General features: G+C 38.0%; 7 protein-coding genes and 2 long non-coding RNA genes across 10 annotated transcripts in view; 7 read left to right on the top strand and 2 right to left on the bottom strand.

Annotated features, from left to right (window-relative positions):
• The first annotated feature begins 1890 nt into the window (after positions 1–1890).
• Positions 1891–2688, top strand: LOC104417132 (UPF0481 protein At3g47200-like). The gene has a single exon (XM_010028452.1). It carries the CDS (start codon positions 1891–1893, stop codon positions 2686–2688), a length of 798 nt encoding a protein of 265 aa, XP_010026754.1.
• Positions 2689–30205: 27517 nt separating this feature from the next.
• On the top strand, positions 30206–32716 carry LOC104414349 (UPF0481 protein At3g47200). Its single transcript, XM_039299501.1, has 2 exons — positions 30206–30420; positions 31405–32716. The coding sequence occupies exon 2, from the start codon at positions 31849–31851 to the stop codon at positions 32689–32691; it is 843 nt and encodes a 280-aa protein (XP_039155435.1). The 5' UTR covers positions 30206–30420; positions 31405–31848; the 3' UTR covers positions 32692–32716.
• Positions 32717–47250: 14534 nt separating this feature from the next.
• LOC104414348 (cell number regulator 2) lies at positions 47251–49840 on the bottom strand. Its single transcript, XM_010025419.2, has 4 exons — positions 49427–49840; positions 49266–49337; positions 48478–48702; positions 47251–47432 (listed from the first exon to the last, which is right to left on the bottom strand). The coding sequence occupies exons 1-4, from the start codon at positions 49614–49616 to the stop codon at positions 47353–47355; spliced, it is 567 nt and encodes a 188-aa protein (XP_010023721.1). The 5' UTR covers positions 49617–49840; the 3' UTR covers positions 47251–47352.
• A 13258-nt stretch (positions 49841–63098) lies between these two features.
• LOC120286479 lies at positions 63099–64640 on the top strand. Its single transcript, XR_005545134.1, has 2 exons — positions 63099–63325; positions 64003–64640. It is a non-coding gene; the product is annotated as an uncharacterized LOC120286479 (long non-coding RNA).
• Positions 64641–78177: 13537 nt separating this feature from the next.
• LOC104417131 (UPF0481 protein At3g47200) lies at positions 78178–80765 on the top strand. Its single transcript, XM_010028451.3, has 2 exons — positions 78178–78347; positions 79485–80765. Exons 1-2 carry the CDS (start codon positions 78324–78326, stop codon positions 80763–80765), a joined length of 1305 nt encoding a protein of 434 aa, XP_010026753.2. The 5' UTR covers positions 78178–78323.
• Positions 80766–80900: 135 nt separating this feature from the next.
• LOC120286694 lies at positions 80901–82823 on the bottom strand. Its single transcript, XR_005545409.1, has 2 exons — positions 81250–82823; positions 80901–81119 (listed from the first exon to the last, which is right to left on the bottom strand). It is a non-coding gene; the product is annotated as an uncharacterized LOC120286694 (long non-coding RNA).
• Positions 82824–133994: 51171 nt separating this feature from the next.
• Positions 133995–134417, top strand: LOC120287212 (UPF0481 protein At3g47200-like). Its single transcript, XM_039299932.1, has one exon. The coding sequence runs from the start codon at positions 133995–133997 to the stop codon at positions 134415–134417; it is 423 nt and encodes a 140-aa protein (XP_039155866.1).
• A 446-nt stretch (positions 134418–134863) lies between these two features.
• LOC104414347 lies at positions 134864–141467 on the top strand. 2 transcript variants are annotated; one of them, XM_039299316.1, is made up of 3 exons: positions 134864–135028; positions 138048–138176; positions 139980–141467. In XM_039299316.1, the coding sequence occupies exons 1-3, from the start codon at positions 135005–135007 to the stop codon at positions 140493–140495; spliced, it is 669 nt and encodes a 222-aa protein (XP_039155250.1). In that variant the 5' UTR covers positions 134864–135004; the 3' UTR covers positions 140496–141467. The 2 variants fall into 2 exon arrangements, with proteins under 2 accessions (XP_039155250.1, XP_039155251.1); XM_039299317.1 differs by lacking the exon at positions 134864–135028 and adding an exon at positions 136355–136905.
• The window catches only part of LOC120287211, a 6888-nt gene continuing 3215 nt past the window's right edge, over positions 140507–144179 (top strand). The window contains exon 1 of the mRNA XM_039299931.1: positions 140507–141298. Coding sequence (XP_039155865.1) covers positions 140507–141298 — 792 coding nt within the window. The remainder of the gene's footprint in view (positions 141299–144179) is intronic.

Genomic DNA, 144179 nt, shown 5'->3' with positions numbered 1-144179 from the left:
AGGCAAGACACAAAGAAGACAAAGAAGGATCGAGGAGTACCCGTTGATGGATCCATGGATAGCATTGCTAAACATGGATAGCCCTAAGCTCATGGCGGCAAAAAAGCCCTTGTTCTAGTTCTTCTTCAGACTCCCCATCCTTGTCTCTCTCTTTGTAGCTCGCTTAGAGACGGTGAGGTCAAGCTCACTGATCCACTGGCGAGGTTCACCCTTGCCAAATCCAATGAAGTCGAGCCTCACCAATGGCTAGGTGAGCTCGCCCTCGCTGAGCCTGTCATTGGTCAATCACTTGAGTCTCGACAACCGGCCCTCCCCTCTAGCTGGTTGCTGGAAGGAGGAGGAAGGAGGGGGAGGAAGGAAAAAAAAAAGGAAAGAAAAAAGAAGAAAAGATTAAAAAATACTTAAAAATTTAAAAAAAATTAAAAAAATAAAATTGTCCGTCGGTGTTGACTGGTCACATTTGGTTGGATGTACTAAATTTGCACATTTGTAAAAAGTTTAGGACTGAAATGACAAAAAAAAAAGTTTAAGACTAAATTAGTATAATTGCAATAGGTTTATGACTTTTTAGGTGATTTTCTTGGAAAAAAAATGGAGTTGAAGGATGAGACCATTTCTTTTTAATTTTGAATTATGGTCCACTAATTAACATGATTCTGGAATCACTAAATTAAATCATACACGTTAGATCTTATTCGGGGCATTAAAATTACGTTAACTCGCGCTTCTTAATCTGACAAAGTCACTTACGCATCAATTTTGTCTTCTCTTGATTTAGTTACCCATTACTTTCATCCTTTTAGAGAGACGTAATCACACATAATTTCTAGACTTATGTGTGCCGTTTAATCAGCACAGGACCTAAGGGGCTACCGGGCCAGTGGCGGCCCTGCCTCACTAGGTACAAAAATTCCTTATATTCTTAGGTAGAATATATATATATCATTTATATGTTATTTAGCTAGAAGCTTGTCTGGCCTTCTCCAACCTCATATTCTCAGTTCCCACGGGTTTAATGATATCTCTGTATTTTATCTTGATTCAATTTCGTTCCAACAATTCTTCTTATGTAGTTTAAAACTAATCAATGTGGTTCTTACGTCTTCAACATTGACGGCAAGTAGCTCACGGTAAGAGCACACGATATAAATTTGAAATTCACATTAGTGTCTAAAAGATCGTCCTTGCTTGGTGGCTGGATAGATGAAATTTGGAACTCAAATTCTCAAAACTCTTCTGGGGAGCAGGAGAAGGAAAGAAAGGAAGAGAGAAAAAGGGGGGGGTGGCGATCTCTGAAAAAAGTAAAAAGTCCTCACAGCCATTAATTTATTCTTGGAGCAAAATGATATAAGGAGTGATAGTGTAGGGTTCGTAATCTTTTCTCAACTATCCATTTATTTATGTTGATTGTCCACACCACGTGTTCAACCACGATGCTTAGTTTGCATTGTCCATTGATATTCACACAAAAATACGAAATTTGTCCCAAATTTATTCGGAGATTAGTTTTCTTTCTGCTAGTTGTTAGGAATTAGTTTGTGGATCATATGTGCCACAAAAAATAATATGATGACCGAAAGTGAAAATTGGAATAGTTCCTAAGAGGACACATTTTGGAAGTGAAAAATTAGTTTACCACATCCGTATTACTGCATTAATCATGTTACAACCTATACAGTGTGCTCAAGACGATGATCGATCCGGGACACAAGATCATGTCTTAGTCTACATCGACAATATGCTTTGTGGTGAGCTTCCGGCCCCTCAAGAGCATGAGGCTCGTCATCAACTAAGCAGAGTAAATGAGAGATCCTATGAACCAGAGATTCTCAACATCAGCCCTTATCACTATGAAAACGACAAATACAAATCCATGGAGGAGCAGAAAATATGGTACATGAAACAGTTGCTTATGAGGAGAGTGTCGACAGGCATATGGCGACTCTAAGGGAACTGGAACAGCTGGCCCGTAATTGCTACGCGGAAACCATCGACCACCTCTCCCAAGAAAAGTTCCTAGTGACGATGCTCATTGATGGTTGTTTCGTCTTCGAGTTCTTCCGTAAGTACAATATGGAGGAACCAGGAGACAAAGACGATCCGCTTATGGAGTCAGATTGGATTCAATTCTGCCTCCAGCGCGAATTACTGCTGCTAGAGAACCAGCTCCTGTTTTTCGTCTTGAACGAGTTATATGAGCTGACTAAGGGTCTCATCGATATCGCCACCACGTATTTCAAATCCGAACTAGGAGACTCGAGCCGAAATCAGATTCTTGGCGAGAGTAAACATCTTCTGCATCTAATGCACACGTGTTGGACTGCCAGCTTGCATAATGGACGTCGGCAAAACCACAGAACCAAGCTGAACATGTTTGTGTCCACGGCGACAGAGCTGAGGGAGTCTGGAGTCAAGTTAAGGGTGAGGCAAGCGTGCGACCTGATGGATCTCAAATTCGAGGACGAGATACTCGAGATACTGATCGTGATTGTAGAGGACACCACCGAGTCACTAATTCGAAACCTAATCGCGTACGAGCAGCATCTTCAAGGCGGAGAAATCAACTATGTAACGGAGTATATGTCATTCATGGATTGCCTCAGCAACTCTTCAAAAACTCTTCAAAGGACATCAAGCTGCTCCGCCAAAGTGGGATTATTAAGAACCTCTTGGGCGATGATGAGGTAGTTGCGCAGAGGTTCAACACGTCACCCTATCTAATTTCTATTACTACGATGACATCTCCTATAGAGTGAATGAGTATTGTAAGGAGAGGTGGAACGTTTGGATGGTGAAAGTGAGGAGGGAATATTTCCATAGTCCTTGGGCTTTCTTGTCCATTCTAGCAGCCACCGTGTTACTCCTTCTCACAGCAGTACAAACAGTATTTACCATTAACTCTGGGGAGATGACATCTCCTACAGAGTTAAATGTGATCGATGATTGCATGATGTTTTCCCTTGGACCAATTACTTGTGTTCTATAGCCAATAGTATGATCTTGGTTGTCCAATGAAGAACGAACCACGTGTTTAAAGGAAGATATTAGATTATCTCTACAGTAAAAAATATTAGTACATCACTAGAGTTTTACCATTTTATAATAGCAATATTGTTATTGATTTTGGATGATTTGTACAGTGCTTACCTGACGGTGGGATTCTGATTTCTAAATTTCCTTTTGCCAAAAATGGAATTTTGCTCCGTGTTGGTAGACATGTAAAGTCAAGTTAGTGGTAATAATTAAGGATGAGTAATCACAGCATGTATAGGATGTAAGAATAGCAAAAGAAGTATAGGGTACTCTCTCACGGCACTATTTGCAAAGACAAATTATGTAGGGAACATCGTTTGCGGTAGTGACACCATACCTCCAATCGATGACAATGACCTCAAGATTTATAGACAAATAATAATTTTCTTTTGACTTTTTTATATAATTCTTTTTCCTTTTATTTCCTTCTCCTTCCTTCTTCCTCCAATTAGTCACCAGCAATGACTAGCCAAAGGGTTGGCGAGATCGAGTTTGGCCAGCCAATGGTGATGCTCAATCTCACCTAGCCATGAGGTAAATTTCTTTAGGTGGTAAGTATTGAATTTGTGGCACTTATGTTACCTTCTAAATTTGGAAAAATTTCAAATAAAAATCTGAAGTGGAGCAATTATTCCAAAAAATGGCCCAAAATAAACGATGTCTCAAATAATGGTCTAAAGTGGTTAGGTTAGTATCAAATAAGGGTTTGAATTTGTTTTCCGGCCAAATCTTCATCGAATGACTTATTCCAGCGAGTAGGGTGTAGGCAATTTTGTCCAAAAAATCTGGCTGGGTAAAAATGCTTTAAAATCCTTGAACAAACAAAAATCCCAAATTGAACTCTTATTAATTCTTCATGATATCGTTAAGTCTTCAAGTTAGTCCCCAATAGCAAATCGATCCTCCCCTTGAAAGTCTATCGTCTCAAGCTTCATTATCAACCATAACTTGGCACAAAGGGACACTTAAGTGCCATAACTTATGAAATGTACACTTAAGTGTCACATTTTAAGAAAAGTGGGACACCTGAGTGCTATCTTCGGCGAAGCTGGCCAGAAATCATACGCGGTATTAAAATATTAATATTTCTCGCCAATGTGTTTGACTAGAGAGCTAAGTCAGCTTGAATTCTCCCCAAATGACGTCGTTTTGGGTGTTGGCCTAAAATAGAGCCATTAAATCAGCAAAAACGTCGTCGTCTCCCCATTTGCCCTAAACCTAAAACCCTAAATCAGGCAAAATGCCATTGAAGCGCTGGAGCCCTAATCCCGCACCCTAATTCGATTTGCCCCAAATTCTACCACCAAATATTGGAAATGAAGAGCAAGACTTTCAGCAGCGGCTCAAATTTCTCTCGCTGAAGCGAAGGAGAAGGTAAACGTTTCTGTTTTTATGGGTTACCAAGTCCAAGAAGAACACTGCGGACTCAAACGAATCCTGGGAGAAGATTCCATGGATGTGCCCGATACAGAGAAGGCTCAAAATGCAAATACTTCAAATGAGTCGATGCAAAATTCTCTCACCGAGCCACAGAGGTGATATTGGACCTACTTGATGGATGTCATCAACCTCCATCTACGCTTGTGGATGACTTGGACGATGTTGACTAAATGCAAGCTCAAATGTAAGCATCTTCTGTTAACCATTTGAAGAATGAAGTTTCAAAGATGAAAATTGAACGGAAGTGTTACCAAGCGCTTATTGTGTTGCTGTTTTTTTGTTTATCCTACTTTATGATAAAATGTAAAGTACTAGAATATGAGAAGAAGTTTCTCCGATTGCCATAGTTGTGTTGAATGAAATGTAACTTATTTTTTTGGAAAATGAAAAGAAGTTTTGTATTGTCTACAAGATCGTTGTGGCATTTTTTTTTTTTTGTCATATGTATTATGTGTTACTTCTTGTACTTGTGGGGAGGTCAAGGAAATGGAATGAATGAATGAATGATTTCAACAAATAATGTTTGTACTATGCTTTTGCTTATTCTCAAATATAAATTGGTGATGATGGAATGTATATTGGGTTGATGTGTTGTGGTGACTATTTTACTTAAATTGAATGTAAACCAGCAGCAAATATATAAACCAGCATTTTCTCTATTTTACTGCAAACCACCATATACATAGAACAGACACAAGTGATTACTTGAGTGCTATAAGTTGTATCTAATGATTACTTAAGTGCTAGTCGTGATAAAAAAAGAAAGAGGCATTTAAATGTCGAGTTATTATTAAAATGATCACTTAAGTGCTACTTGTTGTTAAAAGTGAACACTTAAGTTCTAGGTTTCTTAGAATGTGATTAGTTAAGTGCTATTTTTTCTTTTTTTTTGTACATTTCACCAGCCATCGGTTACTACTAGCCACCACCACCGCCCACCACTAGCCACCATCGACCTCCAGCCATCACCACCAGCCACACCAAGCACCCCAGGCATCCACTTGAACCACTACCAACCACCACTATGCTGGTGGTATGTTGCTGCATAAGTTGCTAGTGTAAAGTGTCTTATACCAACTTGCACCAGTACTACCTGGTGCAAGATGTGCATATTGCACACTTACATTTTGCACCAGGAGCAGCAAAAACCTCCAACCCAACCCACCACCAACAGGCTTCACCAGCCGCCACCACCAGGCTTCACCAACCGCCATCACCAGCCACACAAGCACTCCAGTTACCACCACATATCCACCACCGGAAGTAGCAGTAAGTAAAAGTAAAAACAAAATCAAAAAAATGAAAAAGGCATGCCAAAAATGACAAGCAACAACCATTTCGTTGATATTGAAATGAAGTCTCACAAACTCAATGACAAATGAAGCCTCACAAACTCAACTAACTCAATGACAAACTATTATTAAAAAAAAAAAAAAAAAAAAAACAAACATTCACAGATCTTTACAATTGACTCATCAGCCCCACAAATCATATCACATTCAATTTCATCAATCAACATACAAAATGCCTCATGTTCATGCTCGTTTTGATGGACCTCGCACTTGATTCATAATCCTTGCACTTTTTCTAACTAGACGTGAGACTTCTTTTTCAACTGTCTTGGAATGCATTGATTCTGATAGAGCTGCAATTGTCCTAGGCTGAACTGATTCAGAATGAGCTGCAACTATTGTAGGCTGAACTAATTCAGATGGACTTGCAACTGGGTTCTTCTTACTCTTCTTTCTTGTTGGCGCAAGTAATGTCTTCTTCTTTGTTGGCACAGCCATTGATTCTTGAGTTGGGCCTTGAGAGATAAAAAAAAAACCTCTAAACTTCTCCCAGGCTTCAAAAAGAAAACTCAATTATCAACAAAAGTTTGCACTATAAATTAAATTAAATGCAACCTATAAAACTTACATTAAGAATAACTGTTCCAAAATGCTCATCTGTATAAAGGCCATAACCATATTGTTTTAGCCTTTTCCCAAGAGCCCCTCTTGTTCAAAGGGGAGCATCACTTTCAAGTACTTGTGATTGGTTGCCTCTTCTTCTCACGTGTGATTTCTTAGGCTCTTGTGTCTGTTCAACTACAATAGGGGCTTCTTCGGCCAATTCTTCAGTTAGGCGTCTTGTAGATGGCCTTCTTGTAGGTGGCTCTTGATTTGGCTTTCTTCTCGTTGTTTTTCTAATTAGGTCTTCAGCTTCAGTGACACATTCGTTTGGCTTTGGTGGTGGCCCTTGTGATGACCCTTCTAGTGGCCTTTGTGATCACCTTGGTGATGGATCTTGTGGTGACTCTTCAATTGAGCCCTCTATTGGTAGCTGAGCTCTAACTTGCCTTCTTTGAAACTGAGAAAAAGGCAAAGGACATCATAAATATAACATCAAGCCATATTATAACGTAAATGAAAAGTAAACTCAAATCATTGAACTTACCATGTATTTTTTTTCTCTGTTGCTGCTGAATAACAGTCGACTTAACTGGCCCTCCAGTTGTTTCAGCCAATCCTGCAGCTGGCTTTCTCTTACCTTGCCTTCTTTGAACAGGCCCTTTAGTTTCAGGTATAGCAGGGGCTTCAGCCAATTCTTCACATGTCACGGTGACCTAACAAAGACAAAAACATTACATACATGTCACTTATATCTATGTACATATTCGTAACAAACCGTAAAGCAACATAAACACAATTGTCATGACTTACTGGGTTTATTGTCGTTGACTGAAGAACAATTGACTCACTTCGCCTTTCTGTTTCTCCTTCTCCAACTATCCCTTCACTAGGCCCTTCAGCTGGCCTTAATTGTTCCTGCTGCTTCTTTAATTGACAACCCTTAATATTGTGCCATGCTATGTGGCAAAAAGAGCACTTTATCAGTACACTTGTCCTATTCATCCTACGGTAACATGAGTCCTCTCCCTCCGTCATTTTTCGTTTTCGCTTTGGTCTTCCCATTCTCTTCTTTAATGGCAAAGGTTGAGGTGCTTTACGCTCTGTTGGCTCCCAGAATTTGCTCCTTCTAATTGGCTGCAACATGAATTGATACAAAGCAAGATATTTCGGTTTCTTATACCAATCATCAAGGTAGTCTTCTGTGTTGTGGCCCTTCAATTGAATTGCATATATGGCATGTGCACAATGAATTCTACTTAGTTGCCATGCTCTACATGAACACTTCCTCGTACCTAAATGGATAACATACTTATTGGAACCCTTCATTATCTTATATCCTTCATTCACATTCCAAATGGGATGACAATACCTACTTGTAGCCAAGTTGTCATCCAATTTCTTAGCAATCCTAGGACCACATTGCTTAATCCACTTTGCAATCTCATCTCTTTGTATGTGCAGCCGAGTCATGACCAAAACCCGTATGTCTTCAAGCATCGAGATAATTGGTTTGCATCTAGCATCTATTATTCTCTCATTGAATGATTCGTAGATGTTGTTATCAATGTTATCGCACTTGAATTCATCGCTGAAGAACGCCCTACACCAATGCTTCAGGTCCGTTTGGGATAGTGCATCATAACCATCCTTTGTCAATTGAAGCATCTCTTCTTTGGCCATCCTAAAGTCAGCCATATCCGTGCTCTTTGCTAGCTATCAGAATTGTGACTACAGCTTGTCCCCTTTATAGGTCTTTGCCCAATTTGCGTATATGTGCCGCCCACACATTCGATGTTCAGCATAAAGCAACAACTCAGCTATTACTGGAACCGATCCTTGCAATAATTCAAAATATAAAAAAATGTAAGCAAATGACATGTTGATATCAAAAAGCAAACAAGTGACCAAATTTTTTAAAAAGCAAACATTACCCTTTGTTGGTCGCTCATGAACACCCACCCTGCCCCATTTGTTATCTCCAAATCAATCATCAAATTTTTGAGGAACCATGATCAATTGTCCTTGTTCTCTACCTTCACAACAGCCCAAGCTAGGGGAAACATTTGGTTGTTTGCACCTCTTCCAATTGCGGCCAGCAATTCTCCCTTGCACAAGCCCTTCAAAAAACACTCGTCAAATCCTATAATCCGTCTACAATCAGATAAAAATCCTCGCTTGCATGCATCGAAACAAACATAGAATTTATCGAACTTCATCCCAATATCAGGAAGTGGTCTCTCCATGACCTCCACATACACTCTACTTCCAGGATTTTGCAACCTACACTCCCAAGTATAGTCCCACAACTGTCCATATTTATCATTGTACTGACCAATGAGTATCTTCATCACATTTTGCTTCGATCTTTTACGTTGATTCTTGGATATATTGATGCCTAGCTGCTCCTTCACCAGCATCCTGAATTGAGTATTATTCATATGAGGCATCAGCTTAATTAATTCAAAGAAGTGCTTCGACAACCATGCACTTGTTATCCTTTTATTCTCAAAATTAATGGAATAAGTATGTTCCTCTTGGTAGGCTCTAATTTGGAAAGATCTACTTCTTCTAACAAATGCGCCATAGATCTTCCATGGACAATTTTGCTGCGAACACCTAACTCTTACAAAGGTCTTAGTGTTTCTAATGAAGTCAATGTTCCTCTATACAGCAATGACGTTCTTCAGTATAATTTCTCTAAATTGTTTCGTATCATGAAATTTCATACCTACTGACAAAGTAGGAGAGGCAACGGATGGATCATAAGAATGAAACTTACTTTTCCTTTTCCTTCTATGCACAGGTCCTTCATCTTCTTCAAGCTCATCCTAGGAAGTAGCATTCTCGACGATTTCTTCATAGTCAGTCTCCTCGCTAGCAGCACCAGCATTTATAGGGCCTTTCGGGTCTATTTAGAACTTCATCAGCTACCTATAAAGCTGCAAACTTAGCTGTCAAAAAATCCCTTCGTTGTATTCTTGATTGTACAAGCTCCTTGTCATCGTCGTCACTTATAAAATTTTCAGCAGACAACCCTTCATTATCATCATCAGTTAATTTAGCTACTTCCCAATCTAATCTAGAGATTGTGACATTACCTATGTCACAATCACTTTGGTGAACTGCATCTGCACTCTACTCATGTCCATCATATCTATCATGCCCTCATTCGACCCTAACGTCAATACTACCTTGAATACCATCTCTTTTTTGTCCTACTTCGGCGCTCTCTCCATCATCATCTCCATCCTCACTTTCACTATTGTACTCAACATATATTTTTACCTCTTCACCATGAAAATAATGGTATAGAACATCCCTAAGATCATTATCATCTTCTAAGCATCTCAAACCATCTCTTAAGTCTTTCCTAGGAATACAATATAGCAACTTCTAAACTTTAACAAGGCAAATAAATCTTTATATCCCTAAGAAATCCTATATAAGATGCCTTCTTTATATCCATAAAGATGGTGCCCTCATTTCCACCCTCATACTTCCACTCATCCTCCCCAATCACAAATTCCCCATTGTAGCAAACTATGACAGTGACATAATCCTTGTCATGAGCCATTATTGCACCAAGAACAAGAAAAATAATCATTAGTTTTTGGGATCACTAGACAATTGCATATGAGAGTCCCCCCACTTTCATGGACTTTAGTAAACAGATGTCCCCACACTGACAATATGCCCCTACATGATAGCCAAAAAAGAGGTCGGCACTTTAATTATTTGCCTTCCCTTCCCTTAAAATAGTAGCCAAAAGCAAAGGTCCCCACAACAAGCACAGGTCCCCACAATAATCACAGCCCAAGCAATTTTGTCTACTGAACTAAACTTGCAATGTGAGAGAATGTACATCAACTTAATCAAATCACAGCCGCTGACTCCTACAAATTGCTTTAGAAGTTTAAACTAAAATTAGAACAACTAAACTTGGAAGCATTTTATGTTGATAAAGCTAAAGAAAAACAAAGAGAAAATGAAGTACAGACAGATCACTCCAAAGTCTTAGACTATCCTAACCCATAACAAATTTGGACAAGCAGGCAATACCTTTCTCAAAGAAGACTGACGCAAGATGCAGAGCCAATTCCAAGAAATAGCTTCACCAAAACATGCTTCAATACCCTTTCAAGTTCTTATTCTTCCTGCTTGAAACTTTTTCTCAGTTTGTAACTTTACCAATAAAATTCTAGCTACAATTGTTATGTTCTCTTTTTCATCTTTCTATCGTCATTCAGGATTTTGGATTGATAAATATACCCTATACAGCCTCATAAGCAGGGTGGTTCAAGGACTTAATTTTCTTCTCAAAGATGCATTAGTCACATGCTTTATTATGATGCTCTTAAGGAGATGCATAGCCAGTGACTTAACAATCAAAGCATACTCTAACATCGACTTGAATAAAAAATTCACGAAAATAATGAGAAATCTGGTCTCTTTGTGTGATGTCAGCAAGTTTCAGTTGAAGTGTATCAACAGAAATTCCATCGGAGCTGTAATAAAATAATCGAGCGAGCTCTAATTAGATAATCGAGCAAACCCTAATGAAATAATCGAGCCCTAATTTCATCACAGGGGAGGGGGAGAAGGGGCCAAACTTGGACGAGTGACAACGGTGAGCAGTGACGATGACTAACGATGGTGAGCGGTGAGCGGCGACGGCGACCAACAACGGCGACTGATGACGACAACCGATAACCAGCTCTGGGCGTGAATGGCAACGGAGAGAAGGACCTGAGATCTAGTGTGAACGCAAACGGGGAGGAACGGCGACGGCCAGGTGTGCTTAAGCCACAATGACCTAAACAACGTCGTTTAGGTCAACGCACTCAATGTGGATGGACGACGTCGTTTTTGTTGTCCACGTCGGCTTTTTTTTTTCTAAAAAACATTTGCCACATCAATAAAAGAAGTCGCTGGAAATCATCGGAAAATGCTAGGTATGCAATTTGACCGGATTTTGGCTAGATTGGTACTCAAGTGATCTATTTTGCTTCGATTTTGGCACTTAAGTGTACTTTTTGTAAGTTATGGCACTTAAGTGTCCATTTGTGCCAAATTATGGCACTCCAGGGGTCCGCACGTCGATGGGGCTGGGTTCTTCAATTTCAGCTCAAGTCCTCCATCCACACCAAATGCCTTCTCGCCTTGTTGTCATGAGCTTTATCCTCATCAGTAAGTGCATATATTCCATCTAGCATCGAAGATAGGAAGAAAACATGGTACAGTCGAGAATCGACGAACTTAGAGTTCTGTGACATCTCAAATTTTCAATCATGTTTTCCATTAAATAAATTGAGCATTTCATTGACGCGTCTATAAGGTTGTTCTCAAAGCTGATCACTTTCAAGATAACTAGACTATCTGGGAAACAATTAAGAGATTTTAATGTAATAGACTTGAGAATTCGATCAGGAATTGGCTTCTCGACTGGGCTTATCTTCTGAGGTCATTGCAGCACAGTTAAAAATCGATTAGGGATCAGAAATAGGTCGGTTCAATAGAAATGTGTGGCTAAACGTGGGTGACTCCACTAAATTGGAAAATTGTCATTAACCGGCACTAGACTGAATTTTCTATCGTTTTTGGTACCCTGTATCTGCATTTGAATCCTCGATATTTTCATAATCGATGGTCGCCAATGTGTCGAGTGGGTTTATTGTGGCTCGAAGAAAATCGTCCACGGGTTATTTGCACTAAAATTTCTGAAAGTTACCTATTAACTCTATAAAAATAAAGTCTATAAAAATAAAGTTATTTTACCTATTTTAGGCAACAATTAATGCAATATCTATGAGAAAATATTTGGATTTCATTCTGATTATTCGAATTGTCCTTTTTTATGCAAAATAATGAGATATGGAGATAATATAAGGAAAAGAATGGCAAAAAAATCAGGAATTCAAATAAAGAAGCAATGGAAGATAGATATCAAATCAGAATTATCTGATTTACTCCCAGATTTTATGTGCAATTGCTTGGAGCTTGGATATATCCTTAAAATGGGAGAACATTGAGAGCCAGAGAGAGCAGTTAGGTTTTTGTTAAATCGTTTTTCATTCTTTTGAGAGTTTTTCAAGTATTTTGAAGAGAAAACAAAAGTAGTAACGGATTTCTTACTCTTTGATTCAAGATGTTGGGTTTGATATATATTTTTATTTCTTCTTCTACTATGTTCTAATTTTCTTTTGTTAGGGCTACGATGTAGCCTAACCATGATGATGTGAATTTCATGATTTTTATGTTTACAATTGATTTCATTCATGTGAGTTATATGTTATTGTGCTTAATGCTTTTGAACGACTAGCCACCACTCAAATGATCTGATATGCATGTTTGAGACTGAGAAGTGATAATATGCAATTGCTCATTATAATATATAACCATGAATTGAACATGGATAGAGATATACCGCATTATTTGTGTAGCTTTCGGTGATAAAGTGATCCAAAAGACTTATTGTAAACTGGGAATATTCATAATTTTTAATGTACCAATGTTTATTTTATTTCACATAGAGATATAGCGGATCAATAAGCTGAGTAAGTTTACTATACGTAGAGATAAGATAGTAAATAGATTAGGAAATTCCACTATCACATGTTTAATATCATTCTTGTATCAACAACAATCTGAAATTCATATCTAGTGGTTATGGTGAAATCAGATGCTCTAAAATATTTATTTGATTGATTTACTGCATTTGGTCTCCCAATTTTGTTAATTTATTCTAAATTATATTTTGATCTATTAGATAAATTTTAAAATTAATTTATTTTAGTATTTAATTAGTTTATTAATCATCAATTTCCGTGAGATGATACTTTTTCTTATCATTATATTACTTGTTCGACATGCTCACTTGCGTTTAGAATTTTACGAATATTACTCGATAGTCGAGCTTACGCTAAAAACGCGCCAGATTGAAATTGACTGTGAATTTGAGTCCAATTTCAAAAATTAAAAATTCTATCACATCACGAGTCATTTTAGAAATGTCGACTCAATCTCAAAAGATTTTTCTGCAAATCGAGACTTTTTGGGAAAAAATTGTCCTAGGGTCATTTTTGTCTAGAAAAAGTCAAGGATCGTTTTTGATTGCATAACTAGGTTGCGAGCGGGATCAATTAGTGAGGAAAAATACCAATTGGATCGATGAGGTGGCGGTTGATTTTTGAGAGGCCAAATTGGAGTGATTTAAGCATAAATGAGTGTCCAATTGGAGGAAATTCTAAGCAAATTCGTGTGCCCCCCACCCCCATGACTTATGGACCAATTCAAGCTTCTAGATGAGAGCATGGGTGGCTAAGTTTGGTCCATGGAAGGTAGTTGGTGGTGGAGATTGGTCTTGGGGGACAAATTGAGAGAAAAAGAGACCAAGGTAAGTCCCTTGTTCCCTCTCTCTTTCCTCTCCCCCTCCCACTAGTCGACAGCCCCTTTCTTCTTCTCCAATTTGCGATTTGAAGGCCAGCAAAACCAAAGGAGAATCAGCTAAAGCCATGGAGCAACCTTGCCGTTGCGCGCCATCGCTGAAGTCGTCGTTCGTTGCCTCGTCTCAAGTTTGCGCCACCATGCCTCGTCATGCAACCCCGACGCCCAGCCGTCTCCATCCTTGCCTATGTCTGTTCGTCCAAGAGGTTGTTTCGGCCAACTCAAGCCGCCGTGCACCACCATTTCGCCGCCATTCAACCCTGCCTAGGCCACTGCATCTCCGCCAGTCTTGCTTCCCTCAACTAGCCCCGTTTCCTTTCTTTTGTAGCTCAAAACAGAAGCAGAAACCAGTGGGTTTCCAGCTTAGTTCAGGCCCGTTTTGGAGGTGTTATGGGCCCCGAAAGTTAGGCCCGCTTTAGAGAAAGTCAAGCTCCATCATGTCCCCATCGATTTGCATCGACTGGATCACCGAACAAGTGAATTTAACTCACTAAATCTCGCTTAGTAGGTTAATTACACTTAGGGATTGATTAGATTAAGTTAAGTATGATTATGTGATTATATTAGATTAGATTAGTGAATTTAATTATTTGCCGATGCATGTTAGGTAAATAGTTAGTGTAATTAGCGAGTAAATAGACTCTGGTATTTATTTAACGAGCCTCAGAAATTTTCCGGGTCCGTTTCGGCATCCAATTAGGCATTACGGGCCTAAGTTGGATATATTGCCATTTATTTAATATTTTTCGTAATTATTTAATTATTTATTTATTTTCCGAAAATTAGACTGGGATAGTCGGTTACTAGAATTTTATGCTGGTTATTGTGGTGCAATCTGTTTATTTATTTGAGCTTTAATTTGTGTTAATTTTGCCTTATTGTGATTTTAGGATATATTCCTGAATTTATTTATTTTCAGTATTTAATTAGAAAATAACCGAGCGTCAGTTTACAACGCTAAAAATATTTTGGTTGACCATATGAAATAGTTGGAATTATGAAAAAGAAATTATGATATTTTAGTTACGGCCAAACGTGTACCCACACATAGCTATTTTATCGAATATGATAAAAAGTGAGAAATTGTTGGAGAACGAACGTCGGCTTGATGACTTGGCATGTCATCTCGGAGAAAGACATATGTTAGTTCGGCTCGATGACTAGATATGTGATCTTGGAGAGTGCACGTAGGCTCGATGACTAGATATGTCACCTTGGAGAATGCACGTGGGCTCGATGACTAGATATGCCATCTTGGAAAATGCATGTAGAATGCACGTGAGCTCGATGACTAGATATGTCATCTTGGAGAATGCACGTGGGCTCGATGACTAGATATATCACCTTGGAGAATGCACGTGGACTCGATGACTAGATATGTCATCTTGGAGAATGCACGTGGGCTCGATGACTAGATATATCATCTTGGAGAATGCATAGTATTAATTAGAATGACCGGGGAATAGTCTGATTGACATGTGATCGACTAGGTCAATTGATCGATAAGTCGATCTGAGTTCTGAATTGACGTGATGACGTGATTCATTGAAATTATGAATTAAACTGACTTGCAGGAAAGAACTAAGGCCAAGGTAAGTCCTCTGACTTGTGATTGTGCTTAGGCAACCCTTAGGGCGTATTTTCTTCCTAATCGAGTCTTAGGGGGTATAACTTGCTGAGACGTTGTCTCACCCTATTGTGGGATAACATTTTAGGTCCTTAGATGGCAACACCTCCAACTCCTCCCAAGCATTTTGGTATACCAGAGGAAATCACTGAAATAGGTTATTACATTTCAATACACCATCACCCTGAAGGCTTGGACAATGTACTGGTGAAATCAATCGTCTAGGTTGATGTGGGTGGACCCCAAAAGGTGCCCCACAAATACCGGTCGTGATATCGTCATTACAATGATGGACAAAAGGTGGGCCCTATACCGGAAACTGATGTACCTCTGTACATTTTAGAGGTAACGCTTGGGAAGAGGACAGCAGATCCCAAGGGTAGATCAATGATTGATGTGAAGGATCCCAAGCTTGGTGATGATCCTGACTCTTCGGAGTACTCAGCCGTACACTCCAGCTAGAGCATGGAAGAATGAGAGATCATTGAGGAGGAGGAGAACCCGGAGGAGGACCCAGAGGAGGATCCAGGAGAGAATTGAAACCCCACCCTTGTCTGTAGACTTGTTTTCTGAACTTGTTGATTAGAACTTAACTTAGTAGTTCGCCTTGTATATATATGCATAATGGTTTGCATTGCATATAAGTGTGGTTGTTTTTGTAAGTTTGAAATTTGGTGCTACTTTCCTATCCTATTGTTTTATTGTCTGGGGATTATTTATATGCTTCTGCATGCATATTAAAATGAAAGGGTCGGCGATGTGTTCTGGGACGTCACTTTTTAATCGACCAGTGAGGGATGGGCACACGCTTGAGGATCGGGGCGTGACAAGTTCAATTTGGGATTTTTGTTTGTTCGAGGATTTTAAAGCATTTTTACTGAGCTGGATTTTGTTGGACAAAACTGCCCACACCCTACTTGCAGGAAAAAGTTGTTCAGTGAAGATTTGGCCGGAAATCAAGTTTGAGCCCTTATTTAATACTAACATAACAACTTCAGGCCCTTATTTGAGACAACGTCCACTTTCAGCCATTTTAAAAGAAAATAGCTCCATTTTGAGCCCTTATTTGAAATTTTCCTTCTAAATTTTAAATTCTTTGCCTGAATACCTTGAATTTTCTTTTATCCTCTCATGATATATGAAATCAATACGCAATTGATTTGTCCGATTAACGCGCAAGTGCAACACTTAAATTACAATAAAATAACAAAAAAAAATTACAATAAAATGCATGGTATTTTAAATGTATAATTTACTTGACTACTTAAATGAACAAACTTCCATAATCACGTCAATCACTGAACTTACCAACATGGTTATGGAAAAGAGAGAGATGGTCACCTTCTTCAATTTTTATCTATATTTTTGGTCAGTGCAATGAATATCACGAACATAGTTGCGGATCAGAAAAGGGAAGGGAATTCATGAAACTTACTTCCTTTGCTTGTAAGCGAAAGAAGAAATTGGAGTTAGAATGATGAGACTCAGAAATACAAACCTTTTATACTAACTACAAACACGCTTTACATTTAGAACTTCCAACATTCAACATCGTCGTGGCAAATAGAAAACTTTGTCATCGTTATCTAAAAATGAAACATCAAGGCCAAAAGACTAAGAAGACTACTAGAAAAAGTCAAAAAATGGACTTTACGAAAGTGATGTACATGTATGTAAATGGTCAGCCACCTAGTCCTATTTATATGAAATTAAGACATATTTAGCCATTAAATTCAATTTGCCGCCCCACAGTGACCAATAGATAGACATGCAAAATGAAATATTAGGGAAAATAGGCTAAATAACCTAATTTTAGGGCCATGATGAATCTATTTTCCCCTTGACCACTTACCTTTCAGACAAGAGGAGTCTTGGACAAGCCAAGATCACCTCCTCAATCATTTCTTCAAGTCGGCAGCCTCTCTCCCCCATTTTTGTTCCACATTTTCAAAATTACGTTAGGGAACAAGACATACCTTTTGCTTCCAAAATGGGGTGATCTTTTCTATTTGTCTCCATTTTCTTGAAAGGATGTTCCCGAATTGACCACACGAATGAGTCCCTCATCCTTACAACCCGATGTGAGAGTTTCAAATGCCTCCTTGTCATAATAAGTCAAGGGAATGATGTTCTAAGACATGAAATAATTAAATCAAAAAAACATACAAGGTCACCAACATGAATGCTTTTCTCCCATTCCTTTCTCCTCTTTCGCAAAAGTGATGAAATGTATTTTGTTTTCGAAGCCCTAAGACAAGGAAGCATGAGGAAACTTGGACTTCAGATTTCTTCTTTTATTTCATGACTGGATATCATCATCAGGTCGGTTTGGCATGTTTCCTTATACCCTCAAAAGGTTTTATTGATCAAGCGCTTGGCAGATTTATAAACTTTGGAAGGAAGATTTCAAAACTCAATTGCTCCGGTGGAAATAATGTCTAGAAAACAAAATAGAAAGAAAAATAAGCAAGTCCTAAAAAGTAAGAAAGGTTCCCATGTAGTAGAATATGTTAGGGAATTGAAAGAGGTTCTACTCAAACTATTAGGAAATCTCTTATGATGTTTTAAAGATAACAAATAAATCAAAGGCTACTAACGTGTTTAATGGTTGAATAACAGACTATGCAGATGATAGAACATGTAAAGAATATTGTCAAAGTCTGAAGACTAAACATAACACATGTCCAAAGTCTATTTTGAAGATTTCCAAACTTCTGTGTCAAAATCTAAAGACTGCCAGACTTTAATGTCAAAGTCTATCTTACATCAGAAGTTTGCCCACTCTAACAAATTCCAGATTAAACGCAAATGCAAAACCAGAAGGTAAACTCTATGCTGAAGCTGAACTTATTCAGACTGTGTCCAGATCTTAAAGCTAAATATGTTCAGAAGTAGATTATGTTCAAACCTTCATCCAGATTGTAAAGTCTATTTCAGTCTAAAGACACTCAGATTCTATTTCAATCTGAAGATACTTAGACTTTACTTCAAACAGAACATAGCAAATTCATAACGAAACAACTTGATAGAATGTAACACAAGCCCCAAACATATAACGGTTAGTGATCTGGTTTGAAGACAAGATCTTTCTAAACGAAGAAGCTCTACTTATAGAAACCAAGATTCTATTTGTATGGATAATCAGAATCAATTTGGGATTCTACTTCTATCACTCAACGACTATCAAATCTTCTAGATACAGATCTGTCCAATGGGTAGATTGGAAGACAATCCTCTAGATACTATCCAATGACTAATTTGGAAATAGAGGAGTATTTAAGGAGATCAAAGACCGATGAGCAAGTAAGAGACGGAGCGTACAATTTATAATTCCAAAGTCTAAGTGACCTTCGATCATACACTTGTCTCTTGTGAGCTTAAACGTTTGTGATCATGAGAGAAATACAAAAAAAGTGACTTAGTGAAATAGTGTGATTTACTACTAAGTGTTTGCACTCAAAGTTGTAATCTCTTATTGATTGCATAGTGGAATTAAGCTAGAAGGCTGTTAGCGTGAGAGAGTAGACGTTGGCTTGATCTAAGCCGAACCACTATAAATTATGTGTTTTTATTATCTTCCCTGAACTCCTTTATTTTGCTCATAGTTCTACTTAACTGCTAAAGTTTGAACTCGCTCAAAATCTATTATTCTTCAGACTCAATTTCAAAAGCCTATTGTTTTTCAGACTCAAATTCAAAAGAAAAATATTTCTACTGTTCTTTACAAAAAAATTTCTTCACACCTATTCACCCCCTCTAGGTGTTCATACTAGCACTTTCACAAACTACTCGCGCCTATTTCATTCGATAGTCCTTCAGCCATGAAGAGTCTTCAAATGCACCACCCTAGCTATCTCTCAACTCTATCTCAATTTGTTCCCCCATGGGGATGAGTTGGTTGAACGCATTAGTGATTGTGCCAACCATCAACATCTGAAATTCACGAGAGAGAGTTTTTATGAACAACTTCATTAGCTCATTGTCAATAAGTTCTAGAGTGACTTGCCTGGTCAAGTTCTTCCATCTTGTGGCACATTCTTTAAACAACTCACTTTTCTTCTTCTCAATACGTTTGTGATCCTCACAGGAAAGAGTGTTGTCAAGGTTGAACTTGTACTGTTCAATGAACACATCAGCCACTTCACTCCAAGTCTCGAGGAGATTTATGCTCTGCATGATGTACCACTTCAGCGTGGGCCTAGTTAAGTTCACCTAGAATAACTGGATCATGAGAGGCATGCTATTAACAAACTGAGTCATCAGCACGTGGTACATATGCAAATGAGTTTTCGAGCAAGAGACGCCATCATACCTTTTGAACTCCGGCATTTTGAACTTTTTTAGCATCTTGACCTTCCCATAAACAGATAAATCTAATGGAGGCAAATTCTATAACCCCTACAATTGCTTCAACTTTTCTTCTAGCTTCACAAAGCGTTTATCGTGCTCCGTTGTCAGCATGCTCCCAAGCTTAGCTTTCTCCATTATGACTTGAGGCGGGTCATCTTTTAATCCTAGCATGTCATCATCACTGCCCCCGCCTTGCCTACCACCAACAGACATTTGCGGCAACACTACTTCAATGGTGTTGGAGCGGGAACAACCTTACTTTGAATAGAATCCACCTATTTTGAGAGTTGTTGGAGTGCACTAATAACCCGCTTCATCTCACTTTCCATGCCGGCAAGATAGCTTAGCATGTCTTCATATTTTTGCTCTCACTCTCAAGCAAGTTTGGATTAGCGAATGGTCTATGATAACCTTGTTTTAAATAAATAAGCAGATGTAAGCACAAGGTGTAAACAAGGAACCAGTCCATGATAACATGCTAATCTTACCCCCTTTTTGTTTATTCACGAAAAAGTTCATACATCAAGGAAATTTCCCCAAAACGAACTAGAAAAATAAATACATATGAGACGCTCGAATGGATTAGAAAGATATCAAATAAGAAAAACATAAAACTCCCTAATAAAAACAACAAACGCGTGAATTCAAAACAAATTCTCAAAGGTTTCTTTCAAATGATTTGTTCCATGATAATTTCCTCATTTCATTTTCAATTGATAAAGGAACTAAATCAACGATTAACCTAAATTGTCATGGACCAGTTGAAAGTGTAGCAAGATAAGTAAATTCAATTGTATAGGAATAAAAGGCTTACTTCATCAAAGAAAATAGATTGCAACCATATAGACATGCACATAATACATCTATTCTGATTTCTAACTAAAAAGGCTTAGCAAGATGAAGTTAAAAGGTTGATCTAACCGTCGTAGTTTTATGTTAGTGTCAGGTCCTCCTAACTTCGGCTCTATCTAAAGAAATTTTGGGGAAAAGAAAGGAAACTTCTATATGACGATCTCGTGTTTAAGATCGTATCTTTCTTAACACCATCTGATAGTAGGGTAGTATGTGCCACGCTGTAGTGCCAAAACATTAGGGCATGCACAACAATTTATAACCAAACATTTATTATAATAAAATTGACATTTAACCTACAAAAAATACCCAAGTTAAGGAAACATTTAAACAAGACAAAAAAAGCCTAAGTCTACAAAAAATCAAGTCCACAACGGAGTCGCTAAACTGTTGTGGCCTCTTCAAGCCCTCTCGCTGTCACGCCCCGATCCTCCGAGCGCGCGAACATCCCACTCTGGTCGATACAAATGCGACTTCCCAGGACACGTCGCCGACCCTTTCAATTTTTATTGCACATGCGGAAGCGAAACAAATCCCCTGACAACATTTAACTTGGGATAGAAAAGCAGGCAATCAATCACAACCAAACAAGCTTTCTATAAACACATAGGTTTATATACAACACTGGATGGTCTACAAAATAGATAGGCTCAACAACTAGGGAACTGTCCTATGACCAACTTGTCGACACGTTCGCCGATTCTTCAGCCTCCACCTTCCGAACTCAGGGACTTCCGGTCCTCCACGACCGTCACCTAGGGACCTGAAATATTATCCCACAACCGGGATGAGACTACGTCTCGCGAGTCCTACCATCTAAAACTCAATTAGGAAGAAAATACGCCTCAGGGCGCTCTAGCCACACAAATAGGATAGAGGGCTTACCTTGCCTCAGTCCCTTTCCTGCACGTCAGTACAATTCATATTCAAACAATGCTCGCACAAGCTGAAACTACCGACACTTATATCGGTCTATCAATTCAATCAATCCAATCATTCGCAATGATTCAAATCCCTCATACTATCTATCTTTCCATTTCAATCCGTACTATCTATCAACCATTACTATCTATCATTCAATACCGTCTATCAAACCAGTCGTTAATACGACACATGCTCTCCAAAGCTGTAATATATAGACGGTAGCTCACACAAGCTGTATAGATAGATAGCTCACCAAAGCTGTAACTGATAGATAGCTCGCACAAGCTGTATAGATAGATAGCTCACCAAAGCTGTAACTGATAGATAGCTCGCACAAGCTGTATATATAGATCGTGCTCGCACAAGCTGATAAAACGATCTTAGCTCACCAGAAGCTGCCATATATATATGTATATATGTATATGCGTATATCATAATTGCTCGCCCAAGCTGATACATATATATATAAACCAATTCATATCTCAATTCAATTAATCAATCAATTCAATCGATTCAAACTGGTCATACAAATCAATTACGGTGCTAAAAGCTAACACCGGGTATTTTCAAGTTAAATACCACAACTTCATGAATTTCACACAATTCCACACTTTTGGAATTATTCACCATAATCATCAATCACTCAATTTCTCAATTTAAACATACAATTGACACAAACCGACCGCACTTCGCTGCGATCGCGAAATTCTAACGACCTAGGCCATCCCTAGGCATAATTTTCGAAATTATTAAATAATTAAATTAATTCCGAAAATTAAATAATTAAATATTATATTATAATAATATAAAATAATAAAATAATATTTAAAAATTCGAAATAATTATTTAATTAAAAATAATCAATTAGGGCTTAAATTAGATTACACTAATTTAAACATACCATTAGCCCTAATTAAACATCAATTAAACTAACCATACAACTAATCTAATTTACACTAAAATAATCTAATTTAATCACATAAACCTAATTAGACTAATCTAAACACCCCTAAGCGTCATTAACTCACTAAGCAAGAATTAGAGGATAAGCTCACCCGATTAACGATCCGAACGGCTCAAAACGACAAGGACGACGCGAGGTCGATAGTCTCAAGGCGGGCCTAGCTTCCGGGGCCGGGAAGCCGGCCAAAACGGGCCAAACCTTCGCTGCGATACCCATTTTTCTGCTCTCTCGTTCGCTGCTGGTTGAGGCCGGGAAAGGGTGGATCCGGGGCGATTAGGGTCGGGAATGGGCGGAGGAGACCAAACCGAACCTAGGCGGGGCTTCACGGTGGCCGGAGGTGAGCCGGGCGGCTCGGGCCGAGCCGGTGGTTGCTGGAAACGGGCACAGCGGGCTTCGGCGGTCCAGGCGGTGGTTCGGACTGCTGTACGGCGGCGAGACGGCCTTCGGCGAGCTCCATGACGGCCCGAGGAGGCTAGACGACGACCCCGGACGAGCGGACAGAGGCGGACTAGCGCGCGAGCAGGGACAGCAGCAGCTCGCCTCGGTTGGCTTCCACGGGCGGCGACGGCGAGGGACGGTGTGCAAGCGGGCGCGACGGCGAACGGCGGAGGCGTGCGACTTCTTCGGCTCCGCTGGTCTGCTCGGTTCTGTCGGCGGCAAGAAGAAGAAGATGGAGGAGTCGCACGGGAGAGAAGGGAGAAGAGAGGGAGGAGAGAGAGAGAGATGGGACCATTCCCTTTTCTTTTCCTTTTTCTTTAATCCAACCAAAAATGGCCCACCTCATGACCTCATGGATGACATCACACTCCACTCACCCAATCCTCCACAACCTCTTCCAATGGGTTCAATTTCATTTTCCGCCGGGGTCCAATTCTTGTACACTTAATTTAATCAATTCTCAATCAATTCCATTCAATTGAAGCTCAATTAAATTAACCCATGTGTCCTTGACCTTCTCATGACATTTCCCCATCAAATGATCCAACTTGCATCCCGAAGATTCGATTAAAAATGGCCCTCTGACAATCCCGAACATAAACGGCCTTACTTTGCTTTTCCGCCAAAAATCTCGGTTTGTAGAAAAATCTTCTGAGGATGAGTCGACGTTCTAAAATGAATTGTGACTTGACAAACTTCCAATTTCTGTAATCGGGTTCAATTTCACGGTTAAATTCAATCGGCGCGACTTTAGCGCGTCCTAATCTACCGGGTAGCTTTTAGGAATTTTCTGTTCAATTGACCTGTGGTTGATTATTTTCAAGCCACAAAGTGCATCTTCGACACATTGGCGACTCTTGATTGTCGTAGAAATCTCGAGGTTTCAAATACGGACACAGGGGTACCAAAACGATAGAGAAATCGGTCTAGTGCCGATCAACAAGAATTGTGCAATTAGATGGAATCACCCATACTGAATTACATGGTTCTGTTGAATCGACCTATCTCCGGTCTCTAATCGGTCTGTGCCGTAATGACCCTTGCAGATTAGTACGGTCGAGCAGTCGGTTCCTGGTCGAATTCTCAAGTCTATTGCGTTTAGATTCCTTAATGGCTTCACCGATAGACTAGTTATCTCGTGAGTGATCAGCTCAGAGAAGAAAGCTATAGACGCGAAGATGAAATGCCCGACTTATTTAATTGAAACCAGAATTGGAAAATCGGGATGTCACACTCGCAGACGCAAAGGCTAATTGATTACTAAGTCTAGGCTTAACCCAGCTCTCCCAAGCCCACCAATTTGCAACTTATGGTGCAAATTTTTAATCTACAAGTTATTTTTATTTAGGAGTTGTCACTAATTGGCTAGTGATTGGTCGATTAAAAACACAAGTAAAATATTTTAAAAAAAAATACTTTACTCATACGCAACCAAAAAAATTAAAATCAGGGACTTGACTACACTTACTAATAAGCTAATGCCTTTTTAGTATCTAATCTTGTTTAAACCTTGGGATTTGATTTTTTTTTTTAAGGATTTTTTCATGCATTTTTAAGAGATGAATATTTTGATTTTAAGCTTTCTACTAATTTAAAAAAATGTTAGGATTTTTTAATTATTAAAAAATATACTTTTACATTAAAATAATAACATTTTATACACAAAAATATTTTTTTAAAAAAGACGAGGCTCGGATCCTCGGGTTGGAACCAACCCGAGTTGCCAACTAGCGACCCCGCTGGGCCTGAAACACTAGCCCAACCTAGAATTCTTTTTTAAAAAAAAAACCCTCCAAACCCATTTTAAAATAAGACTAGGCCTACTTTCAATTAACAGAAAGTGCCCAGCCCATATTTGTCATTCCCATTAGTCAAAAACCCCACCTGACCAACGCCCCTCGCTCGACCTGGTTCGCAGCCGCCGCCGCTCCCCCTCTTGGGAGCCCGACGAAAGCGGCGACGGCAGGCCTATCTCGGTGGCCGTGCGCTCAACGCCAAGCCGGCGTCTCGAGCCGCCTTTATCTATGTAGCGCCAGTGATGAATTGGACCCCCCAACCGAGCAGGGTCGGTGACGCGGCAACATCGGCCAATCCAAGGGACACGAAGCCGCTCTAGATCGAGAGAACTCCAACTTCCATAAACACCACTCCGGCTCGAACCTGTCTAATGCAAGCAAAATATATACAAATGGCAAAAACAAATCGAACAACGAGCAGCGTTTGAGAGGAGAGGTTTGCGGATCTCATTCGAGCATCACGTCAAACAGCTAAGGGCACTACTATAACGAGGGATTTTCGACTCAACCAAAGCTCAAACCCGCGCCGGGACTCTCGACACATGACAAACAATACGCACAACAACTCAACAGGGGATTGGCGGGACCGGAGTTCACATGAGCCGGATGGTCGCGAGCTTCGACTCTGCACGCCCAGAAACTGGGCACAAATAGGATGAGGCTTACTGGAGCTTCGGCACGGAAAAGGAGGCACGGCGGCGGGTCATTGGCCTTGATTCAGGCACGGTGGCTGGCGGTCTCCCCCTCTGACACTCTTTTCTTGCTCTCAGTTGTGGCTCTACCTCTCTCCGCCTCTTGATTCTCTCTGTCTCTCTATCCGAAACTCTCCCCTCTCACCATTTTCTTCTTCTTCTTCTTCTTCTTCTTCTTCTTCCTCTTTTTTTCCTCTTGTCTCCTCCCTCAAACTGTTCTAATGGCCCTGGTATTTATAGGTGAGGAGCTTGCTCGACAGAGGTGCTTCGACTGTTAGTCCTTGGCGAGTCGACTAGGCTCCCTCTTTGGCCGAACCGATGTCCCATTGGCCGTCCCATCCGCGGCAAGCCTGACCAAGGCAGGGCCAAACTTGCTCTGCAACACGGCGGCATTGAAGACGCCTGCCCAGAGGTCCCCTCCATCGCCGGCTACGGGTGTCCTCGCGCACGTGAGGTGCAGAGAAGGAGGAAGGAGGAAGGAAAGGGGGAAAGGGGGAAAGGGGGCCGGGCCGGGGAGAGAGCTGAGGCGAGATGGGCCTAGGCCAGCGCGAGGGAAGGGGGAGAGGAAAGAAAGGAGGCTAGGGCGAAAGCCCAACCCCTAGCCCTTTGGTTTTTCCTTTTTAAAAATAATATAAATAATCATTTTTAAATTTTAATATTTATCTGAAATGTAATAAACCAAACCACATGTGGTCAATAAGATGACCACATGTGGTTTGGTCTTCATTTATATGAACGCACATCGTGTGCAATTCTATAGCTTATCAAGCACAGATTGGTGACTTGCTGTCTATGCGGTGGTCTAGTGTGAACGTATATGTGGTCTTGTTAGGGCGTTATCCGTTTGCCAATCCATTTGCTATATTAGTTGACATAAAAACTGTACTGCTGAAATGCTTCGGAGAACAGATACCAGGTCTCTTTGGCGGTAAGGGTATAGGTGACAATAGATGACAGTCCCCTAGCTGTCGTTACTGAGTTATGTTTTTCACCTAGGAATGTGCTGTGGTGCATTTAACGTGAAAGTTCCTCTAGAAAGGATTCGCACCGCATGTCTTAAGCTTTATGTATAAGACCGACCTTCAACACAAAGTACAATCTCCTCAATATTTGAATTGGTCTAATTAAGTCCTAAACCTTTATCAAAAATGTAATTGAGTGCTAAATGTAGATTCAAAAGTTGAAAAGTTCAATTTGAGACAATTTTTGGAGAGCCATGTAGGCAATTTAAGACTTGATTATATTGTTACAAATAAGTTTAAGACTGAATTGAATCAATAAAATTAAGATTTAATTGCATTTCATACTTGAAGGTTAGGACTTCCAACTTATTTTTCCCATATAATTGGCACAATCATAGTTTATGGGAGTAAAGTTATTTTGCCCCAAAACCACCCCGAGCACAAATCGTCTTCAAAAAGGGAAGTGAGAGACTCCTTTGAAATATCACAGAAATACGACTCCACACAGAGAAGGAAAGAGTCGCCAACCTGGCAATAAATAAAGGTTGTTGAAATATGTTACTTTGCTTAATAAATTCATGTGAATTTTATATAGAACGCGACAATAAATAAAGATTGTTGAAATATTCTACATTGCTTAACAAATCTAAGTGAACTTTATAGACAGGACGGCAATAAATAAAGGTTGGACTTTCTAATAGAGGAGACACGACAGCAAGATAGAAGCTATAAGAGAGGAGAGAGGATAAGATTATGATCGGCATGTGTGGTAAAGTTTGCGTATTTAGATAATGTTGTCAAATTCTAAAACCTCTAAATGTCTACTTGTTCATGTGTCAGCCTAAGCCTAGCCGGTCCCAATCAATTATTGAATGTCTAAAGTTGCGGATACGATTAAGCTAATTTGCTAGTCCTGGCTATAATTAGATCCCATTAAAATTAAAAAATGAAATGATAATAAAGACTTTTATGGGGAATGCTTCAATCCATATTGAAACGAAACGAGTTTTTTTCTCAAAGCCTTCTTTGCCTTAAATTAATTTCTAGTCACTGGATAATAATAATGCAACTTGTGTAAACACTACCCAAAGCCTTCTTTGCCTTCTGCGCCTACTGCACTCTTTAAAAAAAAAAAAAAATCTTGGTTCATCTCAATAGGTAATCTAAATGTAAGCCAACACTATCCATTCCGTCGTTCCTACCAATCGGAAATAAGCCTCCTTTTAATTCTTATCACGCAAACCAATTGCACTTGGTTTCGCATCGCAGGATGCAACTTGAGGAGGACTTCATACTCTCAAAAAGTCCATTTTCAACGTTTTCTTCAAGCCTTTTGTGCCCTCTGCCTCTTCATCAAGTTTTATGAATTTGTTGTTTATTGCATTACCTAGAATAGTTTACACACAATGGGGAATCTAAGCATGTAATTGATAATTCCTAACTTAAAAATTTCCTGACACCCCTTACAAATGGTATCAATATGTGGGAAAATTGTCCAAAAAATCCTAAACCTATTGCACTTTGCCAATTCAGTCATAAACCTCTTAACTTTGCTAATTTAGTTCTAAACATTTTCACTTCTTACCGATTCAGTCCACCCGGCTAATTTTGACTGGAAAATGCTGACGTGGAAACCGGCAGTGCCATGTAGAACTGCCGACACTTACGTGGACATTTTTTTATTATTTTAGTATTTTTTGAATATTTTCTATTTTTTCCTCTCTCTTTTTCTTTTCTTTTCTTTCGTTTATTTTTGGCTCTGTTCTTGGCCTGTTCCGATGGCCAGCCACTGGCCACAGGTGATGGCTGGCCACCGCCACAGGCCTGGCCAACCGCCTCGCCCACCACAGGCGAGGCCCGGCTGGGCGAGGAGGAGCCTCAATGAGGGGAGCCCTTGCCCAAATGCAACCCGACAAGGGTTTCCTAGGCAAGGCCGACCCTCACCCAAGCCAGGGCAACCTTGCTGGGTGTCAGCCAGGCATTGGCGACGCCAGGCAAGGGCCGGCCTCGCTGGAGCTCGCCCTCGCCCCTGGCCAAGTGGGCATCGCCTGTGGCCAGTGACCGTCGCCAGGCCAGGGGCAAGGCCGACGCTCACTTGGGCGAGGGTGAGACCCGGCTAGGGTTCCCCTCGCCAGATCTAGTGAGGCCGGCCCTCACCCGGGCGACCCTTGCTGGGCCACGCCTAGGCGAGGGCTCCCCTCACCGGGGCTCCTCCTCGCCCGACCAGGCCTTGCCTATGGCGAGCGAGGCTAGCCTGCTAGCTGTGGCCAATGGCCGGCCGTCACTTGTGGCCGGTGGTGGGCCATCGGAAAAGGCCAAGAAAGCCAAAAAAAAGGGGAAAAAAATATTAAAAATTCAAAAAATATTAAAATATTATCAAAAATTGTCCACGTCAGCGCCGGTGATTCTATGTGGCACCACCGATGTCCACGTTAGCATTTTCCAGCCAAAATTAGCCGGATGGATTAAATCGGCAAGAAGTGAAAATGTTTAGAACTGAATTGGCAAAGTTAAAAAGTTTAGAACTGAATTAGCAAAAGTATAATAAATTTAGGAATTTTTGGACAATTTTTCCATCGGGCTGACATCTTCATATTTACATTTAAGATAAATGTAACAAGTTGTCTCAATCATGAGATAATTATAGCATCTAGCAAGTAGCTAGACTGTCGAACTGTTTATAAATGTTCAATGAAATTTTGTTAGATGGTCTGTTTTCAGATATCACATTGCAACTTGCGGAAGACGTCATCCATCATTCTCATAAAGTCAATTTTAGACGTTTCTTTGTAAGTATTTCTTAACCCTTTGCCTCTTCATCAAGTTCCATGACAATACCCAAAGCATTTTGCTCATTGCTAATGATTTCTGATCATGTGACTTCCGTTTTCTAACTTCAAAATCTCTCGATGCCCCCAATTAACTGTACTAATCTAGAGAATTGGATTGGCATCTTTAGATTTACATTTATTTCAAAGTGCAACAAGTTGTCTCCATTATAAAGGCAATCACGGTATCTAGCCAGTAGCTAAAATCTTGGCGTCTTACTTTGCCCATTGCCTTTTCATCAAGTTCCATGAGCTTTTGGCTTAATACAGTAACTAGAGTTGTTGCCATGCCATCGGTGAAATCTAAATATATAACTTCCAATTCTTAATTTAGAAATCTTCTAACGCGCCAATGTAGACGATTGTGTTAGTATCTTTATGTTTACATTTATTAGAAGTGTACAAGTTGTCTCCATCATGAAAGCAATTATAATATCTAGCTAGTAGCTGGAAGGTAGGACTGCTACCATATTTTCCTTTAAGTTTTGTAAAATGGTCAGTTTTGACATATTATATGCAACTTCTGGAAGACTTCATATGTCGTTTTCATAAAGTCAATTTTTGACATTTTCTTGTAGATCTTTCCTAGCCCTTTGCTTCTTTGGTATGTTCCGCGAACTTTCAGTTGATTGCTATGTCCAAAGCAATTTGAATACAGTTGCTGAAATCTAAATATTTATATTCTAGTTCCTCACTAGGAAATTTCCTAACAATGTGCCAATCTGAAGGAATAGGCTGATATCTTAATATTTAAATTCATTATAGGAGTACAAGTTGTCTCCATGATAAACGTAATTATACTATCAAATCAATAGCAAACAGAGGACTCTTTCCAAATGTTGAAAGAGTTTGTGAAGTTTATTTAAAATGGTTAGTTTTCATATGGTAATATGCAACTTGTGGAAGACTTCATAAGTCGTTCTCATAAAGTCCATTTTTGACATTTCCTTGTGAGTCTTTATTAGCCTTTTGCCTCTTCATCAACTTCCGAGAACTTTCGGCTTATTGCAAAACCTTCCATCTTCAGAAGTCCACGAAAAAGAAGAGTTGGTATTTGCAGCAGTCTCATTTTGTCTCAGCTGATAAACAATTCTACAAGAAGAGAAGAACTCGATCCAACATGATAGTAGCTTGTCTAGCTTGGCGAGAAGAATGAGCAACCACAAACTTGATCAAGTAAGTTGAAGGATTAGACCGGTCTTTTGCATTCCATCTTATGATCCATTCAATTAACATGATTCTGGAAAGTTTGTGAGAAGCACTACATATACTAATTCACATACAAAAACTAATATTTTTTGGGACCAATTAAGTTAAAAAAGAAAAAAAAAAGTACATTATGGATGAAAATTAAGGAGGCAATAGTTCACTAATCATTTTTGTAATTTTTCCTCGACTATTGGTTTGCTTATGTTTAATCTCAGCACTACATGTTTAACTATGGTGCTTAGTCAATCTTTTCCATCGGTATTTCAAACGGAAACACGGAATTTGTCATGAAATTATGTTGGGGGATTAGTTTTTTGTTTGTCAATGTTCGAAGAGTTTTTTTTTTTTCCCTCAAAAAGTTCGAGAGAGTTTAGGAATCGAGCAAGTCACAAAAAGTAGCATGATGACCTAAATTAAAATTGGCAATATCACACATAAGGAGAGTTTTTGTACGTTGCTTATTTATTATGAAAAACTTTGCTCGTATGTAAAGATAATTCTCATAATGAGATATCAATATTTTAAATCATATTGAAAGAGTAAGGGAAGGAACACCTACATACTAGTGGGATCATTTAGGTGGTTAGAGAGAATAGCTCTTACATATGCAATTCTAATTCTGCCTTGGGGTATTGCTAATATTGCATAGTTATTGATGAGTGCTGCTCCATTTTGCTTTACTGTTTTCGCAAATTCACTGATAACGGTCCACTGTTTAATATGTGATCTTCACAAAATCTCTTGCCAACAATGTGTTTGAAGCGCCATTTACATACACAAAATAAGCTTATTATAACGATCTTTAGGCTTTGTAACCATACTAAGATATAAAGCATAGCCACAATACAGCTTAATGAAATGGAAGCACATGAAAATTTAAGAACACGGAAAACTATCATCTTGCTTTATGACATGCTTATTGTCACATTAATTGTGTTGTAACCAATACAGTATGCTAGAAACAATGGGCGATTTGGAACGCAAGATCATGTCTTAATCTACATAGAGGGTATGCTCTATGGCGTGCCTACAACCCCGTCAGAGCATAGTATACCCAGGGTTCGTCCTCAACTGCGCAAAGTAAACAACAAAGCCTATGAACCAGAGATTCTGGTCGTCGGTCCTTTATCACTATGGAAAAGACAAATTTAAATCCATGGAGGAGGAAAAAATGAGGTACGTGCAGCAGTTGCTTCAGAGGAGAAAAGAGGAAAGCGTTGACCAGTATATGCTGACTCTAAGAGAACTGGAACAGCTGGTGCGTAATTGCTACGCGGAAACTATCAACCTCTCCCAAGAAAAGTTCCTAGCGATGATGCTTATCGATGGTTGTTTCATCGTTGAGTTGTTCCGTAAGTACAATATGGAGAAACTGAAAACAAAGACGACCCACTTATGGAGGAAGATTGGATTCGATACTGCCTCCAGCGCGATTTATTGCTGCTCGAGAACCAACTCCCGCTTTTTCTGTTGAACAAGCTATATGACCTGACTAAAGGTCCGGACGAGCATCTCGAGCTCATCGATATAGCTACCACGTATTTCGATTTTGAACTAGGAGACTCGGGCCAATATCCGACACTTCGTGAGAGCAAACATCTTCTTCATCTAATGCACACTTGTTGGACTTCTGGCCTGCCTAATGTGCGCCGGCTATATGGCAGAGCCCCGCCAACGAAAGAGAAACTCATGTTCATGTCCTCAGCAACGGAGCTCAGAGAATCCGGAGTCAAGTTGAGGGCAGTGCGAGGACGACACATGAAAGACATCAGATTCAAGAACGGCAAACTGGAGATACCGGTCTTGAGTGTACAGGACCACACTGAGTCACAATTTCGAAACCTAATCGCATATGAGCAGCATCGTCAAGGTGGAGACATCAACTACTTTACAGATTATGTGACCTTCATGGATTGCCTCATAAACTCTTCAAAGGATGTCGAGATGCTTCGCCGTGCAGGGATTATTAAGAACTACTTGGGCGATGACGAGGTAATTGCGCAGATGTTCAACAAGATGAGTGACTACGTCACTCTATCCAATTTCTATTACTCCGAGATTTTCAAAACTGTGAATGCGTATTGTAACAAGAGGTGGAACGTTTGGATGGCAAAACTAAGGAGGGAATATTTCCATAGTCCTTGGGCTTTCTTGTCTGTTCTCGCAGCCATTGTGTTGCTCATTCTCACGGCAGCGCAAACAGTACTTAGTATTCTTTCTTATACAAAGCAAAGTTGAATGTGATTCAATGCTGGTTTATATATTTCCCCCAGACCATCTCCTTATGTTCTATAGTCAATGGTATATTCTCGGTTTCCCTATGAGGACAAACCACATGTGCTTAAAGTTTGATATTAGATTACTTGGACAGTGAACTACATCAATTATAGTCTTAACCATTTTATAGTAGCAATATTGGTGCTGATTTCGGGAGATTTATTTTGTACTTACCTAACTATGGGATACGACGGTTAATTCCGCTTATTCTAGGCAGAAATCAAAAGTTCCTTTCGCCAAAAATAGAATATCATTTTGCGTTTCCACATGCAAAGTTTGATAATGAATTTGAATTGTCGATGATCAAACGTGAAACGTGACTGTTCATTATTAGTCTAGCCAAATATTTGTAATTTATGAAAGAAATAACAATTTTACCATCTACAAACTCAACAGAAGTTGGCACTTGTTTTTTAGGTGTCACAAGTGGTCGTGAAACTGTTTATAAGTAACTAACTAAATAACAATTTCGCCATCCACAAATCCAATAGTACATTACCACTTGTTTTTTTAACATTTTACAAGTGGATGTGTAACTATTTGCAAGTTTCCAATCAAATAACAATCTTACCATCCACAAACCTAATGGTAGAACACTACTTTTTTCTTAGATTTTACAAGTGGGTGTGTATTTGCTGCAGTAGATTATGAGTTCTTACATACTTTTCTAGTAGGATTGGTTAATGATGTAACACAAACTATACCTCTATAATGTCTTAGTAGATTATTAACATTGTTTTCATTAACATTGTCTAATGTAATTCTGTTCTAAATTTTGATAGCCATTTAGTGACAAATTGCATAGAAAATTAAGGATTAAACTTGCCCCTAAATGAAAATAATATAATTAAATTTCATACCATATAGTTTTTAGGAGCATTGATCACTCATTGCATTGAACCGGCAATGGTGAGCAGACCTCATCGATCACATGGATTGAGCCGATAGTGAAGCAAAATTCGGCCAAGCACGGGGGCACAGTGACCAAATATTTTAGCCCAGAATCAGAATATTTGAGCTTCTTAAGTTGGTTAAGCCCGTTAAAGTTAAAGACCCTAAGTTTAATTAGAATGAACCCTAAGTAGGTCAAGGTCTGCCAAATTGAAGCCCACGGAGAGCAAGAATTCGGCCATTACAAGGGACAAGGCTGGCCGAAAATTTCAATGATGGGACAGGCTGAAACGAAGCTCAGTCCAATCTGATTTCAGCTCCTTTGATTTAGGCCCAGAGAATTACAACCCATATTAAGGTCTAAGCCGGTCTAAACCTAGGTCATGCCCTATATTCTCAAACATATACCTCATAACCTAGAGGTCTTCGACCGAAAAAAAAAAAAAAAAAAAAAATAGAGGTCGGGAAATCAGGAAGAGCAATGCACTCGAGGGAATGGTCAACTTGTTCGAGGACGTCTTTGTGAGCGCTATTAACGAAGGACCATTGGAGGGAATTGGCACAAACCCGCTAAAGTAAAACTTTTTTAATTTTCTACATATTTCCCTGCGTGGGAACTTTTATTGCTTTCTAGATGTTTGCATTTGATTTCTAGGATTTTATTTTGTAAGAATTGATTGTTGCACTTTCCATTTGATAAAATGTAATTCGATTGATGAAAGTCAATAAAATTACAAATTTATTTTAGGGCATGATGTGATACACAAAATTAGCTTGGTGATGATATCCAACCTAAAGAAGAAAATATGATCCAAGAAAGGTTATGAGGCTGAGGCTTCCTCATGCTTCCTCATCTAACAATTTTAAAAGAAGAATGGAAAAACATTTTGAAATCGTTTCTTAGAACTGGCTCCAATTTAACCTTGTTTGTTTTTTTATTCATGTACTTTATGCTTTAGATATGATTCAACGCCCAATGGTGTAGGTATGGTCCAATCTAATGTGATAGACTCCAATGTGATCGACGCCAATAATGATGATCATGATGATCTAATTTATGATCCACTAAAGTGCAACGTAGCTAGGAACAACATGAAAGGCCCAGGCCTCTAGGGGTTCGACATGGATTACTAAATCTAGAGTTAGTTGAACTCTCTCAAACCTATATTAATTTGCAACCTAGGTTCAAGTTCTTAATATGCAAATTAATTTCATTTAAGAGTCGCAACTAATCTAATTTTTAGTGGGTGAATTAGAAACTTAAATAAAATACTAAGAGAATACTTTACTTCTACAAATTAGAGATTATGGATTCATGGACTTGATTACATTATATTATTCTAATTTTCTTTTGATACATTTTCTCTTTTATTTTCAAAAATGTTTTGCAAGCAACTTGAATTAATTTTAACCTAACCACTAACGTACGAGGTGTTCATGTGGGTGCTCAGCTATTAATGTAGCACTCAATAATCAAGGCACTAAATATATTGTAAGAATAGAAAATAAGTACTTACCTCGAAGCAATGCAATCCATAGCAACAGTAATCAAAAACACATATTCAATCTAAATATGGCTTCTAATTACTATGCAATTTTACTCAAATCTTTTTAGGGTTTTCTCTTATTTAAATGAAAAATAATCCATATGCAATGCATGAAATTCTAGCTATTCTAAGATGGCATGCAATTGAATTAAACTGCTCTAAGATGGCATGCTTTCTATGTCTCTAAACATGCAATCTCTAAAATGACATATAACTTACTTAAATGACCTAACTCTAATGACAAGCAATAATTAATATGCAACCTATACATACAATTTCTAAATGACATGGAATTTATGCATCCAACTCTATATGACATGCACATTATATATATATATAGTATTTTCAATGAAATTCGGAATAAATAAATGCCATTATTTAAACATGCAACCTTATCAAAGAAAATAATCTAATCTATTAATCTAATCTATCTTAAGATGACGTTTCTAGTTTTTTTAAAAAAATAAATTTGTAATTGAAAATTACTCAAATTAACTATTAAAATTAAGCTATCATCTAACTTAAACTATGAAATAAACTAAGTGAAATTCTAATTTGAATTGAAAATATATCATAATCTTCTAGAATCTACTTAAATATGCATCATATCCAAACTATCCTAGTTTAACAAGAAAATCTTATATAATATGCATTCTAACATATTCTAATTCCACCAAAAATTAATTGGTGGTGATTCCTGAATAATTGATTTTGCATGTTAATTAATTCGAAAGCTGTGAATCGATATAGGCTTGGAACAACCCAAGCTAAGCGAAAGCTTAGTAATCCGTAGCCATTCCCTAAATGATTCATTCGAGGAAAGCTCACAACAATTACCCATTAGTTTTATCTAGTGGATCTTACCCATTTGACCTTGGCCACACACTAGTTGCTTCAAAGTATATCAAGAACCCTTAAAATCCTTATTGCCATGCATAATGTCAAGCTAGGTACTAAGAGAGTGTCATGGCACGTGAGAATTTAGTTACCTCAGCAACAGTTGGACGACTATTTTAGAGTGGTATCTCAAGCTAGGCTTATCATTTGACCCTAGTTACTCTTAGGTTAGACTAGTAAGCCTGGTGGGCCAAGTATTTTGGACTTAATGGACTTGGATTGGGCTAAAGGCCCAATCGGGCTCTCCCAGATAAATCGGTGGGTACCAGTTGGCAGTCGCTTAGGCAAGCTCTCGGGTCTTTGTCAATCAAAATTTAGACCGTTTGTTCCGAGGTCATATTAGCATGATGTCTCTAGACAACAGGTGTAGAAGAAACCTAATTTCAAAAATGAATGCGTGATGACGAAATTGATGGGAGAACAACAACAATTCAAACAATATCGAATTAATGCAGCGAAATAAAATAATCTCCCATTTTGTGTAAACAAAATAGGAATCGATATAGTAGAGTAAAATAAATATTAATCATGCGAACACAAGAAGATTTTTTTACGTGAAAAACCTCCTCGATGTGAGGAGATCAAAAACCACGGGACCGGAGTCCACCCGAAAATCTTCACTATTAATAAAATTGGGTGAACAATGTTCTTTTCTAGCAAATACTAGAGGTACATAGAAGCAAACACCTCAAGAATATAATTCTTGGCAATACACATGAATTTCACAAGAGATCAATAATAAATCTGACCAAAAACGAAGGTTTTGATCAATCCATGAAAAACCTGATGTAGGGAGTTTTAAACGAAAATCAAACTGTCCAGATTCGATAAAATTGCGCCACAAATATGTTGATAAAATTTAAGCTCAATCGGACCACGAATTGACCTCCGACGCCAGCTTGATGTAAATCAGATATTGCCCAAAACCCTAGATTTTCTGCTTTCTCTTTTTCTCTTGTTACTATTTCCTTTTGTGGCTATCACTTTTTATAGATAGTGAGAAGCCTTATTTCCTCATATAACTTATCATATTGACTCAAGTCCTTTTTGGGCTTGCAACTCATTGGGCCTTCTCTACATAGGAGTGAACTCAGCTAACAAATCTCCCCCTCACGATAATGTGGAGGGATTCACCATCCCTGCTATCAATTGGCAATGTTCAAGTTTTTCTCTTGATAGAGTCTTCGTCATCATATCAGAGCCATTATGATTTGTATGAATTTTCTCAAGTTCCAACAACTTTTCATCTAGAACATCTCTTATCCAATGATATCTAACATCAATATGTTTCGATCTAGAATGAAAAGATGAATTCTTACCAAGATGAATTGCGCTTTGATTATCACAAAATAGCACATACCTCTTTTGCTTGAACCCAAGTTCTTCTAAGAACTTCTTCATCCATAGCATCTTTTTACTAGCTTCAATCGCTGCAATAAATTCAACTTCGGTTGTAGAAAGTGCAACACACTTCTACAATCTTGACTTCCATGACACAGCTCTACCCGCAAAAGAAATTAAATAACTAGAAGTAGATTTATGAGTATCAATATCTCCTGCTAAGTCAGAATCTATGTATCTAACTAACTCAAGTTTCCCGGTCTCGAAACTAAGTTTCAAATTTGAAGTTCCCCGAAGATACCTCATAATCCAATGCTCTTTAGCGACTAACAACGCCAATTGCGTGCGCCAAGTCTAGGCGTGTACATACCGTCGCATACATTAAGCTTCCTACAGCTGAGGCATATGGAACACTTTTCATATCTTTCTTCTCTTTATCAGTCGTAGGACTTTGCTTCATATTTTTAACTTAAAGTGAGCAGCAAGAAGAGTACTAACCACTTTAGCATTGTCCATGTAAAATTTCTTAAGGATCTTCTCGATATATTTCTCTTGCGACAAAAATAACTTCTTAACATCTCTGTCTCGGGTAATTCTAATGCCAAGAATCTGCTTCGCCGAGCCCAAGTCTTTCATGGCAAAAGACTTGCTTAACTGTTTTTTCAATAACTCAATTCTTGAAGCATTCCTACCAACAATCAGCATATCATAAACATAAAGCAGGAGAATAATAAAGTTATCATCAGAAAATTTTTTGACAAACACATAGTTATCCGAGGAAGTCTTCTTATAGCCATGTTCTGTCATAACTGACGCAAACTTTTTGTACCACTGCCTCGGTGTTTGTTTTAGGCCATAGAGATTTTTCTTCAATTTGCACACATAATCCTCTTTCCCTTTCACTTTGAAACCCTCAGGTTGTTCTATGTATATCTCTTCCTCCAAGTCATCATGTAGGAATGTTGTTTTAACATCCATTTGCTCAATTTCCAAATCTAGGGTAGTTACCAAGCCTAGTACCACACGGATAGAAGACATTTTCGCTACTGGAGAAAATATATCATCAAAATCAATACCCTTTCTCTGATCGAATCTCTTAACAACTAATCTAGCTTTGTACCGTGGTTGTGAAGTATGTTCATCTTGCTTCAACCTATATACCCACTTGTTCTTCAAAGCTCTTTTACCTTTAGGTAACTTCACTAACTCAAAAGTATGATTATCATAAAGTGACTGCATCTCATCTCACATAGCATTGAACCAATTGTTTTTGTACTCATCTTCTATTGCTTCTGCATAGCACTCTGATTCACCTGCATCAATCAATAATACATACTCATCTTTAGAATACCTAGTGGAAGGTCGTCGGTCTCTAACGGATCTCCGAACTGGAACATCCAGTGGAACATCTAATTGAGCCTCTAGTTCAAGAATAGTATTATCTATTTCAACATGTTCAGGAACATGTACGTTATTTGGAACATTGACTTCATGCTGCTCTTCATCAACTTGTGTAGGAATATTTGTAAGAGGAACTTGATCCAAATCAACTAGATTATCACTAACCTGTGGTGCTAAAATCATCTCTGCTTTCTTAATATCCTCTATTGTTTGATCTTCTATAAACACAACGTCTTTACTTATTACAATTTTCTTTTCAACCGGATCATAAAATTTGTAGCCAAGCATATCCTGTCCATAACTGATAAATATGCACTGTCGTGTTTTCACATCAAGTTTAGACCTCTCATCTTTGGGAATATGCACAAATACTTTACACTCAAAGACACACAAATAATCATAAGAAATATCTTTGCATGTCCAAACTCTATTAGGAACATCAAACTCTAAAGGAATGCATGGAGTAAGATTTAATACATGCACAATTGTACTTAAAGCCTCACCCCAAAAGGATCCAGGTAGCTTTGACTGTGAAAGTAAGTATCTTACCCTTTCAATTAATGTTCTGTTCATTCTCTCAGCTAAGCCATTTAACTTAGGCATCTTGGGAGGTATATTTTGATGCCGAATACCTTGTTGTCTGCAATATTCATCAAAAGGTCCAATATACTCTTCCCCGTTATCAGTTTTGATGCATTTCAATTTCTTTCTATTCTATCTCTCAACTGAAGCCTGAAATTGCTTTAAAGCATCTAACACTTGATCTTTAGTTTTTAAGGTATGAATCCAAATTTTCCTTGAAAAATCATCTACGAAGGTAACAAAAAGAAGAGAGCTATCAAGTGATTTTGTTTTCATAGGATCGCAAACATTAGAATGCACTAAATCCAGTATACTTGACTTTCTTGAAGGAGGGGAGCTTTTAAATGCAACTATGTTCTGTTTTCCTGCTAAACAGTGAGCACACTTCTTTAGTGCCGAACTTTTTAATCCTAAAAGAAGCTTCTTCTTGGCCAATATTGACAAACTATTCTCACTGATGTGACTGAACCTCTTATGCCATAATTCAGCTGTATCTTCGTTGTCACTGCATGTCTGTGGACAACTTTGCCTGCATAATGAAGGTGCTGCAATACCCCTCATCATCCAACTTGCTTGTAGAAATCAAATTCAAGCGGATAGTAGGTATATGTTTAACATTATTCAATACTAACCTTGTGCCATTGCTGGTTTCTAGACACATATCACCGATGCCTATAGCTTAAGCTAGCCCATTGTTCCCATCTTCACATATCCGAAGTCACCTGGCCTGTATGATGTAAAGAAATCCCTACGAGACGTAGTATGAATAGATGCACCACTATGAATTACCCAACTAGTCTCATGAGATACAAAATTCACCACATCACCATCAAACATAATGAGAAAGTCTTCTTTAAGTGCAGCAACACGATTGTCATCACTATCATTATCACTTTTCTTCTATTTACCTTTCTCCTTTTGTTTCTCCCTTTTTAATTGGCGACAAAACCTCTGAATATGTCCCTTCTGATGACAATAATGGCACTCAACATTAGCAAATTTATTATACTTACCTCTATTTTTATCTCTATTTTTCGGATCTCGAGACTCACTTCTTTCCCTTTTCTCAACAACCAAGGCATTAGAATGTGAAGATGACGATCCTTGTGTCTTCCTTCTCATCTCTTCATTCAAAATATTACTCTTGGCCAAATCCATGGTAATCGTACCATCTGGGGCAGAAGTAGACAAAGATGTTTGGAACATCTCCCATGAGTCCGGCAAAGCACCAAGCAACCAAATGCTTGTATCTCATCATCAAACTCGATTCCCATCACAGCCAACTGATTTATAATTCCTTGAAAAGAATTTAAATGATTAGTCAAACGAGTACCATCATGATATCTTAGAGCCATCATTTGTTTTATCAAAAATAACTTATTATTCATAGTCTTTCAAGCATATAATTGTTCGAGCTTATTCCATAAACTGTGTGCATGTATTTCCTCAATAATATGGTTCAAAACATTATCATCCACCCATTGCCTACTATAACCACACACTTGATGATGAAATATAGATCATTCAACATTAGTTTTATTATCTGGTTTCTCCTCATCAAATACGGGCAAATAAAAATCTTTCACATATAAAAGGTCTTCCATCTTCCCTTTCCAAATATGATAATTCCAACCATTCAGAGTAACCATTCTACTCGTATTCATTTCCATTGTTTAACACAAGGTAGAAAAATCAAGCAATAACCAGATGCTCTGATACCACTATGATGGGAGAATAGTAACAATTTGAATAATATTGAATCAATGCAGCGGAATAAAATAATCTCTCATCTTGTGTAAACCTAATAGGAACCGATATAGTAAAGTAAAATAAATACCAATCACGCGAACACAAGATGATTTTTTTACGTGGAAAACCTCCTCGATGTGAGCAGATAAAAAACCATGGGATCGGAGTCCACCTGAAAATCTTCACAATCAACAAAATTGGGTAAACAATATTCTTCTCTAGCAAATACTAGAGGTACATAGCAGCAAATACCTCAAGAACATAATTCTTGGCAATACACATGAATTTCACAAAGAGATCAAGGATAAATCTGACCAAAAACACAGGTTTTGATCAATCCACGAAAAACCTAATGTAATGAGCTTCAAATGAAAATCAAATCGTTCAGATTCGATAAAATTGCGCCACGAACATATTGACAAAATTTCAGCTCAATTGGATCACAAATCGACCTCTGACACCAGCTTGATGTAAATTAGATATTGTCACAAACCCTAGATTTTCTGCTTTCTCTTTTTCTCTTGTTACTATTTCCTTTTGCGGCTATCACCTTTTATAGATAGTGAGAAACCATATTTCCTCATATATAACTTTTCATATGGGTTCAAGCCCTTTTTGGGCTTGCAACTCATTGGGCCTTCTCCACATAGGAGTGAACCCAGTTAACAAAAATGACGACATATATATTTAGGGGAATAATTTTGACATTATCAGCAAATTTGACCCTCAAACCTGGCGAAATGCATGAATGGTTTCCAATTTCTCGGCGCAGCATCCAAGATCCTGAAGTTACAATGGGTCTAGTTACTAAATGCGGAGGTTCATAGATAAAATGGGAACGTGTGATGGTGCAGTATCTCTATTGATGATCGAATGTCTAATTCCATCGTTTGACAGAGAATTCGATCTCTAATCTTCACGAAATACATAGAAATGAAATCTCTGTATTAAGAGAGTATAATGCCTCTAGTTTCTGTGGGTAGAAGGAATACAGTGAAAACTAGATGCAGGATCATGTAAAATTATTATGTTTTCTTGAAGGTCGAATTCTGCTATCATTGGTGTTGGGAATGTTGGATTCCCAAAAACTGGATTCGACACTAAATCGAACCCCTAAATCGAATGCGGAAGACAAGCCCGGGAAAAACACAAGTATCACCGATCCTAAAGCACACCACGGAATCGAGCGTACCTTGTTAGCAACAGATTAAACACCAACGCTGATAAGAGGAAGAGAAAACCGATCCCGTTCAATCCGATGACGTCGATTGGCCTCGAAGGGAAGACGGCGTCACCTTTAGCCTTAGTTTTTTTTTTTTTTTTTTTTTTTTTTTTTTTTGGAGGGAGAGAGGGAGAGGAACGTACGTACAAATGCCAAAGGGTGCGTCCTCCCTCTCTTTCCTCCCTTATATACGTTCCCTCCAAAATAGAAACGTACCTCTTCATCATATCCCTCCATCCATGGGCCCTAATCTTGTGGGCCGGACTTTTAGGCCCAACATGGGCGAACGGGCCAACTTAGGCCCATCACATAAAACAATCATCTCCCACTCGCACATGGTGGGCCGAACAGGATTCTCTTTACCACTCTTCAACATTCATACTGGTGAATAATCCGAGCGACTAGCATACTTTGAGAGCTCGTTACCATACATCTGTTAGGAATATATAGCAGCTCATAATGGGTATTACATCTTGAGTAGATTTAGTATGCAGTACCCTAGATCGATCGATCACATTTATATCTCTCTTGATCTCTTTTAAACAATGAGTATATATATATATTGTATTCACAATTATGATTATCCCAAATACAGTCATAATTGGTTAACCAGTGAATACAAAACTACAATGTGATTCTCAAAATTCGATCTTCCTCTTTCCTTCAAACTCTCAATTTCAGTTCAGCTTGCTTTTCTAGAAATGTCCCATTAGATCGAATCAACTCATGACCATTGGCAATATCCTAAGATAGCAAACACTAAATAGAAATCTTGAGAATAAGTAAGAGTCATGAGGGCACTAAAATTGAGGAACTCTTTTCCTCAAGAGTCTCACACGGCATAAAAGTTGAGATCAAACTTTTGTCACTCTTATTGGTCGTCTCATACATACGTAGTATGAAATACGTATTACGGTATTAACTCCTTTCCCATGGAGTGTACGTCTACATCTTCAATACCATACAGATGATAGTTCAGATATACCAAATGTCTAACTTGAGTTCACGTATCTACTCATTCACAAAATTCATCAGAACTCACATCTGGCATCATAGACAGATAAAGTAAAATATGTGGGTTATTTTACTTTCGGACATAGTAAGTATTATGTCCTTATCTTAACACTTAGTTAAGGCGACATACATATTTTAAGCTTGAGCTCTCGATTATCACCTAGATAATAAGCTTAAAAACAGTCTCATCTCTATTTATTACACAGTAAATAGAGGCGATTACCCGTGTGAGTGGGCTAATCTTATATCTATCCAACATACTTTCTCAACTTAAAGTAATGCACTGAGCATTAAGATGCATAAAGATCAAACAAAGATTCATAGGCATTAATGATGAAAAACACAAATTCATCAAATGTGAACACTCCAGGGAAATTACAATATTCAGTACATCAGCCTCTACGCAGTCCTAGAGATTTCGTATGGCCACAAAACACATATCTAGGTATTGGCTTTGTCATAAGATCTGCTACCATTCTATGTGTAATATGTACTATAAGTTCACATCTTTTTGTGCAATCATATCTTTGACAAGATTATACTTGGTATCTATATGTTTGGTCTTGCTATGATATTTTGGATCTTTGGTGTACGCTTTTGCTGCTTGGCTATCACAATTAACCAACAATGAATATGCAGTACTTCTAATAACACCTAAATGATCCAAAAATCTCTTAAACCAAACACCTTCTTATACTGCTGCTGATAATGCCACGAACTCAACTTCCATCGTGGACAAGGCTATACACGTTTATTTCTTACGGCTCCAACATATGGCGCCATTATTCGGTAATAAAACAAACCCAGAGATAGATTTTCTTTCATCTAAATCTCCTCCTCAATCAGCATCAGAATAGCCTTAGAGTCGCAGATCCTTTCCTTAATAACTCAGCGTTTAATCAGCAGTTCCCTTTAGATACCTCAGTATTCTCTTAACGGCCTTCCAATGTGCTTGACCTGGGTTAGATTGGTATCTACTCACCATTCCAACTGCAAAACATATGTCAAGTCTAGTACACATCATAGCGTACATCAAGCTCTCAATAGCACTAGCATAAGGAACATGTTTCATTTGTTCCTTCTCTTGTGGAGTCCTTGGACACAGTCTATGGCTCAATCCTTCACCTTTTGCAATAGGAGTGTCTATGGGTTTACAATCTTGCATACGAAATCGTTCAAGAATCTTATGTATATATGTTTCTTGCGAAAGATATAACAATCTCTTCGAACGATCTCTTGAAATCTTAACTCCAAGAATGTATGCAGCCTTACCCATATCCTTCATCTCAAAGTTGGAAGATAACCAACTCATGACGGCGTTAACAAACTCCATATTACTTCCGACAATTGGTATATCATCAACATATAATGATATGATCACAAATTGATCCTTGGATCTTTTGATATATACACAATGATCCTCATCAATCATTGTAAAATCATATGCCATTATGGCATTATGAAAACGTATATACCATTGTCTTAATGACTGCTTAAGGCCATATATCGATCTCAAAAGTCGACATACGTTTTCTTCTTGGCCTCTCACTATGAAACTAGCAGGTTGTTCCATATATATTTCTTCCTCTAATTCTCCATTAAGGAAAGCAGTCTTTACATCCATTTGATGTAACTCAAGCCATACTAGTCACTATTGCCAGAATAATGCGAATCGAGGTAAATCTCAGTACATGAGAAAATATTTCTTCATAATCAATTCATTCCTGTTGATTATACCCCTTCGCCACAAGGCGAGCCTTATGCCTTTCAATCGAGCCATCAGCTTTTCGTTTTATTTTGAGAACCCACTTGTTCCCAATAGCTTTGCGTCCCTTTTGGAAGACCAACCAGTTCCCAAACTTGGTTGGACTTCATTGACTCCATTTCCTCTCCCATTACATGAATTCATTTTTCCTTATTAGGGCAATTTAGAGCCTCATTAATATTTCTTGGCTCATCCTCATCTTGCGGAGCAATCATAAAAGTTTCCCCTTCAATGTCAAAACGTCAACGGGGAATACTTTGGCGACTTGTTCACCATATGGAAGATTGTACACTTTGCACATCATTCCCCATTATGCTCCCATTAGGATTAGATAATGATAACGTTGTCTCATCATGTGGTTGCAATTGAGGCGTGCATGAGACTTAATGTATAATATACATGAAAACCTATATGACCAAAAAGGGGGAAAAAAAAAAGAACATTCCAAGTGCCATAACTTGGCACGGGAGGATACATAAGTGCCAAAACTTCCAAAATATACACTTAAGTGTCAAAATCGAAAAAGAAAAAGAAAATACTTAAGTGCTAAAATTGGAGAAGAAATAAATACTTAAGTGCCAATAGCGAGAATATTCGGCCAAATAGCTAACGTTACTTTTTCCAACGAAAATTTTAAATAATGTGACATTTTTTTAAAAATATTTTTATTCAACTTTATTCAATTTTCTTTTAAAATCGGATTGCAAAAAAATAAAAGCTAAAATTTATTGAAAATACTATATTAAAAAAAAAATGGCAAGGCTTGCCAATGGGTGTTTCCGTTGCCACCCATCGCTGGAGGAGCCAACAACCGTCACCGAGCTCGAGCAAGGGCACCTAAATCTAGGGGACGATGACAACCCTCTCTAGTCCTAAGCCAGCGTTGGCATTGCCTTTGCCCGAGTTGAGCGAGGGTTGTCAACCCTCGCCTGGGACCGACGAGGCCTCACCCTACTCAGTTGATGTTGTTTAAGGGTTTTTAATTTGGGGTGGAATATGGAGGACGACATCCTTTTAGACAAGGATTGCTGAACGGACATTCTAGCTAAACACGTAGACTAGTTTTATTAATAAAATAATACCACATCGGATTTCCGACAAGCGTCGCTGAAATTGACACTTAAGTGTCTAATTTTCAAAAAAGATAACACTTAATGTATCTTTTGAAAATTTTGACACTTACATATTTCCTGTGCCAAGTTATGGCCCTTGGAGGTGTTCTTTAGCCATTATAAAAAAGAAAAAAAGAAAAAAAAAAGTACATGCTATTGCAAAAAAGGGAAGGAACTACATGAAACTTATTTCATTATATGAGATATTTATAGATGAGGGGAGTTTAAATGATGAGACTCACAAATATCAACCTTTACTCTAACCACATAGACGCTTTCATTCATCATCATCGACCTTTGTCACGTCATGGCCAAAAAAAAAAACCTTCGTGGAAAATAAAAATCAAGAGCAAACGATGACGAAGGCTACTTGAAAATGTCAAAATTTGACTTTTGGAAAATGATGGACAAGTCAACCCCAAGTGGCATTTATATAAGTGATCAGAAGTTATCTCAAATGATGACAAAAAAATAAAGCAAAAAAAGAATTGTGAAATTTTTTTACATATTTTTCTATTTTGATCAAGAGCACATGAATATATTTATAAGCTTTATTAGACAATTATCTAGGTAAGAAACCAATCAAGTTATGCATAATTAATGCATCATTACGAGAGTTATGAAAATCCAGGAAAATATCTTAAATTATTTCTCAAAATATCCTAAGTATCTCTAATATGAAGTAGATCGTTCCCATGTTATTCTATGCCACGACAAAAAATTAGCAAAGACTTGGACGGAGTCCTACCTTCTCGCTAGAAACGAAGTTTCATGATATTGACAACTTTTTTTTTTTTTTTTTGAGCAATATTTACAGCTTGTTATGCTTGCTATAAGGTATATCCATGGAGATATAGATTTAAATAAGTTCGTTTGTCAAGAGTTTTCCTCTTGAAAGTGTTTCTCCAGAAATTGTTACAACTTATGAGGTGAGCTATTTAGACATTAAATTAAATATTCATCTAACAATTTAAATTTTTAAAATAATTGATAATGATTCCACAAAATTTCACAAAAGTAATGATAGATTTATGAATAAAAAATGTCATATCGTACTAGAATGTCTCCTAACATTTGGATGTCTGGTATGAACTTCGCTAATCAGCTATGTGGGCTCATGTTTCTTGGCATTGGAGGTGGAATCATCGAGCCGCTATGTATCTGCCGATTTCCTTCCCGTCCTGAAATTATTTTGGTAATTGCATGCATCAGTATCAAAACAACCAAATAAGCATCCTCAATGCATAAATAAAACCATTCATCTGAAATATACCATATTCAAATCAAATGCTTAATCACTCAACTCATTCTTGGGATAGATAAAGCCATATTCGATGTTTCTTTTGTCCTTAGGCACTAACTTTAAAATTGTACATTATATCAATATATCCAGGAACATTGATTCTCAAACTAATGGTGACGCCACATGTGCACTTCTTTAGGATGGTTTGGAAGTGAACATTACATATAAGTTATCTCTCTAAGTTCTCTCTCTCTGATTAAATTTAGACTTTTGGGTTAATTAACTTTTTAATGGTCTTAATACCAACACATTTACAAAGTTTAATTTTGTTTACCGTATTCATTCCATTGTTACATGAACGTTTCCTTTTTTTTTTACTTTGCACTAGCACTGTATGTAACATAAAACACAAATAAAAACATGTGGTTATGTTATTTGTTAAAGAATAATGGAAGAAAATGAAATATTTGCATGTCCTTTTCACGATGGTCCTTCCTATAACCTAGACAAGACAAAGGATGCAAAAGTATGTTTACTTTAAGAGGATACATCTAGATAAGGAAATGTAAATTTTACTTTGTATTTTTTGCCTTAAATGTCCTTTCTAGTCATTTCGTTACTTTTGCATTCTAAACGAACATGGAGGAGTCATATTCAGGAATCCACAGGAAATTATCATATCAGTTCCTAAAGTCAATCTTTTTTTTTTTTATCTCGAACACTATCCTTGTACAAATACAAAACGTGAATTTCTGGGTTGTACTTCGTTCATAAAATAGAAAGGTTCACAATTTGTACAGAGAACACGGTTCTGATTTTTCATCATAGATGTAAACTACCAAGGTATATGTCAATACGACCGGCTTTTGTTGATCAATAAAGTTAGTGGGATATTCATGGAATCCGAGATTTACTCATCTTAGGCAGATTCCTTGACTATAAAATAAAAAGAAAAATAGGAAAAAAAAATGAAGTCTTAGTACCTTTGGAAGGGTCATAGCCGAGGCTCTGGAGGTGACGATATTCTTGACACAGAGCACAACAATGGCAACAGCAATGAACATAGCAATCGTCGCATGCATTCTGTTGCCATCTGAATTGAGTCTTCAACCTTCTACGATTGCAGCAACCGCAGCAGCAAGCTCCTCCCAAAAAACAACCCGTCAAAGTAGCAGCTAAACAGTAGAGTGCGCCTTTCGCAACACAAGCTGCAACAAAACGAGTATAATAATATCATCGTTGTTGATTTTTATCATTTGAGGTAACTTGCTGTAGCGGCCCTCAAAATTCTGAAGTGAGACATACATGTGCAATTTGAGGCAGGGACGCGAAATAAACTTTACCAGAACCTAGCTTTGATATTAAATTAGAAAGTCAAACCAAAATTTTAAGCTAATAGATGAAAAAAGACCATTAGCAAGGGATGTTAGATATTTCAATCTTTTAACTCAAAAGATTGCACACGCCACCGATCAAAGCCTAACCATCTGTCTCTCTGCTCTCCACAGCTCATTACCATGCCGCCTGAGCAGCTCGTTCTCCTCTCTCTCTCTCTCTCTCTCTCTCTCTCTCTCTCTCTCTCTGTTTCTGCTTTACTCAGGGGTCTACGATGGTTGCATATGTCGTCCTGCCTCAGATTGAGATTGCAGGATATGCATGGCTGGAGTTTGCAATTACGAAAAGGTTGATGGTTCGTGGAGGTTGAGGATGAGGGATAATGGGTTTGTGAAAAAAAAAAAAAAAAAAAAAAAACTAGTTTACAAATACATACATGAAGATCCTTCGTTCGCGAACACCGCGATCCTCCCAAAAGTGACGCATGGGCAAAAAAGCGTTGTGCAACCTGAAACACGTACAACAATATCATACATATCACAGCATCCATGAACTATACTTAAAATTATACAACTTTGAGAGGACAAAAAGAACAACAGCTGCATGGATCGTCGCAACAATGAAAAATATCGGATGACCAAGCGACGGAGTTTTTCTGTTGCTCCGGAAGATGATGGTGGTGGTGGTGGTGGTGGTGGTGGTGTTCCTGAAGATAATTAACGGGTAAACCGGTGCCGACCGTGTATCCTTGAGAACGAGGAAGAGGGTTCGATTTCTGGGACGACATGGTTATGTCCTTTTTAGTTCAGTAAGATGTGGAAGATAATGATGGCCGAGTACTGGGGGTTAAGTAAGTGTAGGATCTTCGTGATTGGAAGTGTGGTGTGTTTCTAAGATGATCACAAGTGGCTTCGGTCTTATTTATAATGCGCAAGCTTTGATTCTATAGCTTTTCTAACACAAAGCGATGGCTTGTTTAGTCTACGCGGTAGTCTTGCGATAAGGGTACATATGGTCGTGCTAACACGTTATCAGTTTTGTTAAGCTCAAGACACGAATATGGACTCATTATTTACTAATGCGATTTGTGGAAAGACTTGCCAAGTTATTTGATATGAATGATATGAGCCTAAAGTCAACACTACCCATTCCACCGTTCCTACCAACCCGTCGGTCTAGAAATAAGCGTCCCTCTAATTACTAAACATATGGGCTTTATCAGACTCACCCATATCTTAAAAAATAAATAACCTTGCTAACACTAACCCCACCATTACTCTTTGTGAAAAACAGTGTCTTTGTTACCACAAAGTGCGATGGAGATGCGATTCGTAATTAGAGACTATTTCTCAAATAGAAAATTCTCAATTATAGACACTATTTCTTTCTTCTAGAAAGGAAATGAAATCAGTAAGAACTAAAAGCTGCGAGTGAACTTTTTTCAAACTTTGAATTACTACTTAAATATAAAACTCATTTAAGGAGTGAATAGAAACTTTACTAGATCTTTTTTCTTGGTTAAATTTGTCATGTTTTTTACCTGGTTTCATCTAGAGTTATTTAGAATTAGACCACATCAAAGTGATTTTCTCTTTAACTGCCATTTATAGATCACTTATTTTTACTGAATTGGGAAGACAAATTTGTATTCTATTACGTGAAAATCATGTCAGATATCATTTTAGTTGTAACAACGTGAAAAAAATTATAGTTGTAACAACGTGAAAAAAATTTAAAGAGTGACAGGAAACCGATAAAGCAGAGAGAGAATAATAAGAAGGTCAATGCTAGCCTAATGGTGCCGTAAGTGCTTCAAACTAATGGTGCATTTTGTGCCTTTAGTATCACTTCAAAAGCAACAGGCTATGGAACATTTGATTAATTAATAATTTAGCTTGATTAGTAGGAGATTGCAGACTTTTTGTGGATCAGAGAAATGAACATTTTTTTTTTAATTTAATAACTTAATCTTGATATAAAATCTTTAGTAATTTAGCTTGATTAATAGAAGATTGCAAACATTGTGTGGATCAGAGAAATGAACAATTTTTTTTTTTTTAATTTAATAACTTAATGGTGATATAAAATCTATTTCACCTGAGATAGCTTCAAATCCACGTAGCAAATTTGAAGAGCAAATTTTAATTCGGAAATAAAATAAAAAATTAACAAATTTCACTCAAAATCCCACGATTTCCCTAGGAAACCGGGGAAAATATGGAGCCGGAGGGGTGGGGGTGGTTTTCAAGACTGCACCGTTACTATGCCAAGCTTTTTCCAAAAATAAACTAAAAGAAGATCACAATTATGAACTATATATAATTTTTCCATGGCCAACACCTTTTTATTTTTTATAATCCAGCGCAATTAGGCTAATTAACTGAAGGCCCATTAGAACATTTTATCAGCCCTTGAACTGATTAAATTCGTTTTATTTACCTGTACAAGTGACCCTAACTCAGAATAGTTTCATGGAGTAAGTGAAATTTGAATTTTTAACTTTCAATTCCTAACTTGGAAATCTACTAACACCCTGACCAATCGTGTCAATCCACAGAATTGGCCTAGCATCTTTATTTTTTAAAGTGATATCTAACATGATTTTTACATAATAAAATACAAATTTGTCTTCTCAATTCAGTAAAAATAAGTGAACTACAAATGGCAATTAACGAGAAAATCTTTTCGATGTGGTCTAACTCTAAATAACTCTAGATAAAATGATAGAAGATCAGTTGTCTACAAAGATTATGACGTTCTAGCTATTGGTTGTAGTAACTAACCGGTAGCTAGAACGTCATAACCTTTGTAGATTTTCTATGAAGTTCTGTACTATGGTCAATTTTCACACATCATCTTTCTAGTATCAAGCCAACGCAACTTGTGAAAGACGTCATACGTCGTTCTCGTAAACTCAAGTTTTAATATTTCTTTGTAAGTCATCCTTAGCCCTTTGCCTGTTCATCGAGTTTCATGAACTTCTAGTTTAGTGCAGTACTCAAAGTAATTTTTATGCAGTCGGTAAAATCTAAACAATGGTAAAAGTAATTTTAATGCAGTTAGTAATTCACCTATTGCGCGTGCACAAGTTGTCTCAGTCATGAAGGCAATTATAATATCTAGTCAGTAGTGGGAACAGAATTTTTCCGGTGCGGGTTTTGTGAAGTGGACAATGCAACTTGTGAAAGACTTCATATGTCATTTTCATAAAATCAATTTGTGACATCTCCTTTTATGTCTTTCTTAACCCTTTTCCCCTTCATCAAGTTTCATGAACTTTTAGTTTATTGTAATCCCCAAAATAGCTATTGCTCAAATACGTCCTTAATCACGCTAATCATTGAATCACCAATATGGATATACAAGAGAGAAAGATGGTCACATCCTTCAATTTTTTGTTCAGTGCAGAGAATATCTCAACACAGCTGAGGATCTGAAAAGGGAAGGAAATACGTGAAACTTACTTCATTAGGCAAGATATTTATAGATGAGTGAAGTTAAAAGATGAGACTCACAAATACCAACCCCTTATTCTAACTACATACACGCTGTGATTCATCACCATCAACCTTTGTCATCGTCATGGCCAAAAATAAATAAATAAATAAATAAATAACCTTTGTGGAAAGTAAAAGTCACGAGCAAACGATGACGAAGACTTTTTTTTTTTTTTTTTTTCGGTCGGTTGATGACGAAGACTACTTAGAAATGTCAAAAATTGACTTTTGGAAAATGATGGAGAAGTGACCAAGCGGCATAAGTTATCTCAAATAATGATATACGAATAAAGCAAAAAAAAAAAAAAAAAAAAAAAAATAGTGGAATTTTTCTATGTGTTTTTTGTGTTTTGATAAATAATACATGAGTTTATCTATAGGGTTTTTTAGATGATTATCTAGGCAACAAACCAATCAACTTATGCACAATCAATACACCATTACGAAAAATATGAAAAATCAAGAAAAATATCCTCAATTATCTTTAAAAAATATTCTAAATATCTCTAATATGATGTAATTTTGTCATGGATAAAACTTCCAGCCGGAGACCCCCCTACTTACCTGCAATGCCCGCGGTTTGAGTCCGCCACAGTTAGCTCCCCATTCCCTTCCATTTGCTATTTAGATATGTTCATGGTATGGTACGATAAATTTTTAATGTTGTTTTGGTCTAAAAACCGCAGCCAATTAAGAATGAGTTTGTCTTGATTGTTGCCGATGATAGACCACCGGCAGCTGATATGGTGGTCCGGTGGTGGTCAGAATGGACGACTGACGGAGGGTTATCCAATGATGGCCAGAGCTTCAGCGAAAGCTTGTCCGAAGGAGGCGTCGTTCTTGGTGCAGGCAAGCTCGGGAAGAAGACGACGAGCTCTTGGGGAAGAAGATGCAGGGAAATAATAAAATTATATAGGAAAAAGAAATAAAAAATTTGTAAAAAATGTCAAAGTGAAGCTTGGGTGGGATATGTTTGTTGGGGCCGGCAAGGTTGAATTAAAGACGAGCTAATTAGAAATTCCAGTGATTTGGACTGAGGTGTTAAGGGCTCAATTAATTGGGCCGAGTATGCAAATTGGGTTAAGAGAATCGGTTGGACCGAATTGAGCGTGTGGGCTGACTGTTGATTGGACTTAGAATGACTAAAAATGAGGAAATTGACAACTTGGGTCGTATTGTTGTTATAGCCCATGTCCATCGGGCCATAACCACATTAGGACCGGGCCCTAGAGGCCGGTCCGAATCCTAACTTAACCCGGATCTTTAGGGTCCGGGTCAAACCAGTAATCAGACCGGGTTCCCTGGCCTTGTCTGAAGTCCATTTTCCAGAATTAATAAAAAGTAATACAAAATTAATAATTCAGAAAAATTCAGAAAAAAAGTTTAGAATTTAGATTTTGACTAGCTTCATTAGAATTTTAATGTTAATTCTAGTTTAAAACTAGTTTAGCATAAAAAAAGATGAGAAAATCTTTTGTTAAAAAACTGAACCCACGATTGAAAAAATTAAGGCTCCACAATAGGACTTTGAATCCTTTTTACTTTTGAGAGACAATGCTAGGTTGCTATATATGCACTTTCATTTTGACTCTGAAAATGTTAAAATTTGCTTTTTCAATAATTGGCTATTAATTTTTACTTTTAGCATGGTTAGGTTAAATCACTATGACCATAATATACACTTATCTCTTGGACACTTAGTAGACAATAATCTTAGGGCTCATAATTGGTCAAAAGACTCTTTGGTCAATTTAACGAACAAATGATCAAGATTAGGTATTGAAAATGCATTAATTAGAAAATTAGTATAATAAAGTCTCCAATTCATAAATCTCTAATTGTATAAAAAATGAGGTATCATCTCCTTCATCACTTGGTTTGTAGCTGACTTTAATAGGTTAGTGGCAACTCTTTTTTGTATGAACTTTTAGGATCAATTTGAACTTAAATTGCAAATCCCATGTCACATGAGATATGATATTGGAAGAGACCACATTTATGATAGAAACTTCGTTTGTGGTGTTGTCAAGTGAAGGTCCATTTGAGACCTTAGCTTGTATGTATCACTTGGACTGTCTCATAAACAAATACCTCTAGACTTATTCATCAAGGGCGGCCCCTCAAGAGTAGGTCGCAACAATAATTAGTCACATGCATTTGAGTCTCTTTATTCATAGCTTTTTATGAGTCTTAATTGCGGTGTTGCTTTTAAGAGTCTTAAGGTCAATTCCCCCAAGAGTCTATTCGGTTCCAAGAATTCAAAGAGTTTTCTCCTTTATCTCTAAAAATAGAAATGCAATCTCATCTGTAAAACAGATATTGATTTCAGTGTATGAATATTTGAGATTTTCCTTAGTGTGAGCAAATAATTCTAGAGAGTGGATAACTCTTATCCTAGCTTCTTTTTTCTTTTTCTAATCCTTGAAGAGTGGATGACTCCTTGATAGTGAACTGAGAAAGCCCTTTATCCTCGTCTGGTAGTTTTCTTTAGCCCTTAAGGGTGAGCTTTTCTATCCCGAAGTCCGGTGGGCGATTCATTCTTTAAGCTTTGTTGGTGAATTTCGTCAATCCCAATCTCCTTCCTCAGCTGGTGGTGCGTCCTTTAAGCCTTGGTGCTAATTGTATTCTATCTTGAATATTCATTTTTCCATCGACATCTATCCCCACACACTTTGACCCATCCGTACTTTCTTTGACACCACTCAAAACATATTCGCGTCCCCGTAACTGCATCAACATTTGCTTAAAGGAAGATATCATATTACTTGTACGGCGAAAAGTATTTCTACATCATTAGAGCCTCAACCATTTTATAGTGGCAATATTTGCGTTGATTTTGGGAGATTTCTTTTGTACTTACCTGACTATGGGAGACAACGGTTAATTCCACTTAATCTAGGTAGATTTCAAAAATTCCTTTCACCAAAAATAGAATTTCCTTATGTGTTTACACATGCAAAGTTTAATAATAAATTTGAATTATTGATGGTCAATTGTAAAATGTGACCGTTTAATATCAGTCTAGCCAACTATTTGTAATTTACGAAAGAAATAACAATTGCACCATCCAGAAACTCAATAATAGTTGGCAGTTGTTTTTTAGATGTCACAAGTGGTCGTATTACTGTTTACAAGTAACTAACTAAATACCAATATCACCATCCACAAATCTAATACCACATTACCACTTCTTTTTTAGATTTTACAAGGGGATGTGGAACTATTTGCAAGTTTCCAATCAAATAACGATCTTTACCTCCACAAACCTAATGGTTGATCACTACTTATTTTTAGATTTTACAAGTAGGTGTGTATTTGCTGCAGTAGATTATGAGTGCTTACATACTTCTCTAGTAGTCTTGGTTAATGATGTAAGTTACTATCAATACCTCTATAAAATCTTCGTAAATTATTAACATTTTTTTAATTTTATTACCCAATATATTAGCCCGGCCAACTGTTAGTAAGTTACCAATAAAATAACAATTTTTCCATCCTTAATAGTAGATTGCCACTTATATTCAGATTTTACAAATTAGAATGTACTTCCACTATAATATTTCGAATGCTCACAGTTTATTAGTAAATTCAGTTAATGACTGTAACTTACGAACAAAATAACTCTTTTGCCATTATAAATTCCCGGTAGGTTAACATTGTTTCAGTTTCACGAATAGCCATGTATATTAATGCGGTCAACTATTAGTAAGTTATTGATGAAATAACAATTTTACCATACTAACCTAATACAGATTTTATAAATGGAGTTGTAGAACTTTCAATTTAACAGACAGTGTTCATCAAACTGTAGAGCCTTGTTTCGCAGGATCTTCCCAAAACTTGGTACAATTGATCTGCAAAAAAAAAAAAAAAAAAAAAAAATCATGAACTTACAATATTATAGTAGAGTTGCCTCCAATTGGTTCAAAATTCTAGGTCAATTGCACACCTAAGGGGTAGTGTGATATCCAAATTTTTCAACCTATCTTCTACTGAATTAATCAGGCATTTCATTGATGCGTTTATAGGGATATTCTTAGAGCTGATCACTCTTGAGATAACTAGACTGTTTGGGTAAGCAATTAAGGAATTTTAAGGCAATAAACTTGAGAATTTGACCAGGAATCGGCTCCTCGACTGTGCTCATCTTTAGAGGTCATTGCGGCTTAGTTAAAAATCGATTTAAGATCAAAGATAGGTTTGTTCGATTGAGATGTGTGGCCGATCGTGGGTGACTCCACTAAATTGGAAAAATTCTCATCAACCGACACTAATCTGATTTTACCGTCGTTTTGGTACCCTGTGTCCGTAATTGAATCTTCGGATTTTCACGACAATTGAGAGTCGACATTGAGTCGAATGGGTTCATAATGGTTCGAAAAAAATCAACCACGGGTCATTTGCCTTAAAAGGTTTTGAAAACTACCCGGTAGCCTAGGTCACGCTAAAAACGCGCCAAATGGAAATTAACCGCCGATTCAAGTCCGATTTCAGAAATTAAAGGTTTTGTCATGTCACAATAAATTCTAGGATCCATGACTCAGTCTCAGAAGATTTTTTTGACAACCGAGACATTTTGGGAAGAAGTCAATTTAGGGCCGTTTTCGTTCAGTTAAAGCCGGAGATTAATTTTGATTGTGAAGTTAAGAAGCATGAGGGATTCTTGGACGAGGAAAATAATCAATTTGATATTTGAGACATCAATTGATTTTGTGAGAGTTAATTAGGAGAAAGTCAAGAGGGATTTTGGATGCAGAACCGCAATTGGGGACCAAATGCTCTAATTTGAAATTCTTTTGGGAATCTATGAGCTTATTAAAAAGAAAATGGGAGGAGAATTTTCTATTCTAGGAAATTCTTTTGTTTTGTTTTCTTCCCATTTTATTTTCCTTTTTGGGCCAAGCACCCTGCACCCTTTTTCTTTTCCCCCTACCCCACTTGGCCGACACCCCCCTCTCTCTCTCTCTCTCTCTCTCTCTCTCTCTTTCTCTTTTCCCTCGTGCGGAATTCCCTCCATCAACTGCCCCCTCCTCTGCCAGTTCCAACTTTGCTTCCCCACCTTTTTGACTTTTCAAACTTATCCTCTCTCTCTCTCTCTCTCTCTCTCTCTCTCTCTCTCTCTCTCTCTCTCTCTCTCTTATCTCTTCTTCTTCTTCTCTCTCGGTACACACTCTCTCTCCCCCTCACTGTTCGAAGAAGACAAAATCAGAACAGCAGCGCCAAGAGAAGGAAACCAGATCAGCTCGCCGTCGCCGCCCGCGCCCTGCCACCCGCATGTCGCCCGTGCGCACCGCCGCTTACCGTTCGCCTCCGCCTTTCCCTCACCCCTCCTTCAGCTGCCGTTGACACTCTCTTTCTCCTCCTCTATTTTGTGCGAAGACCGACAGAAGCAGAAGCAGTGACTAGCGTCGCCTGAAGGAGCCGTAGCCACACCAGACCGTCATTTGCTCCACCGCTGCCCACCGTTCTATCGTCCACCACCACCATTGAGCTGTGGTCTCTCCCCTCACATTGGTTTAGTCACCGTCTAGCTCCTGCCGCCCCTATCCAGCTTTGTTCGACCACCTTAGGCTGCCGCCCGAGCCCCTCCGGCCATCGTTTGGTCTCACCGGAGCTCCCCTCGCCCTCCTCCGGCCTTGCTCCGCCATCTCAGCCACCGGAGCATCTTCGTTTGGCCAAGAATAGCAGTTGGAAAATGGGTTTCCAGCAGCGGTTCTAGGCCCGTTTTGAGGTTTCCAGGCCCCGAACCCGGGACTTGCTTTAGGAAGAATCGTTCCTGTCGGATTGATACATTTAGCGTTAAATTCCGGTGAGTAATCTCACTAATCCTTACTTAGTAGAATAATTATTCTTAAGGGTTGATTAGATTTAATTAAGTGCAATTAGGTGGTTAGATTAGAATGGATTAGTGATTATTAGTTAATTGCATTGCATATTAGTTAGGTGGTTAGTGTACTTAGCTAAAGAACTGTCTATACTATTCACTGAATGCATCTTGGGATTTTTCCCGACCATTATTGGGCTTTAATTAGGCATTACGGGCCTAAATTAGATTTTTAGTATTTATTTATTAATTTTCGAAATTAATTATTTAATTATTTATTTTTTGGAAATTAGGCAAGGATAGCCAACGACCAAAATTTCGTGCTAATTGTCGTGGTGCAGTCCGTTTATTTATTTGAGCTCTACGTTATGCTGAATTGAATTAATTGTGCAATTTGAGGAATTATTCCTAAATTGATTGAAATTGAATGATTGATCGGTAGATAGCCGCATATGGTTATTTAGCATTTGTAATGCTTTGATGAGTTGTAAATTGGAAGGAATCGGGAGATTGAACTAAGAATACTCTTGGCTGAGACCGATCAAGTACGAGGTATAGACATACGTGGTTCGGTGATAAGGAAATCACTGGTGAAAATAGCGCCTTAAAGAACGCACAAGTGCTGTCTATTACCTACATTAGTATAAACATACATGGTTTGGTGATAAGGAAATCACTGGTGAAAACGGCGCCTTAAAGAATGCATGAGTGCTGTCTACTACATGCATCATTATGGACTTACGTGGTTCGGTGATTAAGAATATCACTGGTGAAAACGGTGCCTTAAAAAACGCATGAGTGATGTCCAGTACATACGTCACCTTGGCGAAAACGACGCCCGAGAGCATTACTGTAGCTCTGTGACTGAGAGTGCAAATGGGAGGATTTATATTGAGAAGTGATTTGACCTGGAAATGGTCCAACTAACATGTAATCGACTAGGTCGATTGATCGAGATATCGATCTGTGATGTAATTGCTAGGGTGCCTATTGAATTATGCTAATATGCAGGTGGAATCTGAGGCCAAGGTAAGTCTTCTGACCCGTGTTTGTATAGGCAGCCTAGTTAGCATATTGGTTTCCTAATCGAGTCTTAGTGGGATAGAACTTGCTGAAACGTAATCTCATCCCGGTTGTGGGACAACATTTCAGGCCCGTAGATGAGCCTGTGAAGAAGGAACCAGAAGAGGTCGATGAGCCAGTAAAAGATGAAGAGCTTGAATGATGTGAGCTTAGTGAAGAAGAGTCAGAAGAGGATCAGGATGATCCTGAGTATGACCCGGATGAGGACTGAGATCCATCCTCTTTTGTGAATCCGGTCTAAATATGAATAGTGTGAGACCAAAAAGTTATGAATAGTTTTGTGAAGTACTTTGAGTTATGCTCTGTATAAAAGTATGGTTGTGAATTTCAATATGAAAATTATGACTTTGCTTTTCTATCCCATCATTTTATTGTCTGGGGATTTATAACTGCTTCCGCATGTGCTATTAAAAATGAAAGGGTCAGCGATACATAGTCTTGGGATATTGCATTATAAAATCGACCAAGTAGAAGGATGGGTGCGTGCCTGAGGATCGGGGCGTGACATGTAGTGTTTCTATCCCATTGTTTTATTATCTAGGGATTTATAATTGCTTTCACATGTGCTATTAAAAATAAAAGGGTTGGCGATACGTAGTTCTTGGATATTGCATTATAAAACTGGCCAAGTAAAAGGATGGGTGCGTGCCCGAGAATCGGGGCATGACAGGTAGTGTTTCCATTGACGTGGAGCATCCGAACTTAATCAGGCATTGCCCCCTCCCACCCGGGTGACTCTCGTCAAGTGACGGGTTCCGATAATAAGCATACGAGCACATATTTGGCCAAGACACTATGCTTTGCGTTTAAATACCTCATTTTCAAATAATGAACTTGGCCACTTTTCTTTGTATTAAAAATCTCGGTAAAAATATAATTGTGCGTGGTCACGCGTTTAAAAGAGAACCATCAAACTTGGTATGCTCCTATTTTAAAATTCCATGGTTTTATATAGTACATAAAAATCAGCGTAAAAAATCGACACCTGGTAGTTTTCTATTTAAATGCCCATAAAACCGAGTTTTATACTAAAAATCAATATTATCATCAAGCACTCAATTGCACATCATAGCATATATAAGCCATCAAATTCACGTATAAACTCATCCACGAGAACGAGCATAAAATTCTACGAAATGACTAATCCATCACTAATTACGCTAATTACGATTAATTAAATAAATTGTAAATAATTAAGCTAATTGCAATTGATTAAGTAAATCCAACTTAATTAACCTAACCATGGTTAACTAACCTAACCAAGCTAGTTACACTAATTTAAGATTAACTAACTAATCATCATTAGCATTAATCTAACCCCATAAGCGCAATTAACGTCCTAATCAAGGGTTAAGGAGTTAACTCACAGGATTAGGATGGCGGCAAGCTCATGGCGACGGCAACGCGACAATGGCAAAAACCCGAGACTACCGTGTCTTGCACGGAGACCCAACGGCGGTAGAATCGGCCCTACAAGCTCTCGGTGGAGGGCCGTTTGGTGGGGCTGACAGCAGCTCGGTGAAGGTGGCTGAATGGCGAGCTGGATGCGGGGTGAGCTGGTGGTAGCTCAGCAAAGCGGTGGCTGGCCGTTGGCTGGTTGGACGGTGCGGCGTTGCTGGAGTTGTCGTGGGTGGTGGTGCGGTGGAGTTGGCGTGAACGGTGGGTGGAGCTAATGGCGGGTGGAGCTGCGGATGTGAGGGGATGATGCTGGTGGAATGATGGGCTGATGTTGGTGATGTGTTGGAGATGATGGGGGATGATGATGGATCACGGTCAGTGGAATTGGCGTGAGAGAGGATGGAGCAGCGGGCGGCTACAGAAAGAAGAAGGTAAAATTGGAGGTGCAGAGGACAGTGGGAAGGAAGAAGGCGTGAAGAAAAAGAGAGTGGGCAAAGAGGGGGGGTTCGTGTATGGGAAGATAGAGAGTATAGAGAGAGAGGGAGGGGGGGGGAAGCCTAGGGAAATATCTAAACACTCATTACATTCCCCTAAAATCTTCAGCCCGTAAGTCAAGCACCCAACCACTTAGAAATTATCTCTAATTTCCTTCAAATAAGCCAATTTGGAGGAAGAAAAATGCCATTCTTCAGCCTATCCAATTTCCATTTCTTATTTGTTCGAAAATCGATTTTCTGGAAAATTTTCGGACTTGACGAAAATTCTCCGAAAGATGAGATGACATCCTATAAATGAATCGTGACACGCTCGAACATCTGATTCTCGAAACCAAATTCAATTTCGTGATTAAAATCGACCTAACGCGATTTTAGTACGACCTAACCTATCGGGTAGCTTTTAGGAATTTTAGCGCGTTTGACCCGTGATCGATAATTTTCGATTCAGTTTGTGCATCTCCAAATCGTAGATGACTTTCGGTTTTCGTTAAAATCGCAAGATTTTAATTACATGTCCCGAGTATAATATCGATGGAAAATCGGGTTATTATCGTTCGACATGAATATCGCAATCGTACAGAACTACCCGTAATTTGACTACATAATTCCATTGAATCGACTTATACCCGATTGCAATTCGATTATAACAGTGTTGTATTGACCCTTGCCAATTATTATCGTCGAGCAGTCGATTTTTTATCGAATTCTTTAGTTTGTCATGTTTATATTCCTTAACGGACTCACCTAATAAATTAGTTAATCCGTGAGTGGTCAGCTCTGAGTAAAATGACCATAGGCATGCCGACGAAACAACCATTTCATATATATCGAAATATGGTCAAATTTCGGGATGTCACACTTGCTCATAGTAAAAAAGGAAAAGAAAAAGAGAGAAAAGAGAGAAAAGAGAGAAAATGGAAAACACGAAAAATTTCAGAAAAAACTATTAAAAAATTGCAAAAATTGTTCATGTTAGTGCAGCTACCATCTAGGATAGTCAGCATCCCCATCAGCAATTTCTAGCCAAAAAAACAAAAACAAAAATGACTACATCAGCAAATTGTTAAAATGTTTATGATTAAGTTGATTAAATTGAAATGTTAATGGCTGAATTGACATATGTACTATAAGTTCAGGACATTTTTGGTAATTATCCCATCTTTGGGCTTTGTTTTCGTTCATCAGTTCATCCAATCATGTCTCTATTTTATGGTTAACAAATTATAAATATGATTATGGATGGTTTCGATATATAATATAACTCCAGCAATTGGGAGACTAACATGAGGATATTCCTTCCAATCAGTTGAAGGAAAGCATGACTCCTTGAAAAATTCATGGAAGACATGTTCAGACTAGAAATGAAGATTCATGATATTCACACCTAGTTACAATATATTCCTGAAGGATTTGGATGATAACAAAACATGATTTAGGTATCTAATGAGTTAATTTAAGTGGGCAAGGCTCATATTTAAACTGTGCAGTGGCTATGATGTAATTCTAAAAGTATATGAATTAAATTTCACTAAATGTGGAAGACTGCAAAACGAATAGTATACAACCAAATACTTGGTAACGCAAATTAGTCAAACTATGTGAATGGGTAATTTCCATATATATAGATTTAACAACCATTGAAATTCCTATTTTGAAGACCTAGCTCATAACAATAAATTATGATATTCCAATATTATTATGCAAAAAATCACGGACTAATTCATTTAATAGAAAAATTCCAAATAAGTACCGGAAGTAGATGTTGTCTCAAATAAGGACCCATAATGACTAGATTTGTCTCAAAATAAGAACTATGATCATCAGTCAGCCAAGTGTTCTCTGGCTGGTGAGCAAATGACATGTCCGGCGACCGGAATAGGGACATTTTTTTTTTTCCAAAAAGTTACAATTCCCAAAAACTTAAAATAAAATAAAAAACCAAAGCTTTATTCCTAAGAACAAACGTCATTCTTTTTCTTCCCCAACTACTTTGTTTTCCTAGAATTTGAGCGCAAGCTCTCCAGCTTGAAATCCCATGCCGCCCATCACTTTCAACGGACAAATTTCCACCTTCATTGCCGTACTGTTGTAGTGACTTTTTCTCAGAAGCCAGTGCCTTCTCGTCCTCATCCCATTCACTTCCTCAAGAGCCCCATGCCTTCATCTTCCTCCTCTTGTTCCAAGCGATCGATTAAGTGTAAGTTGATTCATTCACTTGGAACCTACTTGATGTTTGTTTCTCAAGAATTTGTGGTGTGGTCTTTTTTCCGGGAAGAACTGAGTGCGACTTATTATGCGTTTGTTTCACTCCTCAATCAAATGCATGTGATGCGTTCGACGAAATGCCTCAGAGGCATGACTGAAAAATGATCCATGAAATTTTTAGATTAAAAAACATTTCAACATAGATTGCTTGTTTTAAATTTATTTGTTAAGAATTTGGATTCGGCTCTAGTCATATTTCATTGCATCTTCATCTCGGGATTATGTTGGTATGTCATGGTTGCAGGTTAATGTTCAAAAAATGTTAATGGCTAGAGTTGAAGGCTAATGGCCATGTTCTGGTAATTGGCCATGATTGGAGGTTGATGATGGCAATGAGAAATGACACTTACAAAATTAGTCGATTGATTAGACGGTGATCCTTTATGATAAATAAATCTGTCATTTATCTAATTGTGTGCAAATATTGAGGTTACATTGACTAGTTTTTTCTCCGTTCAATACCTATTATTGACATTGCATCAAATGAACGAGTGCAGCAGCTTATGCTTTATCTGCTTTATGTGCATCTCTGGTTAAAGTCACAGAGAAGTTGCAGAAATCTATTTCTTCCTATTTCTTTGATCTTGACCTCTTAGAAATGCTTGATAGATATGCAGATGGGATAAAATGCTTATTGGACCTGACAATTTATGAGCAGCCCTGCCCTCGAAGACAAGGTGAGGATGCTGAGTGGTTACTATTTCGTAACATCCATTTGACACGTCTTGATTCCAATTGTCAATAAAAGATTGCTTAAGCTCGTGAGATTATGAGAATGAGTTAGTGGTACTAGGAAACAGAATGTTGCCAATGACTACACCACGTGACACTCTACAGGCTACGCCAACCACCAAGTTGATCAGCAGAAGACCTTGTTCATCTCTCTGCTACCATTGAGCTCTCGCTGAGTCATCTCTAGTTTATTGGAAGAACAAGACTGATTAAAGCTAACCTTTCACTAAGCAAAAAGAGAGAGAGCTATTGGGTGTTTTGATAATTTCATGGTGGATATGTACTACCTTTTGGGATGTGGAAAGGCTGTGATTGGTTGTTGTAGGCTGTCTTTTGAGCTTTGTATTTGCATGAGTAGGATGGGTTGTGATAAGTAGATGTGGTCGTCGGAGGTTTATTTGTTTTTTAAATTCATTTGGTGTCTTCTCTTTCTTGTAGTGTTGTGCCGTGTGCACATAGCAAAATCGTGAACTCCTCTATTGTCTTTGATTGTAATGCAAGTATAGTTCAATGAATCCAGGTTATTGTAGGCATCTTTTGAGTTGACGAAGATAATCCACAAGGCCCATTTTTGTAAGTGTCATTTCTCATTGCCATCATCAACCTCCAATCATGGCCAATTACCAGTACATGTCCATCAGCCTTCAACTCCAGCCATTAACATTTTTTGAATAGTAACCTACAACTATGACCTACTGACATAATCCTGAGATGAAGATGCAATGAAATATGACTGGAGCCGGATCTAATGTGGCACCCCTCAACACAGCCCCTGATCCGCTAGGGTCACCACAGTTCGCTTACCTTTTACTTGTCCTAATGACATGTCACTCTGATACCATTTGAATTGTAGAGAGTCCATAAATCCTGAGGGTTTGTATCATCTCAATCGGTCCCAGTGCAGTTCATATAACAGAAGCATACTCGACATCTCCCTAACCCATACTTAAACCAAATAATACAATGCAACGCACACCAACTACATTTTTTTTTTTTTTTTTTTTTTTTATATATAGAAGTTAATGTCGAACCACTTTTGTTTACATACTTTGATGGACATCAGGAGTCGGTACAACAAAAGGCCAAGGCTTTAACTAAGCTTGGCTATAACCCAAAAGAACCTGACTCTACATCAGACATATACATCAATCGATCATCTAGTGTCAGCCATCCAAAGAAGTGTCATCCTCTACCAGTCACACGCTCTAATTACACCCAGCCTGGTGCATCAGCTGGTGGCGGCGGGAGCATCCCCATCATCATCCAGTCGCGTCGAACATGCATGGACAAGAACTCCTGGACTACAGGGCCATCAGGTAGACCCACATCATACATAACCAAAACACAAACACAGATGAACACCAGACCACGAGCACCAACACAGGGGTGCTCCGAGCAGTTGACCTCAACATCAGACGGTAAGCCATAAAATGTACCACGCATGACAGAGGCATCTCTCAATCTAAAATGTTAGTCCCCAAAAGGGTGAGTACAACCACTCAGCAGTAAAGATCCATCAAACTACATAATGCAACAGGCAAGACAACCGCAATTTCATGTGAAATGCACATATCATCCATGTAATCATGCTTGTATTATCATGAGATTCATTCATTAAGGCAATTTATGTTCCATGCCATATGCTCATACATGCGCATGATTCATATCATCCATACAACCATGTATATATCTCCATGAGATCCATTCAATACCTTCATGATCGCATTCTCAATGCCATATATTATCAACTCAATTTCATAGGCAATTATATCCCATGCCATATGCACACACACATGCGCATGATTCAATTCCCATTTTAATTTTCAAAGGATCTCATTTTTCTTCCAGGGAACAGTGTTTGCATCCCTCATATCACTCGCACCTAACCTGGCATCGCGAGGAACCTCTAGTACACACCTCCGGGCATCTCGCACCCCAACCGGCATCACGAAGCCATTCGGCACACACCTTCGGGCATCTCGAAACTCCCGAGGACATCTAGCATACACCTCCGGGCATCCGGCACACACACTCCGGACATCCCGACACTCCCGGGGCATTGTCGACTCAAGTGTTCGACGGTATCATCAACATCATAATGTATATTCACACACACACACACACACACACACACACATATCTCATTTTCAAATTAGCATTTGATGCAACAATGTCAAAGGTTTAAACCAGCTTTTTGATGTCACATGATATGCTAAATGTCACCACATTTCAGCTTACCAAGCAATTTCATTTGTTCTTAAAATAAAAAGTTTTTTTCGAATAAAACAGAATGCACTTCTTTATTTAAAATCCTGAAAAAATTAGTAAACGATCTCAATAAATTCTGAAAATTTAACATGTTATAAAAGAGATCTAGAGAAAAATGTTTCATGAAGAACACCATGTCAAAAGAACTTTGTACGAGTTGCCACGGTCCATGCATCACAGCCTTAAAATTTCAAACATCACCATTGCACAGTTTTATTCACAAATTCGGTATAAATCATAAATCAACTCAGAAAATTTTAAAATTTTTATATGTTATATTCAAGACCTAGAGAAAAAATTTTCATGAAGAACTTGAAGTCAGATTCGTTATGGATCATGAACTACATTCACTAAAACTCCCCCTAACCCTCGGTAACGATTTCCAGATCTAACCATTTCAGAGAAAAATCATTTCACCAACCAATACTTGTCAGTTTCTTCTCAAATTTTAGTATGTTACTCCTCAAGATGTCATCTAAAACTTTTATCAAGAACATAAAACCAAATTTCGACTGAATGATTTTATAAAATTCACGGAATCACAAGGGGTCGGACTGTTTTTACATGCGACAGCTTGGTTATTCTAGGAAGACTACCACTATTCACTCGAATTTCAGCATCCAACATCACAACTCAAGCATTTTCAACACCCATTTCAATTCACACACAACCACAGCAAGCAAAATGTAGGCTAACGGACTTTACTTGCCTCAAGTTCAACGAAAACGAGCAAGCAACGGCGACTTGGGGCTTCGGCGGGCTCGATTGACGGCGGTGCTAGGTGGCGTCGACTGCAGTTGCTGGTCCTCTTCTTCCCCTCACCGAAGCACCCTCACTCCCACTCGAACCCTCCTCTCTTTCTCTCGGATTCTCTCTTGCTCGCCCGCTCGGTCTCCCTCTCTTTCTCTCAGATCTCTCTCTCTCTCTCTCTCTCGCGCGACAACTCCCCCCTCTCTCACTCCGCCCCTCCTCTTTTCTTCCACCTTCATCATTAGCTTTGCATGGCATTGGACACTTGGAGAACCCTTCACGCCACTTGTAAATTTCCATACAAGAGGTGGGCCTCATTAAGCTGGACTTGGGCCATCCTTGGTCGACCGAATAGTGGGGGGGTTGTGGGCTGATTTTTGGGCTGGTTTGGCCTTAAGAAATCGGCCCACACCTTCTCCTATTTTTCCACTTTAATCCCCACTCATATAAATACCTAATTACAAATTCATATGGCCATAAAACTTTGTAACATAGATCAATAAAAAACCAACTTATAAAAGTTCATGGCCAAGAACAAAATTTCCTTATCAATTTATCCTTTAATAAAATCCCTAATCACACATGGACATAGGATGCATTCCCAACAAAATAATTGTCCATTAAATGCTCGGCCTTGATTAATTGAAATCCGATGGTCTAATGACTATAATATAGTCCGATGGCGCTTCTATCACCTATTCATGGGTCGTAGTTGTGTCTAGGGATTGTCATGAAATTTTAGGATGCCACATCTAAATTCTTAACAAATCAATTGAAAACAAGCAATCTATGTTGAATGTTTTCGGATCTAAAAATTTCATGGATCATCTTTTAGTCGTGCCTCCAAGGCATTTCGTCAAACGCATCATATGCATTTGATTGAGAAGTGAAACAAACACATAATAAGTTGTGCTTAGCTCTTCCCGAAAAAAAAAGACCACACCACAAATTCTTGAGAAACAAACATCAAATAGTTTTCAAGCGAAGGAATCGACTTATATTTAATTGATCACTCGGAAGGAGAGGAGGAAGATGAGGGCGTGGGGCTCTTGAGGAAGCGAATAAAATGAGGACGAGAAGGCATAGGGCTTCTAAGGAAAAGTCGCTACGACAGCGCGGCAACAAAGGCATAAATTTGTCCGTCGAAATTGCTCAATGGCATGGGATTTCAGGCTGGAGAGCTTGCACTCAAATTCTGGAAAAATGAAGTAGTTGGGGAAGAAAAAGAATGACATTCGTTCTTAGGAATAAAGCTTTGGGGTTTTTTTTTTTTTTTTTATTTAAAGTTTTTAGGAATTCTAACTTTTTGGACAAAAATGTCCCCATTCCGGTCGCCCGAAATGTCATTTGCTTGTCGGCCGGAGAACACTTGGCCAGCCAGCGAGCTGATGTCCTTATTTGAGACAAATCTGGTCACTTTAAGTCCTTATTTGAGACAACATCCACTTCGGATCTTATTTGACAAAATAGCTCCACTTTGGATCCTTATTTAGAATTTTCCCTTCATTTAAGGGATTTTGAGGCGGAGTGATCAGTACTTGCCATTAATAGAAGATTGGATTGACAGCCTAGATTGAAGCAAGGTTCCGCATGCGTTTTCTGAAGAATTTTGCCAAAATTGTTTACAGAGGAAATATATGGATATGAAGCATACAAAACTCAATTGTTTTGACAAATAGAGGTAAAACTCCAAATTGGTATATCTATCAATTGTCATGTAACTTAAACTCAATAATTTGATGGTAAAATTTAATGAAAACTAATGGAGAGTAAATTTATCACAAATATATCAATTTGAGATTTTATATCATCAAAAATTTGGTTTGGGATAAATTTGTCGCGGGTGTACTAGTTTAGAGTTTTTCGTGATATTAGCCCATTTTTATTTTATGACTTTGCTTATGTTAAAATTATAATATTTTGATCTGCCTAAGCTAGGACGACCAATGAAAACCAAAACTCATTTGCTCTTGCCCGTTCAAGTTAATTATCACATAGGAGATCATCATTTCGGAAGTAAACAAGAAATCTTTCACAGGTTTTTGTTTTTTGGTCAGTAATCTTCACAGTTTACAAGCAACAATAGACCCGTATATTACTAAAATGTCTCCTTGTTAGAATATCCAACCAAAAAACTTATTTCTATGGGTGAAGGGAGAGAATCTACATTTAAAGAGCATAAAAATCTCGTACATGAACTATGTAATTTAACAACCCCTCACTTGCAAATTGGCTTAGGAATAATGACACTTAGAATTTGAAGGATGTGGGTTGCACATGTGAAATCAATTATGGGTAGAACCTAATTTTAATTCCGTGTTATAATGTCCAATCCAAAAACTTAAATCTATAGGTGGAGAGAAATCACAAATATAAAAAGAGCATTTCTATAAACAAGGGACTTGAGATATTTTAACATTCCTATACATTCGGATGTTTATGGTATGACCTTCGCTGATCGGCTTTCTGGCCTCATGTTTCTCGTCATAGGAGGTGGAATCATCCCTATTGAGCCATTACGCATCTGCCCATTTTCTTCCCGTCCTGAAAAATTTGGGGTAATTGCATGTATCAGAACCAAAAGAACCAAAAAAAAAAAAAAAAAAAAAAATCCTGAACGTATAAGCACAATTGTTGATCTAAGTTTATAAATATTTGACAACAGGGTATCAAGACATGGGAGCTGGATCCATGCACATTGAGTTAGACTCCATCAACAAGCTAGCCAAGAAAATTACTTTGAGTAGAAGATACGGTGATCTATATACGGAATTTGCCACATTCAAATAAATGCTTACTCACTCCGTCAATTCTTGGGCCAAACAAAGCTAGATTTGATGTTTCTTTTGTAGTCAGACGCAAAGTTTGAATCTAACAAAAAGATTCTGCATTCTATCAATTTATCCGAGAATATGGATTCTAGAATTAGTGGTCCTACACGAGCAATTCTTTAAGATAGCTTGGAAGCGAATTCGAGATTATATATATAGTCTAGTACCCGCGGAAGGGTCGGGGCGGAGGCTTTGGAGGTGACGATATTCTTGACACAGAGCACAACAATGGCAAAAGTAATGAACACAACAATCGTTGCATGTCTTCGGCTCCCACTGGAGTCGTGTCCTCATCCTTCTGCGATTACGGTAACCGCAACAGCAAACTCCTCCGAAACAACCGGTCAATGCAGCAGATAAACAGTAGAGCGCGCCTTTCGCAACACAAGCTGCAACAAAACAAGATTTAATAATTATGCCGATCGCCTATGATCTTTCTAAGTTATGCTCTTTCATTTTTCATGACCTTATTCAATAATCAAGACAAACGTTGTTAATATTTCATAATTTGAGGTAAATTACTGTGGCGGCCCTCAAAGTTCTGAACTTACAAATGTGAAGCTCATTTTCAACATTCTAAAACATTTTGGGAAAGCGCAGGATGTAATGATAGCACATTTAAAGCGGGGAGGGGGTCAAGTCAACTTACCCTGGTAATTCTGTAGTTTCTAGATAACAAAGCTTCCCTTTACTCTCTTGAAGGAGCTACAAGCTTTTGGTTTCCTATCGAGGATGGTATGGCCGTTGCTGTTCGAAAACTTGGCACGCATTCCCAGTTTTTTTTTTTTTTTTTTTAAATCACAGACGTGTAGATCTAACTCAAGGAATTGCCCGACCCACCGCTCAAATCCTAACCGTCTCTTCTCTCTATCAGCTCATTACCGTGCCGCCTGGGCTCCTCTGTCTCCTCTGTCTCTCTCTCTCTCTCTCTCTCTCTCTCTCTCTCTCTCTCTCTCTCTCTCTCTCTCCCTCTGCTTTACTCAGATGGTCAAACTCGAATCCTCTGTTGTTGTTTACTCAGATAGCAGATTCCCAATATGATGCTGACGGTGGTGGCGGAAGTCGCTTGGACTCAGATTTAGATTGCACGATATGCATAGTCGGGGTATGCAATTACGAGAAGGTTGATGGGTGTGGGGCGGTTGAGGATGAGGATGAGGGATAAAGGATTTGCTTGTATTGGTGTATTCACAAAATTGGAATTGGTATATCTATTTAACTAGGCACGGACCGATCGCTCAGTGTAGATCTCGTCCATGACCATCATCTTTTTTCGTTCACACACATGGAGAAAAAGACTAGTTGATAAATACTTACTTGAAGATCCTGGGTCCGCGAACTCTGCAATCCTCCCAAAAGTGATGCATGGGCAAAAAAATGTTTGCCAACCTGAAACACGTACGGCATCAATATATATCGCTGAGCACGCATGAGCCATACAAATTATACAACTTTGAGTGGACAAAAAAACTACAGCTGCGTGGCTCGTCACAGCAACGATATATCTTGGATGACCAAGTGACACGGTTTTCCGATTGCTCCAGGTGAGGAATGGCCTCGAAACAACTGGTGACCGTGTATCTTTGAGGAGTAGGATGGTTCAACCTTGGGGACGACATGGTTATGTCCTTTTAAGTTCTGCAAGATATGGAAGATGACGATGACTGAACCGTGGGGTTCAAAGAGGGAAGGGCCTTCGTGATCGGAAAATACTCAAATGAACATGTGTTTCCATTTGTGTGTCTAAGATGAACACAGGTGGTTTGGTCTTCATTTATATGAACGCGCAACGTGCGCAATTCTTAGTGTTGAGATAGGGCGAGCGATTGAACAAAATATAGACGGAAGAAGAAAAATAAATCGGACACCAGATTTACGTGGTTCAGTCGTAAAGACCTACGTCCACGGGGAGAGCAGCAGCGAATTTCACTATAGATCAAGCGATACAAGGAGATTACACACTCAAGTCACTCAAACACTCTCTCGGTGTTTCCCAAGCCCCAATTACACTCAATAACGTACGCAGTGTTTAGCCCCGAAATTCCTCGAAAATAATCTCTTAATCTCACGAAGAAATTACATGCAAATCTTACCTCAAGATTTGATCGACTACAAACACTAAACTTCTTGGATGTAATTGCACGAACGAAAACAACGACAAAACCCACGTCAAGCACTCGCTTAGAAAACGGTGCTTCAAGAGATCTTCACGTTTGCCACGGAGTGAAAACCACGTTGCTTGGCTCGCTTCAACAACCCTCTGGCAACCACACGCACTTACGGCAAATAAAGAACAAATATATAATATGCATGGCAGGCAACTTCAATTCGGAATAAGAAAGTTGGAGACTTCGGTCAACAAGTCCAACTTGGACTTTCCTTTTTTTTTTTTTTCTGTTATCTTGAACGAGCAATATATACGGAATTCAATTTCCGTAATCTATAAATTCATGCCTTGGTCTCTACAAATTAGCAACTTGAAATCCAAATATCCACTTTCCTTTAATTTATCTTGGGTTCGGTTTCGTTCACGGACTCAAACTCGAGACATATTATAACAATCTCCACATTGGCTCGACGTTTGAGCCAAATTACAATCGTTTCGTAAAAATTCAAACTCTGCTGCTACTTTTTCCCATAGCCCCCGATGGGCTCAACTGCCACAGATATTACCTAAGTCCAAGCTTTACTTGAACTTCACCATAACTGAGGATCTCATTAGAATACCAACTCCACATGCACCTTTAACTGCTCCGTAAGGATTTTCCGACGCAACCTCCTTAACCGCAGATAAAGCAAAACCATTATTACATCCATATCTATCCGGAGATCGAATACGTACCTTGTTAATTTTAGCAATTACAACAAACATTGGCTCTATAGGCTCCACCTCGCTATAAGCACCATCCGTGTCGATTACTTTGCTAGTACTTGTACTCGCTACCTCAGGAGTTTCTGGTTGTAACTCCACCTCAAGCTGAACACCGTTCAGATCTGTATTAACACTGCTACAAACACTCCTATCCAGAAGTATTGGAGACTTGTCAAGGGTAACTTCTCTGCTGTCAACAGGTGAATTTATATCCGGGCACCACAACTGATTGACCCGCTCACCTTGTGCATAGCCATGGAATATGCATCTTGCCCTCCCATCGAGCTTACCATCACTCACTCGAAAATAACATGGGCAACCAAACATTCTAAGAATAGAATAATCAGCAACGTTACCTGACCACACTTCTTCAGGAGTTCGCCATTCAATAGCAGTTGATGGGGATCTATTCACCAGGTAGCTTACCGTACTTAGCACATCAATTAGGATTCTCCTAGCAATACCAGCACTAGAGATAATTTTTCGGGCCATCTCTAGTAATGTTCTACTCGTCAATTTTGCAAATTGTTGTGATTTATTGGCACTAGTGCGGTGTTTCACTATGCTATCTTTCATGCATAATTTATTTGCCAGCTCCGAGCAAAACTCCATGCTATTGTCAGTCTGCACATGCTTGATCGACTTACCAGTCTCCGTCTCAATCAAAGCTCTTGACTGCGAGATCTTGACACCAGCATTAAACTTGTGCCTTGGCACAAACACCCAGGTCTTCCTCGAGCAGTCAAAAGACTCTCGAACAGATGCATCCGACGTCTTTGGGGCGAAACTTGTCATTGTCTCACCTTGAAGTTTATACATGCCATCATGCTTGATTCCTTTCATTATCACCAGGGCACCTTAAACAACCTTCAGAACCCCACCTTTTGAAGAATACCTGCAACCAGCTGAATCTAGGGCACCCAAGGAAATTAAGTTCTTTTTCAATTCTGGAACACACCTCACTCCAATCAATGTCCTCACGATACCATCATGCATTTTGATTTTAACATCACCAACACCCACAACATCGCACTCGGCGTTGTTCCCTAACTGGACTTTACCACTACCCGTGCATTGATAAGTGATAAACCAGTTTCTATTTGGTGTGACATGAAAAGAACAACCAGAATCCATAATCCATCCATCAAACGATGAATAATCAGTGACAAACAAGACATAATCAGCATTATCTGCTACAGCTGCAATATTATCTGCAGAATCAACCATAATTCCCTTACCCTTTTCATTCTTCAACTTAAGGCAATCCCTTCTAAGATGCCCCCTTTTGCCACAGCTCCAACAGACAACATTAGCAGTCCTAGATTGACTACGTCTGTTCATATTAGTACTACCATTACCCACACATGTTACAGATCTTCCTCTATTTTCACCTACTAGAGCAGTAGATACAGATTCGCCAGATTCTCTTCTACGAATGTCCTTGCTCAGAATCAAATCTCGAACCCCATCAAACGTCAAATTTGTTGACCCAGAGGAATTACTAACAGCAGTAACGGTAGTATTCCAACTATCAGGCAATGGGGATAATAGAATCAAAGCACGTACCTCATCTTCAAAATCAATCTCAACTGAACTCAATTGACTAACAATCACATTGAATTCATTGATATAATCTGCAACTAACGCACCTTCTTTCATCTTCAAGTTAAACAGACGTTGCATCAAACAGACCTTGTTGATCGCAGAGGGCTTCTTGTACATATCTGACAGGGCTTGCATCAAATCAGCAGTGGTCTTCTTCTTCAGGATGTTAAACGCGACGTTACGAGCCAACGTCAGCCGAATAACACCCATAGCTCGTCTATCCAGCAAATCCCAATCAGCTTGCTTCATCGTCTCTGGTTTCTCCCCAAATAAAGGCAAGTGCAGATTCATCTGGTAAAGATAATCTTCAATCTGTATCTTCTAGAAACTAAAATCCTTCCCATCAAATTTGTTGATTTTTACTTTTACTTCTTCTGTCGCCATCGATTCGCTTCAACTTAGCCAAACCTTGCTCTGATACCACTTTCTGAGATAGGGCGAGCGATCGAACAAAATATAGATGGAAGAAGAAAAATAAATTGGACACCAGATTTATGTGATTCAGTCGTAAAGACCTACGCCCACGGGGAGAGCAACAACGAATTTCACTATAGATTAAGCAATACAAGGAGATTACACACTCAAGTCACTCAAACACTCTCTCGGTGTTTCCCAAGCCCCAATTACACTTAATAACGCACGCAGTGTTTAGCCCCGAAATTCCTCGAAAATAATCTCTTAATCTCATGAAGAAATTACATGCAAATCTTACCTCAAGATTTGATCGACTACACACACTAAACTTCTTGGATGTAATTGCACGAACGAAAAACAACGACAAAATCCACGTCAAGCACTCGCTTAGAAAACGGTGCTTCAAGAGATCTTCACGTTTGCCACGGAGTGAAAACCACGTTGCTTGGCTCGCTTCAACAACCCTCTGGCAACCACACGCACTTACGGCAAATAAAGAACAAATATATAATATGCATGGCAGGCAACTTCAATTTGGAATAAGAAAGTTGGAGACTTCGGTCAACAAGTCCAACTTGGACTTTCCTTTCTTTTTTTTTTTGTTATCTTGAACGAGCAATATATACGGAATTCAATTTCCGTAATCTATAAATTCATGCCTTGGTCTCTACAACTTAGCAACTTGAAATCCAAATATTCACTTTCCTTTAATTTATCTTGGGTTCGGTTTCGTTCACGGACTCAAACTCGAGACATATTATAACACTTAGCTTAACAAACACAGATTGATGGCTTGCCGTTTCTATGCGGTGGTCTGGTGTGAACGCATATGTGGTCGCGTTAACGCGTTATCCCAATGCCAATCCCTTTGCTATATTCGTTGACATAAAGATTATAGGCGACGATGGGTGACGGTCACCTAGCCGTCGCTAATGATCATTGGCCCTAGGTTTTTCGACCTTTGGGGATGGGTTTGTCGCCTGGAGGTCGTCAGTGTCTAGCACGCGTCACCGGTTTTTGTGGACCATTATTATAATTTTTTTTTTTTCAAAAGGAAACGATAAATGAAATCAAGCTTCAGCTGCTTCCATACCGCGAGAGGAAGTCCAAGGTTTGATCACCAGCCGGAACATCTAAGTTCATATCAGGTTTTCTCATAGTTGTAGAATTAAGAGCATGAGAATGGGAAGCTATGAAATTCTATCTTTCCTATTTCTACTCACAAAGGGGATGATTTTTTCAGTTTAATCTAAACCATCTACACTTAAAAGCACTACTAGGAAAATAAAAAACTATTCTCCCTACGATTACTCTAAATCGACATTCATGCATATCTTGTCTTTAAATTAGTGAGTTATGTTTGTCACCTAGGAATGTGGTGTGGTGAATTTAATGTGAAAGTTCCTTAGTTATAGAAAATATTTACACCGCGTGTCTTAAGCTTTATGTACATAATGTAATCAAATTCTAAACCTTTTAATCAATACAATCAAGACTGACCTTCAACGCAAAGTACAATCTCCTCAATATTTGAAATGGTCTAATTAAGTCTTAAGACTTTATTAAAAGTGTAATTGAGTGCTAAATGTAGATTCAAAAGTTGAAAAGTTCAATTTGAGACAGTTTTGGAGAGCTACTATCCATCAAAGGACTTGATTGTATTGTTACGAATAAGTTTAAGACTAGATTGAATCAATAAAATTAAGATTTAATTGCATTTCATACTTGAAGGATAGGACTTCCAACATATCTTTCCCTTATAATTGGCACAATCATAGTTTACATCCCAGATTATTTTTTAGCAAGAAAGTTTTTCTTTACTATTTTCCTATATACCATATTATGGGAGTAAAGTTATTTTGTCCCAAAACCACCCCAAATACAAGTCCTTTTCAAAACAGAAAGTGAGAGATTCCTTTGAAATATCACAGAAATAGGACTCCACGGAGAGAAGGAAGGGGGGAAGTGGGCGCAACAGAGTTGGCCAACGCAGCAATAAATAAAGGTTGTTGAAATATTCTACGTTGCTTAATAAATTCACGTGAATTTTCTATACAATGCAATAATAAATAAATGTTGTTGAAAATATTTTACATTGCTTCATAAATTCATGTGAATTTTATATAGGTGGGCGCAACAGAGTTGGCCAACGCAGCAATAAATAAAGGTTGTTGAAATATTCTGCATTGCTTAATAAATTCATGTGAATTTTATATAAGTGGGCACAACAGAGTTGGCCAACGCAGCAATAAATAAAGGTTGTTAAAATATTCTACATTGCTTAATAAATTCATGTGAATTTTAGATACAATGCAACAATAAATAAATGTTGTTGAAAATATTTTACATTACTTAATAAATTTACAACATGGCAATAAATAAAGGTTGTTGAAATATTCTGCATTGCTTATTGGACTTACTAACAGAGGTGACACGATATGTATGAAATTAGTCTAGTGAAGTTCGTGTACTTTGATAATGTTGTCAAATTCTAAAACCCCCAAATATTTACTTGTTCATGTGTCATCCTACGCCTAGCGGGTCCCAATCAATTATTAAAAGTCTAAAGTTGCGGATACGATGAAGCTAATTTGCTAGTCCTGACTATTATTAAACTCCATCAAATTTTTCCATGATGTTGTGAGTTGTCTAACACAGTAAAAGGCCTTAAAATAATCTCTAGTCACTTGATATTAATAATGCAACTTGTGTAAAGACTTGCCAAGTTATTTGAAAGTCAATTTTTGACGTTTTCCAAGTCTTCTTAGTCTTCTCCACTCTTTTTATTTTCCTTGGTCTTCTCCACTCTTCAACTTCCATGAATACGCACTGGCACTCGTCTCAACGGGTAATTCAAATATAAGCCAACGCTACCCGTTCCATCGTTTCTACCAATTGGAAATAAGCCTCCCTTTAATTCTTGATGCGCAAACCAATTGCACTCGGTTTCACATGGCACAACGCAACTTGTGGAGGACTTCATATGCCGATCTGAAGGAATATGCCGATACTTAATATTTAAATCCATTATGGGTGTACAAGTTGTCTCCATGATGAATATAATTATAATATCAAACCAATAGCTATAATGTAGGACTCTTTCCAAAAGTTGAGAGAGTTCATGAAGTTTATTTAAAATGGTCAATTTTTGTATAGGATGATGTAACCTGTGGAAGACTTTATAAGTCGTTCTCATAAAGTCCATTTTTGACATTTCCTTGTAAGACTTTATCAGCCCTTTGCCTCTTCATCAACTTCAAAGAACCTTCGGTTTATTGCAGTACCTTCCATCTTCAAAAGTCTTAACGACGAAGGATCTTAAAACGTGTTTGAGTTTGGTATAAAAGGGTTGGTGTTTGCAGCAGTCTCATTTTATCTCTCCTTCACTGATAAACAATCCGACAAGAAGAGAAGAACTCGACTTGCGTGATACTGGCTGGTCTAGCTTGGCAAGAAGAATGAGCTACCACCAACTTAATCAAGTAAGTTGAAGGATTAGACCAGTCTTTTGCATTCCATATAATGGTCCATTCAATTAACATGATTATGGAAAGTTTGTGAGCATCACTTCATATACTCATTAACATACAAATACTAATTTGTGTAGGGACCAAATTTGTTATTAAAAAAAAAAAAGTACATTATGGAGGAAAATTAAGGATACTTCATGGATCATTTTTGTAATTTTTCCGCGACTATGAGTTTGCTATGTTCAATGTCATCAACGTGTGTTCAACTATGGTGCTTAGTCAACCTTTTCCACCAGCATTTCATACGGAAACACAGAATTTGTCCTGAAATTGTGTTGGGAGATTAGTTTTTTGTTTACCAATTTTTGAAGATCTTTTTCTTCTTCTTTTTTTCTTTTTCTTTTTCAAAATGTTTGGAGTGTTTAGAAAGCAAACAAGTCACGAAAAAAAGTATGATAACCAAAATTGACAATCGGCAATATTACACACAGGGAGAGATTTTGTACGCTGCTTATGCTTTATTATGGAAAACTTTGCTCGCATGTAAAGATAATTATCATAATGAGATATAAATATTTTTAAATATATTGAAAGAGTGAGGGCAGGAAACCCTAAATACCACTGGGATCATTAAGGTGGTTAGAGAGAATAGCTCTTACATTACTCACTAAGCAGAATAGCCAAAAATTTCTCAGGATTACTCTTTTTACATCCATGTATTTAATATCAGGATTACTCTTTTTACATCCATGTATTTAATATATATGTATGTATCTATGTTGTATGAATGTACATATGCAATTCTAAATTCTTCCTTGGGTTATTGCTAAATAAATTATTGCATAGTTATTGATTAGTGCTCCTTCATTTTTATTTTACTGTTTTTGCAAATTCACTGATAGCGGTCCAGTGTTCAATATGTGATTTTGACAAAATCTCTTAACAGCAACATGTAGAAGCGCCAGTTACATACATGGCAATAAGCTTGTTGTAATGATCATAAGGTTATATCAACATACTAAGCTGTATAGCAAAGCCACAACACAGTTTAATGAAAGGGAAGCACATGAAAATTTAAGAACACGGAAAACTATCTTCTTGCTTTATGACATGCTTATTATCACATTAATTGTGTTGTAACCAATACAGTATGCTAGAAACAATGGGCGATCTGGGATACAAGATCATGCCTTAATCTACATCGAGAATATGCTCTGTGGCGTGCCTCCAACCCTGCCAGAGCATAGTATATTTAGGGTTCGTCCTCAACTGCGCAGAGTAAACAACAAAGCCTATGAACCAGAGATTCTGGTCATCGGCCCTTATCACTATGGAAATGACAAATTCAAATCCATGGAGGAGCAAAAAATGCGGTACGTGCAGCAGTTGCTTCAGAGGAGAAAAGAGGAAAGTGTTGACCGGTATATGCCGACTCTAAGAGAACTGGAACAGCTGGTGCGTAATTGCTACGCGGAAACCATCAACCTCTCCCAAGAAAAGTTCCTAGCGATGATGTTTATTGATGGTTGTTTCATTGTCGAGCTGTTCCGTAAGTTCAATATGGAGGAATTGAGAGACAAAGACGACCAGCTTATGAAGGCAGATTGGATTCGATATTGCCTCCAGCGCGATTTACTGCTGCTTGAGAACCAACTCCCGCTTTTCATCTTGAACAAGCTATATGACCTGACTAAAGGTCCGGACGAGCCTCGCAAGCTCATCGATATAGCCACCACGTATTTCGATTTTAAACTAGGAGACTCGGACCAATGTCCGACACTTCGCAAGAGCAAACATCTTCTTCATCTAATGCACACATGCTGGACTTCTGGCTTGCCTAATGTGCCCCGGCTATATGGCAGAGCCCCGCCAACAAAAGAGAAACTCATGTTCATGTCCTCAGCAACGGAGCTCAGGGAATCCGGAGTCAAGTTGAGGGCAGTGCGAGGGCGACGCATGAAGGACATCAGATTCGAGAATGGCAAACTCGAGATACCGGTCTTGATTGTACAGGACCACACAGAGTCGCAATTTCGAAACCTAATCGCGTATGAGCAGCATCGTCAAGGTGGAGGCATCAGCTACTTTACAGATTATGTGACCCTCATGGATTGCCTCATAAACTCTTCAAAGGATGTCGAGGTGCTTCGCCGTGCAGGGATTATTAAGAACTACTTGGGTGATGACGAGGTAATTGCACAGATGTTCAACAGGATGGGTGACTACGTCACTCTATCCAATTTCTATTACTCTGAGATCTTCAAGACTGTGAATGCGTATTGTAACAAGAGAAGGAACGTTTGGATGGCGAAACTAAGGAGGGAATATTTCCATAGTCCTTGGGCTTTCTTATCTGTTCTTGCAGCCATCGTGTTGCTCCTTCTCGCGGCAGCACAAACAGTATTTACTATTCTTTCTTACACAAAGTAAAGTCAAAGGTGATCAATGCCGGTTCATATATTTCCCCTGGACCATCTACTTGTGTTCTATAGCCAATAGTATTATCTTGGTTTTCCAATGAGGACGAACCACATGTACCTAAAGAAAGAAAATGAAAAGTCTATATGCTTTTAATGAGGTCCACAAATCTCTCTTCATTTGGAACTAGATGATTACAACAGAAAACAAAACATGACATTAGCAACCAAGTTGGTATATGGTTCAAAAAGAAAAGAAAAAAGAGGTACAACCAACTTAGATGATTACCATAGATATGGTAGGATCGCCTTACGAAGTCTCTTCTTCCAACAAAAATATCCAGCTGGTTCTCTGATCATGCTTGACCTAAAGAAAGAGTTACAATTCAACTTGGACTACAGCTAAGAAGAACACGCAGCAGCTTCGTATCTCTGAACGATCTGATCGAATCCACATCAATAGTAGGAGAAGTTCTCCAAATGATATTACCAGCAACCTCTGAATCAGGATGGATACTCCCATAAACAAAATCAGCCTTTGGATTGTCTCCTGATCAAGCTATACTTGCATTAATAGAAAGGCCATGCTACTCTGTAAGAAAGCAGCAAATCAATGAGCTTCATAACATCAGCCTTATTTTGCTGATAAATTTGTCTAAAACAGCTCAAGTGAGGGAAGCAATTTTTCCATGGGAAGCCTTATCAACCAAAATTTAATAACAGAAATGCAGGTATAATTCCTATTGGGATGGTCTAAAGCATATTCATTCATGTCGGCCAACAAAATATGCAATTAGCAAGGACGTAAGTTTATTCACCTCCTTTCTCTGCACATTTGATTTCATGCATTTAATAACAAAACTAGAATTAGCTTAAAGTCTCTAAACACACTCAATAAATAGTACCTCCACCAAGCATTCACGCTTGTAACATCATTTTCCAAATTGCAAGACACATCTCTCCTTCCTACCAAACCAAGCACAATATACCCAATGACACAACAACATCACATGATCAGCATATTGTACATCCATCACAGGTTAGAAGCCACAGGTTAGCAGGTCCCGTAAGTCTTAAAAGCAAACATGTACATGAAATATGTATAATAACCCCATGTGGCAATTCTCATGTGATTAGTATGCTCATAGGAGTTAGTTGAATCTTCATTCATATCTGACCTAGAAGACACTTCCTCCCTTGCCGCTTTTGGCATTTGTTTTTCATTTGGTGTTTTACCATTTGTTTTGGTTGTCAACGCAAAATATAATCCATCTCTTCCGATGAGCATGTAAGAAGAAGAACCACAATTTGTAAAGGTAAGAAATGCAATATTGAAGGGTAATAAAATACAAATCACAAACCAAAAACTCTTCACAGGAATCTTGATGAGGCAAAAAGGCACTCACTCTTGTAAGGGCATAACCAAAGAGCAAGAAAAACACCAGAAAGGTGGGGTGGACAGAATAAAAAAAAACAACAGACAGCATAAACAACAATGTATTTGGAACAATTAGAACTCGTACTCACTCACCTAAGTCAAAGAAAAGCTCCATTTGGATCAATCTTGGTCAACAATTGCGGATTTGGCAAGGAACCGAGAGAGAAAAAAACACAAACAAAGAATCCTAAAATTTTGTCCAATTCGACTTAAGCAACCAAGAGAAAGCCCAAAACAGTACCACTATGGACCTGTGGTCCAGGTAAGCTATCAAAATGAATAGCTACTAAAGAAACGGTTACTCACAGTGGTTTAAGTATATGCTTTTACCAATTGGGCATTGTAAGCAAAATATTAGTGTAATTAAACCAAGGATCCAAGGAAAACTACAAAGATGGAAAGGGGGGCATATCATGGGTACAAAGCTAATTTTCAACTTAACCAAGGATGTTAAGGATTCTTGCTAATGTGTAAGACTTCAAGTATCAGGAAGAAGCGATGCAATCACAAAGTTGAAAGGGAAAAGTTATTCATATAATATACTACTTGACATAGTATATTAATTAGTTGAGTACCCTCACTGGATAAAAGGGACAACTTGAAGCCTCAAGAGAATATAATCTGTTGGAGAACAAATACAGCTATTCATTTCATCTGAAGAAAAGGAGGCCGCAGCATTCCATAATAGAAGCAAACAAAGAAAAATTTTCCACTCTTTCGCTGAAATTAAAGAGGCTGGTCCTACACTCAAGGCTCTTAGGCTCATTATGCTTCAGAGATCAATCTTACACCAAACTGATGAGGAACTGTAAAATTGCCCTTACTCTTTCTTAATGTTCTGCAGTTAGTCTCCATCCATGCAAGATGAGCACAAATACTAGATATTCATTCGATCTGAAGAAAAGGAGGCCACATAATTCCATAATAGAAACAAACAAAGACAAACTTTCCGTGCTCTTTGGCTGAAATTAAAGAGGCTGATCCTACATGCAAGACTCTTGGGCCCATTACGCTTCAAAGATCAATCTTACACCAAACTGATGAGGAAACTATAAAATTGCCCTTACACTTTCTTAATGTTTTGCAGTCAATCTCCATCCATGCAATATGAGCACAGGGACAAGATGGCCACTGACATAGAGAAGAAAAGCTCCATGTGAAAGCTGCTTACCAACATAAAAGCAGTTTCACTCTGCAGTCACCCATTAGAAATTTTACAACCGGATCCATATTTCTCTTGTCAAATGAATAACTAAGACCAAATAAATTAACAATAAATATTAAAGCTGGGCAACCTTTGTCACACACGCACACACAAAAAGGTTATCAGGATCAAGATGCTAAGTAGGATCCTTTTGAAGTCTTCGAGATCAGATCAAGATCATAAGATCCTACATATTTGAAGTGCTAAATTCTTGCTTAAATCATTGCAATTAGATGCATATTAACCATAAAAAGAGGGATAGTGAAGCTTGAAGGTAGCATTCTCATGTGAGAGATTACTCTGATTTAAATTCTTGGTTGCCAGTTTTTCAACTAACAATTAAAGCACCATGTCAAAGATGTAAAAGCATAAAATCTCCTTGCCCAAGTTTTTAAGGTGTATTAAATAGGATCACAATAAAATAATCACCATAATAACCAAGAAGAAGGCTGCCAAGAAATTACTTTCCTGCCTTTTCCTAATTTCTAATCCTTTATTTTGTCCTTCTCTCTCTTGGAATACATACTGTCTCTTTCTTTATTTCAAAGGATAAAATATTATTTACCTCAATCTGGGATACACACTCCAATTTAACACCCCCCACCACCTCTCTCTAACGAACCTCACTTTCACTGGCTATTCTAGGTTTTTCAACTGTTTAAAGTTTAAGGTAAGTTCTAATCAATATACATCTAAAGATATTATGCTACTAGGCCAAGTCAAATTGTGTGCCAATTTCTCAAGGATAGAGGTCTCTCTCATCTGGTTGCAGAAGGACAGAAGCTTTGTCTCTCTCATCTCCAAAGGACGGCACAGTTCAAAAAGCCAACGGTGGTCAATGCCCATCTCATCATTTATTCAAGACTGAAGAAGATGAAGAAATGGTGTCTCTGCACTTCTTTGCTTTCTACTATTCATTCATCTTCATCCCTTTTTCTTAATTCTCCAAGCCTTATATTTTCCAAATGGAGCCTGAACATAATTAAGAAGAAAGTGGCACATGCGCTAGGCGACGGAGGCCCAATTTCATATTTGCTCCAGCTAAAAAGGCAGAATTGCCTTCTAAAGCTTGAATAGTGGAATCGTAGTTGGGATGGCCATCCTAAGATACAGATCACGACCCCCACAAACTACCATTTTTCTTAGAATCCAAATTGTTCAAAGTTTTTGAGTCGTAGGAACGAATGATCGTGATCCTAACAACCATGCACATACGCACGCATGTGCACACAGAAAAGAGTCTTGTGATGGTGTGAAAGAAAGTGCAAGAAAGGAGGAGACTGTAGGTCAGATTGAACAACATATGTGGCCCCAAACCCCCACAGCCAATTTCTCATAGCAAAACAGTAAAAATCATCAACAAAGGGCCTTTTGAATACTGTAAGAAAAGTGGATGACAAGTTAGAACAATGTTCTTAGATTACATAAGAAACATCAACTACCTTTCACCAATTCTCAACTCTTTACCTGCTTTCCTCAGCACAATTAAGTTTACTTTACATGGCTGGCTATTATATGGAATTATCTTTGCCAGGAGTCCGTTCAGATAGCTTCTTTCAGGAAGGTTCAACACTAGCCCTCTTCAACGATATATCCGGAATTTGCATAGGCACCATGCAAAAGTTGAGGAGACAAACTGTTTGACCATGTCGAGAAAGGCAAAGGAGAAGAAAAGGAGGAGGAGGAACAAAAAAGAGGCCAAAGCTGAGAAAAAATGCGATATGCCCAACAAAATCACAAAATGTTTCACATGGCCAAATTGCATGAAAATATTATAGAGTAATTTTCCTCAACTTGTGTTAAGCAAGGTGACAATGAGAAGAATGTGTTATGAGCATTCAAAAAGAAATGCTGTGAAAGTACATAGGCATTCAATGATATAAATCCTTTGTCAAAGCTCTTGGTGGCCAAAGGTGATGTTAAATTAAATATCCATATCAACACTGAAAAAATCCTTCCTAATATTTCCGTGTAATTCAGCCACTTATCAAACATTAATTGGGATTTTGTTGACATTTTGCTTAGTTCTGCCTCTTTTTCCTTCCTCGTCTTCCACATTTTCTTCTCCTTTCTCTTCTCTTTCTCTTTTGCTGCACCATCCTGTGAAGTGGAAAAATCCTGTGAAGTAGAAAGATCAAATCATAAAATTAAAATTAATGGCCAAAACGAAATGCTTAACTGTGTTAATAGAGCAAGATGGGAAAGCAAAGGTGAACTCATGTAATAAACACTGCTGGCCGAACAAGTTGCACATGCATTTTACCTGTATTACATTTCAGAGAAAGAAATAACGTGAGTTCACCTCCTCATCAAACTCAGGTTCATTCTCAATTTTAACAGCAAATCAGTTCCAAGTCTGGAACCTAGAACCTATCCTATCGGGGCTCTTTCCCAATTCTTGAAACTGGGAACCAACCCTTGTGGACCCTAGAACCGACTTTGAAGCCAAACCTGCCAGTTTCAAGCCGGTTTCAGGTTCCACCGAGAAGCAACCACTTCTTTTTTGTTTTTTTGTTTTTTTTTTTTTTCATTCTTTTTTAGTTTCATTGCAGCTAGGTTATGCTACAATATGTGGCAAACCATATCAATCCTATGAGAAGTTAGTTACCCGCCTGTCCTACAACAATTCAGAATCCATGGACACATAACTTCCCTGATCGTCAGACAAACATACACACTTCCAGGCAAAAACCCAAGGAAAGCTTCATGAAAGATCACAACTACCAGTAATCTGAAACAACACTTTACGAAAATGACTGCCGCCACTTTTGATAAAAGAATTTTCACTTGTCCTCCCTTGACCAAACAACATTAGAACATAGAAAGGTAGAAAAAAAACACCAGCTGATCATTCTCCAGCTGAGCAGAACATGTCCGCAGGTAAAATCGTGTAAAAACTTCAAGTCCTGAGCTCAGGTGGATGGCGAATCCAAGACTGAAAAGCCAATTACCCATCGACCATCTCTCCTTCTTCCCGTATCCAAGACTCGAAAATGGACACAAGAAAACCATTAACAGATAGCAACCATGTAAAACACATCGAGACACACCATGTCAAAACCAAACCAGAGGAAACAAAGGGTAGAATTAGGGCAAATAGGCCACAAGAGGCGCGGGGCAAATTGGTACCTGAAAAACTGTCGAGGCCAAGAGAGAGCGTGACTAAACTACGAGCCTCGAGAACCACTGGGGGTTCGCCCCAGTAGCCACCCTTCCAACTTGGAAGGGGGAGGTTGAGGGTTCAAATCCCCACCTTCTCAGGGGGGATTGGGGTGGGGACAATTTCATTTCAGGAGTGGGTTTCGACTCCCACGCCTTGTAAGGAGGCAAGGGCAAAAGTTTGAGAGTGAGTGTTAGCGTAGAATTAGAGTAGGACCGACCAAAAAAAAAAAAAAAAACTACGAGCCTCGAGGACGTGAGTTGAGCGAGAGAGAGAGAGAGCGTGCGTGATTCTGGAGCTTGCTTTCAGGTTTCATTTATAATAAAAAAATAAAAAATAAATGGGTGGTTCCGCATCTGAAATGCGAAATCGTACCGGTATTCACTTATTCAAGTTTTTGGGAACCGAAGATCGGTCCAGGCGATTCTGATTTGGACGATTTCTTTTTGCTCATCCCTACGGCTATCAACAATAATTCACTCTTAATCAAGCTTTCATGTTTAGTTGGTGTTGGGCGAAGGTACAATTTCCTGAAAACTATAAAAAAATATTATAAAATGGTAAAAAATTCAGGGTGAAGTAAAGTGCCATAAAATTAAGGTTTAATACCATGAAAATTATCAAATTAGTACACGATAAATTTATCCAAAATTAACTTTTGACCCTAAAAAATTCCAAATTAGTATACATGTGTCGAGTTTGCCTCAAACTAATTTTTTGGCCACAAAAAATCTCAAACCGGTATATTTGTGACAAATACAATTTTTATTAGCTTTCGTTAAATTAAATTAATACCACAAAAAATTACAAAACTACTACCCATGTGACAAACTAAGCATAAAACCTCAAACTGTTATACCTATCAACTATCACATGTTATCTAATTCAAATTTTGACGGAAAAATTTAACTAAAACTAAAGGATGATAAATTTGTCATAGATATATTAGTTTGGCGTTTTCTATGGTCAAAAAATTAATTTGAGGTAAATGTATTATGGTTGTATCAGTTTGGGCTTTTTCATAGTATTCTAAATTAAAGTATATCCAAACTAATGTATAGGAAGCAAAATCATGTAAGCTAGGACAGGTCATGGGACCTAGTCCTTAAATGAAGTAGTAAACACCAATGCTACTCTTAAAGGGCACAGTCTAACCGGGATCCCTACCAATAATGATGCTAAAAATGTGAGAAAAGGAAGCATATTAAGTGCATAAAATGTCAAGAGTTTCTCCACGTGCTTATATTTACCAAAAAGCAAGCTCGTATGACGGTGAAATTTAAGACAGCAATCAAAATCTTTCATTCGTACGCACCTCCACAACAAGCTTTGCCGCAACCTCGTACACTTGTTTTTGCGACTTGGACTCGGCGAAAATTTCATCAAACTCGTGGGTGTTTGTATCCTCGTTAGTCTTCCGCAATTTCAACATTTGTAGCTAATCATGGTAATACATAGGACTTCAATCAGTGCATCATGCAAAAGAACAAACCACCTGTATATTGCGTCTTTTGCTTTTTAGGAGCAACATATGTAAATTGTTTACTCTTAGATAAAAGTATTTTATTTTGAGGAGCAAAGAGTATTTTCTTTTTACTTTTTTTGCTAAAATTTATTATATTCCAAATGTTATGAAAAATTTGCATTTGAAGTTACGTGTCAACATTTGACTATCATAAAAGTTTTGAAAGTTCCAAATGTGGCATCCAAAAATTTAGATGATCCTCGCATAGATGACGGTCACCGAACTGTGGCATTAACATTATTTACAGGCATTAAATTGTATTTGTTCATTTGAATTTATATTTTGTTTTATTTTGAACTGAAAGGACGGAATTCGGTCTTGCGTAAGAAATATGCGTGCTAAAATTAAAGAATTAGAATTTTGAGGATGTTGGACGGCACGCAAGAATTTTGAGTATATACTTGTATAGGAAGCAATTTAATTTTTGGGATATTAAATTAAATTTGGTAGAAATAAAATGCTTTAAAAAAAATAATTCTGGGCTTTATTTTAAGGACTCTTGGGCCCAAGATTTCGGGCCCAAGCAAGCCCAAAGACCCCCATGGGTGTCGACCGGACCAAGAAGGGGAGGGGGGGAGTGCATGTCCTCCAACACTTGTCTTCAATTTTGCCTCCACTTGTTCTCTCCTTTTTGCCACTTGTTCTCCTCATGAGAACACTTGTCTCTTACATGCAAAAATAGAGATAAATTGTTAATCAAAGAGCAAAACGGAAGGGGGTTTCGGAAGTGAGAGGGAAAGAGAGAAAGGGAGGTGAGCTGAGGGAGAGAGAGAGGGTTCGTGGGTGCTTCGGTGAGGAAAGAGGAAGACCAAGCCCCGTCGTGCGTGCGCCTAGCTGCTGCCGTCAAGTCCGCCTTGCCCAGCCATTGTGTTTGCTGTGTTTTGCTTGGATTAGAGGAAGTAGATTCCATTGATCTACCCTTTGCTTGCTGCGTTTTGTGTGTGATGAATGGTGAATTTCGGATGTGGATGAGTTGAGAAATTTCGAAGTCATAGGAGTTGTGTTCTAGCCTAGTATTCTGTTTCTGGAAAAACAGTCCGACCTTTGGTGAAGTCGTGAGTTGCATGCAATGTTCTAGTCGGAATATGACTTCAACTTCTTAATGAAAGTTGTAGAGAACTTCTTGAATAATAACATACTAAAAATTGAGATGAAACGAACAAGTATTGGTTGGTGAAATGATTTCCCTTTGACGAAACTAGATCTGGAAACTGTTATGTTGACCTTTTGGTGATTTCGTGAGTTGCATGCGATGTTCTAGACGGAATCTTGCTTTGAATTCTTGATTAAAGTTGTATAGGACTTCTTGAATATTAACATATCAAAATTTGAGAGGAAATGAACAAGTATAGGTCGGTGAAACCATTCTTCTTTGAAGAGAGTAGATCTGGAAACCGTTATGCTGACCTAGTGTGATTCTGTGAATTTTTATAAAATTATACGGTTGAAATTTGATCTTGTGTCCTTGATGAAACTTGTAGGTCACATCTTGAAAATAACATACTATAATTTGAGAATAAAATGACAAGCATTGATCAGGAAAATTATTTTCTTTGAAAAGGGTGAATCTGGACAGTGAACAGAGAGTTAGGGAGAGTTATAAAAATTATAGCTTTTAATCCAGAAGGAATCAGACTTCGATTTATACATGAGACTTTTACCTCTATATCTCATCTATAACATATCAAAATTTCAGAATTTTTGAAGTTCATTTAAGGGCTTAATTGAAATTATTTCCGAAGCTGTGCAAAAAGTGGTGCTGGAATTTCTTTTGCTGTGATGTGTGGATCTATGTGATTGATGTGGAACTTTTTGACATGGTGTTCTTCATGAAATATCTTCATCTAGATCGTTTTTACCTCATGTTAAATTTTCAGAATTTATTGAGATTGTTTACTAATTTTCCAAGAATTTTTACTAAAGATGTACATTCTGTTTTACCCGAAAATTGGTTCTATTTTCAAAAAAACCAATGAACTGCTTTATGAAATGTGATATGGTGGGTGTTATGTGAACTGCATATATGGTGACGTTTGGTATATCATATGACATAAAAAAAAAAAAACTGGTTTAGACCTTCGATATTGTTGCATCAAATGTCATGTTGAAAATGAGACATATATGTGAATATACATTGTGATAATGATGATACCGTCAGAGGTGTGAGCCGACAATGCCCCGGGAGTCGGGATGCCCAAAGGTTCAAATGAATCGATGCCCTTTGAATGCCTGGTTGTATTATAAAACACATGCCCAGATGTTTTCCTCGGGAGTGTCGGGATGCTCGGTCATATTATTATACATGCCCAGAGGGTGGGGGGTTGTATTATGTTGCATGCCCGGAGGGTAGGGGTAACTATTTTCATGGCAAACCTCGGAGATTCCTCGTGATGCCAGGTGGGATGCGAGATGCTCGGAGGTGTGTGCCGAAGGCTCCTCGCGATGCCAGGTTGGGTGCGAGCGATAAATGAGGGATGCAAACACTAGTCCCTGGAAAGAAAAATGATGAGATCCTTGTGAAAGATAAAATTGAGAATTGAATCATGCGCATGGATATGTGCATATGGCATGGGATGAACCTCATGGAAATGCAAGCATGAACTGCATGGTGGTATATGCATGTTGCATGGTAATATATGCATGGCTACTTGATGATATATGTACAAGTGCATGGTGGTATATGCACGATGCATGGTGATATATGCATGGCCGCCTAATGATATATGTACAAGTGCATGGTGGTATATGCACGTTGCATGGTGATATATGCATGGCTGCCTGATGATATATGTACAAGTGCATGGTGGTATATGCACGTTGCATGGTGATATATGCATGGATGTCTGATGATATATGTACAAGTACATAGTGATATATGCACGTTGCATGGTGATATATGCATGGTTGCGTGATGATATATGTACAAGTGCATGGTGTTATATGCACGTTGCATTGTGATATATGCATGGCTGCTTGATGGTATATGTACAAGTTCATGGTGGTATATGCACGTTGTATGGTGATATATGCATGGCTGTATGTTGAGGTATGTTCGAATGCATAGATGATATGTGCTTTATTCGTGATACCTTGATTGTTCTGTCTGACGCATCGTGTAGTTTGGTGGATCTTTACTACTGAGTGGTGTACTCACCCCGTATAGGGACTAATATTTCAGACTAGACAAGATACCTTTGCTGCCCCTACTATCGGTAGATGGATCGAGTGGTTGGATATGACTGCGAGGAGGAAGAGAGCAAAGGAAGGAACTTTTGGACGCTGACACTGATCGATGAACTTTAAGTATACGACTGTTGGAGAAGATGTCGGTCATCTTTTGAAGTAAAGCCGAGTATAGAAAACCTTGGCATTTTGATGTACCGACGAATGATGTCCATCTAGTTATGTAAATAAAAGTGTTCAGCTTTAACTTATATAACATGTTTAGTCGATGTGCATTGTTTTCTAAATATAGGAAAATGAGTTATTGGATACGCTTCCGCCATATAGATTACACAGGGACCGACCTAAAAGATATAAACCCCCAGGATTGATAGACCTTAAGGTCAAGCAAGAGAATGGTAAATGAACTGTGGCGACCCTAACGGTTCGGGGGCCGTCGAGGTGTGCCACACCAAATTAAAAGAAAAATAGGTCAAATTTTGTGAATTGATAGATTTAGATTCAATAAAAAGTAAAACTCGTTTTAGATAATTACCAAACAATTCACTTGGAATCAATTAATTATCTTTTCTTGAGTTAAATGCCAGTAAAAAAGTAAGACTTTGTAAGTAAATAGAAAAGGAATGAACCAATAAGATGTTGGGTCAGATCGAAAAAAAATTTGCTCTTCTCGTGATGTTAGATTTGGGCCTTGCTAGGAGCATTCCTAGAAGAAAATCTCATGCACTAGAAAGATGAGAAAGAGGGTGACCATAAAATCGTCCAAGGATGTGCAGCAATCATGGTGTGTGAAAGCCAATTGGAACCATTTGACCTGAATCTTTAATTTAATGTGATGTTGATACCTAAATTTTGACTAAATACTTAGGATTAATTTGCATAGAAAATTAAAGATCAATTTGACCCTAACAAAAATATTTTTTAGGTCTTGGTTTTTATTTGCATCCATTAAGTTTGTTTTCTTTTTTATTTTCCCTTTTTTACCCTATTTTTGGATAAATAATAATAATAATAATAATAATAATAATAATAATAATAATAACAATAATAATAATAATAATAATAATAATAATAATAATAATAATAATAATAATAATAATAATAATAATAATAATAATAATAATAATAATAATAATAATAATAATAATAATAATAATAATAATAATAAAGAAAAGGGTTCTTATGGGGCTAGGTGTGAAAGCCCAGCCCCTTCTTTTTGTTCTTCCATGCGCGGGCCCCCAAGCCCACTCCCTTTTTCCCTTGGCCCGGCCGCCCTCCTCCTTGTCTTCTTCCTCATTTATCTCTACAACACATGCGCAAGGAAGCCGAACGCGCTTGAGGCCGAGTGGAGGAGGAGATGGCGACGTACATCGTAGCAGATGAGGACACGCCTTCAATGCAAAGCAGAAAACGTAGGTTGGCAGGTGAGGCAATGCCGATCCGGCCGCACCAAGGCTAGTCGACGTGCCAAGAACTACCGGCCGAAGCTCCATCGATCGGCACCCCTCCGCCTATAAATAGGGCTACTGACGGAAGGCCAAGGACACGAGCGGAGAGAGATTAAAGGCAGCTAGCTTCAAGAACCTCTCCTAAGAGACATTAAAGGAGGACCGAGAGCAAGCAAGTTGGAAATTGAAGGAAGGGAGGTTGACCGAAGAGCGAGAGTTAGATCTGAGCGAGGGGGTTCCGAATCTGAGGTAGATCTAGGAGAATGAGAGTTGAGAGAAACCAAGATCTGAAAGAGAGGGGTTGAGCGAGAGAGATCTAAGGTTTTAGAGAGAGAGGGGGTTGGGAGTGTGAGCCCCCTCACTATACATAGCGCCAGATGCTTGGCCTAGCGCCTCCACTACTCCACCACCGACGACGCGAACTACTCGCATCGTTGGCCCTGCATATGGATCTAGTAAGCAGGGCTCTGTTTTCACTCCGTTTCACACAAACCGCATCGAAACTTGTGGCCATCCACCTCGCGTGCTCTCTTGCCTTGTCTGTTCGTTGTTTGGCTGCCTTGATCTTTGCATGTCGTCCGCCATGTGTGATAGCCCGAATTTCTGATTCTGTTTTCAATTAAATGAGATGGGTTTTTTTATCAATGTGCCTATAGGTCTGAACCAATCACTCACGAGATAACTAATTTATCCAATGAAGCTGTTAAAGGATTTTAATGTAATAGACTTAAGAATTTGACCAGAAATCGACTACTCGACTGTGCTAATCTGCAAGGGTTAATACGGCACTGTCAAAATCAATCAGAGATCAGAGATAGGTCAGTTCAACTGAGATATGTGATTAAAGTCTTTGTGATTCCACCGAATTGCAAAAATTTTGTTGAGCGGTACTAAACTGATTTTTCTGTCATTTATGTACCCTATGTCTGTATTTGAAATCTTGAGATTTTCATGATAACTGAGAGTTGCCAATGAGTGGAAGATGCACAATGTAGCTCGAAAATAATCTATCACAGGTCAATTGCACTAAAAAATTCATAGAAGTTACCAGTAGGTTAAAACACGCTAAATTGCGCCCGGTTGAAATTAACCGCAAATTTGAACCCGATTTCAGAAATTGAAAGTTCTGTTATGTCACGATTCATTTTAGAAACGTCGAATCGTTCTCTGAAGATTTTTCTGCAAACCCGAGATTTAGGAGAAAAATCAAATTTAGGCATTTTTGGACCAGGAAAATTATAGGGCCGTGTTTTGGTGAATTTTTAGGGTTCAAGTTGGACTAATTGATGAGGAAAAATCATGAGATGGTTGAGGGCAGCTGGGCTGTTTTTATGGGGGGCAAATTGAGCTTAATTGGAGTTGAAATTGAATGAAATTGAAGGGCAAATATTCAAAATTCGTAACTAGGGGGTGCTGCGACATTTTAGGCTATTTAGGAAGCTTGTTGAGGAAGCCTTGGTGTAGCAAAGGGCTGAGGATGAAGGCTGAAGGTGGTGGGGGCAAGTGATGAGTATTTAGATATTTTTTGTTGACATTTGAGGCCAATTGGGTCCCCACTTCAGCAGCTAGCTTGTTCTCCTTCCCTTGGCCTCCTTTATCCATTATTGAAGCCATTAATGAGCTCAAGAACTAGAGGAAAGCCAGCCAACACTCCCCTTGCCCGTCGACCGCCCCCTGCTGCCTACTAGCGCCTGTTCGTTGTCCGCCTGAGCCGTTGCTGCCGCCTGCATGCCACACTATCATCGCTTGCATGCTTGCTCGTCTGCGAGCCTAGGCCACCATCTCGAGCTATTGAACTTGTCATCCAGCCACCGTCCACCGCCCCCAAGCCGCTAGGACCCGCTAGAGCCACCGCTAGAAACTGCTGCAGCCACCGTTGCCTCGCCTAGCCCATTTCAGCCCAAACCGAGCCCTGACAGCCCCTTTCAGCCCTTGGATAGAGGCCAAAGCTCAGTCCAGTTGAGTGTTTTTAATACGAAGAAAATAGACCAAGTTCATTATCTTAATTGAGGCATTTGAGTACAAAGAACAATGTCTTTGGCCGGAATTGAGTGTACATGTGATGGTTATGAGAATCTGTCACTCGATATGCGTCGGGTGGACAATGGTCTTATGTGGAATGATGTCGGTTGTAGTAGACGTTGCCATGCTCGATTGTGCGAGAAGACACCAAGTTACGCCGGAAGACCGCTGTGTGTCTGGTAAAACATGCCTATGCGGGCATTAATCAATTGAAGCGCATGAATGATTAAGATAAACGTGCCTGATTATGGGACAAAATTGTGTGGCATAGAATGGGACGTGTCATAATGATTTGACCTTATAATCGGGACCTCTGTGATTAATTGCGCTACGTGAGACATTCCAATTGATGTGTGCATTTATTATATGTATCTATTATACGAACTGTACTGACGTGCGGAGAGGTGTTGAGGCGAGGTGAGTCTTCTGTGATGTGTGGTTAGACTGCCTCTAGGCGTATTGCCTTCCTAATCGGGATTTAGGACGTAAACTCGCTGAGATTTATTTTCACCCCGTTGTGGGTTACCATTTTCAGGTACCTAGTGCGGAGAATTCGATGCCCAAGGCGGAGGTCTGGAGCGTAGGTGGCCTAGGGTTTTCTTTTGGACTTAAACCTTGGTGGTTTTTGAAAGTATGTTTTGTGAAATTTGTTGTCATGCTTTTCTATCCCATGTTGAGTGTTGTCTGGGGATTATTATTTCACTTCCGCATGTGCAATAAAATAAATGGGTCGGCAACGCGTCATGAGACATCGCAATTTTATCGACCACCGAGGGATGTGCGCGCACTCGAGATTTGGGATGTGACACCATGAATCCCGACGTAATATCGAGTCTCCTCCCTTTTTAGCCAATGAACTCCAGGTGTTCGATGATTAGCCCGAGAGAGTTGGTGGTTGTGGCCAGAGCTTCGATGACTAGTGGTAATGGTCAACGGCAGTGGCTAGCTGGACGAGAGTTGGGTCGTCAGTCTTAGACTGGCAGTCATAGTGCCGGCAGAGTTGAACGGCAGGGCAAGGACGGGAGACGTCGTCGCGGCCGCTAAACCACAGAGGGGTAGCAGCAACTACAAAACAGAGTCGAGCGCATGACCCGGTTGAGTCTAGGGTTTCCTATAGCGAGCCGGTTTCTAAATCATTAGCTAGGCTTGGCTTGTTTTAAAGTGGGCATAAAGTTTGTTTAAAGGATTTCGGGCCGAGCTTGCATTTCAGGCCTATCCGGGGTGATGGCTTTAGCAAATCGGGTCAGTCCCAATTCGACAATCCAACTTGGATCATTTTTTTACATAATATTATATTATTATTATTATTATTATTATTATTATTATTATTATTATTATTATTATTATTAAAAATAATATTTTAATAATAAAAATAAAAATAACAAAAATTAGTAAAAATAATATATTTTTCGAAAATCAAAAAAATCCAAACAATATTCTATGTTTCCCAAAACAAAAATCAGAAAAGCCAAAAATGATTTATATTTTCAAAAAAGATCAAAAAAATGCTTTTTATGTTCAAAAAAATAGAAAAAGACCAAAAATGTTTGTCTCCACAAATGCATGGAAAAATCCTTAAAAAAATCCAAAAGCTTAGGGTTTAAACAAGATTAGGTACCAGAAGGGCATTAGTGATTAACTAATGTAATCAAGTCTCCGATCCTAGTTTCTCTAGTTGCGTAGGAGTGAAATATTTCCCCCAATATTACCTTAACAAAAAAATATATTTCTCCCAATATTTCACTTGGGTTTCTAATCAACTCACCCCAAATCGATTAGTGGTGACTCCTATTTAAAATTAACTTATAGGTTAAAAACTCAAACCATTAAGTCATGAATTAGTGGGCTTGGGAGAGCCCAGGCTAAGCCTAATAAACTTAGCAAGCCATCAACCACCGCCAGCACTAGCGCAATAGGGCGTCGAAAAAGAGGTTGCGACAGCTTGGCGACTCCACTGGGAACGTTTTATTTTTTATGGACTTAGGTTGTTTTTTATCTTGTTTAAACATTTCACTAACTTGATTTTTTTTCTTTTATGAAGGTTAATAGCTTAGAGATTAATTTTAATTTTGTTAAAATAAAATGTTTTGTGATTATAAACTGCTTTGTATGTTTTAATGTTTTAGTACTACATGTGGTATACACAACCCGGCCGCCGGACCTAGGCCGCCATAAGATATTTAGGATGATGTTAAGAAAGATACATCTTTGAACGTGAGACTACGATGTAGATGTTGCCTTTCTTTTCCTCGAATTTCTTTAAGTAGAGCCGAGGTTAGGAGGGTATCATGTCGACGCGAGATTGCGATGGGCAGACACCCTCTTAATTTCCTTAAACCTTCTCAGTTAAACATCGAGCTGCACGTATCATGTGCATATCTCTGTGCTTGCCATTTTCTTTAAAAACAAAGTGATTTCTTTACCTTTTTTACTCAATCTTTTTTATTGGCCCACGGCAATTTAGGTAGGTTTTTCAGGTCCCAGTTTATATGCAATTGCAGGAGATGATATCCAATTTATTCCTGCCCCCAAAGTAGAGCTCTTCAGATGGTGGGGTCAATTGGACCAATTTGCCCAAGAGTACGTGAAAGCTAAAGTCGGTCGTCTTCTATCGTTGTTCCAAATTCTTGTTCATCCCAAAGTCCTACAGGCAATAACACATTTTTTCTGCCCTAGGACATCCACTTTTATTTTTTGTGAGTTTGAACTAACCCCAACTCTAGAAGAATACAAGATCATTATTGGAATGCCTCTCGAGAGTAAGCTTGTTATGCCACCAATAGGTATTTGACTCGATGCATGGGTTAGCATGACTTTTAAGAAATGAAGTCCATGTTACAATGCAAATTCTTGAAACCAACCATAATACTTACCCACTAGCGTTTTTGACTACTTGTTTTGAAAATCAGCTCATGACCCAAAAAAGTGAGATTTTCCTCCTAGCATCAAGTAAGATGATACCCTAATAGCCAAACTCGGGGTTCATGCCCCGTCTCACTCATTCCCGGTAAGTAACTACAAGTATCCCATTATCTGTCTTAGTATGTATAATGTTGTATTACTCCCTTTTTTTTTCTTTCTTTTTTTTTTCTTTTTTTTGCATTAGGACACCTAGTCCTAAATAAGATATAACCTACTGCATATGCATGGAAAAAATTTAGGTATCAGTTCATCTTTGAATGCAACCTTTGCGAGCTCATCTTCAAAGAGGGGCAGCTGTTGACACTTAAATTTTGACTAAATACATAGGATTAATTTGCATAGAAAATTAAGGATCAATGTAACCCTATTTTCGGATAAATAAATTAAAAATAATTTGAAAAAATAATGATAATAATAAAATAAAAAAGAAAAGGGTTCTTATGGGGTTGGGCATGAAAGCCCAACCCCTTCTTTTTGTTCTTCCACGCATGGGCCCCTAGGCCCACTCCCTTTTTTCCCTTGGCCTAGGCCCCCTCCTCATTGTCTTCTTCCTCCTCTGTCTCTACAACACGCGAAAGGAAGCTGGACGCACGCAAGGCTGGGTGGAGGAGGAGATGGCGACGTACAGCACAGTAGATGGGGACACGCCTTCAATGCAAAGCAGAGCATGCGGGTGGGTGGCTGAGGCGGCGCCGGTCTGGCCACACCAAGGCTAGTCGGCGTGCCAAGAACCACCGGCCGAAGCTCCATCGACCGGCACCCCTCCGCCTATAAATAGGGCTACCGACGAAAGGCCAACAACACGAATGAAGAGAGATCGAAGGCAGCCAGCTTCAAAGACCTCTCCTGAGAGACATCGGGGGAGGACCGAGAGCGAGCAAGCTGGAAATCAAAGGAGGGGAGGTTGGTCGGAGAGGGAGGGTCAGATCTAAGCAAGGGGGTTTTGGATCTGAGAGAGATCTGGGAGAACGAGAGTCAAGAGAGACCCAAATTTGAAAAAAAAAAAAAAAGGGCTAAGCAAGAGAGATCTGAGGTTTCAGAGAAAGAGGAGGTCAGGAGTGCGAGCCCTCTCGTTATGTGTAGCGCCGGACACTTGGCCCGACGCCTTTGCTGCTCCGCCACCGACGACGCTAGCTACTCGCATCGTTGCCCCTACATCTGGATTCGGTAAGCAAGGCTCCATTTTTGCTCCATTTTGCACAAACCACATCAAAACTTGTGGCCATCCACCTCACGTGCTCTCGGGCCCCGTCCGTCCATTGTCTGGCTACCTTGATCTTCGCGTGCCGTCTACCATGAATCCCGATGTAATATCGAGCCTCCTCCCTTTTTAGCCAATGAACTCTAGGCGTTCAACGATTAGCCCAAGAGAGTTGGTGATTGCAATCGAAGTGTCAATGACCGATGGCGATGGTTAGCGGCGATGGCTAGCTGGACAAGAGTTGGGTCGTTAGTCTTAGACTGGCAGTCGTAGTGTCGGCAGAGTCGGATGATGGGGCGAGGACGGGCGACGTAGTCGTGGTGGCTGAACCTTAGAGGGGTAGCAACGGCTACAGAATCCGGTCGAACGCATGACCCGATAGAGTCTAGGGTTTCCAAAAGTGGGCCAGTTTCTAAAATCATGGGCTGGGCTTGGCTTGTTTCAAAGTGGGGATAAAGTTTTTTTAAAGGATTCCAGGCCGAGCTTGCATTTTAGGCCTATCCAAGCTGATGGCTAGCTGGACGAGAGTTGGGTAGTTAGTCTTGGACTGGTAGTCGTAGCCAAACAGCTTGAATTGACGCGTCATAACACACTACAAACTTAGCATACATTGTAGAGTTCATAATCAAGGTTTGCTTTGTGTTCTTCCAAGAAATAGCACTTCTATTATCATAAAAATATATCTAGAAGTTGATTTTCTCATCTGAACAACTAGCAAAATCAATATCTAAATATCCAACACCTTTAGGTCCTCTACTCTGCTATACACAAGCATAAAGCCTTTTGTTCGTTATAGATATCTTATCACCTTTTTAGCTGCAACCCAATGTTCATGACTTGGTTTCAACAGATATCTTCCAAGAGTATTCACAATAAAAGCAATATCAAGTCCAGTACATACTTATGCATACATAAGATTGTCAACTACACTAACATATGGAACATTCTTCATGACTTATTTTTCAACATCATTCTTAGGGCATTGGTCTATGCTCAATTTATCTCATTTCACAATAGGAGCTTCACCCAACTTGCAAGTTTGTATATTAAATCTTTTCAAAACACGATCTATATAATTTTTCTGAGATAACCCCAAAACCTTCTTGAATCTGTCACGATGAATCTCAATGCTTAGAACAAATGAGGCTTCCCCAAGATCTTTCATATCAAACTTTGTAGAGAAAACTTTTTGTATCATTCAATATATCAACATCACTACTAGCAAGTAAAATGTTATCTACATAAAGTACTAAAAATATATATTTACTCTTACTTACTTTCATTTAGATGCATCGATCAAACTTGTTTTCTTCAAAGTCAAATGATCTCACAACCTTATGAAATTTCAAGTACCATTGACATGATGCTTGTTTGAGACCATAGATAGACCTTTGAAGTTTACACACCATATGCTCCTTTCCGGCTTCTTTAAACCCTTCAGGTTGTTGCATATATACTTCTTCGTCCTGATCTCCATTTAGAAAGGCTGTCTTGACATCCATTTGGTGAAGCTCTAAGTCAAATGAGCCACCAATGCCATAATTATCCGAAAAGAGTCTTTAGTAGATACTGAGAAAAGACTTTAGTATAATCAATACATTCTCTCTATGTGTACCCCCTTGTGACTAACCTTGCCTTGAATCTCTCTATATTGCTTTTATTGTCTTTCTTGGTTTTGAATACTCATTTGTAGCCAATCGGTTTATGTCCATCAAGTAAATCAATAAGTTCCCATACTTGATTAGTTGACATGGAAATCATCTCGTCTTTCATCGCTCCTAACCATCTATCTGCCTGATCACTATTAAGAGCTTCTTTGAAGATTACCAGATCAACTATATTTCCAATGCCAAAATCAGTTTCTCCAAAATAGACATGATAATCATTTAGAGGTGTTGGTCTTTTTGGTCATTGTGATCTTCACACAGGCATTTCTGGAGCCGCATCATTCATTTAGGGAATTTCATTTATAATAGGAGAATCTACCATCATATCTTCAGTATATGTTTCTTGTTGAATTTCCACGCTATAAGGTTCTTGCATAGAATCATCATTCAAGATGGGCAATGGAATAAAGACCGTTTTGTGTAGTTTTTCCATTTCAAAAAATTGAGAAGAACTCTTCTCAACAACATCTAATTCCAGAAATTTTGCAGTTTGGGATTCAACAATTCTAGTGCCACAAGTAGGACAATAGAACCTATACCATTTAAAATGGTCAAGGTATTAAATAAAGTAACATCTAGTAGTCTTGGGTTTAGTCTTCTTCCGAAATGGATCATAAATTTTCACCTCTACAAGACAACCCCAAACTCAAAAATGATTCAAGCTTGGTTTCCTCCCTATCCACAATTCAAAATGTGTTTTCAGTACCGATTTACTAGGTGCACAATTCAATATATAAGTTCTTGTTTTAATTGTATCACCCTATAAGTATTCAGGCAAATTAGAACCGCCTATCATACTTCGTTTCATCTCCATGAGTGTGCGATTGCCCCGTTCAGCCACACCATCCTGTTCAAGACTACCAAACATTGTATATTGAGCAATAGTAACACAATCCTACAATTTTTTTAGCAAACGGTCCCATTTATTATCCGGTCTAGGTATATCGCTCATAATACTCAGCACCGCGATCAGATCTGAAAATCTTGATAATTTTTCCCAATTGTTTATCAACTTTAGTGCGAAACACTTTGAACATTTCAAGAGCATCAATCTTCTCCTTAATTAGATAAACATAATAATAACGTGAGAAATCATCAATGAATGTGACGAAGTACTTATTTCCACACAAGGTGGTTGAGTATGGCCAACTAATATTCGTATGAATTATCTCCAATAGATTTTGACTACGAGTAGCACATTTCTTCTTGGTTTTAGTCAATTTTCCCCTCACAAAATCAATACAAGTCTCAGTATCATTTGAGTCAAGAGGAGGAAGAATATTAGCCTTGATGAGTTGCTTTACCCTTTCTTTGGAGATTTGCCCTAATCGCTTATGCCATAACAATGAAGAGCTTTCTTTGATTAAAGATCTCTTAGCAACATTATTCTCGACATTGAAAGAATAATATGGTTTATCGAGAGATAAGGATAATCGATATAATCCATTAGATAAAACACAACTCCCAATAATTCTGGAACCATAACTCAAATCTATTCTTTTATTCACAAAATAAAGACAATATCCAGCTTTGTCAAGCAAAGAAAAAGATATCAAGTTTTTCCTAAAACCAGGAACATAAAAGACATTGTTCAAAATAAGCTGAAAACCAGAATCTAAATTCAAAATAATTGTCCCTATGCACTCCACATCAACTCCACTATCGTTTCCAACTTTAAGTTTTAACTCCCTCAAACTTGGATTCCTTAGATTTATGAAACTCTATAAGATAGTAGTCACATGAACAGTAACACCAGAATCAAGCCACCAAGAATCCAAAGGAACATCAACTAGATTTGATTTAAAACAAACCAACAACTCACCTTGGTGACTTTCTTTTCTTGCTTTTAGCCAAGCTTGGAACTTATAGCAATTGGCTCTCTTATGACCATTCTTCTTGTAGTAAAAACACTTGAAATCATTATCTCAATTTCTCGCATGCTTCCAAATTTTCTCGAAGTCTTGACCTTTCTTTGGACCATGAGCATTTGACCCTTTAGACTTCAATTTGCCTCTAGATGAACTCAATTTGGCATTGGCAGTTAAGTGGGCGAACTCATACTTCTCATTCTTTAACTTTTCTTCCTCGGTCACACATTTGGTAATCAAGGTATTGACACTCCATGTCTCATTCTGAGTATTATAAGCAGTCTTAATCTGGCTAAATTCAACTAGCATAACATTTAAGGCGTGATGCACAATATAATTTTCAGAAAGGACAATTTCATGGGCCTTAAGTTTGGATTGAATGTGGACCATCTTCAGTATAAATTCTCTAACACCCAAAGCAGCATCATATCTCATATTCGTTAACTTACTCAGCAAGTTCCCAGCTTCAGCTTTATCCACAGACCCTATATCTTTCTTCCACTGCTTCAAGGAACTGTCTGGCATTCGTATCTTTCGGCAAACACTAGTGAGATGCTCAACAATGGACATCTTCATAGCAATGAGGCTTAGTCAGTTAAAATTTTCCCATCTATTATAATGGGCCTTTTGATCTACAATACTTTGATCATTGGGCCTGGAAGGTTCATCCTCACATAGAGCCAAGTCCATATCCACGATACCCAGAGCAAACTCTATATCCTGCTTCCGTCTCTTGAAATTTGATCTAGTTAACATTTCAACCGTGGCAATATTGTTAATTGTTTGTCACACATAATGCAATAAGATCAATTATGAGCAATAATCAATTCAACAAAATAATTAGTACATTATAAACTCCCTTTTGGGCAAAGAAATATTTTTCAATTATACATCCCCATCTTTTAAATTTGGGAATTAATCTTCTTGCTATTTTCCAAATTAATATACTCAATAACCCCCTTTGAGCGAATTATTGTATATACTAATTTTTATCAATAGGGAACTCCAAAAATTTATGCCCAAAATTCATCGAACAATATGAAGTACTCTATAACATGTGCTTCCCAAGATCATATTGCATTTATTAAGCAACAATTTTTGCCACAATTTTTTTTAATTTTTTTAATTTTTAATTTTTATTATTATTTTAATGTTTCGGACCCTCACACCCGCGAGCAACCTAGATTAGACCACGGGGCCAGACTCGCAAGGCCCAAAAATTTGGCCCAAACCCGTAGGAGCCCATGCTCCTTTCAATTAAAAAAATGGCCCACGAATTAATATAAGAATCTGGGCTTATTAGGCCCCGGCCCAGGAGAATTTAAACCACCCAGATTCTGGGCTCATGTTAGTATCCGAATTTTTAACAGAATATGGGCTTTAGCCCATATTCTAAAGCCCATATTCTAACCCATGCCTGGCTGGAGGTCATCTTCAACCTCCAACCAAGTCCCAAACTTTGCAAAACTAGGTCGTATGACCCGATTTTGAGCCAGGACTCAAAATAATACAATTTAATTTGATTTTTCTTGAAATTTATTCGTGAGTCTTGGTACTAACATAATTATAAATTGATTAGAGTGAATTAAGCAAAGAAAAAAAATGAGTAAATCTTCCACATACAAGCTTCAAAATTTCGAATCTAAGCCTCCCATGGCCGAATTCAGTTTTCTTAAATTTAAGCCCTAAAAACTTACCTTAATGCAACAAAAGGATGCTAATATATATATATACCAATACTCATGTAATGATTTACAACGAACATCAATCAATTGCAAGTAATTTGAAAATTCTAGAACTTTTCATGTATAAACCCTAGAATTTCAATTTCAAATTCTCACTCAATTCTCAACGAAATTATACAAATTATATATGGTTGGGAAGATCTCGACATGTAGAACAAAAGCCCTAAGGTTTCAGAGTCAATTGATCAAAAAATCCAAAATAACACCCATATTCGGCTCAAAAAGAAAAATTTCGAATTTGTTCATAAAAAAAAAGGGTTCTACAATCATATATGACATGCTCTCATACCACAACGTAGAAAATGTATTCACATAAACAAGTAATTAATCAAGAACAATCAAATCCATATATGATTGTAAAACACCAAAATCGATAAGCACGGCGGAATAAAACGTATCTGTTTGAGCCATTGCTTCACTTGAAGAAAAATAGATCACTTTGATACCAGAGATCTATTAGTATGCCATATCTTCATTTCTATAATCTATTTCAATATAACAGCTTTCAATGGGATTAAGCAACTAACAGGTATAACTTACCCTTTAATAGGCTAGAGAGGGCATCTAGCAAATCCTAATCAATAGCATGTCAACTGGGCCTTCCCATTACGGGCTTTAGTTAAACACAATTGCTTACACCTTGCTGCTCAACTAGGCTCGTTATTAATAGATGCCAATGCCCAATTCAATAAGATCAGTTTTGGATTTAATAAATATTGGAATATCCATTAACCTAATTATTTAAAACAAAAAATTAATTAATTAATGAAGCTGATGTTATAGGAAATTTCCAACACTGCATGGATCGTCGCAACAATGAAAAATATCAGAAGACCAAGTGACGGAGTTTTTCTATTGCTACGGAAGATGGTGGTGGTGGTGGTGGTGGTGGTGTTCCTGAAGATAATTAACAGGCAAACCGGTGCCGACCGTGTATCCTTAAGAACGAGGAAGAGGGTTCGATTTCTAGGACGATATGTCCTTTTAAGGTCAGCAAGATATGGAAGATAATGATGGCCGAGTACTGGGGGTTAAATAAAGTGTAGCATCTTCGTGATTGAAAAAACTCCAACGAAAGTGTGGTGTGTTTCTAAGATGATCACAAGTGGCTTCGATCTTATTTATAATGCGCAAATTTTGATTCTATAGCTTTTCTAACACAAAGCGATGGCTTGTTTAGTCTACGCGGTAGTCTATAAGCCTATGGTCGTGCTAACACGTTATCAGTTTTGTTGACGCGAAACTGCGCTGCTAAAAGCTCAAGACACGAATATGGACTCATTACTTACTAATGCGATTTGTGGAAAGACTTGCCAAGTTATTTGATATGAATGATATGAGCCTAAAGTCAACACTACCCATCCCATCGTTCCTAACAACCCGTCGGTCTAGAAATAAGCGTCCCTCTAACTACGAAACATATGGTCTACATCAGACTCCTTGTGAATGACAGTGTCTTTTTTACCACAAAGTGCGATGGAGATGCAATTCGTAATTAGAGACTATTTCTCAAATAGAAAATTCTCAAGTATAGACACTATTTCTTTCTTCTAGAAAGGAAATGAAATCAATAAGAACTAATTGCTGCAAGTGAACTTTTTTCAAACTTTGAATAACTACTTAAATATAAAACTCATTTGAGGAGTGAATAGAAACTTTACTAAATCTATTTTCTTGATTAAATTTGTCATGTTTATTACCTAGTTTCATCTAGAGTTATTCAGAATTAGACCACATCAAAGTGATTTTCTCTTTAATTGCCATTATAGATCACTTATTTTTACTTAATTGAGAAGACAAATTTGTATTCTATTATATGAAAATCATGTTAGAAATCATTTTAGTTGTAACAATGTGAAAAAAAAATTAAAGTGTGACATGAAACCGATAAAGCAAAGAGAGAATAATAAGAAGGTCAATGCTAGTCTAATGGTGCCATAAGTGCTTCAAACTAATGGTGCATTTTGTGCCTTTAGTATCACTTCAAAAGCAACAGGCTACGGAACATTTGATTAATTAATAATTTAGCTTTATTAGTAGAAGATTGCAGATTATGACGTTCTAGCTACTGGTTAGTTACTATAATTGCCATCAGGAAAGCAATTATAGTAACTAACCAGTAGTTAGTAGCTAGAATGTCATAACCTTTGTAGATTTTCTATGAAGTTTTGTACCGTGGTCAATTTTCACACAGCATCTTTCTATTATCTAGCCAACGTAACTTGTGAAAGATTTCATACGTCATTCTTGTAAACTCAAGTTTTAATATTTCTTTGTAAGTCGTTCTTAGCCCTTTGCTTGTTCATCAAGTTTCATGAACTTCTAGTTTAGTGCAGTACCCAAAGTAATTTTTACGCAGTTGGTAAAATCTAAACAATGTGATCAATTGCGTCGATGTAGGGGATTGGATCAGCATCTTAACTTTTTCACCTATTGCGCGTGTACAAGTTGTCTCGATCATGAAGGCAATTATAATATCTAGCCAGCAGTGGGAACGGAATTTTTCCAATTTGGGTGTTGTGAAGCAGACAATGCAACTTGTGAAAGACTTCATACAACGTTTTCGTAAAGTCAATTCGTGACGTCTCCTTTTATGTCTTTCTTAGCCCTTTGCCTCTTCATCAAGTTCCATGAACTTTTAGTTTATTGCAATCCCCATAATAACTATTGCTCAAATACGTCCATAATCACGCTAATCATTAAATCACCAATATGGATATACAAGAGAGAAAGATGGTCTCATTCTTCAATTTTTTGTTCAGTGCAGGGAATATCTCCACACAGCTGAGGATCTGAAAAGGGAAGGAAATACATGAAACTTACTTCATTATACAAGATATTTATAGATGAGTGAAGTTAAAATGATGAGACTCACAAATACCAACCCCTTATTCTAACTACATACACGCTTTGATTCGTCACCATCAACCTTTGTCATCATCATGGCAAAAAAAATTAAAATTAAAATTAAAAAACCTTTGTGTAAAATAAAAGTCACGAGCAAACGATGACGAAGACTACTTGAAAACATCAAAAATTGACTTTTGGAAAATGATGGAGAAGTGTCCAAGCGGCATAAGTTATCTCAAATGATGATATACGAATAAAGCCAAAAAAAAAAAAAGTGGAATCTTTCTATATGTTTTTTGTGTTTTGATAAGCAATTTAGATGATTATCTAGGCGACAAACCAATCAAGTTATGCACAATCAATATACCATCACAAAAGATATGAAAAATCAAGAAAAATATCCTCAATTATCTTTAAAAAAATTCTAATAATCTCTAATATGATGTACTTTTGTCATGGATAAAACTTCCAGCCGGAGAACCCCCTGCTTACCAGCAATGCCCGCGGTTTGAGTCCGACACATTTAGCTCCCCACTCCCTTCCATTTTCTATGTAGATGTGCTCATGGTATGGTACGAAAAAATTTTAATGTTGCTTTGGTCGAAAAACCGCAGCCGATTTAGAATGAGTTTGTCCTGATTGTTGCCAATGATAGACCAGCAGCGGCCAATATGGTGGTCCGGTGGTGGTCAGAATGGACGACTGACAGAGGGTGATCCAATGATGGCCGGAGCTTGTCCGAAGGAGGCGTCGTTCTCGGTGCAGGCAAGCTCGGGAAGAAGACGACGAGCTCTTGGGGAAGAAGATGCAGGGAAATAATAAAATTATATAGGAAAAAGAAATTAAAAAAATGTAAAAAATGTAAAAAATGCATAATGAAGCTTGGGTGGGATCTGTTTGTTGGGGCCGGCCAGGCTGAATTAAAGAGGAGCTGATTAGAAAGTCCGATGATTTGGACCGAGGTGTTAAGGGCTCAATTAATTGGGCCGAGTATGCAAATTGGGTTAAGAGAATAAGTTGGACTGAATTGAGCGTGTGGGCTGAATGCTGATTGGGCTTAGAATGACTAGAAATGGCGAAATTGACAACTTGGCTCATATCGTTGTTATAGCCCAAGTCCATCGGGCCATTACCACATTAGGACCGGGCCCTTGAAACCAGTCCAAATCCTAACCCAACCTGGATCTTTAGGGTCCGGGTCAAACCAATAATCAGACCCTTTCGTTTTATGCACATGCGGAGGCGAACCAATAAACCCCAGACAACAATCAAACATGGGATAAAAAAGTAGGACAACCAATTTTAGCAAAACACACTTTATATACAGCCAAATTAGTCTTACAGGTCTATACACATAAGTCCGACCCAACAAGGACTACTGAGCCACCTATGCTCTGAACACTTCAATCTCGGGCCCCGAGTTCTCCATCTCAGGACCTAAAAATATTTAACCACGATAGGGTGAAATAAAAATCTCAGTGAGTCAACGCCCTAAACTCCGATTAGAACGAGAATTCACTCAGAGGCAGCCTAAATAGGCGTCACACAAAACTTATCTTGCCTCAGCACGTCCTTGTAGATTGGTGCGTCACATATACACTTATAAATGTAACAGTGTAATCAATAACTGGAACATATCATTTCATCACAACCAATCACATGGGTCCCAATTATAAAGTAAAATCATTATGACACGTCTCATTCTGTGCCATACAATTATATCCCATAATAAGGCGCAGCTATCTCAACCACTCATGCATGTTCTAGTTCTTACGACCCATTGGTCAGGCCAACTCCCCAGTTGGTGGTCATCTGACATAACCGGGCGTCGCCTCATCCCATCGAACACGGCAACGTTTAGAACTTCCACCTAGACAACATCTTAAAAAGGGGCATCGGTTCGGCCTCCATCGTGACCGGCTTCCAAACTCCTACCGAGCATCCAATAAAATCGAACATCGTCATCAAACTCCCGTTGGGTGATAGGTTCCAATAGTGACCACACGCACATCCATACTTAGCCAAGAATATCGTACTTTGCACTCAAATACCTCAATTTTAAATAATGGACTTGACCCTTTTCTTCATATTAAAAATCATCCCGATAAAATAATCATGTGTGGTCACGCATTTAAATCGAACCAGTAAGCATGGTACCCTCTCATTTCAAAATTCCGCAATTTCATATACTATATAAACATTTTTTGCATAAAAAATCGACACCCGGTATTTTTCTATTTAAATACCAAAATCCAATTTTTGTAATAATAGTCCATAACAACAATCAAGAACCCAACCACCCCATGTGGTGGCGGCGTTGGTTCGGACTTTGTCCTCCTCACGACGGGGACAAGTTCAAATCCCAGCATCGTCATTTGTGGACTTACCCGTGGCATCAGGGTGGTGGTTTCCTTGGCGTCACCCTAGGGTTTACTCGCTGGCTACTGGTTGTACGAGCTTCCCTGGGTCACCCAAAAAAAAAAAAAAACAATCAAGAACCCAATTGCACAATTAAGCAATTAATTTCATATATTATCAAGCATAAGCTTTAAGCATGCCAAAAGTCAACCAAATCACCAAATATGCATTATCTAGCAAGCTAGATACCAAGAACAACCACAAAACTACAATCGGCCCTAACCGGTAGAAATTGAGACCACTCGCATGTCTCCAAGTTCAATTCTAGAAACCTAATCAAACGAGTTTGAAAATTTCTCAAATTTGAATATGTTGTAAAGGACACATAAATGAATATTTTTTATGTAGACATCTTGACTCATATCTTTCTATATTAAGAGAAGTAAATTGCTCAAACCGTTACAAAAATTGTGTTTGTTTCCAGAAATTACATTTTCCAAAATCAGTTTGGTTCAAGATCCAAAACTTGTCCGTTTGATCTGAAATTTGACTATGTTAAACTAAAAAACGTGATGAACAACGTTTGTGAAGAAACTCTTTTAAAAAATCAGACCCTAAGAATTGATAAAAATCCTTTGAACATCAAAATGTCACAAATTCCAGCATAATCTAAGATTCTGTTTTGCAAATAATGAAGCTGAAATCTCATTCTTTTAATTCCATGAAATCTTTAGTAAAATATATGTCATAGCTAAAGATGTCTTGAACATTTCTCAAGAAGGAAGCAATCTTAAAATCATAGCTTATTTTTCCTCACAAAAATGGCAAATGGCGAGTGTCCAATAACCAAATCTGAGGGAAATCCACTAAATTAGAGTAAACCACCCTCATTAGTGCTAATCTAACCAAACTAGATTAACACTAATCCATATTAAGGATTATCTCACTTAATAGTAATTTAACTAAGTTAATCCGTACTAATCTAATCCCTTAAGTACAATTAACAACCTAATCAATGATTAGAGAGTTAACTCACTGGAATTCGACGGTGGTGGGTTCACGGTGACAGCCACACGAAGGCAATGAGGACTCGAGACAACCGTGTCTCCAACAGAGTTCAAACGGTGATGGAAAAAGCCTTACAAGCTTATGGCTTGTTGCTGGAACTTCGGTTCTCCTAAGGGGCTAGTCGAGGGGGCCGAGGTGGCTGGCTGAGCCGAACGGGAGCAAGCAACAATGGGGACAAGCGGCTGGAGCGGTGGACGTGATGAGCTAGCTAGGGGACGGCAGCAGTTACGACGGGCGGTCGACCAAGCGGCTGCGACGCGGGTTGGTCTGGATGGTCGCTTGACTGGCTGGTCGAGGGGGACCGGGCTCACGGGTGGCTAGTCTGGGCGGTGCAAGGGCTAGTGGCTAGTGGCTGGTTGGTTCTGGCTTGACTCTGAGTTGCAGCAAGTAAATGGAGTGAAAATGGAGAAGAAGTGACGGAGAAGAGGCTGAAGTTGCTTCTGCTGGAAGAAGGCTGCACATGGGGGAAATAGAAGAAGAAGAAGAAGAAGGGAGAGAGAGGAGGGAACAAGGGGGCCAAGAAGTCTTGCATGCAGCCACTTTATCTTCCATTTGAAATATCTTTCACTTGAGTGCTTTGTGCCTCAAAGTCTTCTGCCCTTGAAGTCTTGGCAGCAACCAATGGGCATTTTTCCCTCCCAAAGCTTCCTAAACAAGCTAATTTGAAGACCAAATAATAGAAGCCCATACGAACTTCCCTTCAATTCTTCACAAACTAATTCACTTATGTGGCCAAAAATCACACCAAATCAGCCCATGCAAATTTCCTTTCTTTTCCCAATTTATCGAAATTGATTTTCCGTAAACTTTCTCAGCTCAACAGAAATTTCTCAAAAGATGAGACAAGATCCTAAAAATAAATCGCGACACGCTCGAACGTTCAATTCTCAAAACCGAGTTCAATTTCGTGGTTAAAATCGACCGGACACGATTTAGCGTGACCCAACCTACCGGGTAGCTTTTTGGGATTTTATCGCATTTGACCCGTGGTTGATAATTTTCGATCCACATTTGTGCATCTCCAACTCAAATGCGACTCTTGGTTGTTGCAAAAATCGCAAGGTTTCAATTACAGGTATTGAGTACAGAATCAACAGAAAACTAAGTTAGTGTCGTTCGACGCGAATTTTGCAATCAGGTGGAATCATCCATAATTCAATTACGTGCTTCCGTCGAATTGACTTATATCTGATCATTAATTGATTATAATGGTGTCGTATTGACCCTTGTCAATTATCATGATCGAGCAATCAATTTCTAATCAAATTATCAAGTCTGTTGCATTTATATCTCTTATCGGTTTCACCTAATATGTTAGTTAACTCATGAGTGATCATCTCAGAAAAAAAGGACCATAGGCGTGTCAACGAAATACCCATTTTATATTATTGGGACGAAGTTGAAAATTCAGGATGTTATAACTCTCTCCCTCTTATAAAAATTTCATCCTCGAAATTTAAATCATTACAATTCTTCTTAAAAAAAGTGGGGGTATTGTCGTATTATCGATTTTTCGCTTTCCCAAGTAACTATTTCTATTCCGTGGTGTTGTCAGACCACTTTGACTAAAGAGATCGTCTTGGTACGCAACACTTGCTCCTTTCAATCCATGATCCAAATCGGTCTCTCCATGTATAACACTCTTTCATCCACGTCTAATTCCTCAAAACTCGGCACGTGGGTCGGGTCAGACTCGTACTTCCTCAACATCAACACGTGGAAGACATCGTGCACTTGAGCAAGTCTTGGTGACAATGCCAGACGATACACCAAAGTCCCTATTCACTCCAGAATTTCAAAGGAACCGACGTACCTCGGACTTAACTCCATTTTCTTGCCGAAGTGCGAAGTACCCCTCATTGGTGACACCTTAAGAAATCCGTACTCACCCCAACTTGGAATTCCAATGGCCTTCGCCGCTTATTTGCATAACTTTTCTAGCGACTCTGAGTAGTCTTGAGTCTTTCTTGAATAATTTTGACGGCGTCGACTAACTGTTAGACTAACTCAGGGCCCGTAATCTTATGCTCCCCAACTTCGTCCCAACAGACAGGAGTTCTGCACGCTCTACCATACAATGCTTCAAATGGTGACATATGAATACTTTGCTAATAACTGCTACGATGAGCTTCTAGCAAGATCTCCTCCTTAACCTCTGCATCTTCAGGTACACATAATCGTCCACGAAACTTTAGTGTTCCATCTTCAGAAATCTGAAAGTCAGCCTTTCTCTTTTCTGCATCCTCTTGCAGAATCTTATAGATCTCAAGATCTGTCAATTGCAACGTCTTAATCCTTATATGTACTTTTGGTTCAATTCTGAGGGTGGCCATAAGATTTGAAAGGTAGCTTACTTCAAATTTGAAAACCGAATCTTGAGCTCCTTCCAGTAGGGTCCACTTCTGAACCATCATCTACGCAATCGATGACTTCCGACTCAACACATTTGCGGCTTTGTCAGCTTTTTCGAGATGATACAGAATGTCGCAATCGTAGTCCTTGAGGAGTTCCATCCAATGACGCGGTCTCATGTTTAACTCCTTCTTAATTCTCAGCTGATGATAACCCGTCCTTAAGTCAATCTTGGAAAATATCGATGCTCATTATAACTGATCAAACAGATCATCAATCATTGGCAACGGATACTTATCCTTGATCATCACCTGGTTAAGTTGTCAATAGTCGATGCAAAGACGTAACGAACCATATTTCTTCCTCACAAACAGGAATAGTGCTCCCTAAGGTGATGCACTGGAACATATAAATCATTTATCCAACAACTCCTGCATCTGCACCTTCAGTTGTTTCAATTCTGACAACACCATACGGTAAGGAGCCTTGGAAATTGGCTCTGTCCCGAGGGCCAACTCAATCACAAACTTGATCTCCCTTTCTAGTGGCAGACCGGGTAATTCCTCAGGAAACACTTCAGAAAACTCCTGTAGCACGGCGATGTTCTCCATCTTCGACTCATCAACTGTCGTATCCACTACAGTTGCCAAATAACCTTGGCAACCCACTTCTAACAAACGGGTTGCCTCAAGCGATGAAATTAAGGTAATCGAGGGTCCTTCTCGGTTTTCAATAGACTCAAAACTTCCACACGCTAACGGGTTAAAGTAGATTACTGCATGACAACAATCCATTACAACAAGATGCTCCTTGAGCCACTCCTTTTCATTTATGACATCAAAGTTATACATAAGCAAAATAGTCGAGTACAACTCTAACCAGTGATTCTCCTTTCTACAATTTCATTTCAGTAAACCGAAGTTCTACAAGCTTAACTATATTTCCGCTGTGCCACTCTGATCAAAATTATCCTAGAAACATTATTCCCCTGATCGATGCATAGCTCGTTCATTCTTGTCCCATTCGCCATCCTAGTGATACCCTATCTGTGGTTGTGGTGCCTATGCTCCCCTGGACCTATGCGTACAGTCCTTCACCTGGTGGCCGTGCTGACCACATCCGTAACACACTCCCGCTCTACCAGGGCACGAGATTAGTCCATGCTTCCTTCTACAAATTCAACACACGCCATTCGGGTTGGGTGCTGGCTTTCCGATTCCACCCATTCGGTTGGGCGGAATGGAATACTCTCCTCTAGTCATCGGCCTCTTCCCGAACCAATTACCATCTCTGTTGGGCTCGAACCACGACCCAAACACAGTGGCTCGCTCATTCAAGTTTCTCTCAATCAGCTGTGCATTTTCGTACAAATTGTTGTAATCCTTCATATTAAACGGCACCAACAGATCCTTTAACTCCAGTCTCGGTCCATCTTGGAATCTCCTTACTCTGTCTACTGGATCCTCAATCAGCCTGGGGGCGTACTGGGACAGTTCAGCGAACTTTGCCTCATACTAATCCATAGACATCAGACCCTGACGAAGATGTTGAAACTCTGCCATCTTCTGCTCTCTGGCACAGTCATAAAAGTACTTCCCATTGAAGACTTCAACGAAAGTGTTCCACACCAGGACCATGCCTTCAGGAAACACTCTTGTGGCTCGCCACCAGATGCTTGCATTTCCAAAGGGTTATAACCTCAGGATTGCCTGCTCCTGAGAACCTCGACAGGTTTAGCTTCAGAAATTGCTATACTAACTTATGCATCAGTCACTCCCTGATCACATTCCCAGGCGGGACTTCAGCAGGTGTGGCTGCAGTAGCGGCAGCGGCATTGGCGGCAGCAATGGCAGCGGTGGTAGCAGCGGCTTCATTCTATGCTTGCTAACCCATCAAGTTACCTAATGTCTCAAGCGCCTGAATGATCTCATCTATTCTAGGATCGCCGGGTGTTGCTACACTAGTACTAGCCTGCGATGGTACTCTTTCTTTCACGCTGGCCTGAGCCAGCGCTCTACCTCGGGCACCGACCCTAGTCGGCGTTCTACCCCAAAAGACAAACGCAACAGTCCTCTTCCGATGAGTCCTTTACTCCAGATCACTCATTCTACAGGATCTCTATAGAACTTGCTTTCCAATTCCATACATAATTAGAAATTTAAATGACCCACACAAATCAATCAATCAATCAATCATAGGCAGACGCATAAGGAATGTCGCGACCAAAATTTCAGGTGCACCACCTAAAATTAGGCTAATGGATTATTAAGCCTAAACTTAGCTCGGGCTCTCCCAAGCTCATACCAATTTGCGACTTAGTTAAAATTTCTTAACATGCAAATGGATTTTATCTAGGAGTCACTACTAATTAGTTTATGATAGATTGATTAGACACCTAAGTAAAATAATGGGAGGATTATTTTACTCCTACAAACCAAAGACTTTGGGTACGAGACTTGATTACACTAGACTTCTCTAATGCCCTTTCGGTACCATTTCTTTTTATTTTCAAAAATATTTTTGAATGCAGCTTGGATTGATTTTAAATCTATTTCTCTAACATGTGAGGTGATTATGCAGGTGCGCAAACCACAAATTTAACACCCAAGAAAACAATGGATAAATTACGGGACTTACCTTGTAGCAACAAAAGCATCTGCATCGTTAGATCATAATTCACATCATCAACCCTAGATATGATTTCTAATTAACACACAATTTCTTTTTGTTTTCATTTAATTAATGAGAATCATGTTTTATGCAATGCAATATAACTAAATGAACTAATGCTAATGACAAGCAATTTCTAATTAAATGGACCTAGCAACAATCATTAAATGACACGCATTTCATGAATCTAATTCTAAATGACATGCAATGGCATTTTTTATTTTTTATTTTTCTTTAAAAAATGCAATCTATCCTAGAGATTGAAACTAATTTATCCAAAGACACTTTTGTATTTTTTTTATGAAATTCGAAATTAGAAAACTATGAAAATTATCTAACTAAATTAATATTCTATCCAACTTATATTAAGGATTAGGTTAGGCTAAACCCTAATTTAAACCAAGATATTATCTTAACTTAACAATCTCTAACCCAAGATGCAGTCTATCTAAATCAATCAAAACTTAAAATGAAATATGTAATTTTATCCTAATGTGCAATCACATACAAAGGGTATCCTAATTCTACATGACATATGCATGATGATTTTTGTTTTTTTTTAATTAATTTCGAAATTAAAAAAATGTCAAATAATTAAACATGCAATTTAAGCTAATGAAACAAAAATCTAACATCCCTAATTTATGTTTTTATTTCTTTTATTTCGACAATTCATGATAAATAAAATGCTTAATTTAAATATGCAAATAACCTTAAAGCATGCAATATTCTAACTCAAACATATTTCAAGATAAATAAAGCAATCAAGACAAGACAAACCATTCAAAATCACCACAGGTATCATACATTGTTCAGATCAAGGGATGATATCTCGCTAATAAAATCGATAAATTGATTTTAAGCCTTAAAGATCAAAATATCAATTTTATTCCCGCTTGATTAATTATTTCATCTTAAGCCTTATAGATGGAATAAAAAACCCAACGCGGTTGCGAATTAGGTATGTTGGAATTTCAATCATATATTAAAGACTAATTATACTAAAAACAAAATAAAGTAAAATAAAATAAAAATAAGAAATAAAATAAACAAAAAAAGAAAAACTACCTAATGTGTTTTCTTTTTCTCCTTTTTTCAAAATTGGGCTTGGCGACTGTGGGGCCTAGCCAAGGGTGGCTGATCGGAGATCCAACAGGGGCGTCGCGGTCAGAGCTCTGGCGAAGGTCCAGCAAGGGGGAAGCAGCACGCGGCGAGGGAGGAGCAACTTGGGCTGCAATGTCGGGTCGCTAGTCTTCAGCTCCGGGTAGCGTCGGCACGGCGAGTAGGGACAGCGGGGACGTGGAGGTCACCAAGGCACAGCGTCGGGCTCCGGTGGTGTTGCTGGGCGTCGGTGCTAGGTCACGAGCAGAGGCGAGCTCGACCCAGATCTGCCGGCGTCGGGTGTTGGTTGGAGCAGGGAACGTCGAGCGTTGGGTCGCGGGGATCTCGGTCGGTGAGGTAGTAGAAGCGTCAGGTTGTCGCTATTGATGCAGCTGTAGGCAAAGCGAAGGCGCATGCAGAGGCGATGGCGCTCGGAGGCGAGATTGGGGAAGCGGCTGTGGCGTCGGAGTCGAGTCACGAGCAGATCTCTGTTGGCGAGAAGAACGAGGTGCAGATGGCTTTGCGAGACCAGCGGCGCAACGTGGCGAAGGCGAGCAGACCGGCGTCGCAGTGCCGGTGCGGTCGGGGGCCTCCGAAGAAGATGAACAGTTGGCTAAGGTTTCCTTTTTCTCTTTTTTTAGCGACGCCGTACACTCTCTTCCCCTCCCCTTTTTCAAAATTCCCCTAAAAAAAAAAAAAAAAAAACCTCTCTATGTATTTGCTCTCAAATTTTTTCGAATTTTTCTCCCCCTGTCTCTGTACACGCACCACACCTTTTATAGGGGAAAATTTTAAATCTTTGTTGCACATTTTGTTTCCAATTTTGCTTGCGCATAATCTCCTGAATATATCATTACACCCTGCGCGATATTCTCTTTTATATTTTTCGAATATTCCATCCGAAAATTTCCTTTCTGTTCAAAATATCTCCCTCAGTGTATATTACGTGAATATGTGAAAAATCTTAGCGGAATATGTGAAAAATCTTGCCCTCACCGTTGGTCCAATAAAATAAAATAAAATAACACAAAATAACATAAATGTTTCTAAACTATATGTCGTGCAATTTTTATTATTTATTTTTTTGGGGTAAAAATTAACCCATTTTTTATGTAAAAATTTAGGTGTCAACAAGGAAAAAGTCTTTCCTACTAACTATTCCATGACCCATCGCACCTTATCACTCCAGACACTAACCAGCTTTGATACCACTTCGAGCGGTGATGTCACGTCCTGAACCCCAGGCACGCGCATATCTCTCGACGATCGACTAAAATTTGCGATGTCCCAGGACGTGTCGCCAACCCTTTCGTTTTATGCACATGTGGAAGCGAACTAATAAACCCCAAACAATAATCAAACATGTGAGAGAAAAGCAGGACAACCAATTTTCACAAAACACACTTTATATACAAGCCAAATTAGTCTTATAGGTCTATACACATAAGTCCGACCTAACGAGGACTATTGAGCCACCTATGCTCCGAACCCTTCAACCTCGGGCCTCAAGTTCTCCATCTAAGGATTTGAAAATATTTAACCACGACAGAGTGAGATAAAAATATCAGTGAGTTAACACCCTAAACCTCGATTAGGACGAGAATTCACTCAGAGGCAACCTAAACAGGTGTTACACAAAACTTACCTCGCGTCAGCACGTCCATGTAGATTAGTGCGTCAAATATACACTTATAAACACAGCAAGCATAATCAATAACTGGAACATATCATTTCATCACAACCAATCACATGGGTCCCAATTATAAGGTAAAATCGTTATTACGCGTCTCATTCCGTGCCACACAATTTTACCCCATAATAAGGCACAGCTATCTCAACCACTTATGCAGATTCCAGTTCTTACGACCCATCGGTCACGGCCAACTCCCCAGTCGACGGTCATTCAGCATAACCGAGCGTCGTCTCGTCCAATCAAGCAGGGCAATGTCTAGAACTCCTGCCTAGATGACATCCCAAAAAGGGGCATCGGTCCGGCCTCCACCCCGACCAGCTTCCGAACTCCTATCGGGCATCCGATAAAATTGGGCGTTGTCTCCAAACTCTCGTTGGGTGACAGGTTCTGATAGTGACCACACACACATCCATACTTGGCCAAAAATATCATGCTTTGCACTCAAATACCTCAATTTCAAATACTTGACCACACACACATCAAACACTTGACCCATTTTCTTTGTACTAAAAATCATCCCAATAAAATAATCGTGCATGATCACGCATTTAAATCGAACCAGTAAGCATGGTACCCTCTCATTTCAAAATTCCACGATTTCATATACTATATAAACATTTTTTGGCGTCAAAAATCGACACCCGGTATTTTTCTATTTAAATACCAAAATCCATTTTTTGCAATAATAGTCCATAACAACAACCAAGAACCCAATTGCACAATTAAGTAATCAATTTCACATATTATCAAGTATAAGCTCTAAGCATGCCAAAAGTCAACCACATCACCAAATATGCATTATCTAGCAAGCTGGATACCAAAAACAACCACAAAACTACAATTGGTTCTAACCGGCAAAAACCGAGACCACTTGCACGTCTCCAAGTTTAATTCATGATCATGTAGACGTACATACTCACACAATATGTTAACACATCTAAAGGGAATGAAATAAGCCGGATGTGATTTCTGTCCATTAGAAATCGATAGAGCAACCTGAATCTCTCACATGCTTTTTAATGCAATTTTCAATTCTTAGACGAATGAAATAAAAGTTTGAGAACTCAAATACATAAGTAGCACAAAAACTCCCATCATCACTAACTTGCTAATTGTAAGTCTCAAGCTATAAAATCACGTAACATGATTATATTAACCACACAAATTATATAATTGACACGAAAATATTATACATGTAAATGAGTTAAAGTATCAAAGATTTGATCGTAAGCTACTTACTACTTACTAGTCCGATCCTTATATTTCAAAACGGACAATGCAAATGCGAGTTGCTCCCCCTTCATTTAGGGAAAAAAAAATTCAAATGCCTATGCCGTGTTGAGTGCTTACTCTAAAGAAAAACAAAAGATAAAAAAGAAAGGAGAAATAAGGGTGACTGTTCTCATTTATTTTCTTCAAAATATTGTCTGTTATACCCTACGCTATTATCGATAGCTAGATGTCCTCTGCTTCTCCGTCTTCTTCTGTCATGTGCATTAATAGCCTTATGCTGTGGAGGCTGATTGAAGTGAACTCCTAACCACTTTGCAACTGCCGTCGAGGTCTTTCGTTCCATTCCCATTGGCCATAATTTGATTTCCTCCCATAAACATAGCAACAAATGAGGCTTAAGGTTTCGACTTTTGTGAATTCGGAATCGTTGGGATCGTTGCTCTGGTTTTATCATGTAATTTTGATAATAATTAATATCCTGAAAAATTTTAAACTGATATACATATAATAAATTTACTTCAAATTAATTTTTTGATCATAAAAAATTCCAAATTAATATATCTGTATCAAATTTATCTCGATTGATAATAAAAAATCTCAAATTGATATATTTGTGATAAATTTACCATAAACTAATTTATTCAACCGCTAAAAATCCTAAACTGGTACATTTATGATAAATATACCATATGTTATATTAGATTAATATCACAAAAAATCATAAAAATTGTATAAATGTAACAAACAGAGAATAAAATCGAAAATTGGTATATTAGTCAACTATCATATATCATTCAACTTAGTAATTTGACACAAAAAATTAATGGAAACTAACATAGGGTTAATTCGTCACTGGTATAACAGTTTGGGGTGAATTTATCAAAAGTGTATCAGTTTAGGTTTTTTATGGTAAATTTGAATGGGAGTGTGAATCAAAGTGTTTGGCGAACCTAGGAAAAGACAATGAAGAATCAAGGTCCTCGTGTTACACACGAGTGTCTTAATAACGAAAAGGTGGCTTTACTCAATATTTGTCTTCTTCGTTGGAAAGAAATGAAGACAGAGAACAAAAGAAGAAGATGAGAAGAAACGAAGGTAGGGGTTTCTTGTTGTGTTTCAATTCGTGTTCTATTAATAGAAAATTTCCGTGCTCTAAGGAGAGAGGACAAAGAATGGAGAAGATGAAGAGCAAAAGAAGAAAAAAGTGAGAACATGAAGAGTTTTTCTTTTTAGGTCAAAAGAACGTGAAGAGTTTGGGGGGGTGGTTTTTAGGGTTTGTTAATTTTTATCTATATTTTTTTAGACAAAATTGCCCATATTCCGGCCATCAGAAATGTCACACTCTCGCTTGCTGATGAACATTTTGGTAGGCCGGCAAGTTTAGGTCCTTATTTGAGACTTGTTAGTCATTTCGGGTCTTTGTTTGGGACAACGGTCACTTCAGGTCCTTATTTCAGAAAATAAGCTCACTTTGAGTCCTTATTTGAGATTTTCCCCCTTTTTTTAACAATTTAATGTTCCCTAATCAGTCACCATCACTAATATCCAAGTCTCCATAGCCTTTCTTTCGCTGCTGATGGACAACCCTCTAGATATATGACATATTGCATTAATTAGGGTAGTTGTGAGAGAGGGAGATAAGAGTAATTGAGGGTAGTTGTGGGAGTTGAGATGGCCTTGAATGCGATGAGTCCCTCTTCATGAGTAATTGAGGGTAGTTGTGGGAGTTGAGATGGCCTTGAATGTGATGAGTCCCTCTTCTAGAAATGAAGAGGGACTCACAAACATATAAGTATCAAAAGATTGCTTTAATAAGGGTAGTTGAGAGAGACACAGAGATTAAATGAGAATAGTTGGGGGAAGCTGAGACATTGTTTAATGCGATACCTTCTTTTTCAAAATGTATGACAGTCGACCGGGTGCCCTCACTCGTTTGGCCTCTTTCATTTTAGGGAAAATGTCACAAACAGTCCTTAAACATTCACTTAATGTGCAATATCGTCCCTAAACTTTTAATTTGTTCAATTTGGTCCTTGAATTATCGATAAATGTCCAATCTAGTCCTGAACTATTTGAAGATTGACCAATTTCGTTTCTGAGCTTTCGATTTGCTCAATTTGGTCCATGAACTATTAACAAATATTCCATCTAGTCATTCCGTTTGTTCAAACCTTTAAGTGATGACGTGGAACATTAATTGATGACGTGGAACTAAGTTGGATTACTAGAATTATGATTCAATATATATCTTTAAAAAGGAAAACAAATTAGCGGTCAGCTAGAGATCAGAGCACTGATCACAAAAGCAAAGAGAAGAAATGGTTTTGTATCTTTTTTTTTGGACGGTGGCCACAATTTGACATGTTTCAAAGGTAATTTCCATGTGGATATTCCACATGTCCTTTTTTATTTTATATTGAAGAGACTAAAAGCTATGGAAGCCAATTTCGTTAACTTTAACTAACAGAAGGACGGAATTGGTTAATTTTCAAATAGTCATGGACTAGATTAGATATTTATCGATAATTCATGGATCAAATTAAATAAATTAAAAGTCTAGGGACGAGATCATACATTAAGTGGTAGTTCAGAGATCAAATTGAGCAAATCGAAAGTTCAATGATAAAATTGAATATTAAATAAAAGTTCATGGACCATTTGCGACATTTTCCCTTATTGTAATTGTTCGTCCAAATTACCTCGTCCGTTGTTCTACTTTCAGTGGTCGACTTTACGGTGCCTCCATTCACGACGACGTGAGTTCTCTATAGAGAGTTGTCTCTCGCTCTATAGGCTTCCTCTAGCTACTCAAGGGTGTTTATTTCGGGCAAGAAAGACCCAAAAAGTTGCGGTCGCATCAATCCCAGTAGATATGACCAGTGTCCGCAAGATCTTGTACGGTTTGATCCTTCGAAGGCGACATCCATTTGTGCTACCGAGACGTTATTTGAAGTCTCAAGCGATATATAATTGCGGTGAAAAGGGACAAGGAACCCTGGAGTGCCAAAAGTTGGCACAAAGGGACACTTAAGTGCCAAAAGTTACGAAATGTACACTTAAGTGCCAAAATCGGAGCAAAATGGATCACTTGAGTGCCAATCCAGCCAAAATCCGGCCAAAATGCCAACGTGGCATTTTTCCGGTGAACTAAGCCCAAAACGACGCTGTTTTGCACGCTGACATGGCTAAATAATACAAAAACAGCGTCGTCTTGGGCTAATGTGATAAAAAAAATAATATAAAAATTAAATAAATTAAATTTAAAATTAGATTTAGTTAAAATATTAAAACATAATAATTTTAATAGTTAAAATATTAAAAAAATAATAAATTTAAAATTACATTTAGTTAAAATATTTAAAAATAATAATTTTAAATTAAATTTAGTTAAAATATTAATAATTAATAATTTAAAATTTAAAAAAATTTAAAAAAATAATTTTAAATTTAAATTTAGTTAAAATATTCAAAAATAATAATTTTAAAAATAAAAAATTGTAAAATTAAAATATAAAAATATAAAAATTTTAAAATAATAAAAAAAATAATTTTAAAATTAGATTTAGTTAAAATATTAAAAAAAAATTTAAAATTAAATTTAGTTAAAATATTAAAGAAATAATAATTTTAAATTAAAAAATTTTAAAAAATTTTAAAAAATTTAAAAAATTTATAAATTAATAAAAGGGGGGCGGTGGCTAAGGGCAGCCTAGCCACCACCCCCATTTTTTAAAAATTTTTAATTTTAAAATTATTATTTTAAAATATTTTAATTTAATTTTATTTTAAAATTATTATTTTTTAATATTTTAACTAAATCTAATTTTAAAATTATTTTTCAATTTTTTTATTTTTATTTCTAAATTTTTTTTTTTTAATATTTTAACTAAATTTAATTTTAAAATTATTTTTTTAATTTTTTAACTAAATCTAATTTTATAATTTTTTATTTTTAAAATTATAATTTTTAATATTTTAACTAAATCTAATTTTAAAATTATTATTTTTCAATTTTTTTTAATTTTTTTTCTAAATTATTTTTTTAATATTTTAACTAAATTTAATTTTAAAATTATTTTTTAATTTTTTAACTAAATCTAATTTTATAATTTTTTATTTTTAAAATTATTATTTTTAATATTTTAACTAAATCTAATTTTAAAATTATTTTTTTAATATTTTAACTAAATTTAATTTTAAAATTATTTTTTAATATTTTAACTAAATGTAATTTTAAAATTATTATTTTTTAATATTTTAACTAAATCTAATGTTAAATTAAATTTATTTAATTTTTATATTATTTTTTTCCATGTCAACCCAAAGCGATGCCGTTTTGCATTATTTGCCACGCGCATGCAAAAAGTGTCGTTTTGGGTTCACTCACTTGAAATTTGTCGGAAAAATATCACGTCACCTTTTAGCCGGACTTTGGCGGAGTGGCACTTAAGTGATCCGTTTTTCTTCGAATGTGACACTTAAATGTAAATTTACCTTAAGTTCGTATTTGTGCCAACTTTTGGCACTTGAAGCGTTCTTATCCCTATAATTGTGATACGGAACTATGGAGAGGGCAACTGGACATAAAATGCTGAAATCTTTTTTGATTTGCTTCTGCAATCAACGTACAGACACGGGGCTCGCAAATGTTTGGTGTGGTGAAAAAAGACGCATGGGGTCCACCAAAAAGGGTCTTAAAGAGAAAATTTGGATTAGACCCAAAAATTGTGTTCGCATCGACGTTTACTGCAACCCAAGTGTTTGGTGGTGTGAAAGGAAAAGACGCTTGGGGTCCCAAGAAAAGGTGACTACAAGGGACAAACGAGGATAGACCCCAAAATTGCGTAAATTTTGAATATGACATTCCCGACGTGACAAATTTAATCGATAGTCATCGAAACTGTATCTTTTGCGTGTAAATTACCTATGACAGAAGTTAACAAACTTTCACATTCAGGATTTTTCAATGTCATAAATAATAGATGATTTAAAAAATATTTGGTCAACAAATAATTATATACATCGCTTAGAATAATTAATCAATAAAAAATATTTTCATAATCAACAACATTTTACGTCTAAAGTTATTTTCACAAATGATATGAGCGATCATTTTTCATGACGTTGATTTTATTCAAAATGTTTTCATTATTAATAATTATGCCTAATATTTTCATTGATGAAGAATGTACTTTTCATTTGTTTGTTGATGTAAATTATACTGACATTAATTTTTGGCAAAGTATTTTTCCAAATGTTGAGATTCAAGTTTTACTATTACCAGTTTACCTAATAACCATGAAAATATACACATTAATGGGGTTTATATATCTGTCGCCGTTCTAAACCAAGTTGAATTCTTACTCTATAGTTACTGAAAATGACTTTATATTTTTGGACCTCTTTAGTAAGATAAGATAAATTTCCTTTTCTGAATTATAAGGGTATTGAAACTTTTGGGTCGACTATATCCAATGAATTCATGTGAATCGATTCATTGCCATGGCAAAATACAAAGGAAAAGCAAGAATCGTTCATACCGACTGCAACTCAATAGAAAAGCTGAAGTTAAATTTCACTACACCTAAAGATTCACACCTGTTCTACTTCTGTCTGCTAAAAAAGAAAGAGAGGGCAAAGAAATTGCTTAAGGACGAGCTGATCGATTTTTTGTATACCTTAATATGTAACTCAAACAAGGAAAGCTAAAGGCCAACCACTGACGTCCACATACCACTGTTATGCTCTAGAATTTTGCTTCTGACACCGGGCAAATGAAGTGACAACAAAGATAAACTCTTGCCGAGGGCACCGAGGAAACTTGAAGGCAAAATTGGAAGAAGAACACGGATGTTCAAACTTTGGCCAGATACCTGACCAGTTAGTGGCAATATTGATGTACTTAAAGGAAGATATTAAATGACTTGTACGGTGAAAAGTATTTCTACATCAATTATAGTCTCAATCATTTTGTAGTGGCAATATTGGTGTTGATTTTGGGACATTTCTTTTGTACTTATCTGACTATGGGAGACAGCGGTTAATTCCACTTAATCTAGGTAGATTTCAAAAATTCCATTTACCAAAAAAAGAATTTCGTTATGTGTTTACACATGCAAATTTTAATAATAAATTTGAATTATTGATGGTCAATCGTAAAATGTGACTGTTTATTATTAGTCTAGCCAACTATTTGTAATTCATGAAAGAAATAACAATTTCACCATCCACAGACTCAATAATAGTTGGCAGTTGTTTTTTAGATGTCACAAGTGGCCGTATCGCTATTTACAAGTAACTAACTAAATAACAATTTCACCATCCACAATTCTAATACCACATTTCCACTTATTCTGTAGATTTTACAATGTGGCTGCGGGAAATTTTCTTTAATTATTCTTAATATTTTTATTATTATATTTTTTGAATTTTTTATTTTTATTTTGCTTTTTTTTACCGTCTCGCCCTCAGTCGCGAAAGCCCTAGGCAAGGCCACGACGTCCCTCGCCCGCTCTAGGCAATGTCTAGCTCTGGATGGCCATGAGTGACATTGCCCAAAGTGGGCGAGGGTCATCATGGCCTTGCTAGCGATCGGTGAGGCCTCGACAGCCTCGCCCATCACTGGAGAGGCTGTGATAACCTTCACTTGCTCTGGGCGGTGTCACACGCAGCCTCGTCTAGGGCCTTCACGGCCAAGGGTGAAGCAGCTCTCACCCAATATAGACAAGGTTGCTACAGTTGACGAGGGTTGCTGGTGACCCTTGTCAGTCCTAAAGGAAAAAAAAAAAAAACAAAATAAATATAAAAATAAAAAGTTAAAAAATGTTAAAAAATACAAAAAAAAATCCACATAAAATTTTTGGTTGGAATTGACACTGAAATAATCGATTTTTCTCCGATGTGGCACTCAAGTGAGTGAAACAAAAAGTTTTTGCATTCAAGTAAGCGCCGTACGAAAGTTTTAGCAATCATACTATTCTTATGCCCATGTTTCGTCAATGTAAATATCACTTATATCATGAATGAATGCCCCCCCCCCCATTCATGAAGATTACCATGAATGAATGCCCATTCATGATCTATCGATTCATGTTTGGCATACCAGACTCCGACTCACCCAATGCTCAAAAATAAAATGCAAACTTCAAATTAGTCACGATAAATATGTTATGAATGGGGCACCCTAAGATTGGATTGGTCACCCTTAGATAAAAGTAAAGAGTACTTCTTTTTTACTTTTTTTGCTAAAATTTATTATATTATAAATGTCATGAAAAATTTACATGTGAATTCACGTGTCAACATTTAACTATTCTAAAAGTTTCAAATTAGAGAAAAAGGTCAACATTTGTGAATTGCTAGATTTAGATTTAGATTAATTAAAAAGTGAAGATCAATTCAGATAATTACCATGCTAGTCGCTTGCAATCAATAGACCATACATATAATGAAATTGAACGTGGATGATTGACAAACCCTGGTAAATTATCTTTTCTTGAGTTAAATGCCAGTAAAAAGTAAGACCTTTTAAGTAAATAGAACATGAACGAACCAATAAGGTGTTAAGTCAGATGGCAAAAAAGTCTGCTCTTCTTGTGATGTTAGATTTAACCCCACAGAAAATCGTATGCACCGAGTCGATGTGAGGGAGGGCGACCTTAAAATCATCGGAGGAGGTGCACTAGTCATGGTGCGCGAAAGCTGATCAGGAACCATTAAACCTGAATCTTCAACTTAAGGTTATGATTAACTATATAACATTTATCGTAAAATGCTGGATAATCCTGATTCTCAACTTAATATAACAACAATTTCAAGTAATATAATCTTTAGTTTGAGTGGACTACGTAGTTTTTATAGTAGTATTTGTCATTTTCTCCTATGCTAGGCATTTTTCACAGGGAGAATTTGCCATGTCTGGGGTAAGGCAACATGGGGCGCAGATTCCTCATGCCGTGAATCCATACCTATCCACCAGTGCAAATCGGTGTAATTAGTCCTACCAATTCACTAAGGAGAGAAGAAAGGAATATATTTTTTTACATTCACATAGTTTTCATTTCACCTTAGAAACTTTTTTTGACATGTTTCGTATACATCAAACTAACCTCAAGAAAGGTAAAGTTGTACAAAATAAAGCTAAACTTGTTCTACAAGGATATTCTCAAGAAGAAGTAATAAATTATGATGAGACATGTGCACTCATTGGGTGATTTACATCTATTATTTGCTATACCTGTTATTATGATTCCAACTTATATCAAATGAATGTGATAGTATCTATCTAGATTGTTTTATTAAAGATAAAGTTCTATGTAGAGCAATCACCAGACTTTGAAGATCCTAGATGAGAAAATTGTGCTTACAAGCTCTGAAAAGCTTTACACGGTCTCGAGCAAGCTCCTTGCTTGGTATGAGATATTATGTAATTTTGTAATTGACTACAGTTTTGAAACAAGTAAAATAAACACAACTTTGTTAATAAAGAAGAAAGATGAATATATTTTGTTAGTGCGAACTTATGTAAATGACATGATCTTTGGTTCCACTAATGAGAAATGTGCAAGAATTTTCCCAAGTCTACGTAAAGTGACTTCATAATGAACATGATGAGTGAACTTCTTCTTGCTCAGATTTCAAGTAAAACAAATAAAGCATAGAATGTTTATATATCAAGAAAATATGTATAGGTCAAGAAGTTTGGAAATGAAAATTTGAATTTTTTTTTTTTTAAAGATTACTCTCTATTTCTCCTATTGGATTAGATATTAGGAAAAATACATTATAATATATTCTATCGAAAGGTAGTATTCTCTGGCATTACCCCAATAATTTCCATCTAGTAGACATCATTAATGCAGAAAAAAAAATTCTTATGCATGAGTTTTATTTGCATATTGGGTATAGGCTGAATAGGAGTAACTAACTCGAAAAAATGAACTCACCATTAATGGCAAGTGACAAATAAAAACTTTCCTTTATATGGGATAAGTGCACCTACTTATTGTATAAGCGTAATTTTATAGATGTGGAAATATGTATGAAACCTTAAATACATGTGTTTTTTTTTGTTGGTATTTTTAGGGTATTTCTGCATTTTTTTTCTCTACTTTCCTATGCTTTTGGAAATACAAGTGCAAACTCACATGAATATCTTCACATAAAAAATGTGTAGAGCATTGATTCATTAATAAGATTCAACATATATCATTAAATGGAGATATATAATTGGCATGACATGTGATTTTAGTGACAAATTATCCATGTCACAAAGGTGAAAATCACATATATGATGTATGCAAGAAATAAAGTTTATATCTTTGGTATAAGAGTGTTTCGAAGATTCAATTGAATTGTGACTGCTAAAGTGACACACTTGATTGGATTTGAGAATTATTGATCTCATATAATAATGAGATGTCTCATATTCTAATGCGTGGTCATACTCTCAAAGGAGATGATTGTGTATTAGTTCATGGATAAATACATAACAGTATGGTGGAGGAGTGACTAATCTTAGAAATTCATACACCTAAAAGTGATGTATTCATAAAGGTTGGAATATATTCTCATGGCCGTTGTCATATGAGGAGTACACAAATACATGTCATTTATTCTGCCCAAAAGTAATTTTGTGATGATGCATGTAACTCTCTGGATGTGTACTTATATGTCTTCAAATTACAAATTACTCATATGATACTAATTATACATTATTTGTTATTTTATTCATCTTACCTGTAATTAATAACTCAATTACTATTGAGGTTCTTACCGGTTCAAACTTCAAGTAATGGAAAGATTTTTTTTTTTTTTTGAGAAAAAAGTAATTGGATTTGCCTATTATTCATGAAGCATTCCATTCAAGAACACTCGAAAATGACTTACTAACTGACTGCACTGTTAAAAAGGATGATAAAAGCTTTGATAGCTTAAAATTATGTATTATCTAATGCCAAAATTAGGACACATCTACAATGACTTTTCAACATAAGGTATGATGGTTCTGATGAAATTAGAGATTACATTCTAAGGATGGTAGATTTGAAATATAAAAATTATACTCATAAAGGAACTCACGAAACTACCAATCATTCTGACAATCCGGGTCCTAAGAAAACATCCTTCAAGGTATGGAGACCGTTGCTTTTTTTATTTTTATTTTTAAAGAAGAAAGACCACATCAAAATAGATTGTGGTAAATATACAAAATTTTGGTTATCCAAGCATGAGCCAGTAGGTAATGATTCTTTGGCATTGTTTATGAATCCAATACTTATCATAAGCCCTTCTAGTACATGGTGGGTAGATAGTGGTTCAATAAATTTGTCATGTTTACCATACAGAGATTCATAAATCTAAGGAAGTCAAATCATGATGAATAATAGCTCACCGTGGAAAACAACGACAAAGTTGACGTTGAGTTCATTAGAGATATCATTTTAATTCTAGATTTTATTTTTAATCCGATGTTGAGAAACACATTTTATATACCTTCTTTGTGATGGAACTTAGTTTCCATATTATGTATGAATATATATAGCTAGTTTTTGAAATTAAAAAAAGAAGTTATTTTTTGTGTTCTTTAATTCAAATAAGGTTGAGTAATACATTATGTCCAATGAATTGTACAAATTGTGTTTAACTCCCAATGATATATACATCGCATATACAATTGAAAATGCTATTTCTAAAAGACTTTTGCCTAAGGAATAATCCCATACATTAATGTTTAAAGAAAGAGTAGAAATGCTAATAATATTAACATTCTATCTACTCTTTAAAATTACCTAAACACTTGCGTAGACTATTGTAGAAATGAGACGACTATGATAAATAATAAAACTGCAGTCTAAAGTTCTAACCTATTGGAGGTCATTCATATTAATTTTAGTGGACCTTATATGGTAACGTTATGTAGAAATGTTTATTTCAACACAGTCATTGACGACTATTTTTTTTGTACTTGATTGAGGATAAAGCCTAAATTTGTGGATAAATAATTTTTTTTTTTTTGGGACTAAAATCGAAAAAATTAGTTGGGATAAGTTTTAAAAATTGTCAGACTTGGCTGTAGTGTTGAGTATTTTGGCAAGTATGACAATGTTAGATAGCTTAAAGAGTCATTTGTCAAATATTCATAGGATTCTGGGATGGTAACTTAATTTACTATACCCAAAAATCCTGAATATAATGGTGTGGTTGAAAGACGCAATATTCACCCTTCTGAAGATTATGAGGAGTATGATTAGTAGGATTAATTTATTCGGTTTTCTATGGGATGACGCTTTAAAATCGATCTTTTCACATATAAAATCGTGTTTCCACCAAAATTGTTCCTTGACTCATTTTAAGTTATGGACTAGATGAAAATTAACTTGAATCATCTTAAAATTTAGGGATGTCTTGCATAAGTGAGGTTATATAATCCAACATTAAGTAAATAGGAATCCAGAATCACTCGGTATTATTTCATATCTAACCTAGATCATTCAATGGGGTATCGATTTTATGACCTTAATGAAGGTACAAGGATTGTGAAATTACAAACGGTAAAGTTTTTGGAATTCGATGTAGTCGTAGAGGATAACTCCTCTCAAACTATTAAACATAATATTACTGTGGAAATCACTGTATTTTTGTCTTTGCCTATACAAACAATTGTAGAGCTTTCTATACCAAAGATTAAGCTTGTTAAAGTTTAGGATACTGTTATTGAAATAGTTCCCGATGAAGTTTCTCAAGCCTCTCAGGTGTCAGATGAAGTGGTTATAGCTCCACTCATACTATCTGTTAACGAGAAACGATCAATTATATCATTAAACATATAGTCTATATGTGAGAGCATGACTTCGATATTTGCCGCATGGTCAATCCAATGACTTATATAGATATTGTTTCTTGTTCTCAATCATATCTAAGATTAGATGCAATGAAAAACGATATGCAATCTATGGAACATAATAGTGTATGGGAACTTATTGAGTTTCCTGAAGGTCACGAGCTTATCAGCTGCAAATGGGTGTATATGATTAAAAATGACTCCGAAGAAAGATTGGGGGGTTTAAAGCCAAATTGGTAGCCAAGGATTTCACTTAGAAAGAAGGGGTGGATAATGGAGAATTTTTTTATTTTTTTTTTTGGTCTTTTTAAAATATTCTTTCAGAGTGAACATGGCATAAGTAGCTCATTTTGATATGAAGTTACACCAAATGGATGTTAAAACTATCTTTCTATATGGATACTCTGATAACAAAGTCTCTATGATACAATCCAAAGGTTTTGTACCAAATGATTCAGATAAATTTGTGTGTAGACTGAAAAGTTTTATTCATGACCTCAAGCAAGTTTTTAGACAATGTTATTAAAGTTTCATAATATTATCACTTCGTTCATTTGAGAATAAAGCAAATCAGTGTATATACTACAAGGTTAGTAAGAGGAAATTTATTTTTCTTACAATATATGTACATAATATCTTGCTTGCAAGCAGTGATCTTAAATTATTACATGAGACAAATAAGATATTATTAAAAAAAATTGACGTGGAGGACCTTGATGATGAGTCTTTTGTCCTTGGTACTGAAATTTGTAAAGATTATTCTCATCATATATTGAGTTTATCTCAGAGGACATTTGCTTATCGTATTTTGCAAAGATTCAATATACATCACTGTAAGTCGGGAATTACTCCTATTTTAAGAGTAATGAACTGAATCTGTCACATTATCCTTATTTAGACACTAAGAAAACCCAATTAAATGATGTACCTTGTGCCAATGATCTTGAAACCCAATTAAAGGATGTACACTAGACTAAACATCATCTTTATGACAGGACTTGTAGGCACATATTAGTTAAATCCAAGACACGATCACTAGGTTACTGTCAATAAGCTTTTAAGGTACTTAAAAAGGATAAAAGATTATATGTTAATTTACAGACATATTCAAGCCTTACAGCTAGTAAGGTACTTTAATGTAAACTTTGTTGGTTGTTAAATGACATGAAGTCAACAATATAACACATCTTTATATTATCAGAAGGTACAGTAAATAAAAATCTATATCATTCTTTACCATGTAAGCGGAGTTTTTAGCATGCTTTTCAACGGTTACTCAGTTTATTAGGCTCCCGAATCTCATTAGGGAGTTGAGCATATTCGACTTTATGGATAGACCCATACGGTTGTATTGAGATAATAACTCTGCAATATTGTTTATTAACAACAATGAAGGTCTTAAGAAGTCTAAACATATGTTGATGTTACAATAAAGTATATTTACATAGATGATATGGTTAGAGATCTACTAACTATAGGCCTTCATCCTTGTATTCTTAAACAATATATCATTAACATAGGCTTAAGAGCATCATGGGATACCGTTGTTTAGTGGAAGTTGTTTCGGTTTTGCTCTAATAAAGTTTATATCTATGTTTGTGACATTTAGTAATGTTATAATATATATCAACTTTTGCATTTAACAAAGTACTTGTAAACTTATTGTTATTTTATTGAATACATATAACTAAAAATTTCAAGGTATTGTATAAATCTTAAGTGAAGGCTAGGAGCATCTGGTTATTAGTTTTGAGCATATGTCTTGTTACGCATAAAGAAAAGTTAACTGTAAGGACAAGACATATGTGGGCTCATTGAACCGTAAAGATATTCTCTAGTGACATAGGTTTTTATGACACTTAAGGTAATAGAATGTTGACCGACAAATGAGATAACACATAAGGTATTACTTTTTATGTGAGGTGTTATCCATTTGCTACATTACCATATTGAATACAAATCAATAAAATTAAAAAGCACTCATGACCATGGAAGACTCTATGTGTATACATATAGTTACCACAATGATTTGGTGTTTGAGAATTTATGGGATAGTTGACTATTAAGAATTATCTCTAGATCAAGGACTGTACAAATAATACAATTTCAATTAATATAGCTCAAGTGCAAGAATATGAGAGTTTTCTTAACGTGGGCTACATTAATTGATATTATAATTTACCATTTTACGGAATTTGTTTAAGATGAGATAGAAAGTTTCTTAATTAGTCTAATATGAGACACGTTAGTGTGGGCCAAGTTGAGCTCGGCCCGTAATGAGAGAGTTTAATTGGAAATTCTATAAATAGTGCTCAAGTATCTCCTTTAACCCTAACACGCACAATTATCCTTATAAATGAGCGTTTATTAATCGTTAAGGGTAAGGGGCCGTCCCCTTGAGCCAATGATATAGATGACAGTTGAGGAGAAATTCTTGAGTTTGGATCATTGCTATTCCACATCAAGAATGATAATCCAAATTAGGTGCGTAAAACTTGTTTATATGCAGTCTTTATTCTAGCTATTGAGATTTTAGGTGTGCTTTCGTGTCTTACAACTCTGCAGAACCAAATACAATTGGTTGTATATGAGATGTTGCAAAAGAAGTAAAGAAGTGAATGATCGTCATGCTGAATAACAAATGGAATTAGACATGCAACGAATTTCATGAAAGGCAGTGTGAGGGCGACACATGAAAGACATCATATTCAAGAATGGGAAACTAGAGATACCGGTCTTGAGTGTACGGGACCACACCGAGTCACAATTTCAAAACCTAATCATGTATGAGCAGCATCGTCAAGGTAGAGGCATCAAGTACTTTACAGATTATGTGACCTTCATGGATTGCCTCATAAACTCTTCAAAGGACGTCGAGGTGCTCCGCCACGAAGGGATTATCAAGAACTACTTGGGCAATGACGAGGTTGTCGCACATGTGATCAACAAGACAGGTGACTACCTCACGCTATCCAATTTCTTTTACTCTGAGATCTTCAAAAACGTGAATGCATATTATAACAAGAGGTGGAATGTTTGGATGGCAAAACGAAGGTGGGAATATTTCCTTAGTCCTTGGGCTTTCTGGTCCATTCTAGTAAACATCATAATTTAGTATTCTTTCTTACAGAAAGCAAAAATAAATGTGATTAATGCTAGTTCGTATATTTCTCATAGTTTATTGAAATACCTAGAACATTTTACATGCAGCTGTTAAAATCTTAATATGTAACTTTCAACTCTTAATTTAATAATCTCTCGACGCATTGTTTGACCGCACCAATCTAGAGAATTGGGCCAGCATCTTTATATTTGCATTTATCACAATTGTACAAGTTGTCTCTCCCATGAAGGCAATTCTGATTTCCAGCTGGGCAGGTAGAACGTAGGGCTCTTTCACGCAGGACTCCTTCCACGTGTTTCATGAAGTTTCCTGAAATGGTCCGTTTTCACATACGCGACTTGTGGATGATTTTATCCGCCTTTCTCCTTAAGTCAATATTTGGCGCTTCTTTCTTAGTCTTTCTGAGACCTTTGCATCTTCATCCAATTTATTGGAGTACCCTCCACCGTCGGGATTTTGTATAAATGGTTGGTGTATGCAGCAGTCTCATTTTATCTCTACTTCACTGAAAAGCAGTCCCACAAAAAGAGGAGAACTGGCTACTACGTGATAGTGGCTGGTCTAGCTTGGCGAGAAGAATGAGCAACCATCATCGTAATCAAGTAAGTCTTACGAATTTCCCTTTTGTTTTTCTGATCCTTGACTGTTGTAATTATTCACATTGAGGGAAAAAAAAAACATAAAGTTGAAGGATGAGACCATTTCTTTTAATTCCAAATTATGGCCCATTAGTTAACATGATTCCGGGAACTATTAAATTAAATCATACACATTAGATCTTATTTAGGGGCCGAAATTACGTTAACTGACGCGTCTCAATAAGAAAAAATCGCTCGTGCATCGATTTTGTCTTCTCCTGATTCAGTTACCGATTGCTTTCACCCTTCTAGAGAGGGGTAATCAAACATAATTTCTGGACTTATGTCTGCCGTTAAATCAGCACCGGCCCTAGGGGGCTACCGGGCTAGTGAAGGCCTTGCCTCCCTAGGTCCAAAAATTCCTTATATTCTTAAGTATAATTTTTCTTTTTAATAGTCATTTATATGTTATTTAGCTAGAAGCTTGTCTCACCTTCTATAACCTCAAATCCTCAGTTCCCATTGCGTTTGATGATATCTCTGTATTTTATCTTGGTTCAATTTCGTTCCAATTATTCTTCTTATGAAGTCTATAATTATTCAATGCGGTTCTCACGGCGTCAACATCTATGGCAAGTAGCTCACAATAAGAACAGACAAAATAAATTTAAAATCCACATTTTAATGGCTAAAAGATTGTCCTTGCTCGCTCAGTGGCTGGAGAGATGAAATGTGGGGACTCATATCCTCAAAACTTTTCCAGAGAGAAAAAGGAGGTTCTCTTAAGCTCAAAAGCAAAAAGCCCGTACAGCTGTTAATTTATTCTCGGAGCAAAATTATATAAGGAGAATTAGCGCGGGGTTTGTAATTTTTCCTCAACTATCCATTTGTTTATTTGTTTATATTAAATGTCCACACCGCGGTGCTTCATTTGCGTTCCGTCGATATTCTCACAAAAATGCGAAACTCATCCTGAAATTTGTTTGGAAATTAGTTTTCTTTCTACTAAATTTAAGAAATTAATTTAGGGATCATATGTGTCATGAAAAGTAATGTGATGACCAAAAGTGAAAATTGAAATATCATAAGAGGACAGTCTTTGTAAGTTGCCCTTAATCAAAGGGAAGCACATGTAAAATAATCGTCTAAAGAACATTAAAAATGTCAAAAGTTATGTATGGCGCTCATACAATGATCTAATGAGAAGCGTATATATAGTCGTGTTAACTAGTGAGCATGGTTCCTGGGTAGAACCGGGAACCGGAGAATCGAACCGGTGGGTCCAATTCGGTTCCCGGTTCCGGTTTTATTGGAACCACCGGTTCTCGGTTCAGTCCCCAGTTAGGAACCGGAACCAAAACCAAAAGGGAACGGGTCCGGGAATCCGAAATCCAAAATTATTTCCCCTCCATTTCCCGAGTCACTTCCCTTTTCTTTCCACTTCTCATTTCGAGTCACTTCCCTTTTCTTTCCACTTCTCATTTCGAATCTGTCTTCCATTCCAAGACGTTGAGCCCTTCCACGATGTTGAGCCCTACACTGAGCCCTTCGACTCCATTTGTTTCCTCTCTATCATCGCCGAGCCCTTCGTTTGCGGTCGTCGGCCGCAGCTCAGGCCCAACGAGTTTGGCGAAATCCCTCTGTTTCTCTCTCTCTCACTACAGCGACCATCATCCAGCTGTCGAAGTTTGCACGCATGCCAGATTGGGGCTTAGTTCTGGGCTTCTCTTGGTTTGCTGCGGACATGATTGTTGTTGGGTTTAAGGGTGTTGGTTGATTTCATATCCTCCTCTTCGCAACAGACAGAGGGGAAAGCAAAGTGAAAACTGGCATGAATGTAGCGTCCGGCTGTCAGGATAGGGCGGGCCATAGAATTTGCGTACTTAGATCCGATCTATGTGGTGTGTCTTGCAGTGCGGTTGTTACTTGTTTCAAGGGATTTCAATATGTTTTGTCGAGTTTATAGGACTGTCGTATTCGATTCATGCGATATGTACGGGTATTAATGGGTTTCTATGGAGTAATTGATTCAGGACTGTGCACGTTGTGCTTCAATTTCATTAGAGATAGATTAGTGTTCTAGTTTGATTCGGATATGAATATTAGATAAAATGGGGAAGCCAGTGAGTTGCATGCATAAAAAGAAAACAAAGATGAAAATCATTTGAAATGATCCTATGCCTGTTTTGTTTATATGTCATTCGGTCGTTTGATTTGATTGTTTATTTCCTCTCCATTTTGGTTTGATCAACTGTTGCTAGATAGCTTTTACATTCAAAGATTAGAGTTTGGTGCATGATTGAGTTTGGAGTTGAATTGAAGAGGTTGATGTTGTTGAATTGCGGCTTACTGAAAATTAGACGGTAGTGTCCTTTGTCTATGGTTCTAGCGTGTTATTCTGCACTTGGGATGTCAATAGTGAGGTTGGATAGGCGAGTTTTTGCATTAATCATTGCTATCTGGCGATTGAATTTTTATGGCAAAAGCAGTGAGATATGGCTCTTGGAGGAGTATGTCGAATGACAGAGCAATAGTTGTGTTTTATATTCGTACAAATATACAAAACTGTAGCTTGAAATGGCAAGGTTTCTCATTGAAACTGCACTTAAATATTCCTTCGACTTTGACCTGAGTCTTTGGATGGTTTGTTCTGAAAAGGGTCCATGCGGTTATTCACAGCACGTAACCTATCCCTATAGTTCATTAGTAATGGCATTCATAATAATTGCTACTTTAGCAAGCACATGTTGTGTTGGGAACCATAAAAAGAAAACATAGATGAAATCATTTTAATGTTCTGCTCTTGGCATTTTATAAACACGACAATTAGTGTGATTAGGCCGCCATCCATAAGGCTATGTTCTTGTCTAATTATGCTCAATGCTGATTTTCTAAAGAATGAGAGAAGAGGAAAGACTGTTAATGGAAAGAAATTTGTTTATGTTCTTGTCCTTAGCTTGAATTTGTTTTGTTATTTTGTAAATGTTTGATTTTTGTTCTGAAATTTCTAATTATATTCATTTGTTGTTATGTATATGTGAAGTTGACATATCAAGATAACATGTCAATGGAGGAGGATGAATTTGAGGAGTCGACTTCGATCACGGAATTGAATTTATTGAACAATGAAAGTGAAGAAGAGCCATCTCCTACCATGAGTGTGACAAATGAGGTACTTAGTTCTCATTTATTCCTCGTGAGAAGAAATATATATATATTCGATTGTTAGAATCATTATATGAGAATCAAATATGAGAATGGAAAAACATATCAAGTGAAGTACATTCATTGTGGGTTTGTATATAAGCACGGTGTTGCTAATGGTACCTTGTTGCGTTCATTTTCATTTTGCTTAACTAAAAAAATAAAAATGAAAGAATTTGTTAGAACTTGGAACCAACCCTAGAACTTATAATAGGGTAGGTTTCAGGTTCCAAATTCTGACGGGTAGGTTTCAGATTCTAAAAAAATGAGGAACCTGTACCAAGGGTAGGTTCCAAATTTCAGATTCCAGGTGGAATCTGTAAGGATTTTGGTATCATTTATCCCTAGTGTTAACTCGTTATCCATTTTGCCAATATGGCCTCTCTGTATGCCTTATGTATACCTCTCACTATGTTCATACGAATCACCACGTGCAAAACTTATAACTGACGTATTTTTTATTTTTATTATTTGAAATGGTAGTGCTTCTCCTAAATGACTTTTGTTGATGTGAAAACTACACCGCTAAAAAGCTCAGCACACAAAAATGGACTATTGAACCTGAGTAAGTCCTTAAACTGCTCCGGTAGCTGTGCCGGGAATGAAGGGACAATCCCTGCATGAGGGGTTGTCAGCTGACCCAGTCGGGGCGCAGGTGCGCTGCGGCCCCAGCAGCTGTGAGGGTCCTGGTGGGGACCTTAAGTACCACCTAGAGTACCGTCTCGAATAAAACGGTTTGGGCCGAAGTCCTTGGCCCTATAAAATCCATAAGAACAAGGCTTAAATTGCTCCTGCCAGCTTGAGGATAGACCTGAGGGGAGAACCCGCTTGGGTAGTGAGAAAGGCTGACACCTAGGAAAGACTAGGTAAAGCCGGTAACAGGGCTTGAAAAATATCCGTGCAAAACTTATAACTAACGTATTTTTTATTTTTATTATTTGAAATGGTAGTGCTTCTCCTAAATGACTTTTGTTGACGTGAAAACTGCGCCGCTAAAAAGCTCAGCACACAAAAATGGACTACATTAATTACTAATGCGACTTGTGGAAAGACTTGCGAAGTTAATTGACTGAGTCAATTCGACGTTTTCCTAAGTCTTCTTAGTCTTCTCTCCTTTTAAGCTCTGTTTATTTTGTGAAAAATAACTTCCAAAACATCATTTTTTGAATTTTTCTGTATTCATTTCACAGAAAATAAACTGATTAGGGAAAGTATTTTCCATCAACAAGAAAAAATCTTTTAAAATAAGGGAAAATTTTTCACTTTTCAAAATAAGAAAAACATTCGAGTAATTTTTACTGATAACCAGCAAAATAGGAAAAAATTACTACATTTGAGCATTTCCGCAGCCAAATCTATTCATCATTCAGTTTTGAACTTCGACTTGAAATGAATTTCCCTTTTTTTGTAATTTTTCCTAATATATTGATTTGTTTAAATTCGATGCCAGCTCCACATGTTCAACTCCGGTGTTGAGTTAGCATTTTCCATTAATAATTGCACGGAAATGCAGAATTAGTCCTGAAAATTTATTCCCCCCAGGGGTGGGGGGAAGGGGAGGATGAGGATGTTTGGAGATTAGTTTAAGGGTCGTATGTTTCCCAAAAAATAGTATGATGACCAAAATCAAAAATTGGCAAGAGTATGTACAAGGACATTTTTCGTAAGTAGCCCTTAATGAAAGGGAAGCACATGAAGAACCATTTTAAGAACATGAAAAACCATCATCTTGCTTTACTCCGTGCTTATTATCACATGAATTATGTTGTAGCCAATACAGCATGCTGGGATCTATGATCGTTCCATGGTGCAAGATCATGTCTCAATACACATCGAGAGTATGCTTTGCAGTATGCCTCCCACTTCGCCAGAGCATAGTATATTTAGGGTTCGTCATCAATTGCGTGAAGTCAACGAGAAAGCCTATGACCCAGAGATTCTAGCCATCGGCCCTTATCACCATGGAAATGACAAGTTCAAATCTATGGAGGTGCAAAAACTGCGATGCCTGCAGCAAGTGCTTGAGAGGAACAAGGAGGAGGGCATCGACAGGTATATGCCGACTCTCAGGGAACTGGAACAGCAGGCGCGTAATTGCTATGCGGACACCGTTGACCTCTCCCAAGAAAAGTTTCTTGCGATGATGCTCATTGATGGCTGTTTCATCATTGAGGTGTTCCGTCGGCACTTTGAAAGGGTAATTGAAGTGATTGGCTTCTCGCGTATGCTCAATGAATTGGGGATTCAAATTAGCTTATGCATGAATGGGGGCTTCATAACAGCATAGGCGACTTGCCTATGCATGAATGGGGGATTCACAACAGCATTAGGCGCGATTTACTGCTGCTAGAGAACCAACTCCCACTTTTCGTCTTGAGCAAGCTATATGACCTGACTGAAGAACCGGACAACCATATTGAGTTCGGCCTTGCCGCCAGCGTGTACTTCGGAGGCCCCACCCAAAATTGGACGATTGGCGAGGAGACAAAGCATCTTCTGCATCTATATCACACGTGGCACACTTCTAGCTTGCCTGAAACGCCCCTGCCACTTGAAACGCCCCCGCCAACACGCAAAACAGTTAAATTCTCGGCGACGGAGCTGAGGGAGTCAGGAGTCAGGTTTAAGGCTGCGCAAGGGGACAAACTGAGCGACATCAAATTCGAGAATGGGACACTCCAAATACCAGTCTTGAAAATAGGAGACCGCACCGAATCAAAATTTCGAAACCTGGTCGCATTCGAGCAGTATCGTCGAAGGAGAAACATCAACTACTTTACGGATTATGTTGTCTTCATGGATAGCCTCATAAACTCTTCAAAGGACGTCGAGCTGCTTCGCCGCGTAGGGATTATTAAGAACAATTTGGGCGATGATGAGGTGGTTGCGCAGATGTTCAACAGGATAGGTGACTACGTTACTGTATCCAATTCCTATTACTCTGAGATCTTCCAAAATCTGAATGTGCATTGTGACAAGAGGTGGAACGTCTGGATGGCGAAACTAAGGAGGGAATATTTCCATAGTCCTTGGGCTTTCTTGTCCATTCTCGCAGCCATCGTGTTGCTCCTTCTCACAGCAGCACAAACAGTATTTACTATTCTTTCTTAGGTAAAGTTAAGTTAAATGTGATCAATGCTGGTTCATATATTTCCCCTGGACAATTTACTTTTGTTCTATAGCCAATAGTATTATCTTGGTTTTTTAATGAGGACGAACCACATGTGCTTGAAGAAAGATAGTGAAAAGTATTTATGCTTTAAATGAGGTCCACAAACCTCTCTTCATTTGGAACGAGATGATTACGATAGAACCAACAGGACATTAGCAACCAAGTTGGTATATGGTTCAAAACGAAAAGAAATAAGAGGTACAACCAACTTAGATGATTACAATAGATATGATAGGATGACCCTACGAAGTCTCTTCTTCCCACAAAAATATCCAGCTGGTTCTCTGATCATGCTTGACCTAAAAAAAGAGTCACAATTCAACTTGGACTCCAACTAAAAAGAACACGCAGCAGCTTCATATCTCTGAACGATTTGATGGAATCCACATCAATAGTAGGAGAAGTTCTCCAAATGATGTTACCAGCAGCCTCTGAATCAGGATGGATACTCCCAAAATCAAAATCATCCTTTGGACTGTCTCCTGATCAGCTAAGCTTTCACAGCCAATCCAACGGCCAAGGAAAGCCCAAGGGAGCATCCCGGCTTTAGTAAAAAAAGCGAGATCGCTCTCCCACTTAGCGAGAAAGCTGTTGTACCCAACATGGAACAAAAAAGATTCATGGCAACAAAAGACAAACGAAATATAAAAGACTGAACAAAGTCCAAATCATGAGAAGAGAAAAGAGACACAGCATATAAGTGTCGACGAATAGTCATGATATTCTTTTTTTCCCCTTTCTTTAGAGACTTCGGACAGCCTACCTTCCTGCACAATCCTACTTTCCTCGTTCTCCTAGTCCCTCTTGGTCGAGTGACTCTCCTACCTTCCTTCTGTCACTGACTCTGAAACTGTCTGAAAGGATAAAAGGAGAGGAATTCCCTGATCTAAGGCGTATGGCACTTCTTCACTGCTCAAAGGAAGTCTTTATGGGAGTTCTTCCCACTAAATGAAAGGCTTGAGAAAGACATCCCCTGGCATGCGTTCCGAAGAAGCTTTCCCCTATACTGAACCCTAACGAGAAGTAGAGAAAAAGACGTAGTCTTTAACTGAGTCCCCTAGTCTTCCTCGGTCCAAAGAACGGTTAAAGTCGTAGAAGGGACAATCACGGCCCTTGCCTAACTCCCGCCCTAATCTGAATCTTCTTCTTTTGGGGACAGGGACCCTAAAGAGTCAAAGTTGAAGGGGGGAGAATTCTTTGGTGACGTGGCGTAAAATACTCCTTGAAGACATATCTCTTGAAGAGACTCTCCAATACTTCTTTCCTTGTTGAGCTTTAAGTACTACTAAGATTGCTAGAAGTCGTTAAGTAAGTCCTGTTAAGATGCCAAGCGCTAAAGGAAGAAGTCCAGCTAGTTCCTTTCCTATCAAGTAGGGAAAAGCCATTGTTTAAGTACGGGCACAATCCTTAGTTCCCCCTTTTGAGAATTCTAAAGCAAGTTCCCCACGTTCAAACTCTAGTTTGCAGGTTCTCACACCCAATCCATCAACTAGGTTTTGAAAGTCTATTTCTGGCCTATTTACAATTTCTTCTACGTATCTATTTGCGTAAGTTGTAGTCGTCAATTGAGGTTCTACTTTCTTCTGCCTCTACTAGCTAGTTGATTAAGCAAAAAATAAGTCAAAGAAAGGGTTGAATCCATAACCAGAAAGGTAGGCTTCAAAAGGAGTTCCTTCGTGCTAGTTGTAAGAGCTAAGAGTTCCTGCGTTCCCCAAAGAAATGTGCTTTCTAGGTGGTAGAATCCCTTCCAAGTATGGATAGAGAAGCTTATTTTCGAGTGATTGGGAATTGCTCACTGTGGGATGGATAAACTGAAAAGAGAGTGAAAGAGATCACCTTAGTTAGTACACTATAATCCTCATTAGAAGGGTAGGGATAGAGAAAGAGGAAAAAATGGAAGATTTAACTCACATAGTACTTTTGATCGAAAAATCAATCTTTCATACCTTTCGCTCAATGAGAAAACAGGTTAGATTCTACAAGATCAAACCTATGAGACTTAAGGAATGATGGAAGGGAATAAAAAAATAAATAGAAAAAGAAAAATAAATAAATAAAAGAGAAGGAAAAATAATAATAAAAAATAAGTAAAAAAAATGAAGTAGATGAACCCAGATTTCAAATGACCAAATTCAAACTTGAAAAAGATCTTTCTAATTCTCAAAGAATGAGGGGCAAGGAGATTGATCGAGAAAGATCTCTTGCATTAATAGAAAGGCCATGCTACTCTGTAAGAAAACAACAAACCAATGAGCTTCATAACATCAGCTTTATTTTGCTGATAAATTTGTCTAAAATAGCCCAAGTGAGGGAAGCAATTGTTCCATGGGAAGCCTTATCGGAACAACATTAAATTTTCATGGAAATCAACCAACATTTAATAACAGAAATGCAGGTATAATTCCTATTAGGATGGTCTAAAGTACATTCATTCATGTCTGCCAACAAAATATGCAATTAGCAAGGTAAGTTTATTCGCCTCCTTTCTTTGCACATTTGATTTCATGCATTTAATAACAAAAGTAGCATTAGCTTAAAATCTCTAAACACAGACTCAATAGGTAGTACGTCCACCAAGCATTCATCCTTGTAACAACATTTTCCAAATTGCACAACACATCTCTCCTTCCTACCAAACCAAGCACAATGCACCCATTAACACTAGGAGTGAGCATGGTCCAGGTTGGGCCGGTCCACCCTCTAACCTTAGGACCAACCCACACAGTGTCGGTCCTCAATTTTTGGGACTGAGGATTGGACTGACCCAATGGGTTCGGTCCAGTTCCAGAGTCAACCCGA

Source organism: Eucalyptus grandis, chromosome 8 (genome assembly GCF_016545825.1).
Source record: "Eucalyptus grandis isolate ANBG69807.140 chromosome 8, ASM1654582v1, whole genome shotgun sequence".
Lineage (NCBI taxonomy): Eukaryota > Viridiplantae > Streptophyta > Magnoliopsida > Myrtales > Myrtaceae > Eucalyptus > Eucalyptus grandis.
The sequence above is the reverse complement of the archived record's forward strand: the minus strand, read 5'-3'. Positions and strand labels throughout refer to the sequence as shown.

Coding starts and splice junctions, on each gene's coding strand:
- LOC104417132 (XM_010028452.1), top strand. CDS start 1,891: ATGGTACATGAAACAGTTGCTTATGAGGAGAGTGTCGACAGGCATATG.
- LOC104414349 (XM_039299501.1), top strand. CDS start 31,849: ATGGAGGAAGATTGGATTCGATACTGCCTCCAGCGCGATTTATTGCTG.
- LOC104414348 (XM_010025419.2), bottom strand. CDS start 49,616: ATGTCGTCCCAGAAATCGAACCCTCTTCCTCGTTCTCAAGGATACACG. Junction 49,338..49,426: donor TTGCGACGATCCATGCAGCT/GTTGTTCTTTTT, acceptor TACGTGTTTCAG/GTTGCACAACGCTTTTTTGC. Junction 47,433..48,477: donor CGGCTATGACCCTTCCAAAG/GTACTAAGACTT, acceptor AAATAATTTCAG/GACGGGAAGGAAATCGGCAG.
- LOC104417131 (XM_010028451.3), top strand. CDS start 78,324: ATGAGCTACCACCAACTTAATCAA. Junction 78,348..79,484: donor GCTACCACCAACTTAATCAA/GTAAGTTGAAGG, acceptor TAACCAATACAG/TATGCTAGAAACAATGGGCG.
- LOC120287212 (XM_039299932.1), top strand. CDS start 133,995: ATGAAAGACATCATATTCAAGAATGGGAAACTAGAGATACCGGTCTTG.
- LOC104414347 (XM_039299316.1), top strand. CDS start 135,005: ATGAGCAACCATCATCGTAATCAA. Junction 135,029..138,047: donor GCAACCATCATCGTAATCAA/GTAAGTCTTACG, acceptor GTATATGTGAAG/TTGACATATCAAGATAACAT. Junction 138,177..139,979: donor CCATGAGTGTGACAAATGAG/GTACTTAGTTCT, acceptor ATTATGTTGTAG/CCAATACAGCATGCTGGGAT.